We start from the raw sequence: 144,179 nt of genomic DNA, 5'->3' as shown, positions 1-144,179 counted from the left end.
GCAATTCAGCTAGCCGACTTTCCATCATCACATATTTCTTGTTTAACTCATCATACTTCTCAATTCGGTCTAACAACTCTGCTTGAACATGCAAGAATTTGTCCTGATTGAACTCAACATTCTCTTGATAGTCATTGAAGTCGACTTTCAATGCTTCCAATTCAGAGCTGCTTTGCATCCAATCCAAAATCTGGCTTCCTCTTTCTTTCTTGGACTCTTCTATTACAACCTTTCCTTTACTTAGTTGCAGCTCCAACATCACTATTTTCGCATCTCTAGATTCGAGCTGTTCGTTTAGAAACACTCTGCTTTTATCTCCTTCCATCATCATCCTTTCTAATATTGCTTTTATCTCTTTCCCAATTCCATTTGGAGCCTTTCTAATTGCTCCATAAGGTCTTCCTCATTACTGACCTTTTTTCTTTTCAATGACCCTTCTATAATTTATGAAGGCCTGTCTTTAGAACATGGCTTTCTAGGAGCGGCAGTTGATGCAACCATATTATTCGATAATTTCACCCACATTTAACTAGTGTTTTGTCCATGTTTTATATGTAAAATGCCTTGATATTCTTTGTTTTATGTTTTGAAGGCACTTTTGGATGAAAGATGCAAAAAGGAGTAAATTGGAGGTAATTGATAGATTTGACGTTCAGTCGATATTTTGTGCAGAGCGTGAATCCAGAGATCGAAATGAAGTGATTCCAGTGGCATTAAAAAGATAGCATCCATACCTTTCTGGAAATGTAATGCAAGAAAAATAAAAAGAGAAAGATCATGGCAATCACATCCTTCAAAGTCAAATCTCGTAGTCTGCCAATGTTGACCTTTGCCCATTAAAAATTCAATATCTGGAGCTTTATAAACGCTCCAAATTTCAGCCAAAAACGATGTCATATGAGGGAGCTATGAATTTTCAAAGATGGCTACTGAATTCTGCCAGCAAACAGGTTTCCTGAAGAAACAAGTCCAAATTATGTTTTGAAGCATCTAAACCGACATCCAAGTTTTTATATCAGCAATTTAACTCCTCTAAGTCAGATCTTGAAGATTTCATGCAAGGCTATTTCTCCCTTTTAGGAAAAATAGTTATTGAAGTACTCAAATGTAAACTACCAACTTAAGGGAGGACTATTTTGTAAAATAGAGACTAGGGTTTCTTAGCATATAAAAAGAAAGAGAGAAGGAGGTAGTAGCCAGCAGAGAAGAGGGAGAGAAGAAGGAGGCAGCAGCCAGCAGAGAATAAACACAAATTCTCTCCTCTACAAACCCAAAAATTGTTGCGATGTCGCGGTCGCACAAATTAATTACCCTAGCTTAAAACACAACACACAAGATAGTATAGAGCAAGGCGTCGATCCCATGAGGAAGATTTAGTTCAGATTTTTATGCTATACATTATGCAATTTGGGGGGGTTGGATGTTATATAGGCTAAAGAAAAATAAAACAGAAAACTATCAAACATAATTTAATAAAATAAGAAAATTATCAAGAGAACAAACCTTGGTCGCAATCACACATCCACCTATAGAAATCAGAACTGATCCTTGAAATGAAATTCCAATTTATATTCTGAATTTTTATCTTTTCTTAACGTTGGTTAAATAACGGATCCGCCGTATAACTAACCCTAACCAACAAATAATCACAATGTCTGCACTAATGATTTAATCCAATGGCAGCCTTAAGATCTAGATAAATTCATTAATCTTTACAACTAAGTTGTCTGCTTATGTTGCTTTGATCGAATGTTCTCCCTAAGATTAATAACGTAGATCCGCTACAATTATTAAACTCAGTTGCTTCACAAGTTCATATACCACAACTCCGGTTTTGATATCAAACTTGGCAATAAATTGTCTATAATAATAACTTAGAGTCCGCTCTAGCAATTAAAATAAACAATCATAGGAAAAATAAGCATAGGAGAACAAACATATTCATCATATAAACTGAAAAGAAAAGGTAAAATAGATCTCACAGTTCTTGAAATCCAAAGGTTTTCGTGTCCTTGCAACCAAGAAAATGAGTTTAGCCTTGCATGTTTGTTGAACAACTAATCAAAAAGATGGAAGAATGCATGATTTAGGGTTTTTAAGAGGAGGGGGGCGTTTTTCTCCTCTTGGGTGGCTGCCCCCCTTCTCTTCTCTCATTCTTTTTATATGCTAGGAAACCCTAATCTCTATTTTACAAAATAGTCCTCCTTTAAGTAGGCAATTTACATTTAAGTAGTTCAATAACTATTTTCCTAAAATAAAGGAGAAATAGCTTTGCATGAAATCTTCAAGCTTTGACTTAGAGAAGCTACATTGCTGAAATAAAAACTTGGATGTCGGTTTAGATGCTTCGGAATGTAATCTGAGCTTGTTTCTTCACGAAACCTGTTTGTTGGCAGAATTCAGTTGTCATCTTTGAAAAATCATATCTCCCTCATATAACATCGTTTTTGGCTGAAATTTGGATCTTTTATAGGCCTTTGAGTCAGGAATCCAAAACAATTGATTTTGCATCAATTGGACTTTTGTAGCTCTAGATATTCAAGTCGGATTGACCAAAGGTCAACACTGGCAGATTGCGAGATTTGAATTTCAAAGCTACGATTTCCATGCTCTTCCTTATTTTATTGTCTTGCCTTAGATTTCCAGAAAGGTATGGATGTTAGCTTTTTAATTCCACTGGAATCACTTCATTTCGACCTTTAGAGCTCACGTTCTGCACAAAACATCGACTGAACGTCAAATCTGCCAATTACCTTCAATTTACTCCTTTTTGCATTTTTCATCCAAAAGTGCCTTCAAAACATAAAACAAAGAATATCAAGACATTTTATATATAAAACATAGGCAAAACACTAGTTAAATGTGGGTGAAACTATCGAATAATAGGGTTGCATCAAATACCCCCACACTTAGCTCTTGCTCGTCCTCGAGAAAGGATAGGTAAAATCTAATTGAAGTTAAATTAAATCAAATCACTATGACTAATCTCCTAATCTCCCATCAATATCCAAGAATATATGCATTATAAACAAGAATAAAATCAAGAAGGATAAATAGTATAAATTTTCATGAATTTATTTACATGCAAACTTCAAAACTCAATTAATCGTCTGGATTTAAATGAAATCTATGCCATGCCAAAGTGATAGGTCCTCTCGTTGATATACACTCCAACACTCATGTGTTTAAGGCTTATGTGTTTAAATCTCTCAAATTCAATCAATGAATATGTTCTACCATAAGCTTGCTTTTTAATCTCATCTCCATTACTAACATATTACAAACAATGCATGAATCAAAAGGTCTTATTTTCTGGTTGTAATAAGGCTAAGGTTAAGGTGAGGTAAAAGAGAGTAAAAGAAAAGGTTTAAACCAAAGAAAGTAGAGCATTCTAAAAAATAATATTTCAAACAAGATATTCCATCAAAGCACATATATTTTTCATCTTTAATCACCAATGCTTAACTTCTTTTGATTTCAAGCTCTTTCAACATAAAATCTTAAGAACATAAAGGAACACTTCTTTCTTTCTTTCTTTTCTTTTTTTTTTTCTTTTTTTTTTTTTTTTTTTTTGTTTTTCACCTTTGGAAACTTGCCTATATTTTCATCAAGCATCACTTCTTCTTTCTTTTCACATAATTTCCAACCATAATTCCATAAGATATCACAAGTATATGCTCTACTAATCCTTGGCCAGGGAAAAAAGGAAAACATATAAAAAGTTAAGGCTTATACATGGATAAAGCAAAGAAAAGATAAACAAGCTCAAAAGGGGCTCACTAAGGATAATATGCTTTAGGTTGGCTTTTTGGCTCAAATTGTTAAAATTCCTAATGCCTTTATCATCTTCATGTATATATGTAATGCAAATGTAATCTCAACAAGATATGAAGCAAGTTCTAGAGATACATATCATTGAAAGAATGCACACTCAAAGAATATAATGTTGAAGGCTCAAAAGCTTACATTGGTATAACACTATAAATTCAACATGGCATATTCTCAAAGTCAATCCCTAAACCAATTAAACCTTAAAATTTGCATGCATACTCCTTCATTTGATTTATATCTTCATCTATCTCAATTAATTCTCATATATAATACTCATATTCTCAAAAACCAATGGGAGTTAAAAAGATCAAACATAATTTTTTTTTTTTTTTAGAACAACAAAGAAAACTAAAATAAGAAAACCAAAATTCTCTTAATACCCCCACACTTAAAACACAACATTGTCCTCAATGTTGAAATAAAAGCAAAGGAACATAAGAGAATGACAGAAAATAAATTAAAATGCGAAAAAATAAAAGATAACGAAAAAGAAAGCAAATCTGATTTTTTTTTCTTTTTGTGCTGGGTTGCCTCCCAGTAAGCGCTTTTGTTTTATGTCATTGGCTTGACATGTGGCATACTCATTCTTCATAGATTGGTTCAGCTAACTCTACAGAAGTGGTGAGTTCTGTCGTCCAACCTTCATAGAAAGGTTTCAAACGATGCCCATTTACCTTGAGTACTTTGTTGGTTTCTAAACTTGTAATTTCAACTGCACCATAAGGAAAAACATTAGAAACAACAAAGGGTCCAATCCAACGCTTTCCAAGAAAAAGTTTCAAACGCGAATGATAAAGAAGGACTTTGTCCCCAACATTAAATTCTTTTCTTATAATCATTCGGTCATGGAGACTCTTAGTCTTTTCTTTGTAAATCTTTGCATTCTCATAAGCATCATTTTGTATTTCTTCCATCGTAATTCCAATCTTTTTGGGCACCAAAAGGATAGGCGCCACCCATTCATTATTCGTGATGGGGTAAATGACTCCTGCATCATGGAGGACAGTTTGCAAAGCTTGCAAATCCAATGCTGATTCATGCATGTTTTGGGGAACACATATATGCCTTTCCATCTCTTTTATCTTGGTAAAATCATAGTCATTGCTCAAAGCCACGCTTAATCCATCCTCATACTCAAAATCAAAAACTTGCTGCACATACTTATCAACTTGGTCATAGCATGTGATAGAATAAACATTGCTATAAGGATATTTCATTGCATCATGAAAATTAAATTCAATCTTTTCATCTCCTACTTCCATAGACAAAGTATCCTTACCACAATCAATCTTTGTATTGGCAGTTTTCAAGAATGGTCTCCCAAACAATATAGGAGTGTTGTTTGATGAATCACAAGAGTCATGTTCCATATCAAGAATATAAAAATCACATGGAATGATCAAACTATCAATCTTGACTAGGACATCTTCACACCAAGTGGGTAAACAAAACTACGATCCGCAAGTTGTATTACAATGATAGTTTTATTCAAAGGCTCAAGACTAAGAGAATCATAAACATGTTTGGGCATAACACTAATGGATGCACCTAAATCACACAAGGCCCTTTTAAAACTAGCATTACCAATAACACATGGGATAGTAAACGCATCTGGGTCCTTTTGCTTCAAAGGCATATTCTTTTGAACAACAGCAGATACAACTTCACCCATACTTACCATTTCATGACCTTTCAGTTTGAAAGCTCTCTTGGTAGTACACAACTCTTTCAAAAATTTGGCATACTTAGGAATTTGTTTGATAGCATCAAGTAAAGGAATGTTGAGTTCTACTTTCTTGAAGACCTCTAAAATCTATTTTTCTTTGTCCTCTTTCTTTGACCTAGAAGAATTCACAGGAAAGGGTGGAATTGTTTTAAAACTGGAATTCATTAAGTGAGGACTTACCTTTGGAGTGTTGGTCTTTGTTTCAGTTTGTGGAGAAGGAGGATGTTCCTTCTTTGTACTCAATTCAGTTTGTGGAGAAGGAGGATGTTTCTTCTTCTTCCATCTCAATTTGTTTTAACCTTTTCTCTTCAAGTTCTTTCCCACTTCGTAGCATGATCGCACTAACATTCTCTTTTGGATTCAATGCTTGGGAGGGCAATTTTCCATTCATTTGTGCTTCCAATTTCCCCACACTTGAAGCTACTTGCCCCATTTGCTTCTCCAAGTTGTGAATACTTGACCTTGTTTCCTGTTGAAAAGACATGAAATTTTGTTGCAAAGTCACAGTGTTGAAGCCAAAGTTTTCATCATCTCACGAAGATCATCATTGGATGAAGACCCCATAACATTGGAGTTTGTGAATGGAGGGGGCTGTCTTGCTTGATAATTCTGTTGGGATTGAAATCCATTGGGATGGAATTGCCGGCCTTGATTGCCTTGTTGAGGTTGGTTCCCATACCGTAGGTTAGGATGATCTCTCCATCCAGGATTGTACGTGTGGAAAAAAGGATCATACTTACGCTGAGGTTGTCTGTTAAATGCTCCATCAATTGCATTAGCTTGTTCAATGTAATCTTCTTGCATTGTTGGGCACATATCTGAAGTATGTCCTTGTAAGGAGCATATGCTACAAGCTTTCACCTGTTGTACATTGCCACAAGCCAAAGAACGCACAAGAGAAGTAAGATCATTAACTTTATTCTTAAGGTTAGAAATACTTACCTCATTTACTCGTTTGTTTGCGAAGTCTCCACGAGTGCTAAACTGTTTCGAGTTGGCTGCCATGTTTGAGATTAATTGGCGTGCAGCCTCGGGTGTCTTATCTACCAATGCCCCTCCACTTGTAGCATCAATGATACTACGGTCAGTAGGTATCAATCCTTCATAGAAATATTGAATGAGCAGCTGATCAGGTATTTGATGATGAGGGCATTGAATACACAGTTGCTCAAATCTTTCCCAATACTCGGAAAGTGTCTCTCCATGAGATTGTCGAATCCCACATATTTCTTTTCTTATGTTGGCAACTCGAGATGCTAGGAAATACTTCTGAAGGAAGATCTTTTTCATGCCATTCCAAGTTCCAATTGAACCTGGGAGAATGGAGAAAAGCCATGCTTTTGCTGCCCCTTTTAAAGAGAAAGGGAAAGCTTTCAACTTAACCTGTTCTTCGTCAACTCCATTCGGTTTCATGCCAACACAAACCATATGGAACTCCTTGAGATGAGTATGAGGATCTTCTCCTACAAGACCATTAAATGTTTGTTGTCGTGCATTAGCCATGGTGTTGAGGCGAGCTTCCTTTCGTAACCTACGTAAAGTTTTTTCTATTTCGAGATCTAACTACACTTGACTTTGATTAGTAGAACGGGTTACTGGCATAAAGCATCAAGAAAACTCAAAAGAAACCAACCACGCAAGAGATCGAAAACAATGCAAATTGTACGAAAATCTTACGTTAGAAAACTAAAACTGCCTAAAAACCCTAGAAAACAGCGGAATTTAGCCTCGATAGAGCGAGGCTAGTGGTTTACCACTAGTTCTTTAGAACGTTGTTTCCCTTTGAAAAGTATTGCTGCCGCAAGTGAACTTTGTTTAGAACGTTGTTTCCCAAAACCTAATTCCACCAAAAAATCTGTTTTGAACAGCACTGCTGCCGCAAGTGAACAGTACCGCTGCAAGCAAAAACTTTGTTTCTCTCTTTTTTTTTTTTCCAGAAATATAAATAACAATCACAACAACTAAAAATAACAATAAAAGCACAAGAGTCAATTAAAATTACTTCCCCGGCAACGGCGCCAAAATTTGTTGCGATGTCGCGGTCGCACAAATTAATTACCCTAGCTTAAAACACAACACACAAGATAGTATAGAGCAAGGGGTCGATCCCACGAGGAAGATTTAGTTCAGATTTTTATCCTATACGTTATGCAATTTGGGGGGTTTGGATGTCACATCCACCTATAGAAATCAGAACTGATCCTTGAAATGAAATTCCAATTTATATTCTGAATTTTTATCTTTTCTTAACGTTGGTTAAATAACGGATCCGCCGTATAACTAACCCTAACCAACAAATAATCACAGTGTCCGCACTAATGATTTAATCCAGATAAATTCATTAATCTTTACAACTAAGTTGTCTACTTATGTTGCTTTGATCGAATGTTCTCCCTAAGATTAATAACGTAGATCCGCTACAATTATTAAACTCAGTCGCTTCACAAGTTCATATACCACAACTCCGGTTTTGATATCAAACTTAGCAATAAATTGTCTACAATAATAACTTAGAGTCCGCTCTAGCAATTAAAATAAACAATCATAGGAAAAATAAGCATAGGAGAACAAACATATTTGTCGCACGTCGAAAAATCCCGCGCGGCATCGAACTGACGATTTTTCTCTTGTTGTCGTTGTGTTGAATTGATTCGTTGGAGTCGCCACCTAGTAATTTATTGAAGACTACTAGGAAACCGGATGTACTGGTCTTGTCAGAGATTCGCGGGTAAGGGACTGGTTGTGGTCAGGGAAGGTATTAGCACCCCTAACACACCCTACCTGAGGTAAACTGCTTCGTGAATTTGATGTGTTAAAGAAGTTTTAATAATTGTCTTTTCATCGGAAATTGGAAATATCACTTACGTATAAGTTAATAATTCTTAACCATGATCCGATCAAAATATTAAAATCTTCTTTAATATATTTGCAATTTATCATTAAAAAAATATATACAAATAAATAAAACAAAATACAAACACACACATTCACTTTCACTATTTTTATTTCTTTTCTTTTCTTTTCTTTTCTTTTACATCCACAATACAAATACAAATACAAATACAAGTTCAAAATAAATAAATAAAAAATTACATTAAAAAATTACAACATAGTCCCTAAAACTCTAGAAATTGCATTGATGGTTCTGTTGCGAAGGGGAAGGAAGATCTGTCATGGATGGAGCTGCTACGACTGACGGTGAAGATGTTGAGGCGACTAGCGGGTTGTGCCGTGGCGGGCGCTAGGTTTCATCTTCTTTTCCTCTGCTTCGGGTGCCAGCTCGGGCGGCGCTACTGGAGGAAGAAGGACTGGCAGTGGTCGAGTTTGCTGGAGGCGGTGGCTGGCTTCTTTGGAGGCCGCCGCTATTGAGACCGAAGGAGAAGAAGAGGGAAAGCTTCGGGGGAAGAAGCTGGGAGACGATGGCTGTCGTTGAAGGGGCTGTTAGTCCGGCGTGGGGGCTGGAGGTGATGGAACCGCCGAAGAAGAGGCTGCTGAGGGAGGGGGTTCGGCGTTGATGGGTCTGTGGTCGTTGGTCTTTTTCAGGTGAGAGAGGGCAGATTTGTGGCTGTTGTTGGGGAGAAGAGAAACGAAAAATGGCCTGGGGTGAGGCTTGTCCGGCGGCTGAGGAAGAAGAGGAATCGGCTCCGGAGGGATGGAGAAAAAATGGCCGGCCAGTTCAGGTTCTCTGGTCTTGGCCAGGGGGAAGGCTGCCAGAGGAAGATGAGAGAGTGAGGTGGGCGGGTGGTTTGTTTTCAAAGAGAGGATGAGGGTTGGCTGGTTTCAAAGCAAAAAAAATCCAATCCGGGTGGGGGGCGGCGGTTTAGAGTAGAGATAAGTTTAGGTTTAGGGTTTTTTTTTTTGTTTCTCCTTTGATATTTCAAAATTGCCCCCCCTTCCAAAGAATCAGTGTAGCATGGTATTTATAGGAAAACTTTTGCTAGGTTTTTCAACTTGGTCCCTCAACTTCTTTCTTTTTGTAAATTTTGATTTTTCTTATTTTTTTGTATTTTTTTGAAAACGAGCAATATCAACGTCGACTCAATGAGGAAAATCAATGATTTAAAAATGAAGCGTGAAAAGTCGGACGCGTTTGAAAATCTTTTAAAAATTTAAGTTCTTTTTTAGACGACGTTGAAAATGCTAAAATGACGAGAATATATTAAAAAACATATTTTTGGATTTTCATTGTTTTTTCTCTATTTTTGGATTTTTTGAAAATATATCAAAAACATGGGTCAAAAAATGGGTACCAACAGATGCCCCTTCTTTACAATGCTTACGAAGCAAAACTCAAAATTTTGCATAGTAAGCTTTGTAAAGAAAACAAAAGAAAAAAAAGATTTTATTATCTTGGGCAACTTGCCCGCACACTCACACTGGTCTGTTTTCAAGGGCGACTGGCCCACACACACTCAAAGTGGTCTATTTTCAGGGGCGATCGGCCCACACACTCACACTGGTCTACTTTCACGGGTGACCTGCCCTTTTTATTGGGTTTACCTGAGATCCCATCTGGCGATCTAACAAGAACAAAAATCGGTATGTAGCTCGGTTAACCTGAAATCCCATCTAGCGATTCCCTTCAACCAAAGCTAAATTCTGAATGGTTAAGCTAAATTGAGATCCCTTCGCCGATCCCCTTTAACCAAAACCAAAATCTGTGTGTGGTTAAGCTAAACTGAGATCCCTTCGTCGATCCCCTTTAACTATAACCAAGGTCTGTATGGTTAAGCTGAACTGAGATCCCTTCGCTAATCCCCTTCAACCAGAACCAAAATCCTTTCCAGTTAGGTTAAACTGAGATCCCTTCGTCGATCCCCTTTAACCATAACCAAGGTCTGTGTGGTTAGACTGAACTGAGATCCCTTCGCCGATCCCCTTCAACCAGAACCAAAATCCTTTCCAGTTAGGTTAAACTGAGATTCCTTCGTCGATCCCCTTTAATCATAACCAAGGTCTGTGTGGTTAGATTGAACTGAGATCCCTTCGCCGATCCCCTTCAACCACAACCAAAATCCTTTCTAGTTAGGTTTAACTGAGATCGCTTCGTCGATCCCCTTTAACCATAACCAAGGTCTGTGTGGTTAGACTGAATTGAGATCCCTTCGCCGATCCCCTTCAACCAAAACCAAAATCCTTTCCAGTTAGGTTAAACTGAGATCCCTTTGCCGATCCCCTTTAACCATAACCAAGGAATGTGTGTAACTCGATCAACCTGAAATCCCATATGGAGATTCCCTTTAACCAAAACTACATGAGATCCCATCTAGCGACCTCATTCAACTGGAACTAAAATATATGTAACTTGGTTAACCTGAAATCCCATCTGGTAATTTCTTTTAACCAAAGCTACATGAGATCCCATCTGGCGACCTCATTTAACCAAAACAAAAGAATGTGTAAAAAAAATGGTATCATTGTAATGGGTGACCTACTCAGGTGGAAAGAATATTGAAAAAAAAAACGGTCTCATTATGATGGGTGACTTACCCAGATGGAAAGAATATGAAGTGCAGTCTCATTATAATGGGTGACCTACCCATGTGAAAAGAATATGAAAAAGTGGTCTCGTTGTGATGGGTGACCTACCCAAATAGAAAGAATGTGAAGTGCGGTCTCATTGTAATGGGTGACCTACCCAGATAGAAAGAATGTGAAATGCGATCTCATTGTAATGGGTGACCTACCCAGATGGAAAAAATATGATGAAGTGCGGTCTCATTGTCATGGGTGACCTACCTAGATGGAAAAAAATATGAAAAACGGTCTTATTATGATGGGCGACCTACCTAGATGGAAAGAATGTGATATGACAAGTGTGAAAAATAAGACTTACCTAGCGAAGTCCTGAGGGGATGATAGAAGAAGGGCTGGAAAACTTGGTGCTTCCTGATAATCCCCGATCATAGGGTTTGAAAACTTGGTGTTTCCTGACTACAAGGGTTGAAAACTCGAGGCTTCCCGATTGCAAGGTTGATCTATTCATTTCTTTGGGATTTTCCTAATGGTAGGGTTCATCCCATCGTCCTTGTATTCCATGATCAAAACCGATTCTTTATTATCATCACCACAATGCTTCTTTCTTTTTCCACCATCCTGCTGGACCTCATTAAGGATTTTCCTGTAACAATTCAAAAATATGTGCAAATGGTTTTTTTTTTTTTAAGGTTAGATGATATGCATGCATCTTTACCTGATTTGAAATATAGGTCCCCCCCTCTTTGATGCTCCATCGTCATAGGGTGCCCTTGTTTGTATCCCAAAGCTTTCTTTGTTCTTCCGATGCATTGGCTCATTCATGTGCTAGCCATCGACTCAGTTGTAAATGCAGTGCCCATCTCGGGCTGTCTTCGACAATTACTGCTTGCATCGTTCATCAAGCTTGACCCTGCCCCCAAGTGTGGTACTGCTTGATTCATCATGAAGGATTTTCTCTCCTAGCTTCTTCTGAGAATTATCCTCTGATTGATTATGTGCATCATGCCAATACCCATCAAGATTGTTAATTGATTAGTACTTAAAAGTGCATGTTTATCAAGGTTTTATATCATCATTTTGCACTTGAAGTATCAATAACTCCTTAACTAAAGCATGTTTTATAATAACAAGTTTGATATTATAAGATACCTTAATTTATGTTAAATGCTCATTTTAAATGCAGGACTATCACATAAATAAAAGAATTGATTGATGAGTTTAAGCATTGAAAGTTAAAGGACAAAGAGATGGCCAAACTTAGAAAAGAGATGTCGGTGCAGTCCAAACCGGAACATTGCTCGGTAATTGGATCATATCTGGAGCTCTAGATTTCGGATTTAGGTCCACTTTATATGGATGGAAAGGTAAGACAAAGGCCTACAACTTTCATGAGGAGCCCAAGATTTGAAAAGGTCGTTTTGAAGTCCAAATTGAAGGAACAACGAAGAAGTCCGAAGCTGTCCTGCAGCCCAAACACTATTTAGTGTTCAGCCCATATCTTGAGTTCTAGAAGTCCAAATGACCTCATCTTTTTTTTGTTGGAAAGCTGAGACAATTTTCTAGAACATTCTTGAGGATTCTGGGCAAATTATGATGTTAGCAATGACGTCTTGATCAGACAAGAAGATAAGGATTGTTATCTAGTCAAGATGTGGCCACCCACTCATCAATTAGTCAACAAATCAATAGTTCCAAATTTTGGCCTATAAAAGGAGGCACTTACCATGTATTGAGGCATCTTGGTTTCCAGATCAAGATCATGCTTTGCTTTCTCTCTTTGTATTGATTATGTGTTGCTTTCATTAATATCAAGTTTATGCACTTCATTTCCTTTCTTTTACTTAGTTAACTTCTTTCTCATTTATGTTCTTATCTTGTTTATTTATGTTTCTTTCTTTCATTATGTTTAGCTAAGTTAATTATGTCAAGGTGAAAAGGGTACACTAATGGTGTAAGAACAAGTATAATACAAACTTAACATGGACCTTAACGTTGGATACTAACATGTTTTATATTTGTTATCTTGTTCACTTTTAATACTTTGCTTGTTAAATGGTTAATCTAGATTTATGTTGTATAACACTTGGTACAACAAATACTTGGTACTTTCATAGCCCATACTGTATGGTATAACCGACACCTGAGCTATGAAAGGGACTTGATTTGTTGTTAACATAAGTTATAATCATGAATGCCTGCCAACATTTACAAGTATTAGCTTTATTCGAATAAGATAACTAATGTAATCATGTTAACAATTTATAATCCGATTGGAACCTCCTTTATGTGTGGTTTCCAATTGAGTAATAAGAGTTTATATTATACTTGTTTGAAGTACCATTAGTGGATCCTCTAACCTTGACATTTGTTTTTATCATTGTTTAATCCTTACATTAATCTTTCATCTCAAAGTTCTCATTAATTCCTTCATCTTCTGCTTTCATTATTATTATTATTATTATTATTATTATTATTATTTACATTCTGTTTATATTATATAATATATATATTTGATCTTTTCATAAACTCAGTATATAGGCTGGAAACCTGTGACCCGATCTTTAGATCATTCTCAGGTATAACAACGCCACGTACTGAGTATAATAATAATTATTGTTGTTGTTATTATTGTTGTTGTTGTTGTTGTTGTTGTTGTTGTTGTCTTGTTATTTATAATTTATACAATTAACCTCTCTGTGGTTCGACCCCGGTCTTGCCGGGTTATTTATTACTTCGACACTCCTGCACTTGGGAAAAGACATCAAGCTTTTGGTCGTGTCAAGTTTTTGGCGCCGTTGCCGGGGAGGTAAATTCTTGTATAAATTATAATATTTAATTTATTTTCTCTTTTCACTTTTCATTTTATCTATTTTTGTTTCCTTTGTTTTGTTTTGTTTCTTTTCTTCTATTTTCTTTTCTTGCTTTTATTCTCTTCTTACACGTGCATGAGAGTTTGGTCACGTACATTAAGTGGTAGACTTTGTAGGGTATCCTCATCATTTTCAGAAAATATGGCCGAAGAAGATAATCAATCGCTTCATAATGAGAATAATGAGAATAACCGTATGAGAACACTTAGAGACCACATGAATCCCACAAGAACAAGTGCACCCTCATGCATAGTTTTCCCTCCTGATGCATCTCATTTTAATTTTAAGCCAGGCATTATTCAACTCCTACCTTCTTTTCATGGTTTAGACTTAGAAAATCCATACTTGCATTTAAGGGAATTTGAGGAGGTCTGTAATACATATAATGACTCAAATTGTAGCATGAACACCATTCGATTAAAGCTTTTTCCTTTTTCATTAAAAGATAAAGCTAAAACATGGCTACAAAATTTGAGACCGGGATCCATTCGTGCTTGGGATGAAATGCAACAACAATTTTTAAAGAAGTTTTTTCCATCTCACAGAACAAACTCTTTCAAAAGACAAATCATCACTTTCACTCAAAAACCAGGAGAAACATTTTACCAATGTTGGGATAGGTATCGAGATTTACTTAATACTTGCCCACATCATGGTTTTGAAACATGGAGATTGGTTTCACATTTTTATGAAGGTTTAACACCTAGAGATAGGCAAATGGTTGAATTGATGTGCAATGGAACTTTCGAAGATAAAGACCCTAATGAAGCAATGGAGTACCTAGACTTGCTAGCCGAAAATGCTCAAAATTGGGACACCACAGGTACTTATGAGGCATCAAGTAAAACTCAACCTCATACATCTAGTGGGGGTATGCACAACCTTAGGGAAGATCATGACCTCCAAGCCAAGTTTGCATCTTTAGCTAGAAAAGTCGAGGCACTAGAATTAAAAAAGAGTGGTCAATTAAAATCTGTTCAAGACATTGTGTGTCAAATCTGTGAAACAAATGAGCATGCAACCAATGATTGTCCAACTTTGCCTTCTTTCAAGGAATGCCTCCATGAACAAGCCCATGCTTTAAACAGTTTCCAAAGACCCAACCATAACCCATACTCACAAACATATAACCCTGGTTGGAGAAATCACCCAAATTTTAGTTGGAAGAGTGATAGCAACAATGCACAAACTTCACATCCACCGTTTCAAGCACACCATAATTTCCAAAATTCTCATGGATATGCACCTCCTTATGCTCCACCTCCTAGAAGAAATTTTGAGGAATCATTGCATGCATTCATTGAAAAGCAGGAGACAATCAACACTCAACTTGCTCAAAGCATGACTGATTTTAAAGATGCTCTTGCAAAATTAACATCTGCTCTCAGTTTCCAAGAGAAAGGTAAGTTTCCTTCTCAACCACAACAAAATCCAAAGGGGCAATACAATGCAAATGCAAGTAGTTCTGGAAGCCAACACATGGATCAAGTCAAATCAGTCATCACTCTTCGTAGTGGTAAGGTTATTGAAAAACCTATTCTTGAACCTTGTGAGAAAGATGATGAGTCTATCTCTGAGGGTAAGGAAGGGGTTGAACCTGAACATTGCAAAGAAAAGGCTGATTCCCCGCCAGCACTTCCATTTCCTCATGCCATGATCAAACAAAGGAAAGTTAGTCACAACTCTGAAATCTTTGAAATTTTCAAACAGGTAAGGATCAATATACCTTTGTTGGATGCTATTAAACAGATTCCTTCCTATGCTAAATTTTTGAAAGATCTGTGCACTGTGAAGAGAAAAACTGAATGTGAAAAAGAAAGCCTTTTTAGCCGAACAAGTAAGTGCCATTCTTCAAAACAATAATGCTTTGAAATATAAAGACCCTGGTTGTCCTACAATTTCTTGCTTTATTGGAGAACACAAAATTGAAAGAGCCTTACTTGATCTTGGAGCTAGTGTGAATTTACTTCCATATTCAGTCTTTCAAAGTCTCAATCTAGGTGAGTTAAAACCAACCTCTATAACTCTTTTACTTGCTGATAGATCTGTAAAAGTGCCTAGAGGAATAGTTGAAGATGTGTTAGTACAAGTCGATAAATTCATTTACCCTGTAGATTTTGTTGTCTTGGATACACAACCTGTTGAAGCATGTAATTCAATTCCTGTCATTTTAGGACGTCCATTTCTTGCCACTTCTAATGCATTGATTAATTGTAGGAATGGACTGATGAAGCTATCATTTGGAAACATGACATTGGAGATGAATATTTTCAACATTTACAAGCAACCTGAAGATGATAATGATTTACAGGAAGTTGACTTTATTGAAAAATTAGTTCATGATCAATTTCAAACCACTTCCAGTGAAACTGAGATTGATGAATCTGATGATTTGCAAATGGTCTACTTTCAGGAATCAAAGGCATGCAATTGGAGACCACAATTTGAAGAATTGCCACCACGATCAATTGAGCCCATACCTTCAAGTGTTCAACCACCAAAACCTGAATTGAAGCCGTTACCATTTAATCTCAAATACTCATTTTTGGGAGAAAATGAAACTTTTCCGGTAATAATCTCTTCCAAACTTAATGCACATCAAGAAGGTAAGTTATTACAGACTCTGAAAATGCACAAAAATGCATTAGGATGGACCATAGCTGACATAAAAGGAATTAGCCCTTTGATTTGCACACACAGGATTTATTTGGAGGAAAATGCTAAACCCTCTAGAGAAATGCAACGAAGGCTTAATCCTAATATGAAAGAAGTAGTGAAAAATGAAGTCATTAAGCTTCTAGATAATGGAATCATTTATCCTATTTCTGATAGCAAATGGGTAAGTCCTACCCAAGTTGTACCCAAAAAGTCTGGAGTCACTGTGATAACAAATGAGAAAAATGAGTTAATTCCAACTAGGACTGTTACGGGTTGGCGCATGTGCATTGACTATAGGAAACTTAATTCAATGACTAGAAAAGATCATTTCCCTTTACCTTTCATGGACCAAATCCTAGAAAGAGTTGCAGGTCATGAATTTTATTGTTTCCTAGATGGTTATTCAGGTTACAATCAAATTGAAATTGCATTGGAAGATCAAGAGAAGACTACTTTCACATGTCCATTTGGTACTTTTGCATATCGAAGGATGCCTTTTGGATTATGTAATGCACCAGCCACGTTTCAAAGATGCATGCTTAGCATATTCAGTGATATGGTTGAACGTTTTCTTGAAATTTTTATGGATGATTTTTCTGTTTTTGGTGATTCATTTGATGATTGTTTGACTAACTTAGAAAAGGTTTTGAGCAGGTGTGAGAGAAGAATCTTGTACTGAATTGGGAAAAATGTCACTTTATGGTAACAAACGGCATCGTACTTGGTCACATTGTTTTCATCGAAAGGAATTGAGGTTGACAAAATCTAAAATTGAGTTAATTGCCAACTTACCAACACCAAAATCTGTTAAAGATGTTAGATCATTCTTAGGACATGCTGGTTTTTACAGAAGGTTCATCAAAGATTTTAGTGTAATATCTAAGCCCTTGAGTAACCTTCTAACAAAGGATAATATTTTTGAATGGACTGAACATTGTGAGGAAGCCTTTGTTAAACTTAAAAACTTGCTTACTTCTGCTCCTGTCATTCAACCTCCTGATTGGTCATTACCTTTTGAAATAATGTGTGACGCTAGTGATTATGCCGTGGGTGCTGTCTTGGGACAAAGGAAAGATAAGAAAACCTTATGTGATTTACTATGCAAGTAAAACTTTAAATAGTGCTCAAATGAATTACACTACCACTGAAAAAAGAATTACTTGCAGTAGTATTTGCATGTGACAAGTTCAGATCTTATCTTGTTGGCTCACCTGTTATTGTTTTTAGTGATCATGCAGCATTGAAATATCTTCTCTCTAAGAAAGATTCTAAGGCTAGATTGGTGCGGTGGATTTTGTTACTTCAAGAATTTGATATCACAATCAAAGACAAGAAAGGCACCGAAAATGTTGTCGCGGATCATTTGTCAAGATTGACAACCGATTCGAGATCTGACATTACACCAATCGATGACTACTTTCCTGATGAATCTTTATTTTCTGTCTCTACGATGCCTTGGTTTGCTAATATTGTTAATTTTCTTGTTTCAGGACAATTGCCAGCTCATTGGAGTACCCAAGACAAAAGAAAGTTCTTGAACGAAGTAAAGAACTTTTATTGGGATGACCCTTATTTATTCAAATATTGTCCTGATCAAATATTTCGAAGATGCATTCCTGACAATGAGGTAAGTAGTGTCATTAAATTTTGTCATTCTGAGGCATGTAGGGGGTCATTTCTCATCAAGAAAGACAACTGCAAAAATCTTACAAAGTGGATTCTATTGGCCCACCATGTTCAAAGACTCACATGCATTCTGTAAGATTTGTGAAAATTGTCAAAAGTTGGGATCTATTTCGAAACGTCACATGATGCCTTTAAATCCTATTCTTGTCATTGAGATCTTTGATTGTTGGGGTATAGATTTCATGGGTCCATTTCCTCCATCATTTGGTTTCTTGTACATATTGGTCGCAGTAGATTATGTTTCAAAATGGATAGAGGCAATTCCAAGTCGAACCAATGATCACAAAAATAGTGATAAAGTTTTTGAAAGAAAACATTTTAAGTCGATTTGGAATCCCTCGAGCCATGATAAGTGACGGTGGAACACACTTTTGCAAACAAGCCATTTGAGTCTTTAATGAAGAAATATGGAATCACACATAAAGTTGCCACCCCTTATCACCCTCAGACAAGTGGACAAGTAGAGCTTGCTAATAGGGAGATCAAACAGATCTTGGAGAAAACAGTGAACCCTAATAGGAAAGACTGGTCTTTAAGACTTAATGATGCACTTTGGGCTTATCGAACTGCTTATAAAACATCATTAGGTATGTCACCTTATAGACTAGTCTATGGAAAACCTTGTCACTTGCCTGTGGAAATTGAACATAAAGCTTATTGGGCTATTAAAGCTTTCAATTTAAGCCTTGATGATGCTAGTCAACTGCGAAAATTGCAAATAAATGAGCTTGAGGAAATTAGAAATGATGCATATGACAATTCAAGAATTCATAAAGCAAGATTCAAAGAGTTTCATGACAAGAAAATACTGAGAAAAACATTCAATGTTGGTCAAAAAGTCTTGCTTTATAATTCTCGACTCCATTTATTTCCTGGAAAACTAAGATCAAGATGGAGCGGTCCTTTTATTGTGAAACATGTGTATCCATATGGGGCCTGTGATATCGAGAATCCAAAGAATGGCAATGTTTTCAAGGTAAATGGGCATCGGTTGAAAGTTTATTTTGACAATTTTTCAGTTGAAAATGACTCTACTGAATTGAGTGATCCTGTATATAAAGATTGATTCTTTTTCTCACATTGTTTTGTGTTTGTTTTGGTGTATCTTTTGTTTTGCTAGTTTCTCTCACCCCGGTCAAATGGCGGATAACGGTACTCCGTGACTCTTAAGTCGGTTCTTTCAGTTTCCCATGATAACTGATATCTGTGTATATAATTGTGCAATTCTCTGCTCTTTCTTCTTTCTTTGAATCTCCCATCCAATTCTCATTTAAAAAATGGACAGCACTCTTGAAAAGTTGAAAAGGTATTTTCCCGCTCTGCCTCAGAATGCGATTACAAAAATTTACCGTGCTAGGTGTGAAAGGTTACGGTTGTTAATGAATCATGGAATTCCTGAAGATATTCGCTGGCTAATTGAAGCAAAGGTCCGATTATCAGGTGAGTCCTCCAATTCTTTCATTTCACACATGCCTGGAACAGGTAAAAGCACTTTTGCAAAGAAACGTCGTGCAAAACGACTGAAAGTCTGTCACAGATGTGCCAGATGGACTTGTAATGCGACATGTCGTTCTTTAGGAATGGTATCTGTAAACCGTGAAGATAAGATACAATTCATTAAGGATGGCCTGAGTAAGGGGTCTTTAGATAATCTTTTGTTGACCCTTGAGACGCATCCTAGTGGAGATGTGCATCGTGTAATTCATGATTTATGGCCACAATTCCATAAAGAACATGATCGACTTAGTCTTGGGAATCTGACTAAAAAAGACCCTGTTTGCCAGTTTTTAAGAAAACTGGATGGGAAGCCTATCCCCGACCCATAGAGGGCGTTTAAGCCGTTCTTGGACGTAAAACCAAGGGAAGATGTGAGCCACAATCACAACTACCTGTACATACATGCTTTTTCAAAATAAATAATTAATAAAGAGAGAGAGAGAGAGAGAGAGAGAGTTTGTGAGACTACAGCTGGCCTACATATAGGTGGTATGATTGCATTTTCACTTTTTCATCTATAAATTCTTCTCTTCCTTCCCTTCATTTCTACTCATCCCATATATTCATCAAATATAGAAGTGTGTAGAAATGGCAGGTTCCTCAAGTCATCATATAAGAAATATTTGTGTTTTCGGTGGATCCAGTTCTGGGAAAGAAAAAGAGTTTTTAGAATCAGCAAATCATCTTGGTCGGGTACTAGCTGAGAGAAAGATTCATTTAGTGTATGGGGGAGGCAGCCTTGGGTTAATGGGAGGTGTGTCAATGGCTGCATTTTTAGGAGGCAGTCAAGTTTTGGGGGTTGTCCCCAAAGCTTTAGCAACTGGGGACATCATTGGAAAAACAATTGGAGAGGAACTACAGGTCCCCACAATGTCTGACCGACTGAATACCATGTTTAACCATGCTGATGCCTTCATTGCCTTACCAGGTGGTCTGGGCACATTGGAAGAGATCTTTCATATTTCATCTTGGGCCCAACTGCACATTCACCATAAACCTATAGGTTTGTTAAATGTTAATGGTTTTTATGATAAGTTGCTGTCTTTCCTTGATCAAGCTGTGGAACAGGAATTTCTAACATCTTCGGCACGACGAATCATAAATCTCTGCTGCTACTGCTGAACAATTGATTGACCAACTACAATCTTTCATCCCTGTCATTGATCCCTGCATGAGTCGTCTAGATTGGTCAACTAAGGAAAGCCGTAAAAAGCTTAGATTAGATTTGAGCCTTCATCTGTGAAACCTTGTGTCTTTTGGTTTTATTAATAGCATATTATTTTGTTTTGTTACTTCTTATGTTTGTTTAAGTGTGTTTCAGGTTTGTCATTGTTCGCTGTTTCAGGTGATGTCTTCTATACTCTATCTTTCTACCTTCGAACATTGAGGACAATGTCTCGTTTTGGTTGGGGGAGAGGGTAGTAGTTTAAAAAAAAAAAAAAAAAAAATACTAACTTGCTAACTGTTTTTGCTATTATTAAAACCATTTGACAAAATTGTTATTAGGATGGCAGAGTATGGAATCAATTTTATTGACTCTAGAGACGCATCTTAGTAAGTTTCATTACCAAGGTCTATCATAATACTTCTTGAAATATTCAGGTTTTCAAACTCTCACATTTGTTATCACTTGATTCTGCTCCTATACTCATTTAAACAAGTATTATTAAACCTTCATTTTCACACACACACTTTAACATATGATTGTGGGTTGCACATTGGATTATTACATTAATTATGTTCTTTTTGTTGAAGGTAACAACTAAGGGAAAAGGATAGTATATAATTTGCAAAGAAAAAAAAAAAAAAAAAAAAAAGATGGTATTGATGATAATAAAACGTGGATAAGTTTGGTTTCGTAGCCTCCCTAACCTAAGCAATTAAGCCCGAAGGGGTGTTTTAACACCTAATACCCTAAAGTCAACTGACTTGGGAGCTATTGGCCCAAAGCTTGTTACATGGGTTAAGGAGAAAAGCTTAAGGGAATCAAACATTGCACTATCTACGTATCAGTATCTGCAACCCGAGTTGTTAAGCTCGTAGGGGTGTCTCAACACCTAATGCCCTAAGACCAACTGGTCTGGGAGTCATTAGCCTAAAACTCGTTACATGGGTTAAAGATACATTGTGTTTTAAGTTGTATGTGTATATAAATAAAAAGAAAATAAAAAAAAAAAGAGAAAAAAAAAAAAAAAAAAAAGAAGAAGAAAAAAAATCCCAACCCAAGGAAGTTCACCTTAAACATTTGAACATAATATTGTTTTCTTCCAACAAAAGCCCCATCATCTATGTTTTCATTGAGCACACAAAAAGAAGGTTTATTAATATCTTGTTTACGAAGTATGAAGCAGGAATATAAATTTAATGAGAGTTTGTTTATCTGGATAGATTAATGGAAGTTGAATGATGAATGCCTTGCTTTGTGGAACTTGCAAATTGTTTCTCTATTTTAACGCTTTAGATTACTAGGGACTAGTAATAAGCTGGTTGGGGGGTGTGATTAGTACTTAAAAGTGCATGTTTATCAAGGTTTTATATCATCATTTTGCACTTGAAGTATCAATAACTCCTTAACTAAAGCATGTTTTATAATAACAAGTTTGATATTATAAGATACCTTAATTTATGTTAAATGCTCATTTTAAATGCAGGACTATCACATAAATAAAAGAATTGATTGATGAGTTTAAGCATTGAAAGTTAAAGGACAAAGAGATGGCCAAACTTAGAAAAGAGATGTCGGTGCAGTCCAAACCGGAACATTGCTCGGTAATTGGATCATATCTGGAGCTCTAGATTTCGGATTTAGGTCCACTTTATATGGATGGAAAGGTAAGACAAAGGCCTACAACTTTCATGAGGAGCCCAAGATTTGAAAAGGTCGTTTTGAAGTCCAAATTGAAGGAACAACGAAGAAGTCCGAAGCTGTCCTGCAGCCCAAACACTATTTAGTGTTCAGCCCATATCTTGAGTTCTAGAAGTCCAAATGACCTCATCTTTTTTTTGTTGGAAAGCTGAGACAATTTTCTAGAACATTCTTGAGGATTCTGGGCAAATTATGATGTTAGCAATGACGTCTTGATCAGACAAGAAGATAAGGATTGTTATCTAGTCAAGATGTGGCCACCCACTCATCAATTAGTCAACAAATCAATAGTTCCAAATTTTGGCCTATAAAAGGAGGCACTTACCATGTATTGAGGCATCTTGGTTTCCAGATCAAGATCATGCTTTGCTTTCTCTCTTTGTATTGATTATGTGTTGCTTTCATTAATATCAAGTTTATGCACTTCATTTCCTTTCTTTTACTTAGTTAACTTCTTTCTCATTTATGTTCTTATCTTGTTTATTTATGTTTCTTTCTTTCATTATGTTTAGCTAAGTTAATTATGTCAAGGTGAAAAGGGTACACTAATGGTGTAAGAACAAGTATAATACAAACTTAACATGGACCTTAACGTTGGATACTAACATGTTTTATATTTGTTATCTTGTTCACTTTTAATACTTTGCTTGTTAAATGGTTAATCTAGATTTATGTTGTATAACACTTGGTACAACAAATACTTGGTACTTTCATAGCCCATACTGTATGGTATAACCGACACCTGAGCTATGAAAGGGACTTGATTTGTTGTTAACATAAGTTATAATCATGAATGCCTGCCAACATTTACAAGTATTAGCTTTATTCGAATAAGATAACTAATGTAATCATGTTAACAATTTATAATCCGATTGGAACCTCCTTTATGTGTGGTTTCCAATTGAGTAATAAGAGTTTATATTATACTTGTTTGAAGTACCATTAGTGGATCCTCTAACCTTGACATTTGTTTTTATCATTGTTTAATCCTTACATTAATCTTTCATCTCAAAGTTCTCATTAATTCCTTCATCTTCTGCTTTCATTATTATTATTATTATTATTATTATTATTATTATTTACATTCTGTTTATATTATATAATATATATATTTGATCTTTTCATAAACTCAGTATATAGGCTGGAAACCTGTGACCCGATCTTTAGATCATTCTCAGGTATAACAACGCCACGTACTGAGTATAATAATAATTATTGTTGTTGTTATTATTGTTGTTGTTGTTGTTGTTGTTGTTGTTGTTGTCTTGTTATTTATAATTTATACAATTAACCTCTCTGTGGTTCGACCCCGGTCTTGCCGGGTTATTTATTACTTCGACACTCCTGCACTTGGGAAAAGACATCAAGCTTTTGGTCGTGTCATTAATCAGTCATGAACTTGACTCTGGTTGAAATAGTACTCTTCAAGTACATGTTATCATCAGCCTTCTTGGAACTCATTCAGTCATCCAGTCATGCATCTCATAGCTTGTAGTACAAAGGCTCATGGTTGTATGCTCAGTGTTCTTCTCAATAGATTCCCTTCAACTCTTCTAATCAGATTTGTGAAAAGAAATGTCTCAGCCTCATCAATGATGCTGCTTTTATCACTCATACTCATGCGGTGAAGCACTCATATGGCTTCAAAACAAGTTGTCCCACATAGTTAGTCTTCGGGGTGGGTGCCTTTCCGACATTCATTCAATGTAGTTGTGTGATAACATCTGTCGATAACCATGTTTTAAAGGATGACAATATGAGATTGTCCTTCAAGTGCAACATTGTTCCACAGTCAGTCTTGGTGGTGTGCATCTTTTCACCATTCAATTACATTCATCTGTGTATCTTCATCGATTGCTAGCCATGTTTCAAAAGATGATGATATGAAAGTGTCCTTCAAGTACATCCTTGTTTCTCCATTGCCGACAGGGTTCACTAGAGCATGGACTATTTTAGAACGACATTGCCCCCAATATGATCTGAATGTGCTCGTTCATTTATTATTTTTCTTTGAACATCATTGTCTTCAGTTCACTGATTCATCATTCAATCATCTTTCATTGCCTCTAACTGATTTGAATACTGCTTGTTTTTCCTTTTCAGGGTCCACTGTATTGCCCTCAGCTGCTCAACTTCTCAAAGAGTGTCGAGGACTTCAATGTCATTTCTATCAAGGATTTCAGAGACTGAATCGATGTTCTTTTATGTTAGATAATATTCTTTGTTTTGGAATCAATTCTCATATTTCAAAGATCATGTTTGTTCAAAGTCTAATTTGTTGAAATGAAATCATAGATGTCCTTTTTGAAAAGGCCTTTTGAAAATCAAGCTTTTTGATCAAAGACCTAACACACGTTATTCGAAATATACAGTCCTTTGATTGTCATGCATTTTAAAAAACAGAAATTGACTTGTTGTAAGACTAAAATGGCTTTCATGGTTCTTTGTGTCCACTTTAAACTCTGATTTTGGGTGTATCTTTTTTTTTTTTATGGTTTGTGATGAGGATGATATTTTTATGAACTTCAAATGACTAGATGCTCAGGCTTGATCAAAAAAAAGTTGTTTCCTTTCTCAGTATTTATTTTATCAGCATGCATAATAACCAGTAGCTTAATTCATGAAGTCACGACCCTTATGGAAAAGCTCTTAAAGTTTTGAGAGCGTCATTTATCAGTTCAAGTTGCTTGCTTGATTAAAAAGGGCTTTTAAAAGCACGTAATGCAGGCTATGGTTTATGGCTATGAAAGAAAAGAATTTCAAAGGCTCAAAAGGTGTTTGAGGATTTCAAACGACTTAGGATCAACATTAACTATTCATCGATTCCCTTTCTCTTGTCATCATTGTAGAGAAAGTGACATATAACCTTGTTAACCTCAAAGATCAGACTTCTCTTAACATAAGTCATAATGCAAATCCACCTTTCTTTGATGAATAACCAACCTTAATCATCTGATAACATCATAGCTTTGTAATGGATACCAAAAGTCACGTTTATAGCTTAGTCTTTTTTCTAGTATTGACTTTTATTGTACATTTCCTTGATTGAAATTTCTTTTGCTCTTCCTAGACTTGATAGGCGTTTTTCTTCCTTTATCTTTGACTTGTATTTAAGTGAAGGCAATTTCAACTTCCCTTTTTTTTTCATTCTCTTTTTTTCATAGCCTTCCTTAAAACTTTCTTATATGCCCCTAGTCTGTGTTTTCTTCTAACTCTCTCAATCATTGGAATTTTTTTCTAAGCCTTCTCCTTTATCCATTAATCATATCAATATCTTCAAAATATCTCTCATTTGGCCCCCAGTGTAGGGTGTGATCCAAGTCAGGGTTTTTATGAAAAGAATATTCTATCCAACTCAAAATGGGACTACAAGGGATATAATCTTTAAAAAGTGAAGGGATATCAAAGATGGCCTTTTCTCATTTCAAGGAAGGTCGGTTAGAACCAATAAATTTTGACCCCATCCAGTGTACTGATTTGGACTTGTAAGAATCATGATTCACGAGTCCATAACTACCGAATCCACTAAATGTCATTATGTATACTGCTAAAACTTAGTTATATGATGTGTGGTTCAATTTTGTGTGTGAGCTCAAAATTTGTTTGGTCACCTCATGTCATTCCAACAATCATCGAGTCATTTCTGTAATCAAAACACTTTTAATCTTACGGATTGATTACCCTTTATCGCATGTTGGAGTTTGATCAAAATATTTTGTCAGAATAAAATGTTAAACATTTGTTGATTTCAAAACAACAAAGAGACAAAAGCAAGACATGTTTCGGTAAAGGATGAGATGTGATCCCAAAACAAAATGCAGAATTCCATAACAATATGATTGACATTTCATCACCATTCTTGAATCAGCTTTTCTGGCAATATCCGCGTTTTGCCAAGCACTTTCAATCACATGTCATTCTGAAGACTTTCGGGGGACAATATAGCCAATGACACCCTCCTTCACGGAACTTTCTTATCTCTTGCTCACCAACTTTCAGACTCAATTCTTGCCATTCTTACAACTATTCACTTGAAATGGTTGAGGACCCCACCATGACATCACATCTCTTGTCTGGATTATACCACCTAGAAAACGATGGTTACATGGGATTTGTCGATGTCGGGCAAAAGTCTGGAATCTGTAGATGCTGGTAAATAAACTCCCATGGCAAGGAATGTCTATCTTTGGCAAAGACATTTGAGTGGTCGATGATACAACAAGACCTGGCTAGACCACATCATTAAGGTTTCCCACCGTCAGAGTCTTCCTTTGATTCATCTCTCATCATTTTTTTGGAATCCTTGGCAGAACCTTCAATCTTTCACATCTTGACAGCTTGTTTAATTTCTTCAGCAATCCTAACAACATCATGTCAATCTTCCAATGTTGTTGTGGTTTGAGGATTGTTGGAACCCTTTTAATATCTAGGTAATCCTGGCAGCGCCCAAAAACAAAAGCGTGTGGAATCACACATTGTCAAAATTGGAAAAGAACTCGATGAATCTACAACATCTTTTATTTCCTCTTTGATTCCTCACTGACGGTGCAGCAAACAACCAACTTTTGCGTTTTAATGTTGTTATTGGAAGGAAACAATTATGGACAATCTGAAACCACTGCATCCCTTCTTGGATTTTCCATTTGCATATCCACAAACAGATTCCTGCCGATAGATCTCTGCCACGTTGAAGTTTGATGTCTGCTCATGTTTTTCAAACCAAGTCTGGCTCTTCAACCTACTACAGTGGCTTCGTGTTGAAACTGATGAGAGAAATATTTGTAGCATATGCAATTAGTAAATCTCCTCTTGCACTCTCAAGTTGCAGCATCATAAACAGATTTTTGTAGAGAGAGCTCTGCCATGTTGAAGTTTGACGAATACTCATATTTTCATACCAAGCCTACTACAATGTTTTGCTCATGCCACTGGTGGGAAAAAAAGTTTCAAAGCATATGAAATTAATACATCTCCTTTTGCATTTCCCATTTGGCAGATCCACAAATAAATCTTTATAGAGAGAGCTCTGCCACGTAGAAGTTCAGTGTCTAATTATGGTTTTTCAGACCAACATCTTGTGCTGCTGAAATGGAATTGAGCTCATAATTGGGGTAGCTTCAAAGAAGACTAATGCACCATGTACAGGAGACCGGTAGATGTTTGGTTCCATTAGATGATGTGGAGGCGATGAACATTTAATAGTGCAACTGGACAAGAACCAGAGTTGTCATTAGTTGATGACTGAAGGCATTGTTGTTGTTGTTCATGGCGGAAAAGGAGAGATACAACTTCAATTGGACGTGAACAAACAGTGTTCCCACAGAAGACTATGCAGACACTCTCTTTCCATTTGATGTTCAACACTTGTTCGAGCAGATCTGAGTCCAGCTACTTCACCTTTGATGCTCTCAACCTTAATCTGATAATGAGCCTATATCTGACTCCTTTGTTCACTTCCCTCATCTTTCTTCAATCACGTGCAACATAACTTGTACAGGGGACCTACCTTTCAACCCGGTTCATGCATAATAAATGTATGAACATGTAATCTATATGATGAACTCGCCCTTCGAGGGGTGACAATATGGCCGTAACTCTTGTATGATGGAACAAGAATCGTGATTTTTGCCCAAACTCTACAATGAAAATTTTCGGAGTGACGACCAATGTGTCACCCACAAGTCTTGAGTTCAAGATGTTTCAAGAAGGGTTTGCCTTTATGCAAATAACGATAGCACATACAAGCTAAGGACAGGTTCTATTCATTATGTGAACATGGGTAGGTTTTCTATCTGGTCTCAAGAGGGTCTCATATCTGCCCAGTGACGTTCTTCGTAAAGACAGTATGGGGGCGTTGCAAGGAATAGTTAAGGCACATATACCCACCATTACCAAGCAGGCACTCAAATATGAGTTGGGTGTTTCACGCATCTGAACCCTGACCAATAGTCTTAGGGCAGATCGCTAGTTCCCCACCTAACCTAAGAAGCTTGCGTGTGCTTTCAAAAATAAGTATAGGTGATGCATGAAACAATTCTATAAAATGCATGAAAACAAATATTAAAAAAAAGAGATAAAATTGCAAAAAACTTAAACATATCAAATACACAAAGCTTAGTCCAATAATGTTAGAAACAGTACCGTCCCCAGCGGAGTCGCTATTCTGTCGCACGTCGAAAAATCCCACGCGGCATCGGACTGACGATTTTTCTCTTGTTGTCGTTGTGTTGAATTGATTCGTTGGAGTCGCCACCTAGTAATTTATTGAAGGCTACTAGGAAACCGGATGTACTGGTCTTGTCAGAGATTCGCGGGTAAGGGACTGGTTGTGGTTAGGGAAGGTATTAGCACCCCTAACACACCCTACCTGAGGTAAGCTGCTTCGCGAATTTGATGTGTTAAAGAAGTTTTAATAATTGTCTTTTCATCGGAAATTGGAAATATCACTTATGTATAAGTTAATAATTCTTAACCATGATCCGATCAAAATATTAAATTCTTCTTTAATATATTTGCAATTTATCATTAAAAAAATATATACAAATAAATAAAACAAAATACAAACACACACATTCACTTTCACTATTTTTATTTCTTTTCTTTTCTTTTCTTTTACATCCACAATACAAATACAAACACAAGTTCAAAATAAATAAATAAAAAATTACATTAAAAAATTACAACATAGTCCCTAAAACTCCAGAAATTGCATTGAAGGCCTTCTGACGCAGCAGCAACACTGGCGGTGGTTCACGCGCCGCCGCCAAAAAAACACAACAACAGGGGGGGCTGGATCGACTTCTTCTTCTCAACTTCCTACGTTGGTGGTGCCCTGCAAGACAAACGAAAACTCCACAGGCAGTTGAATTTAGTTTTTGTTTTAGATCTGCTTTAAATTTTTCGTTTTCTATCCGTGGTTCCTTTCTTCTTCTCCGGCGATGGTTCTGTTGTGAGCTGCTACAGCTGACGGTGAAGATGTTGAGGCGACTAGCGGGTTGTGCCTCGGCGGGCGCTGGGTTTCATCTTCTTCTCCTTTGCTTCGGGTGCCAGCTCAGGCAGCGCTACTGGAGGAAGAAGGACTAGCAGTGGTCGAGTTCGCTGGAGGCGGTGGCTGGCTTCTTTGGAGGCCGCCGCTGCTGAGACCGAAGGAGAAGAAGAGGGAAAGCTTCGGGGGAAGAAGCTGGGAGACGATGGCTGCCGTTGAAGGGGCTGCTAGTCCGGCGTGGGGGCTGGAGGTGATGGAACCGCCGAAGAAGAGGCTGCTGAGGGAGGGGGTTCGGCGTTGATGGGTTTGTGGCCGTTGGTCTTTTTCAGGTGAGAGAGGGCAGATTTGTGGCTGTTGTTGGGGAGAAGAGAAACGAAAAATGGCCTGGGGTGAGGCTTGTCCGGCGGCTGAGGAAGAAGAGGAATTGGCTCTAGAGGGATGGAGAAAAAATGGCCGGCCGGTTCAGGTTCTCTGGTCTTGGCCAGGGGGAAGGCTGCCAGAGGAAGATGAGAGAGTGAGGTGGGCAGGTGGTTTGTTTTCAAAGAGAGGATGAGGGTTGGCTGGTTTCAAAGCAAAAAAAATCCAATCCGGGTGGGGGGCGGCAGTTTAGAGTAGAGATAAGTTTAGGTTTAGGGTTTTTTTTTTGTTTCTCCTTTAATATTTCAAAATTGCCCCCCCTTCCAAAAAATCAGTGTAGCATGGTATTTATACGAAAACTTTTGCTAGGTTTTTCAACTTGGTCCCTCAACTTCTTTCTTTTTGTAAATTTTGATTTTTCTTATTTTTTTGTATATTTTTGAAAATGAGCAATATCAACGTCGACTCAATGAGGAAAATCAATGATTTAAAAATGACGCGTGAAAAGTCGGACGAGTTTGAAAATCTTTTAAAAATTTAAATTTTTTTTTAGACGACGTTGAAAATGCTAAAATGACGAGAATATATTAAAAAACATATTTTTTGGATTTTCATTGTTTTTTCTCTATTTTGGGATTTTTTGAAAATATATCAAAAACATGGGTCAAAAAATGGGTAGCAACAATATTCATCATATAAACTGAAAAGAAAAGGTAGCTCTTTCTCATTCTTGGGTGGCTGGCCCCCTTCTCCTCTTGGGTGGCTGCCCCCCTTCTCTTCTCTCATTCTTTTTATATACTAGGAAACCCTAATCTCTATTTTACAAAATAGTCCTCCTTTAAGTAGACAATTTACATTTAAGTAGTTCAATAACTATTTTCCTAAAATAAAGGAGAAATAGCTTTGCATGAAATCTTCAAGCTTTGACTTAGAGGAGCTACATTGCTGAAATAAAAACTTGGATGTCGGTTTAGATGCTTCGGAACGTAATCTAGACTTGTTTCTTCACGAAACTTGTTTGCTGGCAGAATTCAGTTGTCATCTTTGAAAAATCATATCTCCCTCATATAACATCTTTTTTGGCTGAAATTTGGAGAATTTATAGTCCTTTGAGTCAGGAATCTAAAACAATTGAGTTTGCATCAATTGGACTTTTGTAGCTCTAGATATTCAAGTGGGAATGACCGAAGGTCAACACTAGCAGATTGCGAGATTTGACTTTGAAAGCTGCGATTTCCATGCTCTTCCTTTTTTTTATTGTCTTGCCTTAGATGTCCAGAAAGGTATGGATGTTATCTTTTTAATGCCACTGGAATCACTTTATTTTGACCTTTAGAGCTCACGTTCTGCACAAAACATCGACTGAACGTCAAATCTGCCAATTACCTTCAATTTACTCCTTTTTGCATCTTTCATCCAAAAGTGCCTTCAAAACATAAAACAAAGAATATCAAGACATTTTATATATAAAACATAGGCAAAACACTAGTTAAATGTGGGTGAAACTATCAAATAATAGGGTTGCATCAAAAATCATTCTCTCTTCATTCTTTAGGAGTAGTTGTTCAATAGTTATGCAAGGCTAAGCTCTTTATTCTTCCTTTTATTTTCAGTTTATGTTATGAATGATTATGATTGTTTTCCTATGCATATTTCCTATGATTGTTGTTGATGATTGCTAGAGCGAACTCTAAGTTATTGTTGTGAACAATTTATTGCTAAGTTTAATATCAAAACCGGAGTTGTGATATACGAACTTGTGAAGCAACTAAGCTTGATAATTGTGACGGAACTACATTATTGAACTTAGGGAGAACATTTGAACAAAGTGTTACAAGCTGCGGACAACTTGTATGTTCATCTTGATGAAATTATCTAGTTCTTAAAGATGCCATTAAATTGAATCATTAGTGCGGACACTTTGATTGTTTGTTGGTTAGGATTAGTTATACGGCAGATCCGTTAATTAATCAACGTTAAGAAAAGATAAAATTTCAAAACATAAACTGCAATTTTCGTTTCAAGGATCGGTTCTAATTTCCGTTGGTGGATGTGTGCTTGCGACCAAGGTTTGTTTTCTTGATAAATTTCTGATTTTATTAAATTTTGTTTGCTAGTTTAATTTCTTCTATATTTTAGATCATCACAAATCAAACCCCCCCCCCCAAATTGCATTACGTATAGCATAAAAATCCGAATTAAATCTTCCTCGTGGGATCGACCCCTTGCTTGCTCTATATGATCTTGTGTGTTGTGTTTTAAGCTAGGGTAATTAATTTGTGCGACCGCGACATCGCAACAGCAGTCGGGGTCAAATTCCTCCACTTTTCATATCCTTCGCTTGAGCTAGGGTCTCTCAACCTTTCAGACTCCTTTTGAATTAGAGTCAAATGGCTCCAATCTTGTTTGATGGTTTCAAGAACTTCTCGCGCAAATTGATCCTTGAAAAACCAGGAAAATTCAACAAGTCCCAAAGTTCTTGGGATGTGTTGTATGCCACCTAATTGTCTTATCACCAAAGCCGGAGCATAGCTGACATAACCTGTGATCCCAATTAAAGGTACCTAGCATTTTTGTCCACAACTTACTATGACATCAACCGATTTAACCCAAGGGGCCTTCCAACTAAAGTTGCTACTAGGTAACTCTTGCAGTTTTTTCATCCAACCTTGATCACCTAGGTTTCCCCATTCTTCTTCCTGCACTATCTTCAAGGGTTTTTGGTTAAACCACCAAAAATTATTAAAGATCGGCTTCTTGGTTTCAACATGGCTTACCATCCAAATGTATAATAACTGAGTACAACATCTAACTGCGCCTTTCCCCGTCTTTCTAAAATGGTTGGGGGTCAGAAAGGTCTCAGCCAATATGGCAGTTGTAGCGTTGACATGAGTATTGTCATATTCCACAAATGCAGCAGCAACTTCTAGACTTATAACCCCTATTAAACTTGGAAATAACACGAGACCATATATCCCAGAGCGATTAACCTGTCTCTTTCTAGCATTGATCCGTATTGCTCTTTTTTCCTTTCTAGTTCAACCTCCAGAAACTTCCACTTTAAACCACTGCCATTCTTCTCTAAAAATATGCTCAGATATGGAATCTTCAGCAACTTTGACAACTCAGGAATCACCTTGTCATTTCTCAAAGGAAAATAAAATCTATGCAGATGTTTGGGAAACTCCGTCAACATTCCATACTCCTCTACGGTGGGACACAAATCCACATTTCCAAAGGAAAAGCATCTGTAATCGGGATCCTAAAAGTTAATCAAGGCTTTGATTGCTGGGTTCAATACTTTTAACAATTTCTAACAATCGCCCATAATTCCCGGAAAATGCCGCCTCATCAATGTTCTGACTATGGACCAATATTCTCTTCATCTCATATACTACGCAATTCAGGTCTTTGACTATTGGAAGCTTCCTTGCATCACATCTAGAGCAATCTCCCTCTGATAGTTATGACAATTCAGAGTTCTGCCTATATTCCACAGTAGTAAATTTGGTAATGATGACCATCTTATCGTTTTTAAAAGACTTGAAAACCAAATGCTTTATGGTTAGGTTTATGTCTTATGCAAAATATGTTTTGTGGAGCATGCAACCTATGGCCGGTTCTAATTCTTTTATGCTTGACAAGGGTAGGTTGGCTATTCCGTCTCTAAAAAAGGGTCTCTTGTTGTCCCAATGATTGCCCTCGTGGAGGCAATATGGGGGCTTGTAGGCAATGAGATGGTACATGTACCAACCGTTACCAGTCTAAGCACTCAGTGAAGAGTTGGGGTTTACACAAACTTAAACCTTGACTAAAAGCTGTAAGATAAGCTTCTAGTCCCCCACCTAACTTAAGGTTTTTCAATACAAACTCTCGTATAAAATGAATGATGCATGACACAATTATATAATGCATGAACAAATATGTACAAGTTTTTAAAGCATATGAGCAAATAACTAAAGGAAATTCATCTTAAAAATAACACACATAAAACCAAAGAAAAAAACTAGACAAACAATGCTTAGTCCACAAGGTCCCCAGTGGAGTCGCCATTCTGTTGCACGTGTGCGGCGAAACGGCGATCGTCCACCACCCCCCTATCATCAAGGTGTGGTATGTCTATCTATTGTGGAAAATATGGTGAGACAAGGAATTCTTTGTCTCTTAGTGGTAAAAAATGGAGTGGGAGTCGCCACCTATTATTTTGGTCACTAGGAACCCTAACTGGTCTCAGAGATTAGGTACGAAGACTGGTTGCGTAAAGGGAAGGTATTAGCACCCCAAATACATCTTACCTAAGGTAAGCTGCATTGTTTTCTTGTCTGATAAAAATCCTAAGGTTTTATCATGTTGGTCTGTCTAGGGTTTAAGAAAAGCCCTCCTCAAATGAGGAGGTTCTTATCTTATGGGATAAAAATCTAATCGGTCTAATGTCTATAAGGAACTACCTTTTTAATATCGGGAATAAATTCGTAATCGCAGACATTAAAACAAAACAAAATTGTTTTTGGATTTTTTTTGAAATATTGGCCAAGTTCACATGACTTTAATAAACTGGTTATTAAAGCCAAGATGCATGCTAAAATAATAATATATATTTTTTTAAGTTTTCTTTGTTGTATAAAAAATAAAATATGAGTTTTTTTTAAAAAAAAAATCTTTTGAGAGACTTGGTCGTATGCATGAAAACAAAGTTTTTTTTTGAAACTGGGTATTTTTAATACCGGATTTGTATTTTTATGATATAAAAATACAAACCAATATTAGCCAATATGACGCAGGAAAATCCGTGTGAAAAACACAACTTGTTTTTTTTTTTTTAAATAAAATAAATTATATGTACATGTAAATAGAAAACACAAAAGAAAAACAAATATAACTAAAATGGATTGGGTTGGGCCTGTATTGGCCCAGCCACAAGGCTGGACTCAGCCGAGCTGCATGGGCTGGGCTGGTGTCTCAGCCCTCAGTCAACAAGGCTGGACTCAGCCTAGCCGCGTGGGCTGGGCTGATGTTCTAGCCCGAGCGAAAAGGGCTGGACTCAGCCCAGATGCGTGGGCTGGGCTGATGTTCCAGCCCGGAGCGAAAAGGGGCTGGACTCAGCCCAGATGCATGGGCTGGGCTGATGTTCCAGCCCGGAGCGAAAAGGGGTGGACTCAGCCCAGATGCGTGGGTTGGGCTGATGTTCCAGCCCGCCCGAGAAAAGAGAAAAAAAACGTAATTGTGCGCATGCACAGTAACCGGCTAATTAATTCCTTCTTGCATGGAGAACGTGCATAGTGCACGTTCTGCAGGCAAGGAGATGAATTATAATCGGCGGCTAAGGGGGAAAGAAGAAGTACCTGAGGCAGTGATCTCGGCCGGTTGAGCTGGCGATGATGCTGGTGGCTATTCTCGGTGGCGCTGCGGTGGCGGTGATGGTGAAACCCAGTAACAGCAGCGGCGCTTCCACTGTGTAGAGATGCCAATCGGTGGCTTCTTCCTCCTACCGGTTTACCCCTTTTGTTCCTTTTCTTCCTTCTCCCCTTCTATCTCTCTCAGTTTCCCAATCGATATCCCCGGTTTTTTGTGTTTCTCGGTTTCGATCGTTTCTCTCTCTAACCGGTTGGTTTCTCTCTCCCGATTTCCCCTTGTTTTTCTGCTGTTTTCTCCTTTTTCCACCCCTTATTCCCTTGCTGCCAGTCTAGAGGAAGAAGAAGAAGAAACAATGCCATCTCAAAACGACACCGTTTTGTCTCTTCTTCTCTCTCTCTTTTTTTTTTAAACGCATGAAACGGCGTCGTTTGGCTTATAACGCGCCGTTTCATTTAAATGAAAACTAGCGCCAAAGCGTCAGATCTCAAGGCGATCCTTCAATTTGCGCGTGTTTTGCGTTTTGATCCTTGGTCTCGGATTTCTTCAATCAAGTCCCTAATTGGCTTTTAAACTTCAATTTTTATGCAATTAAGCCCCTGATTTAACCAAATCAACTCTGTAAAATTATAATTTGACGCCCGAACTTTAATTTCTTCCAATTAAAACCCAAATTGACTTAAAAACACATGTGTTTTTGCAATCAACCCTCTGTAAAATTTAATTAAACCCTCAAGAAAATTTAATTGAGTCTATCAACATTTGATTTTGTATTTTTGTTCTTCAAATAAAATTTTCTTAATCAATAGGGCTCTCACCGGTCAATGATATACTGTCAAATTTCAATATTTGTATTTTTGGAACTCATAAACCAATTTTTGACCATTTTTATGGGCACTCTGGCATCCTTCTTTCACTAATATATTATTATTATTTTTTTGATATATTCATTCATGTATTAATTATTTATTATATATATATTATTTTTTAATTATTATTTTTTATTTTATTTTATTTTATTTGTATTTTCTCTTTTCATGTGTGGGGACCTAAAAATTGGGTTACGACAAGGTGCAAGGAGAAGAAGAGTTCCCAGATGAAGTTCAGAGTAGAGATTGTGTGAAAAGTTGTACAACAGGAAGTCTCTTGTGCTCTTGATGATGATAACAAGCGAAGACCTTTCCTATGCATGCAAGAATGGAAAGAGAGTTGTTGCAGAGGCACCTTATTAAAGGGGTGCAAATGCCTGTGATAAAAGGCGACTGCCTGAGTTGAAAGGTGAAGACACCAAAGAGAGTTGGTGTAGGTGGAGCTATCAAGCACGATGACAAAAGACGCAGAAGCTCCAAACATAGAAAATGAGATGGAAGATTGCGAGGAGTATACCACAACTCTCTTTTCCTATGTGATCAGTGGCAGTGATCTCTCCCATAGTCCACATGGTGGTAAAGAATCTTAGAGCCACATTGAAGAATCTTCGATGAAGGAGGATGAGACTGCTCCACGACGAGCGGAGACACCTCAAAAAAAGGGGTGCGAGCCATAATATGAGCCCAAGTTCAAACTGCCGCATGACGACGAGCAGAGACCTCCGAAAGAAGGTGTACGGGCCACAATATGAACCCAAGTTCAGACCGTCGCATGACGACGAGCGGAGACACCTAAGACAAAAGGTGTGAGGGCCATGATATGAGCCCAAGATCAGACCGCCCTATGATAACGGATAAAGACACCTTAGAGAAGGCATGAGGGCAATGAAAAGAGCTCAGTCAGAACGCCCCAAAGCCAATATAATGACTTGATAAGAGTGGACAAGTGTATGGATAACCAATGAAGTGGCTATGATGAGTATAGAGACAAATGCATGATTGACTTTCATGGTTATTTCCCTTAGGCTAAAGATCAATGAGCTAGATAACATTTGCCTTGGACAATAAGTGGATGACTTGTGAAGCATTAAGACACGACTGCTAGGAATGAGCAGAGGACTTGCGCAAGTTTCGCGAACAAGTTGACTCTTGTTAAGGTGGTGAGCTCGATAATGGCATTGTAATACTTAGAGTATGAAAACAGATATGGATCAACCTTTAATGGGTTACCCCTATGGTTAAAGGTGGAGAGCTACCTAGACTCTTAGGACTAAGAGCGAGAGACTCACAGAGAGTAAGGCGTGGTTCTTAGGGTGGAATAGAGGGAAGACGTAACTCCTGGATGAGTAGACTCTTGGAAGAGTGGTGAGCTCGTGATAACATTGAAATACTCAGATAATGATTGTCGCACACAGAAATAGATACTTCCATTTGAGAGGGTGTTGTAAGTCTTGATGTGAGGCTTGATAAATCATTCTAAAACAAGCATGGATGATAAGCTCAAAGGTGATTGTTGTGTGTGCCAGAGACAAGCGTTAACACTTTTCAGATTTAATGTGACAAACCATCTGGTTGTAGTGATCCCTATGTGTGAGAAAATGTGTGCTTTGGTGACTCTGGTGATTGTTGTGAAGGTGTTGTAAGCCTTGATGTGAGGTTTGATAAATCATTCCGGAACAAGCATGGATGATAAGCTCAAAGGTGATTGTTGTGTGTGCCAAAGACAAGCGTTAACACTCTTCAGATGTGATGTGACAGATCATCTGGTTGTAGTGATCCTTCTGTGTGAGAAAAGGTGTGCTTTGGTGACTCTGGTGATTGAAAGGTGTGGCGAGTACCTGTAAACTTGGCTAAAGATGCTCTCAGAATGGTAAGCTTGGAAGAGCTACAGGATGCAAGCATGTGTTGAAGAAGCAAGAAGACAATTGCCCACATAAATGACAAAGGGGGTGATTGTTGGGATATTGCCACTTATATGGCAGCATCTGCAACCCATCCTCTAGAAGAAGATGGTTGCCATTGTCAAAGAAAGAAGGCTAACTTGTGAGAGTAAAAAAAGGCTGCTGGTGCAGCATTTGCAGCCTATTGACATTGTCAAAGAAGGAGGCTACAATAGTGGGTTGTTGGTGGCAGCTGCTAATGTCAAAAGAAGCTACACCAGCCATTAACAAAGAGTAGCCACCATTGTTGACAAGTGTAGCATGAGTTATCATTGAAGCCTATAAATTGACACCAAGAGTGCAGCACAAAAGAGAGAGTCCAGTAGTAAAGCAAGAACAAAAGAGAGAAGAAGAGAGAAAGAAAGAAAGGATGCCACTAGTAGCCCTGCTGCCTTATGTAGATGCTGCCCTATGTAGCAATAAGAGATGGGAGTTGAGTGGATGTGATCTGATGCAACCATATTATTCGATAGTTTCACCCATATTTAACTAGTGTTTTGCATATGTTTTATATATAAAATGCCTTGATATTCTTTGTTTTATGTTTTAAAGGCACTTTTGGATGAAAAATGCAAAAAGGAGTAAATTGGAGGTAATTGGCATATTTGACCTTCAATCGATGTTTTGTGCAGAGCGTGAGCTATAAAGGTCGAAATGAAGTGATTCTAGTTGTATTAAAAAGCTAACATCCATACCTTTCTGTAAATCTAAGGCAAGAAAATAAAATAAGGAAGAGCATGGGAATCGCAGCTTTCAAAGTCAAATCTCGCAATCTGGCAGTGTTGACCCTCGGTCATTCCGACTTGAATATCTAGAGCTACAGAAGTCTAATTGATGCAAACTCAATTTTTTTTTATTCCTAACTCAAATCCCTATAAACTCTCCAAATGTCAGCCAAAAATGATTTCATATGAGGTATCATCCTTTTGTTTCCTGAAGGAAAACGACGTTCTAAACAGGACTACTGGTAACCACTAGCCCCACTCTATCGAGGCCAAATTCTGCTTTTTCCTAGGGTTTTGAGGTAGTTTTAGTATTCTAGCGTAGGATTTTTGTACAATTTGCATTGTTTTCAATCTCTTGTGTGGTTGGTTTCTTTTGAGTTTTCTTGATGATTTATGCCAGTAACCCACTCTACTAATCAAAGTCAAGTGCAGTTAGATCTCAAAATAGAAAAAACTTTACGCAAGTTACTAAAGGAAGCTCGCCTCAACACTATGGTTGTTGTACGACAACAAACACTCAAGGAGTTTGCTGCTCCTAACGTGGAAAATCAGCCATTGTGCATAAACATCGACAATAATATAAACTTTGAGCTCAAATTTGGTTTTATACATTTGCTACCAACATTTAATGGTGTTGCAGGAGAAGATCCTCATACTCATCTCAAGGAGTTCCATATGGTTTGTGTTGGCATGAAACCGAATGGAATTGACGAAGAACAGGTTAAGTTGAAAGCTTTCCCTTTCTCTTTAAAAGGAGTAGTAAAGGCATGGCTTTTCTCCATTCTCCTAGGTTCAATTGAAACTTGGAATGGCATGAAAAAGATCTTCTTTGAGAAGTATTTCCCAGCATCTCGAGTTGCCAACATAAGGAAAGAAATATGTGGGATTCGACAATGTCATGGAGAGACACTTTCCGAGTATTGTGAAAGATTTAAGCAACTGTGTATTTAATGCCCTCATCATCAAATACCCGATCAGCTGCTCATTCAATATTTCTATGAAGGATTGATGCCTACTAACCGTAGTATCATTGATGTTGCAAGTGGAGGGGCATTAGTAGATAAAACACCCGAGGTTGCACACCAATTGATCTCAAATATGGCAGCCAACTCGAAACAATTTGGCACGCGAGGAGACTTCACAAACAAACGAGTAAATGAGGTAAGTATTTCTAATGATCTTACTTCTCTTGTGCGTTCTTTGGCTTGTGGCAATGTACAGCAGGTGAAAGGTTGTAGTATATGCTCCTTACAAGGACATACCTCAGATATGTGTCCAACAATGCAAGAAGATTACATTGAACAATTTCATGCAGTTGATGGAGGATTTAATGGACAGCCTCAGCGTAAGTATGATCCTTTTTCCTACACGAACAATCCTGGATGAAGAGATCATCCCAACCTACAGTATGGGAACCAGTCTCAACAAGGCAATCAAGGCCGACAATTCCATTTCGATAGATTTCAGCCCCAACAGAATACCAAGCAAGACAACCCCCTCCATTTACAAACTCCAATGTTATGGGGTCGTTATCCAGTGATGATCTTCGTGAGATGATGAAAAATTTGGCTTGTAACACTATGACCTTACAACAAAATATCATGTCTTTTCAACAGGAAACAAGCTCAAGTATTCACAACTTGAAGAAGCAAATGGGGCAAGTAGCTTCAAGTGTGGGGAAATTGGAAGCATAAATGAATGGAAAATTGCCCTCCCAAGCATTAAATCCAATAGAAAATGTTAGTGCGATCATGCTGCGAAGTGGGAAAGAACTTGAAGAGAAAAGGTCAAAACAAATTGAGATGGAGGAAGAAGAAGATATATAAATTGCATTGAGTACAAAAAAGGAACATCCTCCTCCTCAAAAAACTAAAACATCAACCTACTCTCCAAAGGTAACTCCTCAATCAATTACTTCTAGTTTTTAAACAATTCCACCATTTCCTGTGAGTTCTTCTAGGTCAAAGAAAGAGGATAAAGAAAAAGAGATTTTAGAGGTCTTCAAGAAAGTAGAACTCAATATTCCTTTGCTTGATGTTATCAAGCAAATTCCCAAGTATGCCAAATTTTTGAAGGAGTTGTGTACTACCAAGAGAGCTTTCAAACTGAAAGGTCATGAAATGATAAGTATGGGTGAAGTTGTATCTACTGTTGTTCAAAATAATATGCCTTTGAAACAAAAGGACCCAGGTGCGTTTACTATCCCATGTGTTATTGGTAATGCTAGTTTCAAAAGGGCCTTATGCGATTTAGGTGCATCCATTAGTGTTATGCCTAAACATGTTTATGATTCTCTTAGTCTTGAGCCTTTGAATAAAACTAGCATTGTAATACAACTTGCGGATCGTAGTTTTGTTTACCCACTTGGTGTGATAGAAGATGTCCTAGTCAAGATTGATAGTTTGGTCATTCCATGTGATTTTTATATTCTTGATATGGAACATGATTCTTGTGATTCATCAAACAACACTCCTATATTATTTGGGAGACCATTCTTGAAAACTGTCAATACAAAGATTAATTGTGGTAAGGATACTTTATCTATGGAAGTAGGAGATGAAAATATTGAATTTAATTTTCATGATGCAATGACATATCCTTATAGCAATGTTTATTCTATCACATGTTATGACCAAGTTGATAAGTGTGTGCAACAAGTTTGTGATTTTGATAATGAGGATGGATTAAGCGTAGCTTTGAGCTATGGCAATGATTTTACCAAGATAGAAGAGATGAAGAGGCATATATGTGTACCCCGAAACATGCATGACTCAGCATTGGATTTGCAAGTTTTGCAAATTGTCCTCCATGATGGAGCAGTCATTTACCCCATCACGGACAGTGAATGGGTGGCGCCTATCTTTTTTGTGCCTAAAAAGATTGGAATTAAGTTGGAAGAAATTCAAAATGATGCTTATGAGAATGAAAGGATTTACAAAGAAAAGACTAAGATTCTCTATGATCAAATGATTACAAGAAAAGAGTTTAATGTTAGAGAGAAAGTCCTTCTTTATCATTCGCGTTTGAAAATTTTTCTTGGAAAGTTGTGCTCTCGTTGGATTGGACCCTTTATTGTTTCTAATATTTTTCCTTATGGTGCAGTTGAGATTACAAGTTTAGAAACCAACAAAGTACTCAAGGTCAATGGGCATCACTTGAAACCTTTCTATGACGGTTGGACGGTAGAACTCACCGCTTATGCAGAGTTAGCTGAACCAATCTATGAAGAATGAGCATGCAACATGTCGAGCCAATGACATAAAACAAAAGCGCTTACTGGGAGGCAACCTAGCATAAAAAAAAAAACAGATTTGCTTTCTTTTTCCCTTATCTTTTATTTTTCGCATTTTACATTTGTCATTATCCTATAGTCCTTTTCTTTTATTTCAACATTGAGAACAATGTTGTATTTTAAGTGTGGGGGTATTTGGAGAATGTTGGTTTTCTTATTTTGATTTTCTTTTTTTGTTCAAAAAAAAAAACAAATTTCTATGTTTGATCTTTTGAACTCCTATTAGTTTATAAGAATGTGAGTATTACATATGAGAATTAATTGAGATAGATGGAGATATGAATCGAATGAAGGAGTGTGCATGTAAGTTGTAAGGTTTAATTGGTTTAGAGATTGACTTTGAGAATATGCCATGTTGACTTTATAGTGTTATACCAATGCAAGCTTTTGAGCCTTCAACATTATATTTTTTGATTGTGCATTCTTTCAATTTTATGTATCTTTAGAACTTGCTTCATATCTTGTAGAGATTACATTCGCATTACACATATACATGAAGATGATAAAGGCATTAGGAATTTTAACCACTTGAGCCAAAAAGACAACCTAAAGCATATTATCCTTAGTGAGCCCCTTTTGAGCTTGTTTATCTTTTCTTTGCTTTATCCATGTATAAACCTTATCTTTATATATGTTTTCCTTTTCCCCTGGCCAAGGATTAGTAGAGCATATACTTGTGATATTTCATGGAATTATGATTGGAAATTATGTGAAGAGAAAGAAGAAGTGATGCTTGATGAAAAAATGGGCAAAGAAAAAGAAAAAAAAAGTTCCTTTATGTTCTTAAGATTTTATGTTGAAAAAGCTTGAAATCAAAAGAAGTTAAGCATTGGTGATTAAAGATGGAAAATTTATATGCTTTGATGGAATTATCTTGTTTGAAATATTATTTTTCAAAATGCTCTACTTTCTTTGGTTTGAACCTTTTCTTTTACTCTCTTTTACCTCACTTTAACCTTAGCCCTATTACAACTAGAAAATAAGACCTTTTGATTCATGCACTATTTGTAATATATTAGTAATGGAGATGAGATTAAAGAGCAAGATTATGGTAGAACATATTCATTGATTGAATTTGAGAGATTTAAACACATAAGCCTTAAACACATGAGTGTTGGAGTGTAGATAAATGAGGGGACCTATCACTTTGGCATGGCATAGATTTCATTTAAATCTTGACAATTAATTGAGTTTTGAAGTTTGCATGTAAATAAATTTATGAAAATTTATACTCTTTATCCTTCTTAATTGTGTTCTTGTTTATAATGCATATATTCTTGTTATTGATTGGACACTAGGAGATTGGTCATAGTGATTTGATTTAATTTAACTTTAATTTGATTTTACGTATCCTTTCTCGAGGACGAGCAAGAGCTAAGTACCATATTATTCGATAGTTTCACCCACATTTAACTAGTGTTTTGCATATTTTTTATATATAAAATGCCTTGATATTCTTTGTTTTATGTTTTGAAGGCACTTTTGGATGAAAGATGCAAAAAGGAGTAAATTTGAGGTAATTGACATATTTGACCTTCAATCGATGTTTTGTGCAGAGCGTGAGCTATAAAGGTCCAAATGAAGTGATTCTAGTTGCATTAAAAAGCTAACATCCATACCTTTCTGTAAATCTAAGGCAAGAAAACAAAATAAGGAAGAGCATGGAAATCGCAGATTTCAAAGTCAAATCTCGCAATCTGGCAGTGTTGACCCTTGGTCATTCCGACTTGAATAGCTTGAGCTACAGAAGTCCAATGGATGCAAACTCAATTTTGTTGGATTCCTAACTCAAATCCCTATAAACTCTCCAAATGTCAGCCTAAAAAGATGTCATATGAGGGAGATATGATTTTTCAAAGATGACAACTTAATTCTGCCAACAAACAGGTTTCGTGAAGAAACGAGTCCAAATTATGTTCCGAAGCATCTAAACCGATATCCAAGTTTCTATTTCAGAAATTTAGCTCCTCTAAGTCAAAGTTTGAAGATTTCATGCAAGACTATTTCTTCTTTTTTAGGAAAATAGTTATTGAAGTATTTAAATGTAAACAGCCTACTTAAGAGAGGATTATTTTGTAAAATAGAGACTAGGGTTTCATAGGATATAAAAAGAATGAGAGAAGAGAAACGGGGCAGCCAGCCACCCAAGAGGAGAAAAACGCCCCCCTCCTCTAAGAAACCCTAAATCATGCATTCTTCCATCTTTTTGATTAGTTATTCAACAAACATGCAAGGCTAAACTTGTTTTCTTAGTTGCAAGGACACTGAAACCTTCGGATTTTAAGAACTATGAGATTTATTTTACCTTTTCTTTTCAGTTTATATGATGAATATGTTTGTTCTCCTATGCTTATTTTTCCTATGATTGTTTATTTTAATTGCTAGAGCGGACTCTAAGTTTTTATTCTAGACAATCTATTGCTAAGTTTGATTTCAAAACTAGAGTTGTGGTATATGAACTTGTGAAGCAATTGAGTTTAATAATTGTGGCGGATCTACGTTATTAATCTTAGGGAGAACATTCAATCAAATCAAACATAGACTGCGGACAGTTATGTTTTATTGATTAATAAACTTATCTAGTTCATAAAGCTGTCACTGAATTAAATTACTAATGCAGACACTGTGGTTGTTTGATGGTTAGGGTTAGTTATACGACGGATTCGTTAACTAACCAATGTTAAGAAGAGATAAATATTCAAAATATAAAATGATGTTTCGTTTCCATGATCAGTTCTGATTTTTATAGGTGGATGTGTGCTTGCGACCAAGGTTTGTTCTCTTGATATTTTTCTGATTTTATTAAATTTTGTTTGATAGTTTTCTGTTTTCTTTTGCTTTAGCCAAGATAGCATCCAAACCCCCTCTAATTGCATATCATCTAGCATAAAAATCTGACTTGAACCTTCCTCGTGGGATCAACCCCTTGCTTGCTCTATACTATCTTGTGTGTTGTGTTTGAAGCTAGGGTAATTAATTTGTGCGACCGCGACATTGCAACATGATCCTCCTCCGTGTGTTGTATTATTTCTCTATCTCTAATAATATAGACTACTCTCATGGATGTAAGCGATTTGTCAAACCACGTTAAATATTATGTGTTAGTGTGCTTAGTCTCTTTTAGGCAATGATCATGAATACCACCGATCCGCAAGGGGGAGTGGAATCCCTAACATCTCGCACTTCATTGGCACTAGACACATTATCTTCAACATCTGATGATGATAATGCCTCAGCTACACTCACATACCCTCTTGGGAAAAATCCACCACACCGATTCCCATTAGTACTATCACTATTTCTCAAAAGAACAAAACTGAGTTTTCCCATAAACTCTTCATGGGTTGATATTTTGCCAATTGCTCGAAAACCCAGTCGTAAACTTGTGCTATTAAGGGAATGGAACTTGAGTTTCAAAAAAAAGATGGGTTCTTTAGAGGCTCCTAATTAAAAATCTGTAAGTTCTTGGAAATGAAGGGAAATTGAGGGACTTTGATTGGGATTTCAAAGTGGGTTTGTTTTGCAACGTTTCTCGACATAACTGTGGATGGTTTAGAGATAGAATTGTGGGTTTCTTATCAAAAGTAATCAAAGGATCAAAATTTTTGGTAGAAAATATATGGGAGTTGGCACTCTAATTAAAGGAAATGAAAAAAAGAAAAAAAAAGAAATGGAATTGAAGTGATTGAGAGATGAATTGAAATGCGCGGGTACTGCAACTTGAGAAAAGAAATGAGTTCATAGAGAGGGTATGGTAGTGGTGTTAGCATACCGGCCGCCTTAAACCCTGCATAAACTTTCTTTGGGTTTTTGGCGAAATCGTCTTGTTTGTTTCTCTCTTTTCACTACTTGTGTTGCCATGAATCCAGGACTAGAAGGGGCATTTGTATATTCTCAAAAGTTTCCAAGGGCTTGGGGTTATAAATTGCAAGTCCTGGGTGGATTCTTAAGATAAAGTTGGGCCAATTTGAAATAACAAAGAAAAACAATTTTGGCATATAATTTTATTAATCTTTATTGCTTGTAATTTGCAGAGCATAATTAGGAATGTAGAATGTAGGGGAAGAAAAAGCATTCAGCTTATTTACAAATCATTTTAAAAAGAAGGAAAATTGAAAAACTCTTTAATTCATTCAGTGTATCAACTTGAAAAATAAGTCTTTGTAATAAAAAAGATTTATGTTAATTCAAGAATAATTGAGAATTTGGCAAATTGAATCCAGCAAACATGGGGCATGAAATGTTGCATTGCACATCGAAGGTGGTTTTCTGTTTTTTGAGAAGAAAAAAACAAAACACTTTTTTACGTAAAAGTAACAAATTAAGGATGACGCCTTTCCTAATGATTTGATTTAACAGGTTGTCGGGTAGATTGTTTGTTTGTTTTTATATTTTAAAAATATTTTTAAAAAATAAATTAAGTTTATTTTTTTATTTTTTTATTTTAAATTAAGTTTTTTTATATATATTATTTTAATGTATTGATATCAAAAATAATTTTAAAAAAATAAAAAAAAATATTATTTCAACGTATTTTTAAATAAAAAATATTTTAAAACATAACTGTTACAACAATAATATTACCACAATAATAAACATGCTCTTAAAATAAAGAACCGTGAGAATTGTTTAGAATGATTAGAATGCATGCATATAGCTCGGTCGCATGTAAGATCAATTTTCATTCATTTTGAATGTAAAATGCATGTCGTTGGTATTAGAGAATAATATAAATCATATCTTGAAATCTCACTTAATAGTTTAAGCAACCAAGTTAAATAGGTTTTTTGTTATTATATCAGAGCCTTGATGACCAAACGGTCACAAGTTCAAATCACATCATTCTCATTTATTTAATAAAAATTAAACACAAGGTAATGTGGCCTTCTACAAATTCAAGTCCAAAAGGCTTCTGCTTGAAGGGAGTGTTAGAGAATAATATAAATAATATCTTGAAACCTTACATAACAGTTTAAGCTATTGGATTGGATTGATTCTTTGACAGTTAGGAGAAATTAGTTTTAAAACGTAGTTATTGTATTTAAATTTTAATCAAAAATTAAATTAATGAGTTAAGATTTTGTTGAAAATTTTTTTTTTGCATGAATATTAAAATACTTAAAATTAATTATAGATAAATAAAAAATTAATTTCAAAGAATTCTGAATGAAATTGATGAAAACAAAATTCATATTTTTTTTGGATAATCAAAAAAATAAAAAATTCATATTTGATAAGAAATTATTGGTTTTATCTTTTAGAAATATATATTGTTTTTAATTCAAATCTAACACATACACCCAAAACCAGAGTTACAAAAATAGACAGACTAGCAATTCCAAAATAATGGTTGAAATTTTCCAAAGCATTGGCTTTCCGCCATGTAAAAGTTTTAGTATGGAAACAATCCTTCCATCCGCAAACATGGGATTATCCTAAATTTAAGAAGAAAATCCATACATAGTAAAATGTGAAATCTAATTACCCCAAACCAAAACCATGAGCAAAAACTGACGAAGATCTTCAAGCTAAAGCAAGTTAAACTCCTAACCAAAACTCAGGGAGCTGCTGTCGCAGCTGCTGCTGGAGCATCTCTTGTTGCAGCTATTGGAGCACTTGTCGCCGCTGCTGTTGCACCGGCTGGAGCACCTGCTGCTGCTGGAGCACCTTCGCATCGAGTCGCTGCTGCCGCCACCCTAGCTGCTGCTCCTCGAGCATCAGCTTATGCTCAAGCAGTTGCAGCTGCTGCTGCAGCTAAGGTATAGTCAAACTGTACATGGAATCAATGTTACATGTTTTGTTGGGTGTTAAAAAGATTAAGATATTTAATTTCAAAAGACAAGATATTTACGCGATTGTATTTACTAAATTTATTAATTAAAATACATTTTTTATTCAATCAAACGATAATAAAAATAGATATACACATTAAATTGATTGAATAAAATAAAATAAAAAATATAATATGCAAGGCTGCAGATATTAGAAATATTATTTGAAAGTAAAAACTTTTATTTTCAAGAATAAAGTTCTTATGTACAAAAAAATAAAAAAAATTATAAATGAATCTAAAAAAAATTTCTCAAAAATTAAATGCGTAACTAAAAAATAACCATCATTTCAAAGAGGATCTCTAAACAACATAAAAAAAAGAGAAGGGATGTTAATCTAAATATAATTTAAAAAAAAACATATAAAAGGGAAAAAAGAAGAAGAAACAAAGGTCAGGTGTTGTTGGGACTAGTAAGTCAAGCCAATTCAATTGCCGCATTTTGTTACGGCCCACGCCCACTAACCCTTTCTTTTTGTTGCAAGATGTTTGTGAAAAACATAAGATGATGCTCTTTTATAGAACATATATTTTTTTCTCTTACAAAAAAGTTGTGCATGCATGATTTTTTTATGCAATTTTATACATAAAGAAATTTAAATTGTAAATTAAAAAGCTCATACATACATGTAATAAAATAAATTGATAACTATGTGAATTAATAATAACAAAAATATAGTAACGATAACTAAAAATAAAATTAAAAATTCAAATGTGTTAATAACATAACATTTACACAGTCATATTTTTTTAATTTATTTATTAAAATTAATTTATTTATTCAATCAAATGATATTAAAAAAAAACACACGTATTAAATTGATTAAATAAAATAAAATTAAAAAAAATATTATGCAAGGTTGTTGTACATATTATGTTATTATTGATGAATTATAATAACTTTTTCAAAAATTAAATACGAACAACACCATAAAAAAAATATCTAAAAAATATTCACAGATGAGGAATATTAATTAAAACATAAATTTAAAAACTATTTTAAAAAAGATATATAAAAAATATCAGTAAAAAAAAGCAATATCAGAAAATAATAATAAAAAAAAACATTGTTTTCTTGTTATGGCTTAACTCGTTAAATCCATGACCCGGAGTATCAGGTTCAATATTGTTTTCCCTTTAAATTCGTATTCAACCTTTAACCAAAAAGAAATTAAACATGTGATTCAGACCATGAACTCAACCAGACTCTATATTATTTTCTCTTAAATTTATATTCAACCTTTAAAAACAAATTCATACAACACTATCAAAAAAAGGTTAAACAAACAAAAACAAATCACATATTAGTGATATTAATTGAAACATAAATTGAAAATTATCTAAAAAAGGATATATAAAAAAAGATATCAGTAAAGAAAAAAAAACAACATTAGAAAAAAAAATAATTGTCCAGTTATTGTGCCTTAACTCAATCGGGTTCAATAATGTTTTCCTCGGACCTTAAAAAAAATTAATATATGACCCGGATCATGAATTCAATGAGGTTCAATAATTTTTTTTTCTTAAATTTATATTGAAATTTTAAAAAAAATTCAAAAATTAAAAAATGCACAACACCATATAAAGATCAATCTTTATAAAAAAAACCTAAACCGGGTTGAATTTTTTTTTTCTTAAATTTATATTCAACCTTTAAAAAAAAACTCGTGATCTAGATTATACACTTAACCAGTTCAATATTTATTTCCCTTGGAATTTATAACAAATCTAAAAAAAAAACAATATTGTCCATATTAAAACATGTCGGTTTAATCCAGACCATAAACTCCAATGAGTTTAATATTAATTTTTCTGAAATTCATAATCTACCTTGAAAAAAAAAACTTGTAACCCCATTGTGTACTGAACCTTGCACGGTGTTTTTCCCATGCAAAAAAAATAAAAATAAAATCAAGAAAAAAACAGATTTGTTAACATACCTTTTCAATCCAAATGAAATCTCAACTTCACTGAGAATATCCATCCATCTTTGTACCTTCTCGTTTTCCCTGAGATTTTCTTCATTCTTATCAAAGACAATTGTGCAACTCTGTATTTGATCATCTATCTTTGATTGCTCGACATCATAAGAAACTGGAAACACAATGTCCGATCTCATCTCATCCATGAATCCCACAATCTTGACAAGCTCTTTAAAGCACCAAGATAAAGAAGCACAATCTCTTGCAAATATAACAATTGACAGCCCTGATTCTTCAATGGCCTCAAAGAGTCTTGATCTAATTGTCATTACTTTCTCTGGTTCCTTCTCGGCTGGCACAATGAATCTTAGGGCTAGAACTTGTAACCCCATTGTGTACTGAACCTTGCACGGTGTTTTTCCCATGCAAAAAAATAAAAATAAAATCAAGAAAAAAACAGATTTGTTAACATACCTTTTCAATCCAAATGAAATCTCAACATCACTGAGAATATCCATCCATCTTTGTACCTTCTCGTTTTCCCTGAGATTTTCTTCATTCTTATCAAAGACAATTGTGCAACTCTGTATTTGATCATCTATCTTTGATTGCTCGACATCATAAGAAACTGGAAACACAATGTCCGATCTCATCTCATCCATGAATCCGACAATCTTGACAAGCTCTTTAAAGCACCAAGATAAAGAAGCACAATCTCTTGCAAATATAACAATTGACAGCCCTGATTCTTCAATGGCCTCAAAGAGTCTTGATCTAATTGTCATTGCTTTCTCTGGTTCCTTCTCGGCTGGCACAATGAATCTTAGGGCTAGAACTTGTAACCCCATTGTGTACTGAACCTTGCACGGTGTTTTTCCCATGCAAAAAAATAAAAATAAAATCAAGAAAAAAACAGATTTGTTAACATACCTTTTCAATCCAAATGAAATCTCAACTTCACTGAGAATATCCATCCATCTTTGTACCTTCTCGTTTTCCCTGAGATTTTCTTCATTCTTATCAAAGACAATTGTGCAACTCTGTATTTGATCATCTATCTTTGATTGCTCGACATCATAAGAAACTGGAAACACAATGTCCGATCTCATCTCATCCATGAATCCCACAATCTTGACAAGCTCTTTAAAGCACCAAGATAAAGAAGCACAATCTCTTGCAAATATAACAATTGACAGCCCTGATTCTTCAATGGCCTCAAAGAGTCTTGATCTAATTGTCATTACTTTCTCTGGTTCCTTCTCGGCTGGCACAATGAATCTTAGGGCTAGATCTGACTCTATATCGGTGACAACATTACTAGGGAAAACATTGGCCTTCCATTGATGGTACGACAAAGAAAAAGCTAAAGAAGCTTTAAATGAAGAAGTTGCTTCTTTGCTTGTAACAATAAAATGGGCAAAAGATGGTCGTGGTGTAATATATACAGAAGATAACAAACAGACACCACAATTCTTCACCTTTACTTCTGGTTGGAAAGAATGAAATGTCAACTCAATGTTGCTAAAGGATTCATGCTTCCATTCTTTAAGATCTTTAAGATGATCAAAAGATAGATAGAATAGCCAAATATGATTTGACAGAACTTGGATAGAGTTACAACTAATACACATCGGCGAAGGATAATTCTCTCTTCCATTGGCTTTGAAGTGACAAAAAAGAGAAGGACTTTCACCATTTGCACTGAATGCAACACACGCAACAAACCCCATGCTCTAACTAGGAACTTGCACACTAATTGAAGATCCCTTACTTTGATAGTTAAACCAACCTGGAATTTCATTTCCTGGAACAGTGATACCAAATCCAGGTCTTGGATTAGACAAACCTTGTACCATGAAAAACAAAAATGTTAGATAGATAGAGGGAGAGGTAGAGAGATACAAAAAGGTTGGGGTATGATTAAGAGAAGACCTAGAGGTATCTTTCAAGCATCGTCAACCCCATGATGTATGATTGTACAATTCCCCGTAGTTAAGACATATGAACTCTGATCTTTTGGAACTGCTTAGCTGTATCGAATCTGGAATTTCTTTTAGGCTTATACAACCATTCAAATATACCGTTTGAACTCTAGATGAAACCTCAAGCAATGATTCAAGCATCATGCAATCCTCCAAGGCAAGGATTTCAAGTCCAGAAACCTGATTTATGCTCCTAGGCAGGCTAAGAAAGTTATTTCAGCTCAGATCTAAAGACTTCAATAAAGATAAGCAGCCAATATCTTCAGGAAGTGCCCCTTCTCTTAGATTGCAAGCACATAAATCCAGTACTTCTAAAGAACATAGACCCGACAAAGAAGGCAACCTTTGATCTGTAAGACTCTCAGCTATTCTTTTGCATCCATCAAAAGATAATACTTTAAGATTCTTTAAAAGAAAAATGGATGCTGGCGGTTGTCTTATTGAAGTTCCACTTACATCAAACTCCTCCAAACTTTCAACTTTCCCCAAATTCTCTGGTATATTTTCAAGTTTAGAGCAGCCAAACAAATCAAGTTTTTTAAGGGATTTCAAGCAACCTATGCTACTCGGAATGATTTTAAGGTTCTTACAGGTTTTCATGCTCAATACTTCTAAGCCAATCAAATGATGAATTGATGAAGACAGTTCTTTAATACCTGTCCCATCCAAACGAAGCACCATCAAACAGTTCATGTTTCCTACTATATCTGGAAACTTCTCAAGTTTTGAGCATCCATCAAGAATGCAAACTTTAAGTGATTCCATTTCAAGGTTGCTTGGAAGAATCCTAATAGTTTCACAATCCATAAGATTCATATATTCAAGCTTCTTGTGATATCCGAGTGATGGATGGACCTCAGACAAACTTTTACAACCTTCAAGAATCAGACTCTCGAGATTTGGAATTCCAGTAAAATCTGGAGTCTTGGTCAGGTGTAGTGAGTTGCTGAGATTGATGATTTTCAAATTAAATGCACTCTACAATCAGACAGGGAGAAGAAATACATATATAGGAAAACAATAAAAGAAATACAAAGGCCCTTAAATTAGTTAATCTCACCTTACACCCATACCATAATTGCTCAAGACTATTGTTAGCCATGTGAAGTTCAACTACCTCATCCACCGGTAAACCAGCTGGCAATGATTTTGAAGGGTAAGAATGCCATTCCAGAATCCCAACTTATTGGAAAGATCGTTAGGTCCTTCAGAAAGCTGCACGTTGTCGATTTTGAGCAATCTTAGTCTACTTATTTTAGAGAAGGCTTTCATGTTCCATTGTGCCTCTTTTATTCTAGGCATGTCCAAGAAAATGGCTTCTATTTTTTCTTTTCCCTGTCAACAAAAAAGGAATACAAGTAAAAAAAAATACAAAGTAGAGATTATTTTAATTGATTCTAACTCATTCCTGCATAGGAGGGTGCAGAACATTAATCATGCAGTGTGTAGAAATCAAATCAGATAGTGATAATGGGAAAATAAACATTAGCATATTTTAGCTCGAAAATGTATGGTTGTTAGCCGGAAATTAATACACCAACCTTTGAGAAAGAACAGAGAGGAAAAGGAAAGGATAAACTGAAAAAGGAACTAGGATTGTATTGATGCTAAGAATGATCCTAACAATAGTTATCTTATTGCCTATAGAATCACACAGTTACTAAAGAAGCATGGACACAAAAACAAAAGCTAGGAAATAAAATATCCATTAAGTTTGGTTTTAACTGACCAAAAAGCAAATGGAATTCTATCATATATTTTTACGACAACTAAATTATTTTTATAATTATTTTTAACAAAAAATTCAATTATCTTGCATAATTAACTTTAAAAAAATAGCTTTAAAAATTATTAATTTTTAAGTTTTTTTTCCCCATATTAGCATAGTCCTAAAATATTTCGCAGACTAACATAGTTTAAGTGGTTGCGCAAATCCAATCCACGCACCTTGAGATGCACTGATATCACATATGCTTCTCACAACTCAAATTTTCACAACCTATTTCTTCGTCTTTCTTCTCTATTTAATCTTTTATTTGGTCTTTCAATTTTTATACAATCTTAATATTAATTTCAATATAATGATCATTTCATTAATATAAAAACCAAGGGACCAACCCAACAAAGAAAAGAAGAAGATTGTTTTGACATGTGAGACCTGCATGTGTGAAGTTGCCTAAGTGAGACCTATGCAATTGATGAAACCGTGCTAGTTTGAAAAGTTTTTTCACTACAAGATTTCACAGTTTTACCGACGGACATATTCCGTCGGTGTCTGATAGACATTTCGTCGGTAAATTATTTACCGACTATATTACCGACGGAATACACCCGTCGGAATACCTTTTATCGGTGATTCCACATTCCGTCGCTATATCGGTCGGAAATACAAAAAAAACTTCTACCGACGGACCGTGCGCGCCAAAAAAAAAAAGTTTCCCGCTTGGAATATACCGACGGGGTGTTATAAAAATACCGACGGAATAAATCCGTCGGCAAAAGTGTCGGTGATATTTTATACCGACCGAATATTTTCGTCGGTAAATACATCGGGAAATTTATACCGACGGATGTGTTCCGTCGGTGATGGTCGGTGACGGTGGCAGACACTGTCCAATGCCGACGGAGTTATTCTGTCGGTAAATCCCTGTGTAATTGTTTTTTTTTTAATTGTTTTTTAATTATTTTGAAAAAATGATATAAATTAATGGTAATACAAACCAATTATGCAAATAAAATTTATATTAAGCAACAAAAACTCAAAGTGAAATAATATTCATTACAAAATGAATGTGTTTCAAAAAAACATTAAACAAAATTTTAAATGTAAATAATGTTAATTAAAAATTAATATAAAGGTGGAGGAGGAGGAGGAGGAGGAGGATGGGGGTTAGGCGGCCAAAAAGGATTAGGCGCACATGTTCCACCTTGTGTCATGTTCATGACCATTTGCCGAAGCTCTTCATAGGCCGCTCTTTGTTGTTCAGACTCTGCTCTGTGTTGTTCATTCGCCAATCTTTGCTCTTCTTTGAGTTGTGCGTATGCCTCTGATAGGTGGTTGCACCTTTGCTGCAAGGCCACAAACTCCTTAGATTGGGAGCTCGATACAGATTAGGAGCTCCCAGCGGTTGAAGCAGTACCGGTCGACCGCAAGTTGGCCGCGGTAGTGTTGGAGAGCCCGTAAACCTGATTTTTATCGGGTCCACCTGACGATCCAGCCTCCATCCACAAATCCGGATCGAATTCCGGATGGGTCGATGGATCGTCCCTGTATCTCTCCCTCAACCGATTATTATAGGTCTCCTGAAAAAAAAAATCATCATATTCAATTCAATAAACATAATAATAACTTACAAAATAAAATGGTTGAACAAACATACCACAAAATGTTGAGCACGGTTGTCAACGAACTGTTGTGTCCCCTTTTGACGGTCATGACTTCGCACGTGCGTCTCCACAAACAGCTCCATAGGGCTCAGCTCACGTCCAAGAGACGTAGCCTATAATGAAAAAAATGTATTAACAACAAATTAATTGAACGATATATTTCATTTAAGTTAATCTTACCATCCGTTTCGCATGTGCAGAAAACGGAACGGAGCCGCCGGTGTGCGTTGTCACCGAGCCATGAATTGGCCGATTCTAGTTGCCAGCACCGGACTGCGAGCGTCGAGTGAACCGCTCAGACATCACGTGCTGAAGATAGTGCGGCCATATATCTTCCGGGATGTATATTGGTTTGAAATCCCTCCAAACCGCAACATCGTTCCAGCCTTGGAACCCTTTATCCCTCGCTGTTTTTTTTGCTTTTTTTCTGGGTGTCATACCAAAAATCACGCAACCTAATTCACGCACGAAAAAATTACATTTTGAAACATAAATAATTATGTAAAAAAAAGTCGTATTGTTTTTGATGTTACCTAATTGCCGCGTGATTTTCCCATACCCTCCTCACAACAGTGTCATGTTCATCGTCCCAGCAGAATCGATGTTGTATATAAAAAAATAATTTTTTAAAATGTTAATAATTTATTTACAATTATAACTTGAATTTATTAGAAATAAGCTGAAAATTATATATTAACGAAACCATGCATTGATTTGAGGCATCCATTCAGGATGTCTGGATATCTGACTCCATTGAAACAATGGAATCTCCATCGACGCTTTAAACGCCGATGATATTACTCGGGCGGCCTCAATGTTTGTGAACCTGAAAAGAAATGAAATTAATTTGTGATTACTTCATAAATTATGTTTTAAATTTGTTTTTTTTATATAAAAAAAAACTAAAACCTTAACAAACTTACATTGAAAGATCGTCCTTCCACTGTGCCTCGTACTGGCGGGTAAATTGATTCCGCTTCGAAGGCACGCCGCGTCTGCGATGTGAAACATCGCTGGAAGAGGCAGCATCGGTTGACGGCGCAGGTGGTGTAGGTGCCTCTTCTTGAGAGGCACCTAAGGAAACATCATCATCGCTGCTAGACGAACTTGATTCGACTGGACGACCAGCTCTGGTTTTCATTTTGCGCATCTAAAAAATTTTATATTAATAATTGTATAATAAAATTCAAAAGTTAAAAAAAAAAATCGGCAGCACCTCCCCTATACTGGATACTACCAAAATCCACAAACCTGCAAATATTAACAATAGCCACAACCAATCGAACCAATCTATACTAATTATTCCAACATATTCAACTATTAATCCTAAGATAAATTCAACGTTAACAATTACAATTCACAAATTAATCAATAATTATATTCAAAACAATAAAAAATATGACAAAAAATAAATTCAATAAATTCAACAAATTATAACTCAACAAATTATAATTCAACAAATTAATCATTACAATTCAACATTAACAATTATAATTCAACAAATTAATCAATAATTATATTCAAAACAATAAAAAATATGACAAAAAATAAATTCAATAATTTCAACAAATTATACTTCAACAAATTAATCATTATAATTCAACATTAACAATTATAATTCAACAAATTAATCATTATAATTCAACATTAACAATTATAATTCAACAAATTAATCATTATAATTATGACAACAAAACAATAAAAAATATTCAAAAAATTCAAAAAAAAAAAACCTACATCAATAAAAGGAACGAAATATACATACCTTAATAATGTGACAAATTCAAAACTTTATCTACATTACAAAAAAAAACACCAAAACAACACAATAACAAAAATAAAAACAACTAAAAATAAATTAAATTGGAAATCGATAATTATTCCAACAAACGCAATTATTAATTCTAAGGTAAATTCAACATTAACAATACTAATTCAATAAATTAATCAATAATTATATAGGCAATACAACAATAAATTATATTCAATAAATTAAAAAAATATATAGACTAACAATTAAATTAAAAAATATTCAACAAATTCAAAAAATTCAAAAAAATTCAAATATTCAACTTTAACTAATTCAAAGTTAAATTAACTAATAACAATTCTAACAACACAACAACAAAAAATATTCAAAAAATTCAAAAAAAAAGACCTACATTAAGAAAAGGAACGAAATATACATACCTTAATAATGTGTCAAATTCAAAACTTTATCTACATTGCAACAAAAAACACTAAAACAACAAAAATAAAAACAACTAAAAATAAAATAAATTAGAAAAAAAACATATACCTTTTAATATGATGAAGATTTACAACACCAAATCTTGCTAGAGATTAAAGGTGAAAGTGTTTAAGGATTGAGGGGAAAAAAATGAAAAATCTGAGGTGAAAAACGGAGGAGAAGCGAAGCAGCGGGGAGAAGAAGAAAAAATGAGGCGAAGCGGCGGGGGCTGGAACTTATAGGGCAGTTTTACCGACGGACTCACCGACGGAATTAATATCCGTCGGTAAAAGGTAAAACATTCCGTCGGTAACAGGTCAAAAATCCGTCGGTATTTTTTGAATTTCGCCCCGAATTTTTAAAAGCCCTCCAAATTTTTCGTAGTCCGTCAGTGATTCCGTCGGTAATCTGACAAGTTCAGAGGCGCATTAATTCACACACATTGGAAATCGCGCGGTCCGTCGGTATTTCTGTCGGTAATATGTGTGACCGACAAATTACCGACGGACCTATTCCGTCGGTGATTGTGGCATTTTGTTCTAAATATTTTCGAGCTTACTGTGAGATGCCGACGGACTATAATCTGTCGGTAATCCCGTCGATGATGGTGGCATGTTTTTCGAGCTTACTGTGAGATGCCGACGGATTTCATTGCGTTGGTATATCCGTCGGTGAATGTGGCATTTTGTTGTAATTGTTTTCGAACTCTCTGTGATATACCGACGGATTTGATTTCGTCAGTATAGTTGTCGGTGAAGCCGTCGGTAATGTCGTCGGTGTTGGTGGCATTTCGCATAAATATTTTCGAACTCTCTATGAGATACCGACGGATGGTTTTCCGTCGGTATGGACGTCGGTGATTGTGGCATTTTGTTGTAAATATTTTCGAACTCTCTGTGAGATACCGATGGATGGTTGTCCATCGGTATGGACGTCGGTAAGTTTGCATTATGCAGGAAAGGTTGTCTTTGTATTGCATGTTTACCTTCTTGCAATAACTTAACTGATAAACTGTATATCACATAAAACAATAACCACATTGCTTAAACAATAAATATTTTGTTTTACAAAATACATCATCAATAATCTAAATTACATGAGACAAATGTTTTTACATAGGGCTTCATTTTCATAATTAGTCAGAATTTTCTTCTTCTTCCTCATCAATTGAATTGTCATCATCTTTATCGCAATCTTCATCGACATTTGCTTGTCCGCTAGAGCTGAGAACAACATTCAACTCCTCTCTGTCAATATCAACAAGACTATCATCGAGAGCTCGAAAATTTGAATTTTCTTCCAATTCAATCGAAGGAGCAACTCGATATGGTTCAACCAACTCCAAACTTGAAAGACTTCATCTCGCACACTTGTGTCTTCGTTCTCATCCTGAACAACCTCGACACGACCCCGTGGTTTTGTTTTTAAAACGGACAACCAATCAACTCTTGAACGATCCTTTCTAAATGAAGGGGTGTATGTGTAATAAACTTGTTGACATTGCTTTGCGAAAACAAAGACATCGTTTATGTTGTGGAGTCTAGCTTTTGAGTTGATTTCGACCAGACCATGGTGCGGATCAACTCTAATTCCTATGTCCGTCGTGTCATACCAATAGCATTTGAATAAAAACACTTTATTCTGCTCGCTATGATATTGCAGTTCGACGACCTCTTCTAATCTACCATAGTAGTCAACTTCTAACTGGCTACTTGTGGATCCCTTAACACAAACACCGCAGTTGTATGTCTTTCTTCCTTGCCCGTATTCTTCAGTATGGAAAACATATCCATTGACAAAATACCCGTTGTAGCACTTAACTTTTCTTTCAAGGCCGAGGCTTAGTGAAGACAATGACTTGGGCGCACTCCTTCCCATTTGATAAACCTTGTAAATATATGTAATTAAATGTACATCAATACACGGTAAATGAACGAGAATCTCGTAATGACATGCATATGTTAGAATGAGTTTGTGATAGTGCTTACATGTGTTCTAAACCATGTGGCAAATTGTTCATCTTGTAATTGAAAGATCTAGGATTCGGTCAGCTGCGAGTTATTGGAGAGCAAATATTGTCGATGTTGCCTGCAAGTGATAATGAGTGTATGATATTACAATATATAATTAACAGTATATTACTGACAAAGTTTAATTAGTATTACACATATATAGACGTACTGAATAAATGGTCTCAGCTCATCACAGTTAAATAGAACATAGTTGTGTGCTTGTTTGAATTCTATTTCCGACAAATATCTTCCTCTTACGGCATTTTTAGGTGTGGGTCGTCCAGTATTGGAGAATATTGACAAGTTCCCACTGGAAGGCACTTCACCGCCATCGTCATGCCGTGGAACGCGATTGATTCTTGTTCTCAGATGAGGTTCGAAATAATACGAGATAAATGTTGATATCTCTTCAACAATATAGGCCTCAGATATCGAAGCCTCAACATGCGCCTTGTTCTTAACCTTTTTTTTTAGATTAAACAAGTACCTGCATTGAAGTACAATTCAAGTATTTTCAAATAAAAAAAACATAGAAAATACTTTTAGATATGAATTCCATTGCAACTGTAATATCTCACCGTTCGAATGGGTACATCCATCTATACTGGACCGGTCCTCCAGCTTTTGCCTCAAACGGTAGATGTATAGGGAGATGCTCCATTGAGTCAAAAAATGAAGGAGGGAATATCATCTCAAGTTTGCATAGTGTCTCGATGATATTCGTTTGAAGCATCTCAATGTGCTCAACATTCATCTTGCTGGAGCATATATCTCTGAATAAATGACTGATCTCCATTAGTGCATCCCATATTCCCTTTGGCAACAAATCACGAAAAGCTAATGGGATGAGTGTTTGCATAAACACGTGGCAGTCATGGCTCTTCATTCCATACAATCTGCAGTCCTCTATGTTAACAAGCCTTGACATGTTCGATGCATGTCCATCCGGGAAACGCAGACTCTTAAGCCATTTGTAGACTAGCAGTTGTGCATTTTTCTCTAACACGAAGCTTGCCCTTGGTTTTGCAACTCGTGACTCGTCATAAACCAACTCCATATTTTTACGGTTACAGTATAAAGCTATATCCAATCTAGCCTTCATGTTGTCCTTTGTCTTCCCCTTCACATCCATGACGGTGTTGAAAATATTCTCAAACATGTTCTTTTCGATGTGCATGACGTCAAGGTTATGGCGGAGAAGATTAGTCTTCCAATACGGAAGCTCCCAAAAGATACTTCGCTTTACCCAATTATGGGTCAAACCAAAACCAGGAAACTTTTGCTTACCTGATTGAAGGCCAAACACAATGTCACCGTACTCTGATACAACATGATGCAATTCTTCACCAGAAAGACGCGGGGATGCAACATCTTTTTCAACTCTACCAACAAAGAAATCTTTTCTGTTCTTTCTGAACCTGTGATTAAGTGGCAAGAAGCGACGGTGACAGTCAAAAAAAGAAGCTTTACCTCCGTTTGCTAGCGTGAATGCCTTGTTGTTTTCCATGCAGTATGGACATGCGAGTTTCCCATGCGTGCTCCAACCAGAAAGCATTCCATAAGCTGGAAAATCACTGATAGTCCACATCAAAGCCGCCCTCATAAGGAAATTTTGTTTCCTCGATATATCATAAGTCAGAGATCCGGAGGACCACAACTGCGCCAACTCATCTATCAACGGTCGAAGACAAACATCTATATTCCGCCCCGGGCTGCTTGGACCGGGTATGACAGTAGATAGAAACATGAACTCCAGCCTCATACACATTCCCGGTGGCAAGTTATAAACTGTGAGAATGACCGGCCAACAAGAATAGGGAGCAGCAAATGACCCAAATGGGTTGAACCCATTTGTACACAACCCAAGTCGAACATTCCTTGATTCAGTAGAAAAGTCAGGATGAACACTGTTAAAGCGTTTCCACGCTTCGCCGTCAGAAGGATGCACCATCACACCATCAACAACATCGTGTGTTTGGTGCCATGTCATGTGCTCAGCAGTCCTTGGTGACATAAATAACCTCTGCAGTCTAGGTGTGATCGGGAAATATCTAAGTTTTTTATATGCCACTAGAGTCTTCCCCCTGCCAGTTCTGGGTTTGTAACGGGAATGCCCGCATGTCATGCACTCGGTCATCACAGCATTTTCAAGGTAGTATAACATGCAGAAGTTAGGGCACATGTCAATTTTTTGGTATCCTAAACCGAGGGGTTTCATCATGGACTTCGCAGCATAGAAGTTCTCTTTGAGCCTGTTCCCTTCTGGTAAAATGCTTCTTGCCCAATCAATAATTTTGTCATACCCGGCCTCACTCAACCCGTGATCTGACTTGATGGTGAACACCTGTGCCACAGCCGATAATTTACTGTGGTTTGTGCAACCATCCCATAATGGTTCGTCAGAATCTTTCAACAAATCAAAAAACCTAGCTGCCTCTGCATTAGGTTCTTCTTCTACGATTGGACATTGATTGGCATTATCTTGATTCATTCTCATTGCATCCATAACCATGTTTCTGTAAGGTTTAGTGTTGTCATTTGCCGCTTCATGAACGTTGCTAGCACTAGAAGTTGACCCAACCACCGTTTCTCCCATTCTCTTATTACTAACAAATACCTCTTCATGTGCATACCAACACTCGTAATCCTCCACAAACCCTTTGTGTAGAAGATGCATCATTACAACATCTGGATGCAGATACTTTTTATTTTGACACTTCCTGCATGGACACCTAATACCGCCTCCAGTAAAATTTCTGGGAATAGATGTTGCGAAATTAATAAAACCCTGAACCCCGTTACAATAATCCATCCTCCGCAATCCTTGGGGAAAATCTAGATACATCCATGAACGATCATCCATGACTTCTATCGAACCTCTATAAAAAGGACCCATTAAGCAAGCTCTTAATTATTTCAAAACATAACATGTAATTCGGTAATTCTACAAATTAAGTTTTAACAATTTTCAAACAAATACAATCTTACAAAATCTAAAACAAACCATAACAAGTATAAAATTATACATTCATATACTACAAGTTTGTTCGAGAAATAACAATAAAACATGTACATCTACTAAAAAAAATACATATACTAAAAAAACAATAAAATTGACATTTAAATGTTAAAATTTTAAAAGATAGAATTACTTACAAAAAATGATAAAATCCGTCGATAAATCAGAACACGGATGTTGTGACCACAAAACTTCAAGAAATACAACTTGTTGTGCTGAGATGAGGAAGATTTTTGTTTTGGGGCGAGGGGGGCTGGTTATTTTGCAGATGGGGAGGGTTAGGATTAGGAAGAAGAAGGAGAAATGGGGGAGGAGAGTGTCGGCAGAGTGGCCATATATTCACTTTTGCCGACGGACTTACCGACGGTTTTGATTCCGTCGGTGAATCCGTCGGTAATTCTGACAGGCAATCGACACGTCACCGCACGGACCTGCTATTCAAATCCCTCGGTAATTTCGTCGGTATTTTTAACGGTGCACCGGTCACGTCACTGGTACGGATCTGGCATTTCAAATCCGTCGGTGATTCCATCGGTATTTTTGACGGTGAACATGTCCCATCACGCGTACGGGCCCCAGGTTTTAATTTTGTTGGTGATTCCGTCGGAAAAATCACCCGCCAAAACCTCTGCGCCACCTACCCGCCCTTTTTTCATTAATTCTGAATTTTCGATCGGTAATTTGGTCGGTAATTATAGTCCGTCGGTAATTACCGACCTAATTACCGACGAATATTGTCCGTCGGTGATTTCGGCTGAAAAATACCGACAGAAAAAATTCCGTCGGTATTTAGCGAATTTCTGGTGGTGTTTTGCCACCTATTGTATTTTGAGAAATGATTTTTTTCATGGAAAAAAATTCATGTAGCTTATATGTCATACCTTAAAAACTGAATCATAGATGATAAACTATTAAAAATACTAATGATAAGTTGCCACTTGTTGAAAACTTCACTTTAATGTGTAGTTCTTTAACTAGATTTTGGGCCTTCGAGGTTCGATTATTTTTTTCTAACCTTTAACAAATATAATATTATTTGAAAATTCAATACATGCTAGAAAAACACTTTTAAAATATTAAGATAATAATATATTGAATGATATATTTATTTAAAAATATAATTGTGACAACAACACACTAGATCGACCTGTAGTAACTATGGTTAACTTGTGAAACTCACGATCCGAAGCACAAATCCATGAAAAACTCCATGGAACCCATATCAAAATAAAATAGCGCTCGATTTCAATCAACCAAATATTAAAAGCTAAATATAAAAAAAAATTATTCAATTAAAAAAAGGATTTTTTAAAAAATAGAAGCTATATTTAACAAAGAATGAGAAATAAAAAGACTTAAGATAACCCCGATTAATTTTAAAAATATTTAAAAATCTTATAGAAAGCAAATAAAAAAATGAATAGAGCTCAGTCTCTAATTAAATTAAATATTGAATGATGAAACTGGAAAAAAAAAAACATGAGCTAAAAAAAAAAAAACCTAGACAAATCTCCTAAACCTAGGTTGGTGTCCCAAATTCTCAATCCATTAAATCCTAAAGCCAGACTCAACCAAAAAGCTTAATTCAATGTTAAAGTATGAAATCAAAAATAATATATATATATATATATATATATATATATATATATTTAATTTTAAAAACTTGCCAAGGTAAAAAAAAACATAACAATAAAAAATGAAGGATGAAATCACCAAAAAAAATTTAAAAATAATTTCACATAAAATAAATAGTAATCAAAAGAATGAGAATCAAATCTAATAAATTAAAAAATTAAAAAGTATAAAATTAAAAACAAATTTCAATTCTAAAAAATAATTCAAATAAAAAAATATCAATTTAAAGAAAATAAACCAAATATGAAAAAGAAAAAAAAAAACAAATTGAAGGGTTACTATACAAGTTTAGAAGGTTGGATGCAGAATTCAAGGATAAAGACAAAAGAAACGAAAAGAAAATAAAGTCATTTGGTGCCAAACCAGAAAGAATCACTTCACACATGCCACCAAGGGAGGTAGGTCATGTCGTGGTGAATCAGTAAACATCAATGACGGTCTTTTTTGGGTGTCATAAGCCATTGCTCGTGCTGCATGCTAGGGGTGATCATTTTCGGTTCGGTTCGGTTTTTATTAAAAAAAAATAACCAAATCCAAATTTTTTGGGTTTGGCTCGGTTTTTTTTTGTTTTTGGGTTTGGTTTGATTTGGTTTTTTCAGTTCTAGGCTTAAAAAACCGAAACCGGACCGAACCGGTTGGTATTTTCAAAATTTTAATCGGTTTAATTGGTTTTTTCCACGGTTTGGTTTTTTCAGTTATTTTTTTTCTGATTTTCTTGGTTTAATTGGTTTTTTAGTTTTTTTGCTCACCCCTACTGCTTACATAAGGCAAAACAACTTACTCGCTTATGTGTTCTACAAACAAGCCAACCAATTTTCTTCTTTTTTTATCACAAAAAAAAAAAAACAAAAGCATGAATAAGCCCTTGAAGACAAGGTAAGTATTTTAAATTTTAAAGGAAATAAAGTTATTTTATTGCACCCTGAAAAGTGAAAAAATCTTAAAAAAGCCCCTATAGCTAATTTATTTATTTTTGCTTTTAAAAGCAACAAAGTAATTATACTGTAAAAAAAACCCTAACTACCCCTATCAATTCTATAATGACTATTGGCCCTTATAAAAAGACCATATTATCCCTAAGTAGTTTACTTTTTTTAGAATGAAAAATTAGTAAATTCTTTGTTACAATCCATTAGTAAATCAAAGACATTTCTCAAGGATTTTAAATTTTTGTTACTACAACCGATAAAGTTATCCTTTATTATTCTATAATACAATAGGAAAAAATATACTCATGATACTAAAAATGTCTTTGTAATATTGACTTTTCCAAAGATGCCTCAATAAATTCAATTTAGATAATTGAAATTTTATTATTCGATTTATTAAATAATAGAAATTAGCAAAAAGTTCAATAATTTTTTTAATTTGTTTTGGAGAAGCAATTGCACCGCATGTTTTGGAGAAGCAGCATTTTGCTGCTTCTCGCAAGGTAGAAAAGCAGAAAAGTGGAGCATGGCTCCACTGTTGCAACAGTGCGAGTGAATGAATTAATTCACTCGCACTATTACAGTTTTAGTTTTTTTTTTTTTTTGAAAAAACATTGCGATAAGTTTAGTTTTTTTTTCTTGAAAAATCAGTGCAATTAATTGATTTTACTCGCATTGTTCACATGAACATGAACAATATTATTTTTTTAAAAAATTAGTTTAAGGTGAATTAAATTTACTCGTACTGTAATCTCAATTTTATTCTTGATAATATTTTACTTAATTTTATTGCACGCTTAAAAAATTATTTTTTCTGTAGTTCTTGTCGAATGAATTTTGTACATAATAAAATTGTAAATTAATAAAAAGAATTGTGTTTTACTTGAAAAACTAGTATTTATTATTATTTAATAAGACTACATAAATTATAAAGATATCACATGATAACGTAGCATTTGGGGGATTTGATCGCAATTCCAATTATCTTCTTGCCGGGTCCGACCCAATTAAAAAGAAATTCAGTTTTTATTTTTATTTTAATTGTGTTTTATTCAAAAACTTAAAAGGAGATCGCTTAATGATGTAACAAAAAATTTAGTTTTTGTTGTTGCGCGCTTAAGAAACCATGAAAAATATAGTCCTTGTTGGATAGATTTCGTATGTAATGACATTGCACATAGTTTAATGGAATAATAAAAAATATTTGATATCAATATTATTTATTTCATGATATAATAACAGTGGTTAAATCTACAATATTTAAATTAAAAATCATTAATATATATATATATATATATATATATTTTTTTTAATTATTTTATAACCTCAATTTGAAAAATATTTTTTTTACCAAACACATTAAACTACTTTTTGTTCAACCTCAATTTCAACCATAGTTTTAACCAAACATATATTTTTCCAAACCAACCACAACTAAAAGTAATTTTTATAAAACAATTTTTTTAAAAACTACGACCATAACAGCAACCTCAATACCAAACACGCCTAAGCTATGTTAGACTGATAGATGATTTACCTATTCCGTACATCCCAACCTGATAGATTGGTCACCGTAGAGAGACAATCTTTCCAGATCTGGAACTTCTCCAAATTTTCGTTGAAATTTTGTTCATGCTCAACGAAGGCTTTCTGATATGTCTCTGGGGGATCCACATCATAAAAAACTGGCAGAACAGTGTGGCCCATCTCTTTCATGCACTGAACAATCTTGACAAGTTCATCCAAGCACCATTGTGAAGAAGCGTAATCTCTTGAAAATATAATGACAGAAAACCTTGATTCTTCGATGGCCTTCCAGAGAGCAGGTTCGATGCTCTTTCCTCTCTCGAGCTCCCTATCATCCATGTATACATCTTCTGGTATCTTAGTAAACAACTTCCAAAGCCCTTTTCTTTCTTTTAATTCCAATGACTTCGAATTTTTTCCGGTTACTTTAGGTCAAGAACTCGTACGGGTAAGTTTCCTGGATTTTCTTACGGATCTTTTTCTTACAATGTAAGGAAGATGGAGTTTCGGTGGAGAAAAAGACAAAAGACAAATGAAAGGGATATCGAACGCGCATTGGGCAGCAGAGGCACCTTCCTGTCGAGAGCAGGGGTTGGCCCCACACATCACAATTAAAAAGTAGTTTTTAATGAATTTTCAAACTATTAACTATAAAACTCTTATATTAAATATTATAAATTCCCATTATTTTTTTTTTTTTTAAATAAACTTAGCCACCACCGTATTAACTGGAACTAATTAACGAAAAAAATAATAATTAACTAATTAAAAAGAGTTTAGAATCTCAAACTTTAATATTTTTATGACAAACAATCCAACTTTGATTTTTCCCAATCTCAAAAACCAATTCTTCTACCATTACCTTTTATCTCATCTCAAATCTTTTAGACTTGAAAATCTAGTAGTAATTATTTTTTAAAAATAATTTTTTTAAAAAAATATATAAAAATAATTTTAACTATTATTATTTTTTAAATAATTTTTAATATAAATACATCAAAACAATTTAAAAATATATATATAAAATAATTTTTTTTAAAATTAAATTTTCAAACGGGTCTAAAACCACTTTCTTAAACCAGAAATGAAAGGGATATCGAACGCGCACTGAGCAGCAGAGGCACTTTCCTGTCAAGAGCAGGGGTTATATTATTTTTGGACTTCTTTTGTCTCTTTCCCTTTGTCGCCTTCCTCTTCCTTATATAATTCTGTACAAGAGCAACTCCAATAAAACATGTTATTTTTAAAAGTTAAAAATTAAATTGATAAAATGACTTTTTAAATAATATAATTATAATTTTATTTATTTATTGATATGCATTCCAATGCTAAAAATCCATTTAGAAAAAAGCTAATTATATTTTAATATATTTTATATTAAACTAATTTTAATATAATTATATAACTAGTTTAATTATTTTTTATATAATATAATCATGTTATTTATTATATAATTAAAATGGTTAATTTATAAAATTAATGAAGTAATATGAAAGTTTAAAGATATAATTTAAAGTTTAAATTTTAAACTTTTAAAATCAAAATTTATTTATATTAATATTTTCAGTTTTCAGTTTTATATAATAATGTTAAAATTTTTAGGTTTGCATGCTTCTTTTGTCGTTCTTGTTGTGTCTTTAAAGAGAAAAACAAAAGCCAACCATAGATAAAGAGACGTTGGCTTTTGTATGTAGATATGTAAAAATAGTATTTTAGTAGAAGAAAATGTATTTTAGCTATTTAAATAGCTATACCATTAATTAATTAGAGTTGTTAAAATTAAAAATAATAGCTAAAATAATAGTTTTTTGCTTTTCATTCACCTCTTGCATTGTAGTTGCTATAATGCTTTTATGCTCGACAAGTACTTACCAAACAATTGACTTCAAATTATAAATTGGATGACAAAATTTAACAATGAAAGGCATAATAAAATATAATCCATAATAAATATCATATTAATAGCTTTGTTTTAAATATTTATATAATTTTGTTGGTCTAGTACGATTGAAAAGACCCTTTAATGTATAAATTATTGTTGTTTTAAATATTTATATTATTTTTTTCACACTATTTTAGTTAATAAAAGCAAATAAAGACCCTTTATAATTTTCTTGGCTGAATCAGCTTTTTTCTTCTTTTTCATTTTTTCACTTTTTGCTATGACCATATTTATGATGAAATAGGATGTTTAAATAAGTATTTTAATTTAAAAAAAATATATAATAATATTCTAGAAAAAAATACTCTAAAATTGGAGTAAAAAATAAAGATTTTGAACTTCTATTCTAAATGTTTTATTGTGTATTTATAGCCTATAAATCTTGTTTTTCTATAAAAGACTCTGATAGTATTTAATGAAAGATACATATTTCTTATATCTATATTAATATTTGATGGAAATATGGTGAGTTTTTGGAAGACTTTCATACACCTTAAAGGTATAGAAAAATTAAAATCTAGGACATCAAATATAGCTAATGTTCATAGAAATTGAGTTATTTCCATAAGTTAGATCCAAAAAAATATGGTCATTCTCTTGGGCGTGTCCAAGAAAAAAAAACCATTTCATACTAACCCAGTATGCATGGGACTTGACACATTACCGAGCCGAATGTGCCTAGATGTAGCTAGTGTTAGACCTGACAGGTTTTTATTGGGGCATGTTTATATTCCTTAAAATGGGCACTTCTTGCATTGATGGATGTCTGCTGCACATTTGTTTATGGCTTTTTGTTCTTGTGTGAATAGCCCCCTTATTCATAAAAGCCTTATGTATTATTGAATTAATATGCATATCAAAAGATTAAAAAAAAAACAAAAAAAAACAAACAAAGAAGTTGAATATGCTTTGTTGAAGACATTCTCAGATATAAGGGGTCCCTAAATAAGTGTGGTAGAAAATACATGTATATGTGGGATGTCCAAAACAAGGTGATTCGTTGCATTTATGAGTGTCTGATCACTCTCTTTGACCTTGTCACCCTTCATCTAGACTTCGGTTTTATTGAGATTGCACTAGCAGTTATAATTTAAAAATTTTTTATTTAAAAATATATTAAAATAATATTTTAATAATTTAATATATTTCAACCTTGTCAATCTTCATCTCGACTTCGGTCTCATTAAGATTGTAGCAACAGTTATAATTCAAAGGTTTTTTTTTATTTAGAAATATATTAAAATAATATTTTTTTTATTTTTAAAAAATTATTTTTAGGATTAGCACACCAAAATAATTCGAATATATATATATATATATATATAAAATTTTAACAAAAAAAATTAAAATTTAAAAGAAAGTGGTTTCAGCCGTGTTCCTAAAAGATTTTTTTAAGTAACAACAATTTTTTTGTTATCCAAAAAAAAATAAGTCTGAATTATCCAGAAAACTATAACCATCCATAGGCATCCAAAGTGCCATTTTCAATCATTTTCAGCATAAAAACCTCAAACCCATCCTAATAGTTTCTATAGACCCATTTTTAACTTCAAAATCAATTATAATCCCCTTTAAATATTTTTAAATTGAAATTTAAGTTTCAAAACAAAAATCATATATATCATTACCTATCACACTCACCTCTAAAACTCAACCACTTCAATACATGATAACCTAACTAGAAACTTCACAGCGAGTGAGATCAAACATTATTTTTTCTAGTTAAAAAAAGATAGGGGTTGTTACTGGGTTCTTTTAGTATATAAAAAGCTAACTATGAATTAAAAATTTGACATGTATTTAATAAAATAAATCAATAATCATATGCACTGATAATTATTTAAAAGATTTGTTGAAAGTAACTAAATATTAAATCAAGAAAAGTATAAGATAAATGCAATTTAAAATATTTGATCTCATATTGCAGGGAGATAAAGCGGTAACCTTTCCGGACAAATTAGGTGGTCTGAAAGTCAGGTTTCAATCTCTTGAACCCAAAATAATCTTTCTTTTTTTTGTTATATTTCTCACTTGAAAACATCTAATAAACACCCCCACAATTCTCAATAAATTCATATCAAACATCAAAACAACTTTTAACAAGTCAAAAAACTAAAAAATCATCCAATTCAAAAAACCTTTTCAAGTTTCGATCTACTTTTTTCTGATAAGATAAAAGGTGTAAAACCACAATAAAACTACTTTTGGCAGGTGGATCCCATTATCACTAAGTTCAATTTTTTTTTTGTCGAATTGTGACCAACCTATCTCTTTCTCTTTCCTCACCTAATATTAAGTAACTCTTTTTATTTCTCTCTCAAACTCATGAATTGAAACCTAAAAAATTCAAACATCATCTCATTAAATTTAAATTGATCTCAAATCAAGAAAAGAAAAGAGACTACTAATAAAAAAAAAAAACCCAACAAACAACATATTAATTAAGGATGAAATCAATAACAAAAAGTATGAGGATAAAGAAAGGAATCACTATTAATAATTTTGTTAGACTAATATGATTGAAAGGACACTTTAATGTATGAACTGCTAGCTATTGGTTAGTGCAATAAGTGTTTCTAAAATGATCAGTTACATTTGAGGGAAAAGAATCACTGGTAGGCATTAATCCAATTTATTCTTTTACTTTTTAGTCCTTTTAAATTATTAATCCATTTCTTATTTTTATGATTTTTTTTAACATAGAAGAGAATATCTCAAAATTAATAACCAAAATTATAGCATTAGTGAGGAAAGGGCTAACGATATGGATGGACTAATAGAACAAAATTGGTTGGATTAATAAATCTCAAAGATGAGAGACCTTATTAAAACAAAATGAATAACATAAGAACTTTAAGCTCATTAACCCCCGTATTACTAAATAACGAAAGGAAATCCCAGCCATTTTTTGTGTAAAAATGGAACTCTCGTAATTAAGGCCGCTATTTTATTATGTAAAAACTCACAAGGAGGAAGAGAACAAACCATCAGCGGCATCACCCTCTTTGGGATCTTGATTTTCATCGGATTAGCACACAACACATCAAGTTGGCTGGAAAGGACTGCCAAGGTACTGTGATTCTGAATAATTATTTTCCTATGCATCAAATAATTGTGGCTGGAGCTGATTCCATCTCAAACCTTTGACCAGGGAGTGTTTATGTAGTTAGATTCAATTATTTCTTGGATCTGTTAGCGCTAGACCCAACATGTATCGGCCTGATACACTATCAAGCTCAATTCATTGTTGGGTTTGACAAGCGCTAGACCTAGCAAGATTTGGATCTGGCGGTGGCTAGACTTAATCATTTCTTGGGTTTAGCTAGTGCTAAATCCACCATGCCTGGGTCTGGCTAACACTAGACTCAATATGTTTGGGCTTGGCGCATTGCTATTTATAAATGAAGAAAGTTAAATTTTGGTGTAAATATTGATATTGATTATATATATTATTGTTTATGTTTTTATGTTTTTATGTTTTTATAGAATTGTAAATATAAATAATAAAAATTGTTGTCGCATTTAAGATAAAAGTATAGAAGTTTATTAATTAATAAAAAAAATACCTTTGGAAATTCATATTCTATTTCAAAGCATGCCTACCAAAGCGACAATTTGTAGACTTATAAAAAACCTATTACTAAATTAGTATTTTTGTTAGGGTATGGATATTGTGTATTCATATTTACATGTATGTTGGATTGTTTAGTATTTTGAATATAAAAAAGATAAAATATATTTAACTGAAAAGATAAAAAGAAAATTATAGAATTCAAAACATAAATTATATTGTGATATATTTTCTGTCTTTTTTTTATTGAATTTAAAAATAATGAGTGAACTTGGAGCAATCCAACCACAAAAAGAAAATGACATAGGGGGAGGGTATGTACGTAGTGGGAGAAGCAACTAAATATAGGGAAGAAAAAAACATTCAGCTTATTTACAAATCATTTTCAAAAGAAGGAAAATTGAAAAACTCTGTTTCTGGCCTCTCAGGTAAAGGAACCTGAATGAAGAAATTAAACGAGAAAGGTTTTTTAATTTTCCCTAGTGTATCCTGGAAAATTAATTCAAACAAAAGAGAATCCTTGTTAAACCAGAAGCTAAGCTGGTAAAATCTAAACATGTGATAGCATGTGAAGGTATACAAAATTATCAGTGTGAGATTTTGTTCAAAGAACATCACATGTTAGTACCAAAAGATGATTTAGTTCAAACAATAAAATACGCATCAGTAACCATGCAATGCATCTAATGTGTACAAACCTCAAAAACTGGTTGTAGCTGCTTCCTAGGTGCCCTCTTAACTGCTTCACGTTGTTGTTTAGCACCATGTATCCGCATGACATAGGATGGTAAGAACATGTGAGCTCCTTTATCATAACTGCAAAGGGCATTGAGGTTATGCTCGATACGAGTAAGAGAGAGGTAAATATCACAAGCTATGACACAATTATCTAAGAAGAGCTTAGAACACACCAAAAAGCTACTTAAATGCCAGGTCCTAATTTGTTCCTAGAAGCAATAGTGGTGTTAAGAGTTGCTACAACTACATGGGAACCAGAATCCAACCACAAACTCATTAAACTCAGTCCGTATGTAAGGAACATGTATGAAAAAATTTGTATCTTCCAAATTTGTATACAAGGATCTAAAATTAATTTTAGTGGGGACTATACTAATGTGCCTCCTGCAGCTTGCATGATGATTGCGTGAAAGAGCCAAGACCCACTATAAACTTGCTAGTAAACAAAGTGCTCTTTCCCCAAAACCAATTCATGAAATGGTTTTCTTCTGATGCTCAATTTGCTCAAATTAAGATATTCAGAGTATATGTTGAGCAGCCTAAAGGGTTTGAAGTAAAGAGTACAAGACACAAAGTTTACAAACTAAAGAAGGCCTTGTATGGATTGAAGCAGGCACCGAGGGCCTGGTATAGTGAAATTGATGCATACCTCTCTATGTGCAAATTCAAAAGGAGCACAAGTGAAGCTACTTTGTATACAAGGTCAGACATGGAAGGTAATTTGATCATTGTCTCAATCTATGTTAATGACATTGTGTACACTGGAAGCAGTGAGAGGCAATGAATTTAAAAAGGAAATGATGCAGAGGTATGCCATGTCTGATCTTAAACTCCTTCATCATTTTCTTGGCATGGGAATACTGCAAACCGATCAAAGGGTGTTTATTCATCAAGGGAAATATGTCAAATCCCTGCTTAGTAGGTTTGGACTTGATGATTGCAAACCAGTCTCCATTCCCTTGGCTACTGGTGAGAAACTGAAGAAGGTGGATGGGAGTGAGTTGGCTGATGAAGGACTTTATAGAAAAATAATAGGAAGTTTACTATATTTGACAGCTACAAGACCCGATCTAATGTATGCTGCAAGCTTGTTGCTTGACCGCTTTTTATGATCGGCTTGTTTTAACTCGCAAGTGCACGAGTGTGCGATGTAGCAATTAACTCGGTAAGATCGAGGTCATATCCACAAAGAGCTAGATCTGGAAATTAAGCTAGGTAACAACAAAAAAAACTCAAGAGAAATTAAATTAACAATAACTTGGTTGAAAATAATTGATGGATTTGTTTTCAAAGATGAAAAGTGTAAATAGATTTTAAAAGACAAGAAAAAATAAGTCTTGGTCCAAATCAATTTTAATGGTGATGTATTGGTGATTTCTTCAACATATATAAGATAACTCAACCTAATATCAACGATGGTGATATTAGATCGGAAGATATTACAATGAAGTTTAAAAGGATGAAGATTAATTATTGCTTAAGAATGAACAAGTACTCTCAAATTAAGTAATACATTGAATCAAGCAATCTCTATACCAAAACTAAGGTTTGTGCATAAAAATTCAAGATTATAACATTACCTAAATGATTTCTAAAATTTCTTTGCAATAATAAAACGTTCATGAAGAAAATGACAAGATAAACATTAAGATTCATTCATATCTTAAAGAACTCACGTCAATCACCATCATCCTTGATTTGGATCCAAGGAAGAGATTAGCCAACCATGATTATATATAAGAACACTTTAATAAACATGAAATAACTTGAATCAAACTGAAATAATAAGTTTTACAAACTAAAGAACCGAAATCTACAAAGAAGAACACAACAAAATTTCAGTAAAAATTCGGACACAAATCTGACTCTAACTTTAGATAGGAATTCGACCCTCTTAGAAGCCTCTACTGGCGATGGCTATTAGAGACATATTTATAGGAACTTATGTTAGCTTTCCAGATCATTAAAGAACAGAACAACTCATTTGGACATCTGAGTCAAAAGTTATGGGCACAATACCGAAAGGTGTTCTGGAAAATTAAATCAGGCCAGCTTGGAGAACACTTTGGTGCACGTTTTTCTTCCTCCTTTATGAGCTGTTTCTTTCTTCTTTTTGACCCAAAATAATGTCACAATGTCCCCTCCAGCTTTCCATCCATGTGCTTGCCCTCTTGGATCAATTAATTGCCCAAAATAAATCAAATGTTATTTGTTGTGTGGACATGTAAGATCATGGATTGTGCTTGGGCTGATTTGGAGGTTGATTTGGGGCTGATTTGGGGCTGAATTTAAGCATCAAATAAGTATACAAATGTACCTATTATTTGGGCTAAGATTGACATTGAAACCTTGAGTGTTTGATGGTTGAAGTTTGCACACAACATAAGGTAAGTTTGGGCTTGAAATATATCATATGATATTCTTTTCCTGAATTGGAATAGAATTGATTTTTGGGCAAATTTGGAGCACTTATTTGAACCAAGATTTGCTTCATTCTTCAACTAAATTTCTCTTCAATTCTTTGTTCCAATTTCCGATGTTTGAATTTTCTGAAATAATTCATTTAAGCTCCAAAAACCTATCGAAAGGAAAAGAAACTTCATTACTAAAAAGCACATCACTTATTATAAAAAACCCAAATAAAAACAATAAATACATATGTAAAATAAAAGACTTAATGATACTTTTGATGCACAATCACACCCCCCAACTTAGATTTTGCTGGTCCTCAAGCAAAAAAAACATAAAACCTTTGAAATAAAAAGAATAATAATAACATAATTAGGCTCGACTCATCACACTTAAAGGACCTATCATGCAAACATTGGTATCTTTAACTTGGTGTACACAATAGCAAATAAAGTAAAATAAGCATACTCACATTCTCTAAATCAAACATCCATACAAAATTCTAAATTCAATCGTATTTATCATGCAACCAACATAATTGATTCACGCGAAAACTCAACTTGTAATCTTCCCTTCTCACTACTACAAACAAGGTAGCAAACTAGAGAAATATCTATATAAATTTTTTCTTTTTTTTTTTCTTTTCTCTTTTTTTTTTAGATATTATTTTATCCTTTGTCTTTAAGTGGTCACTTCCCTTTTGACGCGAATACAAACATTTGTGATGAATGCACCCGGTTACTCACAAAGTCACAAACTTAAAGTGCTTTTGCATACTCATATTTCAAGTTGCCGTTTGACGTAAAGATAAACATTTGTGATGAATACCCCTAGTTACTGAGCAACTCAAAACATTGGAGTAGATAGAAATTTGTACACATTTATTTATTTATTTTTGTAATAATTATTACTTTATTTACTTAAACCTTGTTTAGGACTAGATCAAAAGGGATAATCACAAGTAAAGCATCACACTCATCTTTCATGCATAATCACACAACTCACACAACTTTTACAAGGAAAGATGTACTTCAATAATCTTAAAAAAAAAGTATGCTATATCTTGCTTTATAAGATATTATCTATCCCAAATTAAAGCATGCAATGTTCAACACAATAATGAATCCAAAAATGTAATGTTGATCCTAAACAAGTCTCATTCACATACGAATGCAAGTTTTTTTTTTTTTCTTAACAAGCATGGTTATCTCAAGCATTCAACATAATCAAATATCTAAAATTAAGTTTTACATTATCCTCGATGTAAAAAACAAAGAGAAGAAAAGTATAAAGATTAGAAAAATTGTTACTCCCCTTTTGTTTTCAAGGATGAATGTTTGATTGACTTGGACATGAGCTGACTTCTTACTTGATTTTTTTTTTAACCTGCATATCACAACTAAAAGAAAACATTGATTTTTTTTTTTAAAATAAAGAACCTCACACCCCCCAACTTAAAATAATGCATTGTCCCTAATGCATGAACAAGAAAAATATAAAAGATGGAAGAAAGAAGAAAAAAAAATAAATGAAAAATAAAAATAAAAACTCATTACTTGTGATACTACAATGGTATTGGATCTTCAATATCCAATGTCTCAACTTCAGCCACAACGTTTTTAAGATAAGGTTTCAATCGATGACCATTTACTTTGAAAACATTTACATTCTTAGGATTTTCTACCTCAAATGCACCATGCTCAGATATGGATTTAATCACAAATGGGCCAATCCATTTTGTCCTCAACTTCCCAGGAAAGAGATGTAATCGTGAATTATACAAGAGAACCTTTTGACCAATATGAAAGGATTTTCTAAAAATGTTTATCATGCAAAGCTTTCATCTTATGTTTTGAAATTTTTGCATTTTCAAATGCATCATTTCTCAACTCCTCTTATTCATCCAATTGAAGCTTTCTATTTTTGCCAACTTCATTTTCATTGTCATTGAATTGCTGGATGGCCCAATACGCGCAGTGCTCAATCTCAACAGGGAGATGACAAGGTTTTCCATAAACTAGCCTATAAGGAGACATTCCTAAAGAGGTCTTGTAAGCAGTGCGATATGCCCACAAATGTTCTTGATCTCCCTATTTGCTAACTCAGCTTGGCCACTAGTCTGTGGGTGATATGGGGTACTGACCTTGTGAATTACACCATATTTTCTCATCAACATCCCAACGGGCTTGTTACAAAAATGCTTTCCCCCATCACTAATCATAGCCCGGGGCATGCCAAAACGAGAGAAAATATTTTCTTTCAAGAATTTGACAACAACTCGATGGTCATTGGTGCGAGATGCAATGGCCTCCACCCATTTAGACATATAATCAACAGCTACAAGGATGAATTGGTAGCCAAATGAACTTGGAAAAGGTCCCATGAAATCAATCCCCTAACAATCAAATATTTCCAAAACAAGAATGGGGTTAAGGGGCATCATGTTACGCCTAGTGAGGTTACCTAGTCGTTCGCATCGGTCACATGCAGGCATGGACATCTTTGAACATAGTGGGCCAATAAAAACCACACTGCAAGATCTTGGCAGTGGTTTTCTTGGAAGAGAAATGCCCACCACAGGCTAATGCATGACAAAAATTAATGACACTTGGAATTTCATGATCAAGGATGCACCGCCTAACAATTTGGTCAGGGCAATATTTAAATAGGTAGGGGTCATCCCAAAAAAAAGTACGCACGTTGCGCAAGAATTTTTGTTTATCAAGTTTAGACCAATGAGAAGGAATCTGACTTGTGGCTAGGTAATTTGCTATGTCAGCATACCATGGAGAGCCAATGTAGGAAACAGTACCTGCACAAAATAAATTTTCATCAGCAAAGAATTCATTTATTGGAAATTCATCAGTTATGGTCTCATAGCTTGAAAGACGGGACAAATGATCAGCCACTACATTCTCTACTCCCTTTTTATCTCGAATTTCAAGGTTAAACTCTTGGAGTAGGAGGATCCATCGAATCAAACGTGGCTTGGCATCCTGTTTTGTGAGCAAGTATTTCAATGCTGCATGATCAGTGAAAACAATAACAAGAGATCCAACCAAATAAGACCTAAACTTGTCTAATGCAAAGACCACAGCTAAGAGTTCTTTTTCGGTTGTAGTGTAATTCAATTGAGCATCATTCAAAGTCTTGCTAGCATAATAAATGACATGAGGCTTCTTATCTTTTCTTTGCCCTAAAACAGCCCCTATCACAAAATCACTAGCATCACACATCAGTTCAAATGGTAAAGACCAATCAGGAGCTTGCATGATTGGTGCAGTGGTCAACAACCCTTTAAGCTTTTCAAAAGCTTCTTGACATTTTGATGTGCAATCAAATTGGACATCTTGTGACAACAAGTTACACAATGGTTTGGCAATGATACTAAAAGAATGAATGAATTTTCGGTAAAAACCAGTGTGTCCTAAAAAGGATCTCATATCTTTCATAGTTCTAGGGGTAGGTAAATTTTTAATGACTTCAACTTTTGACTTATCCACCTCTATCCCTTTTGAAGAGACAATGTGACCTAAAACAATGCCATGTGTCACCATAAAATGACACTTCTCCCAATTAAGTACAAGATTGCTCTCTTCACATCTTTCAATAACTTTTTCTAAATGCATTAGACACAACTCATAAGAATCCCCATAAACTAAAAAATCATCCATGAAAACTTCCAAAAAAATTTCCACCATGTCACTAAAGATACTCATCATACACCTTTGAAAAGTGGCTGGTGCATTACACAAGCCAAAAGACATTCTTCTATAAGCATAGGTACCAAAAGGACAAGTGAAAGTGGTTTTTTCTTAGTCTTCTAAAGAAATCTCAATTTGGTTGTAACCTGAGTATCCATCAAGAAAACAATAGAAAGCTCTCCCGGCTACTCTTTCAAGCACTTGGTCTAAAAATGGAAGCGGGAAATGGTCCTTCCTAGTCACCATGTTCAACTTACGATAATCAATGCACATACGCCATCCAGTTTGGATTCTTGTTGGTACTAGCTCATTATTTTCATTCTTCACTACCGTGACTCCAGATTTTTTAGGGACAACTTGGGTTGGACTAACCCATTTTGAGTTTGCAATGGGGTAAATGATACCCGCATCAAGTAGTTTAAGCACTTCACCTCTCACTACTTCCTTCATGTTTGGGTTCAGTCGTCTTTGCATTTGCCTCACAGATTTAGCCTCTTCTTCAAGATAAATTCTATGTGTACATAAAAGAGGGCTAATTCCTTTCAAGTCAGTGATTGTCCACCCACTTGCTTTCTTGTGTTTTCTCACCACTCTCAAAAGTTCTTGTTCATGCTCTATGCTAAGTTTTGATGAAATCACAATAGGATATGATTCATCTTCCCCTAGAAATGCATACTTAAGATCACTCGGTAAAGGCTTCCTTTCTGGTTTATAAGGTTGGACAAGACATGCCTCAACTTTCACTTGGGGTGAAATCAAAGGCTCAAACGATGGGGTCCATTGATCTATTGAGGATCCAGATAGGCATTGGATCCAGATAAGTCTCGAGTTCTTTTACTTCCTCATCAACACATTCCAAAGAATAAAGTCTTTCATCATGAATTAAAGTTCTTTCCAATGGATCCTTTACCCATTCTCTCTCAAAGTGTTCTTGATAAATTGTTTGGATCAAATCTACCTCTCTAATGTCCTCATGTTCACCAATTTGTTTGGAGACATTGAATATGTTCATCTCCACAGTCATATTCCCAAAATACAATTTCATCACCCCATTCCTACAGTTAATTAAAGCATTGGATGTAGCTAGGAAAGGTCTACCTAAGATGACTGGGATGGGAGCATTAGAACCTTGAATAGGTGCGGTGTCTAACACTACAAAATCAACAAGAAAGTAGAATTTATCTACTTGGACCAACACATCTTCAACAATACCCCTAGGAATCTTGATTGACCTATCAGCTAATTGAAGGGTGATTCGAGTAGGCTTGATTTCTCCTAAACCTAATTGTTCGTAAACAGTGTAGGGTATCAAATTCACACTTGCTCCTAAATCCAACAAAGCTTGGTCTATCTTATGACTTCCAATAATGCATGAAATGGTAGGACAACCAGGATCTTTGTATTTGGGAGGGGTCTTAAACTGGATGATGGCACTTGCATGCTCAGTTAGAAAGGCTCTTTCTTTCACATTCAATCTCCTTTTGACTGTGCATAAGTCCTTAAGGAACTTTGCATAAGATAATTGCATCAAGGAGTGGAATGTTGACTTTCACTTGTTTGAACAATTCATAGATTTTCGAGTTCATAAGATCATGTTTAGGTTTCCCTAACCTCTGTGGAAATGGTGCTTTATGAACAAATTCTAAATCACTCACTTTGACTCCAATTTTTCTTGAATCATCTCCTTTCTCACTCATCTCTTTCTCATTTATCTCGCCTTCTTTGTCACTCAAACTCTCATTTGTCACTTGTGTTTTGATTCCCTCTTCACTCTCCCTAGATTTCTCCTCCGCAATACCTTTAGGAATCCCTAAACCTATAGCTTTGTCAACAATCTTTCCACTTCTAAGGGTAGTGATGGCTTGGACTTGTTCATGGTTTGAAGGTTCACTAAGTGAGGATTCACTCATGTGTACCTGACCTCTAGGATTTGGCATTGGTTGAGCTGGGATCTTTCCCTTCTCTTGAGTGCTTAGTGATTGAGTCAACTTGGTTAGTTGACTTCGAATGTCATCTAAGGTCCTATTGGTCTGGTCTTGAAATTTGTAAGCTGGGTTGTTGATTCCTCCTTGTGTTTGCATGAATTGTTGAAGAGTATCCTCTAGGGATCTCTTATGAGGTGGTTGGTACGTGTTATGTGTGGGAGCATGAAATGGTTGGGGTGGAGGTTGAAATGTTTGAGGTACTGAAGAGCCCTCATTTCTCCATCCAAAATTTGGGTGGTTCCTCCATCCAGGATTATAAGTCTCAGAGTAGGGATTGCCTACTTGGTTTGAAAATGGCTTTCTAACATTACTTGAATCAGAAGTTTGGCCATATAACACTTCTTTGAAGGCTAGAATGGTAGGGCACTCAGTTGTCCTATGCCCTTTGCTCTCACAAACAACACAACTTTCCTCTTGTTGTTCACTCATGACATGCACTTTTTTAATCTCAAAAGACTCTACTTTCCTAGCCAATGAGGCTAATCTAGCATTAAGATCATCAGTCTCTTTTAATTGGAACTTCCCACTTGAATGAGAAATGGTGTTTCTAGACTCAACATGAAGTGGGAGAGAAGTCTCTCATTGCTTTGTCATAAAACTCACCATTACACATGGTTGACACTAGCTTTTTAAAATTTGCGGTAAGAGAGTCGTAGAAGAAACTCACTAACCTCCACATCTCAAAACCATGGTGGGGGCATGCATTTAACAAGTCTTTGAACCTTTCCTAAGCTTGGTGAAATGACTCATTTGGACTACAAGAAAAATTCATCATTTGACGTTGTAAGGCTATCGTCCTATGAGTGGGGAAGTATTTTTTCAAAAATTCAGCTTGCATTTCTCTCCATGTACCTATAGACCGAGGACGTAAGGAGTTTAGCCAAAGCTTGGCTTTATCCTTTAGAGAGAATGGGAACAATTTAAGCCGAATAGTTTCCTCAGTGCATGTTCTATCAATAAAAGTATTACATACCTCTTCAAAGTCCTTAATGTGTATGTATGGATTTTCAGAATCCATACCGTGAAATGTGGGAAGAAGTTGAATCATGCCCGGTTTCAAATTGAAAGCTTGTTAGTTAAGAGGCAAGATAATACACGAAGGTGTACTTTGTCTAGCCGGGTGAAGATACTCTCTAAGAGTTCGAAAATTAGGTTGATCATTAAATTGTGGAGGTCCATTACCTTGAACACTCCCTTCACCCTCTACATCTTCAACATTAGCCATGATAAAATAATAATAATAATAATAATAATAATAATAATATAACAATTATATGAATACGAAAGGAAAGGAGAAAAAAAACAAAAACAAAAAAAAATATTGCAAATAAAAGTAAAATGAAACGTACAAGATAAAGTAATAGCTCAAAAATAAAAATACAACAAATTAAGAAATTCACTCTCCAACTAATAAACAATATTAACAACAAGAAACATTAAAAGATAAGTATAACAAGCATGAATAAAGAGGCGGTAATACCGGCCAAGCACTTCAAACAATAAATATAAAAGAAATAATAACAATAAATAACAACAAAATAAAATAAACAAGAGGTGGTAATATTGGCCAAGCACTTTAGACAATAAATATAAGAGAAATAACAACAACAAAATAAAATAAACAAGAGGCGGTAAAACCAGCCATTCAATTTTTTATTTATATGAATTTTTTTTTTATTTTCCAATAATCAAATATAAATTTGTGACCTTTGCTTGCTAGCTCCCCGGCAACGACGCCAAAATTGCTTGACCGCTTTTTATGATCGGCTTGTTTTAACTCGCAAGTGCACGAGTGTGCGATGTAGCAATTAACTCAGTAAGATCGAGGTCATATCCACAGAGAGCTAGATCTGGAAATTAAGCTAGGTAACAACAAAAAAAACTCAAGAGAAATTAAATTAACAATAACTTGGTTGAAAATAATTGATGGATTTGTTTTCAAAGATGAAAAGTGTAAATAGATTTTAAAAGACAAGAAAAAATAAGTCTTGGTCCAAATCAATTTTAATGGTGATGTATTGGTGATTTCTTCAACATATATAAGATAACTCAACCTAATATCAACGATGGTGATATTAGATCGGAAGATATTACAATGAAGTTTAAAAGGATGAAGATTAATTATTGCTTAAGAATGAACAAGTACTCTCAAATTAAGTAATACATTGAATCAAGCAATCTCTATACCAAAACTAAGGTTTGTGCATAAAAATTCAAGATTATAACATTACCTAAATGATTTCTAAAATTTCTTTGCAATAATAAAACGTTCATGAAGAAAATGACAAGATAAACATTAAGATTCATTCATATCTTAAAGAACTCACGTCAATCACCATCATCCTTGATTTGGATCCAAGGAAGAGATTAGCCAACCATGATTATATATAAGAACACTTTAATAAACATGAAATAACTTGAATCAAACTGAAATAATAAGTTTTACAAACTAAAGAACCGAAATCTACAAAGAAGAACACAACAGAATTTCAGTAAAAATTCGGACACAAATCTGACTCTAACTTTAGACAGAAATTAGACCCTCTTAGAACCTCTACTGGAGATGGCTATTGGAGACATATTTATAGGCAATTCTGTTAGCTTTCTAGATCATTAACGAACAGCTCATTTGGACATCAGAGTCAAAAGTTATGGGCAAAACACCGAAAGGTGTTCTGGAAAATTAAATCAGGCCAGCTTGGAGAACACTTTGGTGCACGTTTTTCTTCCTCCTTTATGAGCTGTTTCTTTCTTCTTCTTGACCCAAAATAATGTCACAATGTCCCCTCCAGCTTTCCATCCATGTGCTTGCCCTCTTGGATCAATTAATTGCCCAAAATAAATCAAATGTTATTTGTTGTGTGGACATGTAAGATCATGGGTTGTGCTTGGGCTGATTTGGAGGCTGATTTGGGGCTGAATTTAAGCATCAAATAAGTATACAAATGTACCTATTATTTGGGCTAAGATTGACATTGAAACCTTGAGTGTTTGATGGTTGAAGTTTGCACACAATATAAGGTAAGTTTGGGCTTGAAATAGATCATATGATATTCTTTTCTTGAATTGGAATAGAATTGATTTTTGGGCAAATTTGGAGCACTTATTTGAACCAAGATTTGCTTCATTCTTCAACTAAATTTCTCTTCAATTCTTTGTTCCAATTTCCGACGTTTGAATTTTCTGAAATAATTCATTTAAGCTCCAAAAACCTATCGAAAGGAAAAGAAACTTCATTACTAAAAAGCACATCACTTATTATAAAAAACCCAAATAAAAACAATAAATACATATGTAAAATAAAAGACTTAATGATACTTTTGATGCACAATCACTTGTTATCACAGTTCATGACTAGACCTACCAAGATTCACATGGGAGCTGCAAAAAGAGTCCTAAGATATGTGCAAGGAACTCTCAGCTATGGGATATAATATGTAAGGGATCAATCAATAACTCTCATTGGATTTTGTGATGCAGATTGGGCAGGAAGTGAAGATGATAGCAGGAGCGCTTTAGGCTATGCATTCAGCTTTTGAAGTGGAGCATTCTCCTAGTCTTCTATGAAACAGAACACAGTAGCATTATCAACTGCAGAAGTTGAGTATGTCTCAGCATCTGAAGCAACTGTTCAGGCCATTTGGTTATGGTTTGTTCTTGATGATTTTGGTGAAATGCAAGCTGAGACAACACCCTTGTTCTGTGATAACATGTCAACAATTTCAATGGCTAAAAATCCAGTTTTCCATCAAAGAACAAGACACATAAACAGGAAGTATAAATTTATAAGGGAGGCTCTGCAAGAAGGATTAATTAATGTGAAGTTCTGCAGAAGTGAAGAACAACTTGCAGACATCTTCACGAAAGCACTACCTAAAGATAGATTCAAGAAACTAAGGTTGAAGCTTGGAGTTAAAGCAGTAAACAACTTAGGAGAGGCTGTTGAAAGCTAAGCTGATTACTTGTGATTGAAGCCTTAGAAGAAGACTACGTAGATGTAGCAAGAAGGATGAAGAAATGGAAGAAATTCCGTTTAAACAGTTAAGAAGGCAGTTAAAACTATTATGGCAGTTGTAGCCATTTTTACTGTTACAAATCATTCTCACTTGTGTAAGAATCATGACCCTCCATTAGTGGATGGATGAGATGATCTTGGTTCCTAAAATAATGGAATCAATTACATACAATGTATATAAAAGCAGAGTTTGCTGCATTGATTGAATATGGAAAATATACAAGAATTTCTTCACAAACTTCTCTACACACTTAAATATAATCTTCTTCTCAAAACCTTCAGAAAACAAACATTATGCATCTGCTGCCTTATGTAGCAATGAGAGATGAGAATTGAGTGGATGTGATCCTCCTCCGTGTGTTATATTCTTTCTCTATCTCTAATAATATAAACTACTCTCATGGATGTAGGTGATTTGCCAAACCACATTAAATATTATGTGTTAGTGTGCTTAGTCTCCTTTGGGCAATGATCATGAACACCACCGATCCGCAAGGGGGAGCGGAATCCCCAACAATTGGTATCAGAGCATATGGCTTAAAGTGGTGTTTGATCTTTGCTCAAAAATAAAAGTTGTCAAAATTGTGTTTTGACCATACCACTATGTAGAGGAGGAAAAGACGAGCACACAACTAAAAACGGCACAAAAATCAGACGTCAAAAATGGCCGCACGCGCCGACGAGGAGGCTGCCCACCTGCACAGACGCGCCCCACGTGTGCCATTAGTCTACTTCACCCGGATGGGCTGACCCTACCCGAATACCAAACAACCCGACCCACGTGACTGACCTGGATGGGGATGACATCAGAATGATGTAATTGTGATGTCATCATGCATAGTTGGCATGCCAAGTCAGCACTGTAAAACCTCCAGGTGAAAATTCATAAATTAACTAGTTTTAGGTAAAACGAAAAAAATCATAACTCTTGATTGGGTTATTAAAAAATTCTGAAAATTTTCATGGAGCCTTCTAATATCATGCCTTAACTTGGGTTAAAATTTCATAATTTTTAGAGAAATTCAGAAATTTGACGAAAAATCACAATTCAACTAGTTTTACGTTATTGGATGTAATTTTCAATCCGACCATCGAATTGAGCTAAAATTTTATGAAGAATATTAAAATATACTGAATAAAATCTGGTTAAAATTTTAAGATGAATGGAGCTCGGTAGTGCTAGCAAAAAAAAGGACCGTTGAATAGAGGCAAAAATACTCATTAAGGGTAGAATAGTTATTTGCCATTGAAAAGAAAACATATAAGCCCTCCTTCTCTTTTATTAACTGCCGAATGGGTAGAAACAAAAAGATGAAAATAAAAACAGAGCATAACGTGAGAGAAAGAGAGAAAAGTAAGGAAAAACAATAAGGAAATTGAGAGAATAACTTTATTGTAAAACCCCGGATAATATTATTGATATTAATAAAAGTCAAGATTATGAAAAATGAGAAAAAGTAATAAATTAAATTATAAGAATGATGATATATTTGAGAATTTGAATTAAAATGTTTTGTTTAAGTGTTAATATATATAAATAAATAAATTCAAGAATTTTACCCAAAATCTTAAAAGTTACTGTTGAGGGATATAGAAGGCAAAAAAAAAAAAAGTTAAAGAAATAATGGGGGCTAAAGTGTGTGTGGGGAAGAAAAAAAAAGTTAGGGACATGGATGGTATTTTTAAAAAAGTTAATTATATATATATATGTGTGTGCTTTTCAAAGAGAAAGAAGCATTCGACTAGAAGAGAAAAAACACAATTCAAGCAAGGAAAAGTTTTCAATACAAAAGTGTTAAAGCTTTGGCTATTGCTTGGTAAGGTGCCCTCACACTTTTAAATAAGATTCTTGAAGAATAAATACTTTAAATTGATTGAATTTTATGAAATGAGGAATTAGGGTTCATGATAAATTTTGGGGAAAATTACAATTGATTGTGAAATTGTGTTAAGATTGTTGTAGTGAGTAGAGAAAGTAGGAAATTATAATAATTGAAGCAAACTTTTAGGTGTTCTTGAAGAAGGGATTTTTTGGAAAAATTATAATAAGAAGAATAAAATTTAAGAATGTGAATAAGATGATGAGATTGTATAGGAAAGAGATGATATTAATGTTAAAGAGAGAATGGATCATGAAATTTTTTTATGTTTTCCTTTAATTTAAATTTTGGTAAAATAAATTAAATAAATACATTTAAAGAATATATATATATATTGTTTTGAATGATGAAATGTTGTGTGATACAATGCGAGAATTGAAAGAATAAGAAGGAAATTTTTCATGTTTCTCTCTAAATTTTATTTTGGCAAATGAAAGGATAATTGGAAGGATTTTATTTATTGAGTATTTCGATATGGAAAGTAGAATAATGATGTGATATACATGTCAATTCAGGAAAGGTTGTCAAGCCGATACCACAGCAGGGAGCTACGGCTCGAGCTCAGTCGTCAGGTAATTACACGATACTTGAATTTAACATTGGACAATATGTATTTTTTTTATCTGATTAATTGTGGTTGATATATTAGAAATTATTATGTTGTTTACTTGAGAAAATAAGATATGCGATATGATGAATTAATTCCTGAATAAATGGGATTAGTGCCTAGTGAATAGGCGTGGTAAGAAATTGAGTCCCTGGTTAATGGGATTAGTGCCCTAGTGAATGGGCGTTGTAAGAAATTGAGTCCCTAGTTAGATTAGTACCCTGGTGAATGGGTAAGCTGTTGAACTAATTCCTAGTTTAATGGAATTAGTGCCCTGGCAAATGGGCGAGATGAAGAATTAATTCCCTGGTTAATGGGATTTGTACCCTGATGAATGGGTAAAATGTTAAACTAGTTTTTGGACTGATGACAATAGTGCTTGTTGAATGGACTGGTACAAAATTAGTCATCTAATAGTGAATGTAATGCCGTGTTAATTGGGTGATAAGAATAATTATATTTTGTTGATGTTAAAAAATATCATAGATTATTCTGAAATTTAATTGATATATAATACTAGATGAGCATGTTAATTTAATGATCTTTTGACTAAATTTACAAAAAGAAATGAAGAAAGAAACAAAGTAGAAAGAATTTTATGAATGTTTTTTTCATTTGTCTATTTGGATTATTGTATTAAATCTATTTTCAGGTACATCCCCCTACCAGACTAAACAATAGATTAAGACAAGGCTTAATAGCACTTAGATTTGGGACAACCAGAGAACTTATAGAGGCAGCACAAGCTCTTAAGGCATGTATAGTTCAAGGGCAGCAAAGTCTGACAGAGGTGGGTAAAAGGAAGGTTATCGATTTTTCCTCAAGTAGACCTCCTCTTTCTAAAAAGGGTAAGGGACAGTTCAGCCAGTTTAGGAGGAAGCAAGGAGCAGTATCTAGGCCTATTCAGAGTACTGGTGCTGGAACTACTAGTAGACAGCCATCTTTTCAGGGAGGTTCTACTAGAGGGACATCAGGATTAAATGCCTTATCTTATCCCCAATGTGTTCGGTGTGAGCAGAGACATCCAGGAGATTGTTCAGTGTCACCAGGACGATGTTATATTTGCAGGGCTGAGGGGCATAGATGGCGTGATTGCTCTTATTTAGGCAGAGGATGTTACTATTATGGAGGACAGGGACACATCCGTAGAGATTGTCCACGGAGAGCTGAGTTCATACAAGGGCAGAGACAACAGATCCGAAGCCAACAACAGTCTATCACTATGGATAGACCGGGTAGACCAGCATAGTCAGGGGCTAGTGGAAATAGAGGTCGGCCTAGGATGCAGGGTGACAAGACCTAGGGTAGAGTATTTCATATGACACAGGAGGAGGTTAGAGTCGCCCCAAATATAGTAGCAGGTACTTTACAATTAAACTCATTAACTGTACATGTATTGATTGATCCTAGGGCTACACATTCATTTGTGGCTAATAAAATTGTGGGGAAAATAAGAAAAAGACCTAGCAGGGTAGAAAGAGGATTTATGATAAGTATTCCTCTAGGTGAAGTTGTAGTCATTGATGTAGTCTACAAGAGAATTGGGATTAGTATAGATGGGCTCGACTTGGGAGTAGATTTAATTCCCTTGGAATTACTGGATTTTGAAGTAATACTAGGTATGGATTGGTTAAGTGTGTATAAGGCTCAAATGGACTGCTTTGTAAAAATGGTGACTCGCCAGGGACCGAATGGAAGGAGAGTGATTTTTAGAGGGGAAAAGAATGTTATACCGAATTGCATAATCTCATTTATGACTGCAAGGAAGATGGTTCAAAAGGGATGTGAAGCTTACCTTACTTACGTGTTAGATTTGAAAGAAAAAACTAGAGAGTTGATAAACATCCCTATAGTGAGAGAATTTATAGACGTGTTCCCAGATGAATTACCGGGGTTACCACTAGATAGGGAAGTGGAAGTTTCCATTGATGTACTACCCGGGACCACACCTGTTGCTCAACCACCATATAGAATGGTGTCTGTGGAATTAGCCGAGTTGAAAATTTAGCTACAAGAATTACTGGATAAAGAATTTATCCGTCCAAGTAATTCCCCCTAGGGAGTTCCAGTATTATTTGTGAAAAATAAAGATGGGATCCTTAGACTCTGTATTGATTACAAACAATTAAATAGAGTAACAGTAAAAAATAAATATCCACTCCTGCGGATAGATGATTTGTTTGATCAACTTAAGGGAACCAAGATGTTTTCGAAGATAGATCTCAGATCTGGGTATTATCAATGAAGAATAAAAGAACAAGATGTGGTAAAGACTGCATTTAGGACTCGGTACGGACATTATAAGTTTCTAGTAATGCCATTTGGGTTAACAAATGCACCGGCAGTGTTTATGGACTTAATGAATCAGGTTTTTCGACCTTCTATGGATAAGTTTGTGGTAGTATTCATAGATGACATTTTGGTCTATTCCAATTCATATTTGGAACATGAACACCATTTGAGACAAGTGCTAGCAACCTTAAGGGAGCATCAATTGTATGTCAAAGTAAGTAAGTGTGAGTTTTGGTTGAAAGAAGTAGTTTTTCTAGGACATGTTATATCGGCTCAAGGAATACTAGTAGATCCTAGAAAGGTTGAAGTAGTGTTGAAATGGGAGAGGCCTACGAATGTGACTGAGATTCATAGTTTTCTTAGATTGGCAGGATATTACAGGAGATTCATTGAAGGGTTCACTACTATAGCCATCCCGATGACTCGACTGACGCGGAAGGAGATAAAATGGGAATGGACCGATGAGTGTGAACAAAGTTTCCAGGAGCTGAAAAGGAGAATAACAACCACACCTGTGTTAACCCTTCCATTTGGGACTGAAGGATTTGTAGTTTATAGTGATGCTTCAGGGAAAGAATTGGGTTGTGTTTTGATGCAGCACAGTAAAGTGATTGCCTATGCTTCAAGACAATTGAACACTCTTGAGATTAATTATCCGGTGCATGATTTAGAATTGGCAGCTGTTGTATTTGCTTTCAGAGTGTGGAGGCATTTTTTGTATGGATCCCGAGTTCAAATATTTATCGATCATAAGAGTTTGAGGTATCTAATGACACAAAAGGAATTGAATATGCGGCAAAGATGTTGGGTAGAGTTAATTAAGGATTATGATTGTGCGATAGAATATCATCCAGGGAAAGTAAATGTTGTTGCAGATGCCCTTAGCCGTAAAAATAAGATCATAGATGTTGTTTTATATGATAATGATGAAAGAGAATTGCTTAAATTGAGGAAGATAAATGCTAAGGTAGAAGTTGGACCTAGAGGTTCTTTAATTGCCCAATTGCGAGTAAGGTCGATACTCCAAGATAAAGTATTAGAAGCACAACAAAATGATGACAGAGTTGGCAAAATAAGGGACAATGTGAAGTCAGGAGTTGGGACTTCCTTCCAAATCCTGAAGGATGGAATGATAGCATTTGGAAAACAAATGTATTTACTTGATGATGAAACACTAAAAAGAGATGTGTTGCAAAAAGCACATGAGTCTAGATTTGCAACTCATCCTGGGAGTACTAAAATGTATCAAGATTTAAAAGAATGTTACTGGTGACCGAATATGAAGAAAGATGTAGCTGAATATGTGGCTAAGTGTGGTGTATGTCAGCAAGTAAAGGTGGAGCACCAGAAGCCTGCAAGGCCTTTATAACGATTATTGATACCTCAATGGAAGTGGGAAGACATTTCTATGGACTTTGTATCAGGTCTGCCTAAAGGGAAAACAGGCAATAATGTTATTTGGGTCATAGTTGATAGATTGACCAAGTCTACTCTCTTCTTGCCTATGAGAAAGACATATTTGATTGACAAACTAGCACAATTATATGTAAATAAAGTAATAAGATTGCATGGAGTGCCAGTGTCTATAGTATCAAATCGGGATCCTAGATTCACATCTCGATTGTGGCCAAGCATACAACGGGCTTTAGGGACAAGTTTGAATTTAAGTACATCATTTCACCCTCAAACTGATGGGTAAACAGAAAGAACAATTTAAACCTTGGAAGATTTGTTAAGGGCTTGCATATTAGAATTTAGGGGCAATTAGGAGGATCATCTACCATTGGTGGAGTTTACGTATAATAATAGCTATCAGACAAATGTGGGGATGGCACCATATGAAGCCTTGTATGGAAGAAAATGTCAAACGCCATTATATTGGGAAGAGGTAGGGGATATGAAGTTAAATGGACCTGAGATGGTTCAAATCACCATAGAAAAAGTGAAAATCATAAAAGACAGAATGAAAGCGGCTCAAGATAGACAAAAGAGCTATGCAGATGTTCGAAGAAGACCTCTTGAGTTTAATGTGGGTGATCGAGTATACTTGAAGGTCGCTCCCTAGAAACACATGTTAAGATTTGGAATGAAAGGGAAATTGGCCCCAAGGTATATTGGTCCCTATGAATTCCTCGAAAGGATTGGATCGGTGGCTTACAAATTGGCCTTGCCCTCATATCTGAATAAGATCCATGATGTATTCCATGTTTTGATGTTAAAAAAGGCTGAAGTAGATCCATCTCCAGTCCTTCCACAAGTTCCTTTAGAGATTGCAGAAGACCTAACTCTAGAAGTGAAATCAGTGAAGGTGCTGGATTATAGTGAAAAAGAACTGAGGAATAAAAAAATTCCTATGATTAAGGTGTTATGGAGAAGTTCGTAAATCGAAGAAGTAATGTGGGAAAGAGAGTCCGAAATGAGAAGGAAGTATCCTGAGTTATTCATAAATAATGGTAAGAATCTAATTTCGATGACGAAATTTATATAAGGTGGGGAGGATGTAAAACCCTGGATAATATTATTGATATTAATAAAAGTCAGGATTATGAAAAATGAGGAAAAATAATAAATTAAATTATAAGAATGATTATATATTTTGAGAATTTGAATTAAAATTTTTTATTCAAGTGTTAATATATATAAATAATGTGGGCTAAAGTGTGTGCGGGGAAGGAAAAAAAATATATAGAGAATTAACTCCTTTTTAAAAATACCAGCCATGTCCCTAATGTTTTCTTTCACGCACACACTTGCACTTATATATATGTATGTGTGTGTGTGTGTGTGAGTGAGTGCAAGTGTGTGTGCTGTAAGGAGAGAAAACAAAAAAAAAACAAAAGTTGCTTTTCAAAGAGAAAGAAGAAGCATTTGGCTAGGAGAGGAAAAAAACAATTCAAGCAAGGAAAAATTTTCAATACAAAAGTGTTAAAGCTTTGGCTATTGCTTGGTAAGGTGCCCTCACACTTTTAAATAAGATTCTTGAAGAATAAATACTTTAAATTGATTGAATTTTATGAAATGAGGAATTAGGGTTCATGATAAATTCTAGGGAAAATTACAATTGATTGTGAAATTGTGTTAAGATTGTTGAACTGAGTAGAGAAAGTAGGAAATTATGGTAATTGAAGCAAATTTGTAGGTGTTCTTGAAGAAGGGATTTTTTGAAAAAATAATAAGAAGAAGAATAAAATTTAAGAATGTGAATAAAATGATGAGATTGTATAGGAAAGAGATGATATTAATGTTAAAGAGAGAATGGATCATGAAATTTTTTCATGTTTTCCTTTAATTTAAATTTTAGTAAAATAAATTAAATAAATACATTTAAAAGAATATATATATATATATATATAGTTTTGAATGATGAAATGTTGTGTGTCGCAATGCGGGAATTGAAAGAATAGGAAGGAAATTTACAAAAGGAAGAAGGAAATTTTTCATGTTTCTCTCTAAATTTTATTTTGGCAAATGAAAGGATAATCAGAAGGATTTTATTTATTGAGTGTTTCGATATGGAAAGTAGAATAATGATGTGATATACATGTCAATTCAGGAGAGGCTGCCAGGCGGACACCACAGCAGGGAGCTACGGCTCGAGCTCAGTCATCAAGTAATTACACGATACCCGAATTTAACATTGGACAATATGTATTTTTTTATCTGATTAATTGTGGTTGACATATTAGAAATTATTATATTGTTTACTTGAGAAAATAAGATATGCGATATGATGAATTAATTCTTGTATGAATGGGATTAGTGCCCTGGTGAATAGGCGAGGTAAGAAATTGAGTCCCTGGTTAATGGTTTAGTGCCTTGTGAATGGGCGAGATGAAGAATTGAGTCCCTGGTTAATGGGATTTGTAACCTGATGAATGGGTGAAATGTTAAACTAGTTTTTGGATTGATAACAATAGTGCTTGTTGAATGGACTGGTACAAAATTAGTCATCTATTAGTGAATGTAATGCCGTGTTAATTGGGTGATAAGAATAATTATATTTTGTTGATGTTAAAAAAAATCATAGATTATTCTGAAATTTAATTGATATATAATACTAGATGAGCATGTTAATTTAATGATCTTTTGAGTAAATTTACAAAAAGAAATGAAGAAAGAAAGAAAGTAGAAAGAATTTTATGAATGTTTTTTTCATTTGTCTATTTGAATTATTGTATTAAATCTATTTTCAGGTACATCCCCCTACCAGACTGAACAGTAGATTAGTTCCTTATATTTTGTTGGATATCATGTTGTAATGAATGAATTTATCATTTTGTTATGTAATATAATGCGTCTACAATTTATCGAAAGCTCTTTTGTGTAGAACAATCTAAATTATGAATTTCTTCTTTAATGATAAACTTATTTCGATTACAATTTTGTTAATGGTCCTTATTTATAAATCTTTGAATTATGTAATGTACTTCAGTTACCATTTTTAGAATAATTCTTTAGGTTGCATCCATGTAAATGTGGGATATTGAATTGTTTAGACATGTGTGAATTTAATTATTGAGAAGTTGCGATGTAATGAGAGGAGGATGTCCTGGATGATAGGACAAGTAAGAGATTTGTTAATTGGGGATTGTTGAAGAAGAGTCGATAACTTGGTACCTAAAAATATAGAGGAAACACTAAATCAAGTGAAGGAATGAGGATTTGAGAAGCGGAATTCAACTAACCTTGGAAGAGAAGAGAAATTGGAAGAAAAGCAATACGTAAGCATGAGAAGTTTGGATTTAATGTTTGATTTAAATGTTTTCCTAAGCTTATTTGATTAAGTTAGGAAGTAATTTCATGTAACTTTACCTTAGTTTCCCTTAAATCCTAGATTTTTGAAATTAGGGTTCTTATGTGAATTTGGGGGAATTAGGAGGGAAGGAAAAAATGATGAAATTGAAGTGGAATAGAATGAAAACAAGTTTAAATTACAAGTAAATGAAGAAACCATTTGGGGGAGGAAAAGGAAAAAAATGAAGGGAAAACAAATGGGAGAATGAGTTTGATGTTAATGTTTAGAAAAAAAACCATGTTTAATCATGATAAATGAAAATGTAAGAAAGACTAAATGAAGAGATAGCATTGAAGTTGAGAAAATAATAATAATAATAATAATTATTATTATTATTATATAAGTAAATTCAAATTAAAAGAGAAATAAAACTAGTTAAAAGAAAATATGAAGACAAGATGTCTACATTGTGTTTGAATATAGTATTTAGATAAAATAAATAATATGATGTGAGGGTATAAAGAATAGAAGAATTATTTGATGGAGGAATTATGAACATAGAGTAAGCAAAGAAGTAACTTGAGTTAAATATGAGGTTGTATGTAAAATAATGATATTATATTTGAGAATGAATTTTTATTAGAACAAATAACAAATAAAAATATTACGTGCTTTGTGTTTCGGCACGTAAGAAAAATATTTATGGACTAATGATATAATGACACTTGATTGATTGAGGAGCTGTGTCTGGAGCTGGTTATCAGACATGAGGAGTTGGGTCATCCCGAGCAGAAGGTAGGTGATTCTTCACCTAATTTTGTAATTTTTTTAGTTTCCCTAATTATCTATGTTGCTTATTTAATTGATATTAAACAAATGGAGCAAATGAATAATTTGAGTTATGATTATGTGAAATTACCGGTTTTATTGGTTAACAAAGAGGTTAACCAGATATGGGGTAATTCGTATGGAATTACCGGATTGTTTGGCTAATAAAAGAGATTAGCCGGATGCTGGGTAATTCGAATGGAATTACCGGATTGATTGGCTAACAAAAGAGATTAGCCGGATGCTGGGTAATTCGAATGGAATTACCGGATTGATTGGCTAATAAAAGAGATTAGCCGGATGCTGGGTAATTCGAATGGAATTACCGGATTGATTTTGCTAACCGAAATGGGTTAGCTAGATTTTTGGGTAATAAAGAGAATTACCGGGTTTATTGGTTAACAAAGAGGTTAACCAGATAAGGAGTAATTCATATGGAATTACCTGATTGATTGGCTAACAAAAGAGGTTAGCCAGATGATAGGTAATCCGAATAGAATTATTGGGTCTATTGGTAACCGAGGAAGGAAAACCGAATTTCTAAGTAATTATATGGAAGTGTTAGATTTATTTGGTAATTAAGATGAGTTAGCTGAATTTTTAAGTTTTGAAAAGATTATTGTAAATTATGGGATTAAAGTTAGATTGAAGTACAAGTACTAAATTTTCAAAATGTTAAGAGTAATTAATTAATATTAGATTTAATTATAGTGAGTAAGTTAATTAAATATGGTTATTGTTGAAACAGGTACACCATGAGGTGATGTGGATCGTTAGATGTAGGAATTCTCATGTTTATGAATTACCATTTTGGAATGTAATATTCATGTCTTTACTTTCAGTGTAAATCCTTTTGTGTTGCAAAAATCAAGTAGAAGGTGTAATAGGTAGTGGATGTATTATATATATGTATAGTTGTTAGTATGACTAAATCATTTTTAAAATGATAAGATAAGATTTATTATAAACATAATATGACTCTTAATCTTAATGTTGTCTTTATGTAGTTTAAAGGCATATATGTAGTTAGTTAGCATTTATTATGTTTGTCATGAATTTGTTTATCTTTTGAGTTGTTTTGGAAGTACATTTATGTTGATTTACGAACTGATATTATAAGACTTGAATATATTGATAAGTATAAGTATTGCGTTATTGTTTGATGACTGGAATGTGATCCAGGATGATTGGATCAAGATGGAAGTCGTAATGACATATAATAGAAGTGTTGTCGATAACTTGGTACCAACAAAAATAGAGGAAACTCTGCCGAAATTTTCAAAAAAAAAATTCCCATAAATTTAGACATATTACCCAATACTTGACATTGGTAAAAAAATGTTTGGAGATTTCATGACATTATGATTTGAGGGTGTTACAAGCACCCAGTCATCTAACATGTCATCACCGTGGGCCCCACCTACACGTCATCATCATGGGACCCACCTACCACGTCATCAACAGTGAGTCGAGCCGGGTTGGAGCCGAGCTGCGAGCCGAGGGATAGGATCTAGTGTAGCTGATCCTACATGCAACCGGATTTGAGATTGAATCTGGGTCGTCCATTAGGCCAGAATTGTTTTGATCAAATCTTAGCTGTCTGAAATGCAATTTAGATGATTTCGGACTTGTTTCTAGCTAATTTGATCGTTCTGGATGCAACGATACAGTCCGATCATTGAGATTGAGACCGAAAGTGGTGATGGTGAATTATTAAGAGAGATTGTCCGATTAGGAGGCATCTAGGTCATCATGGTGGTCGATGGAGATGAAGAAGAAGAAGTCGCACATGTTTACCCAATTACATGTGCTGAATTGATTAGTGGGAATGTTAATTGCCTTAAGAGAAGGCAACATTGGAACACTCTGGACACCCGATCAAGTGGATGATTTGAGGTGGAGAGTGGAAATTGACGAAAACCAATCTTGACGAATCTAAGCATTGGTAGTCTCGCCAAATGTTGAGAAATCAGGTATAAAACCAAGATACCCCAGATCCCTTGTAAAGGAAAGCTGCAACAAAGCTGGAAAATGGTTTTTTATACGGAAAGACAATACGATGGATTGTCTAAGAGATTGGGTTTTAAACAGGACCAGTGTGACCCCTCCAATCTTACCTGGGAACTTGCTTAGTGGAAGGATTATCCATACGGTACTATTTTCGTATATATAGCAGTTTGTAATGAAATGGTTAAAGACTAGCAAGACGATGACACAAAGGAACAGTTGGGTTCCGTATGTTCAAGGATTTGATGGAGTGGTGATTTCTCCAAAGAAGTTAGATTTGGTGACTGTGATTTCTCGAAGGGAGAATTGATGAAGACCCTGATAATAGAAGAGAAATATAGCAAGAGGATAAAGTTTGGCATCCTATTTTGGCTTGGATAAGTGTTGTGACAAGATGAGCTGCTGTTAAACATAAGCAAGGAATAAGGAGAAATCTGGAGAACAGAAATTGCCCGAGGGCATATGGAGTTTGTGTAGGAGTACCCATGATCCAATGAGGTACTGTAATGAGACGATAGGTACAAGGAGAAGAAGAGTTCCCAGATGAATCTCAGAGCAGAGACTGTGTGAAAAGTTGTACAACAGGAAGTCTCTTGTGCTCTTGATGAAGATAACAAGCGAAGACCTTTCCTATGCATGCAAGGATGGAAAAAGAGTTGTTGCAGAGGCACCTTATTGAAGGGGTGCAAAAGCCTGTGATAAAAGGCGACCGCCTGTGATGAAAGGCGAAGACACCAAAGAGAGTTGGTGTAGGTGGAGCAGTCAAGCGTGATGACAAAAGACGCAGAAGATCCAAACATAGAAAATGAGATGGAAGATTGCGAGGAGTATACCACAACTCTCTTTTTCTATGTGATCAGTAGCAGTATCTCTCCCATAGTCCATATGGTGGTAGAGAATCTTAGAGCCACATTGAAGCATCTTCGATGAAGGAGGATGAGACCACTCCACGATGAGTGGAGACACCTCAGAAAAAGGTGTGCGGGACATAATATGAGCCTAAGTTTAGACTGTAGAATGACGATGAGCAGAGACACCTCAGAAAGAAGGTGTGCAAGCCACAATATGAGCCCAAGTTCAAACCGCCGCATGACGATGAGTAGAGACACCTCATACAGACGGTGTGCGGGCCACAATATAAGCCTAAGTTCAGACCACCACATGACAACGAGCGGAGACACCTCAGACAGAATGTGTGAGGGCCATGATATGAGCCCAAGATCAGACCGCCCCATTACAATGGACGAAGACACCTTAGAGAAGGCGTGAGGGCCATGAAAGGAGCCTAGTCAAAACGCCTCAAAGCCAATATAATGACTTGATATGAGTGGACAAGTGTATGGATAACCAATGAAGTGGCTATGATGAGTATGGAGACAAATGCATGATTGACTTTCATGGTTATTGCCCTTAGGCTAAAGATCAATGAGCTAGATAACATTTACTTTGGACAATAAATGGATGACTTGTGGAGCATTAAGACGCGACTGCTAGGAATGAGCAGAGGATATGTGCAGGTTCCGGGAACAAGTTGACTCTTGTCAAGGTGGTGAGCTCGACAATGGCATTGTAATACTTAGAGTATGAAGACAGATATGGATCAACCTTTAATGGGCTGCCCCCATGGTTAAAGGTGGAGAGCTACCTGGACTCTTAGGACTAAGAGCGAGAGACTCACAGAGAAGTAAGGCGTGGTTCCTAGGGTGGAACAGAGGGCAGATGCAACTCCGGGATGAGTAGACTCTTGGAAGAGTGGTGAGCTCGTGATAACATTGAAATACTCAGATAATGACTGTCGTACTCGGAAATAGATATTTCCATTTGAGAGGGTGTTGTAAGCCTTGATGTGAGGCTTGATAAATCATTTTGGAACAAGCATGGATGATAAGCTTAAAGGTGATTGTTGTGTGTGCCAGAGACAAGCGTTAACACTCTTTAGATGTGATGTGACAGACCATCTAGTTGTAGTGATCCTTTTGTGTGAGAAAAGGTGTGCTTTGGTGACTCTGGTGATTGAAAGGTTTGGCGAGTACCTGTAAACTTGGCCAAAGATGCTCTCAGAATGGTAAGCTTGGAAGAGCTGCAGGATGCAAGCATGTGTTGAAGAAGCAAGAAGACAATTACCCACATAAATGGCAAAGGGGGTGATTGTTGGGATATTGCCACTTATGTGGCAGCATCTGCAACCCATCCTCTAAAAGAAGATGGCTTCCATTGTCAAAGAAAGAAGACTACCTTGTGAGAGTCAAAGAGGGCTGCTGGTGCAGCATTTGCAGCCTATTGACATTGTCAAAGAAGGAGGCTATAATAGTGGGTTGTTGGTGGCAGCTGCTAATGTCAAAAGAAGTTGCACCAACCATTAACAAAGAGTAGCCACCATTGTTGACAAGTGTAGCATAAGCTGTCATTGAAGCCTATAAATAGACACCAAGAGTGCAACACAAAAGAGAGAGTCCAGTAGTAAAGCAAGAACAAAAGAGAGAAGAAAGAAAGAAAAAAGGCCTGCCACCAGCAGCCCTGCTGCCTTATGCAGTTGTTGTCCTATGTAGCAATGAGAGATGGGAGTTGAGTGGATGTGATCGTACTCTGTGTGTTGTATTCTTTCTCTATCTCTAATAATATAGACTACTCCCGTGGATGTAGGTGATTTGCCAAACTACGTTAAATATTGTGTGTTAGTATGCTTAGCCTCCTTTGGGCAATGATCATGAACACCGATCCACAAGGGGGAGCGGAATCCCTAATATCTCGCACTTCATCAGCACCAAACACATTGTCTTCAACATCTGTTAATGATAATGCCTCAGCTACACTCACATACCCTCTTGAGAAAAATCCACCACACCGATTCCCATTAGTACTATCACTATTTCTCAAAAAAAACAAAACTGGGTTTTCCCATAAAATCTTCATGGGTTGATATTTTGCCAGTTGCTCAAAAACCCAGTTGTAGACTTGTGCTATTAAGGGAATAAAACTTGAGTTTCTAAAAAAAGATGGGTTCTTTAGAGGCTCCTAATTAAAAATCTGTAAGTTCTTGGAAATGAAGGGAAATTGAGGGACTTTGATTGGGATTTCAAAGTGGCTTGTTTTGCGACGTTTCTCGACATAACTGTACGTGGATGGTTTAGAGATAGAATTGTGGGTTTCTTATCAAAAGTAATCAAAGGATCAAAATTTTTGGTAGAAAATAAATGGGAGTTGGCACTCTAATTAAAGGAAATGAAAAAAAAAATGGAATTGAGAGATGAATTTAAATGCGCGGGTACTGCAACTTGAGAAAAGAAACGAGTTCATAGAGAGGGTATGGTAGTGGTATTAGCATACCGGCCGCCTTAAACCCTGAATAAACCTTCTTTGGGTTTTTGGCTAAATCGTCTTGTTTGTTTCTCTCTTTTCAGTTTTCACTCCTTGTGTTGCCATAATCTAGGACTAGAAGGCGCATTTAATAATAAAAATTGTTGGTGCATCTAAGAGAAACGTATAGAAGTTTATTAATTACTAAAGAAATACCTTCCGAAATTCATATTCTATTTAAAAGCATGCCTACCAAAGCGACAATTTATCAGGCTTATAAAACAAATTGTTACTAAATTAATTTTAATTTATTAGAGAAATACCTTCCGAAATGCATCATTATAAGTATGTTGTGTTTGTTTAGTAAAAAAAAAAATAAAATATATTTAACTAAAAAATAAAAGAAAATATATAAAAATCCATAACATAAATTATATGTCCATACATTTTTTCTGTTTTCATTGTTTTTATCTTTTTTATTTTAAAATAATAATTAAACACCATTTTTTATTGAATTTAAAAAATAGTGAGTGAACTTGGAGCAATCCAACCACAAATGTAGGGGAAGAAAAAACATTCAGCTTATTTACAAATCATTTTCAAAAGAAGGAAAATTGAAAAACTCTTTAATTCATTCATTGTATCAACTTGAAAAATAAGTCTTTGTAAAAACAAATTAATAAAAAATTATCTTTGAGTTGCAAGATTTATGTTAATTCAAGAATAATAACTGAGAATTTGGGCAAATTAAATCCAGCAAACTTGGGGCATGAAATGTTACATTGCACATCGAAGGTGGTTTTCTGTTTTTTGAGAAGAAAAAAACAAACACTTTTTACGTCAAAGTAACAAATTAAGGATGCCGCCTTTCCTAATGATTTGATTTAACAGGTTGTCGGGTAGATTGTTTATTTGTTTTTATATTTTAAAAAATATTTTTTAAAAAATAAATTAAGTTTATTTTTTATTTTTTTATTTTAAATTAAGTTTTTTATATATATTATTTTAATGTACTGATATCAAAAATAATTTTTTTTAAATAAAAAATATTATTTCAACGTATTTTTAAATAAAAAAAATATTTTAAAAAATAATTGTTACAACAATAATATCACCACAATAATAATCAGGCTCTTAAAATAAAAAACCGTGAGAATTGTTTAGAATGATTAGAATGCATGCATACAGCTCAGTTGCACGTGAGATCAATTTTCATTTATTTTGAATGTAAAATGCATGTCGTTGGTATTAGAGAATAATACAAATTATATCTTGAAACCTCACTTAATAGTTTAAGTAACCAAGTTAAATAGGTTTTTTGTCATTATATTAGAGTCTTGATGACCAAACGGTCACAAGTTCAAATCTCATCATCCTCATTTATTTAATAAAAATTAAACACAAGGTAATGTGACCTTATGCAAATTCAAGTCCAAAATGCTTTCATTTGAGAGGGGTGTTAGAGAATAATATAAATAATATCTTGAAACCTTACCTAATAGTTTAAGCTATTGGATTGAATTGATTCTTTAACAGTTAGGAGAAATTAGTTTTAAAACATAGTTATTGTATTTAAATTTTAATCAAAAATTAAATTAATGAGTTAAGATTTTGTTGAAAAATATTTTTTTGCATGAATATTAATTATAACATGAAATATTAAAATACTTAAAATTAATTATAGATAAATAAAAAATTAATTTCAAAGAATTCTGAATGAAATTGATGAAAAAAATATCATATTTTTTTTTGGATAATAAAAAATAATTATATTGATAAGAAATTATTGGTTTTATCTTTTAGAAATATATATTGTTTTTAATTTAAATCTAACACATACATCCAAAACCAGAGTTACAAAAATAGACAGACTAGCGATTCCAAAAATAATGGTTGAAACAATTCTTCCATCCGCAAACATGGAATTATCCTAAATTTAAGAAGAAAATCCATACATAGTAAAATGCTTTAGCCCGACAAGGTTTTTATTTGTTGAAGATGACCTGTCCTTATCTTGCATTCATAGGCAGCACGGTTTGTGGCGGATCTCTCTTTCTCTCTATTTAGTCCTCTTACAATCTTTTATTTTAATTTCCTCCTCTAATCTCTATTGATGCACTTAGGGGTGACCACTAATCAAGAAAAAACCTTAATTACCCAAACTATATGAATCAATTCTTGTAGTAAATTTTTTAAAAAGGATAATCTGGTAAAAAGAAAAAAACTGGTTACTTGAATTACTCAAATTATAGTTTTGTTTGTCTATATACTTATTTATAATAATTGTTTCAAATAATGGGCTTCTAGTTTTCTTTACACCTATAATTGTATGGTAGAACATCTTCTAGGGCCTAATTTTACGTAGTTATTTAAATTCTTAAAGGAATTTTGGATAAAAAAAATTACTCAGAGTAGTGGAATGGATTTAAAACTCGGCCAATTGAGATTACTTAAACTACTTGAAATATAATTCATATAAAATACAATTAAGAGAATTAAAACACTATTTTGAGTTGAAGATTTTGAATAAAAAAAGAATAATTAAATTCAAATTAACCCTTCTTTCGAGTTATTCAAATTTGCAATCATCCCCCATCAAATCATCATGTTGTTGGGTTGATGGTGGTAATGTTATGTGTGTATTAAAATTAGCACAATCGTTGATGATAATTGGGGGATGAAATTAAAAAAATAAAGATCAAATCGTTACATAAATAGGAAATAGGGGGATGAAATTGAAAAAAAAATAGTAAGAAGACAAATCAAGAAGCAATTGATAATGAAGGGACCAAATGCACAATTAACCAGCCAAGAAAAATGTATGTTAATTTTGCTTGGGGTTAACCAGCCAAGATGTGTTTTTCCACTTTATCCAATTCTTGTGTTTATTAACTATAAACAAATGATAAAATTAATCGTTTATATTTTTAAATTATTTTGATATATTAATAAAAAAAAATTAACTTATCAAACACGAGATTATCCCAAACCAAAACCATGAGCAAAAACAACGAAGATCTTCGAGCTGAAGCAAGTTAAATTCCTAACCAAAGCCCAGAGAGCTGCTGCTGCAGCTGCTGCAGTAGCAGCTGCTTAACCTGCTGCCGCCGCTGCACCCGCTGTCGCAACTCCTCATCGAGCTGCTGCTGCCGCCGCTGCACCCGCTGCCGCAGCTCCTCATCGAGCTGCTGCTACCGCTGCTGCACCTGCTGCATCAGCTTATGCTCGAGCAGCTGCAGCTGCTTCTTAGGTATAGTCAAACTGTACATGGAATCGATGTTACATGTTTTGTTGGGTGTTATAAAAAAAATTTAATAAAAAATTGACAGATAAATTTTTTCAACATGTTTTTGTATTTAAAAAATTATAAGTGAAAATAAAAAAAATATGCATAAATGTAATCAAATAAATCAAGAATTATGAGTATTAATAAGTGAAAAAAAAAAACAATCATAAACTATAACTAAAAATAAAAGTGGAAAAATAAAAAAACAAGTGTAGATTAAGATATTTAATTTCGAAAGAAGAGATATTTATGCGATTGTATTTACTAAATTTATTAATTAAAACAAGTTTTTTATTCAATCAAACGATAATAAAAATAGATGTACACATTAAATTGATTGAATAAAAAAAATAATCATAGATGAGGAATATTAATTAAAACATAAATTTAAAAAAATATTTTAAAAAAAGATATATAAAAAATATCAGTAAAAAAAAAGCAATATTAGAAAAAAAAAAATAAACATTGTTTTGTTGTTGTGGCTTAACGCGTTAAATCCGTGACCCCGAGTATGAACTCAACCGGGTTCAATATTGTTTTCCCTCTAAATTCGTATTCAACCTTTAACCAAAAAGAAATTAAACATGTGACCTAGACCATGAACTCAACCAGACTCTATATAATTTTCTCTTAAATTTATATCCAACCTTTAAAAACAAATACATACAACACTATCAAAAAAACAATTTATATTAAAAGAAGGTTAAATAAACAAAACAAATCACATATTAGTGATATTAATTGAAACATTTATTGAAAAATTATCTAATAAATGATATATAAAAAAAGATATCAGTAAAAAAAACAACATTAGAAAAAAACAAATTGTCCAGTTATTGTGTCTTAACTTGTTAAACTCGTAACTAAGTTCATGAACTCAATCGGGTTCAATATTTTTTTTCTTAAACCTTAAAAAAAATTAATATATGACCCGGATCATGAATTCAACGAGGTTCAATAATTTTTTTAAAAAAATTATATTCAACTTAAAAAAAAATCAAAAATTTAAAACACACAACACCATAAAAAGATCAATCTTTATAAAAAAAAACCTCAACCGGGTTGAATTTGTTTTTCTTAAATTTATACTCAACCTTTAAAAAAAAACTCGTGACCTAGATTATACACTCAACACAGTGTCCGATCTCATCTCATCCATGAATCCGACAATCTTGACAAGCTCTTCAAAGCACCAAGGTAAAGAAGCACAATCTCTTGAAAATATAACAATTGACAGCCCTAATTCTTCAATAGCCTCAAAGAGTCTTGATCTAATTGCCATTACTTTCTCTGTTTCCTTCCCGATTGGGAAAATGAATCTCCAGGCTCGATCTGCGACTCTGATACCAGGGAAAACACTGACCTTCCATTGATGGTACGACAAAGAAAAATCTAAAGAAGCTTTAAATGAAGAAGCTGCTTCTTTGCTTGTAACAATAAAATGGGCAGAAGATTGAGATGATGTAGAATATAACAACTAGATACCACAATTCTTCACCTTTACTCCAGGCTGGCAAGAATGAAATGACAACTCAATGTTGCTAAAGGTTTCATGCTTCCATTCTTTAAGCTCTTTAAGATGATCAAAAGATAGATAGAATAGCCAAATATGATCTGAAAGAACTTGGATAGAGTTACAACTAATACACATCGGCGAAGGATAATTCTCTCTTCCATTGACTTTAAAATGACAAAAAAGAGAAGGACTTTCACCATTTGCACTGAATGCAACACACGCAACAAACCCCATGCTACAACTAGGCACTTGCACACTAATTGAAGATCCCATACTTTGATGGTTAAACCAGCCTGGAATTTCATTTCCTGGAACAACGATACCAAATCTGTTGGTGGGAGTAACCACTGGTGGTGGCTTTGAAACACTCAGAGGGGATAAAACACAAAGTTTTATTACAAAAACAGAAGCTTACAATTAATTAAAAGCTTAACAATACACACCCTCTCTCTCTCTTTCTCTTTCTAGTGTTTCTCTCAATTCTCTCCACACAAATAAACATAAACTGAGCACTCTATTTATACACAAATTCAGAACAAGAAAATTCAACCTTCAAGTGTGAAGGCGGCTGGCAGCTGTGGCAGCTAGTGGCTGGTCGGAGACTGGTGGCTGGTGGCTGGTTGCCTTCCTTGACCTTTTGGATGTTGAGTTTAATATTCAACAAATCTCCCCCTTAAACTCAATTGAGGGATGTCATGCCAAGCATGAATACTTCTCCCTTCAATGCCTTCTCTCTGCTTGTAGCCTTTATCCACTAATTTGGCTTTCGTCTTGTAGACCCATTTGACACCTATTGCTTTCTTCTTTTCTGGTGGGTCCTTATCTGCATGGAAACAAAACAAAGTTGTATCTTCCATGACTTGAGTGGCATCGTACAGCTCTTCAAGGTTTCGCATCTTTCTTGGTCCTTCTGATGAGGATGTTGATGGTGGTGTTGATGATGATGCTCCTGGTGTGTTCCTCCTGTTGAATACAGGGAATCTGTGTACCGGAATTTGTGGTTCAGCTGCTGGTACAATCGGTTCTTCTGCAAGTACTGTTGGTACTTCTTCACCTTCAAGGATCAAATCCGTGTTGATCCATCTAACTGCTTCTTGATCATCATTCCATTCCCAAGATTTATCTTCTTCAAAGATAACATCTCTACTCATAATCACCTTCTTCGTGATGAGATTATACAGCTTGTATCCCATCCTTCTTTCACCATATCCAATAAAGATACATTTCTCGCTTTTATCATCGAGCTTTGTCCTTCTTGCATCTGGGATCTTTGCATATTCCACACAACCAAAGACTCGTAGATGAGTAACACTTGGTTTGTGACCACTCCATGCTTCTTCTGGAATGACACCTTGCAAACTTCTGGTTGAGCAGCGATTCAACAGATACACTGCACATGATACAGCTTCAGCCCAGTATTGCTTGGGCAACTTCTTTGCTTTGAGCAGACTTCTTGCCATGTCAAGAATCGTGCGATTCTTCCTCTCGGCTACACCATTCAACTGTGGTGTATAAGCTGGTGTTGTCTGATGTCTAATGCCTTGTTGTGTACAAAAGGCTTCAAAGTCATTTGTTGTATATTCTCCTCCTTGATCAGATCTCACGGTTCTGATCATGTAGCCAGTTTGCTTCTCCACAATTGCTTTAAAATCTTTAAAACAATTGAATACTTCTGACTTCCTCTTCAGAAAGTATATCCACGTTTTCCTACTAAAATCATCAATAAAAGTGAGGAAGTACCTATTTTGTCCAGTCGACATAGGTGTTATTGGGCCACACACATCTGTATGCACTAACTCCAGTGGCCTCTTTGCTTTCCAGTTGACTTCTTTGGCAAAACTGGATCTGTGATGTTTGCTGAGGACACAAATCTCACAGACTTCATCTGGATGATCAATGTGAGGCAAACCTTTGACCATCTTCTTGCTTGCTAGCATCTTCAAACTCGTGAAATTCAGATGTCCAAGTCTCAGGTGCCAAAGCCATTCTTCACTGTTGGTGATGGCGCTCAAACACCTTGCTGCATCATATTGGATGTTCAAAGGAAACATCCTATTCTTGGACATAGGCAATCAATCTCCAATTGTTGTCTCTAATTGTCAGATGACAATTCTTCGAGTAAAAAGTATATCCTCTCTCCAAAAGTTGACCTAAGCTGATCAGGTTCTGGTTTATGGCTAGGACATAATACACATCGACGATGTAGCTGGAATCGACGTTCTTCAACTTAATTGGGATGTTGCCTTTACCTTTGAATGGAACCTTTATCGTATCTCCAAAAGTAACTAGACCTTGCTTGGTCTCATCTAGATCACCAAATAACTCTCGGTAGCCGCACATATGATTGCTGGCTCCAGTATCTAGATACCATATATCCTCCTGCTTCTCACCAAGTCCTTGTTGGACAAGCAATGCAGCTGCTCCTTTGTCATCCTTCTCTGCAAAGTTGGCATGCTCACGTATCTCTAACGGAGCTTTCCTTCGGCATTCAGTGCTATAGTGCCCAAATTGATTGCAACTATAACATTAGATATTCCTCTTGTCACGGTTATTGTAACCGCCTCCTCTTCCTCTAGGAGTGAATGCCTGTTGTCCTCGACCTCCTCTGGTGGTGTTTCTACCACCTCTTCCTCTGAAGCTTGTATTCCAAGATCCTCTTCCTTGGAATCTCTAAAATCCTCCTCTGGATTGTTGACTTCGTGCTTAAGTGGGATATCCACTTGTTGAAGTCTCCCCTTGCTCATATCTGTCCTTGAGAGACAACTTTGCTTGTAAGGCATGCTCAATTGCCTTATCTCCATTTCGCTTTACAATCTTCTGCTCATGAGCTTGCAAAGAACTCATAAGCTCATCTACTGTCAACTTGTCCACATCTTTGGACTCTTCAATTGCGACAACAACAAAATCAAATTTTAGATCTAGGGATCTTAAAATTTTCTTAGTAATTCGAGAATCGACGATGGCTTCTCCATTTCTCCTCATCTGGTTGATTATCACCATAATCCTTGTGTGATAATCAGAAATAGACTCCGAGGACTTCATTTGCAATAACTCAAATTCACCTCGCAAAGATTGAAAACGAATCTTCTTGATTCTGTCAGCACCTTTGTATTTCTGTTGGAGAGCCTCCCATATATCTTTTGATGTTTCAGCGGAAGCTATGATCTCGAATGTATCTTCATCAAGACCTTGGTAGATGATGGTCTTTGCTTTGTTGTCCTTCTTTCTGTTGACTTTCAGGGCTTGCTTTTGTGCCTCTTGTAAAGCATCTTCTCCTTCTTTGGACTCTAGTTCATCATAACCATGTTGTACAATATCCAAACACTCTTGTGAACCAAGGAATGCCTTCAATCTGATGCACCAACTATCATAGTTGTCTTTGGTCAGCTTCGGGATGAGTGTATGTGTACCTTCTGTAGTCATTTTGCTCTTTGAATGACTATATCACCTTTCTGGGAGCCGAATTTGGCCAAACGGACACTGTAGATTGATCCGGAATGGTCCAAATAGTAGGGAACCGGTCTGACTTTGTAGAAATTGGGTCAGAAAACGGGTGAACCGGTCAAAACACCAATTCTGTACGGACGGCGGTTTGCTGGGTTGAACCGGGAATATTCTGGGAATATTCTTTCGGCGCACTGGCGGCTCGGCTCGGCGCGGTGTATGGTGGCTTGACGTCTCGGCTCAGCTTGATTTGCGGCTCGGCTGGATCGACTTGGACTCGGCGTAAACGGCTCGGCGCAGCTCGAATATGGCGCGCGTGTGGCTCAGTCGTCGTCTACCTCTGGGCGCGTGGGCGTCTGTGCAGAATCTTCAGGAGGCGCGTGTGGCTCACCACGGGATCCGATCAGGCTGATTCTTGCGATAGTGAGTTCGTCTTGATGAGCTCTACACTGTGGAATGATCAAAACTTGTTTTTGACAACTTTGAAAATTCGGATATACCCCAAAACTCTTCTGTTTTTTGACGAACGAGGCTCTGATACCAATTGTTGGTGGGAGTAACCACTGTTGGTGGCTTTGAAACACTCAGAGGGGATAAAACACAAAGTTTTATTACAAAATCCGAAGCTTACAATTAACACAAAACTCACAATACACACCCTCTCTTTCTCTCTAATGCTTCTCTCTATTTTCTCTCCACATAAATAAACATAAACTGAGCACTCTATTTATACACGAATTCAGAACAAGAAAATTCAACCTTCAAGTGTGAAGGCGGCTGGTGGCTGGCGGCTGGCGGCTGTGGCGGCTGGCGGCTGTGGCGGCTGGCGGCTGTGGCGGCTGGCGGCTGCTGCTGATGGCTGGTCGGCGGCTGGTGGCTGGTGGCTAGTTGCCTTCCTTGACCTTCTGGATGTTGAGTTTAATATTCAACAAAATCCAGGTCTTGGATTAGACAAACCCTGTACCATGAAAAACAAAAATGTTAGATAGATGGAGGGAGAGGGAGAGAGATACAAAAAGGTTGGGGTATGATTAAGAGAAGACCTTGAGGTATCTTTCAAGCATCGTTAACCCCATGCTGTCTTGGCCATTATGATTGTACAATTCCCAGCAGTTAAGACATATGAACTCTGATCTTTTGGAACTGCTTAGCTTGATCAGATCTGGAATTTCTTTTAGGCTTATACAACCATTCAAAAATACCATTTGAATTCTAGATGGAACATCAGGCAATGATTCACAATCCTCCAAGGCAAGCATTTCAAGTCCAGAAAGCTGATTTATGCTCCTAGGCAGGCTAACAAAGTTATTCCGGCTCAGATCTAAAGACTTCAATGACGGTAAGCAGCCAATATCTTCAGGAAGTGCCCCTTCTCTTAGATTACAAGCACACAAATCCAGTACTTCTAAAGAACACAGACCTGTCAAAGCATGCAACCTTTGATCCGTGAGACTCTCAGTTATTCTTTTGCATCCATCAAAAGATAATACTTTAAGATTCTTTAAAAGAAAAATGGATGATGGCGGTTGTCTTATTGAAGTTCCACTTACATCAAACTCCTCCAAACTTTCAACTTTCCCTAAATTCTCTAGTATATTTTCAGGTTCAGAGCAGCCAAACAAATCAAGGTTTTTAAGGGATTTCAAGCAACCTATGCTACTCGAAATGCTTTTAAGGTTCTTATAGGTTTTCATGCTCAATACTTCTAAGCCAATCAAATGATGAATTGATGAAGATCTTCAATACCTGTCCCATCCAAACAAAGCACCATCAAACAGTTCATGTTTCCTACTATATCTGGAAACTTCTCAAGTTTTGAGCATCCATCAAGAATGCAAACTTTAAGTGATTCCATTTCAAGGTTGCTTGGAAGAATCCTAATACTTCTACAATCTATAAGATTCACATATTGAAGCTTCTTGTGATATCCGAGTGATGGATGGATCTTAGACAAACTTGTACAACCTTCAAGAATCAGACTCTCGAGATTTGGAATTCCAGTAAAATCTGGAGTCTTGGTCAGGTGTAGTGAGTTGCTGAGATTGATGATTTTCAAATTAACTGCACTCTGCAATCAGACAGGGAGAGGAAATACATATATAGGAAAACAATAAAAAGAAATACAAAGGCCCTTAAATTAGTTAATCTCACCTTACACCCATACAATAATTGCTCAAGACTAGTGTTAGCCATGTGAAGTTCAACTAGCTCATCCATCTGTAAACCAGCTTGCAATGATTTTTGAAGGGTAAGAATGCCATTCCACAAAAATCCCAACTTATTGGAAAGATCGTCAGGTCCTTCAAAAAGCTGCGCGTTGTTGATTTTGAGCAATCTTAGTCTGCTTATTTTAGAGAAGGCTTTCATGTTCCATTGTGCCTCTTTTATTTCAGGCATGTCCAAGAAAATGGCTTCTATTTTTTCTTTTCCCTGTAAACAAAAAAGGAATACAAGTAAAAAAAATACAAAGTAGAGATGGAGCGTAAATTAAAATAAACTTTATGAAATCTTATGGATAATGTTCTCTATCAGCTACTTACTGTGTTGTCCATTAGTGCAAGGCAGACATCCTTGTATGTCCACAATCTACTCCCAGGGTATTCACAATGAACAATTTCCTTACCCATTATCTGTAATAAATTATGCATCCAGACTTGATCCCCATAAACACTTATGAGAGATCTCTCAATAAGAACTGGTATTCCAATACCTGCATTGAATCCACAGCTGTCAAGTATCCTTGTTATTCGATCTTTTTTAAACCTCTTCAGGAAACAGGCAATGTCTAAAAATATTTTCTGATCTGATTCATGGAGACCATCAAAACTAATACGAAGCACATGACTGATTTTGCCGTCAGGAATCTCATTCATTCTATTAATTGCATTTCTCCATTCAGGGATACTTCTTCCATACAAAAACGAATCTATAACTTCAAGAGCCAGTGGTAGGCCATTAGCATAACCCACAACTTGATTGGATAGTTCTACGAAATCTTTAGCAGGCTAGTCTTTTTTGAAGGCTTTCTGGCTAAATAACATAAGAGCATCATCATCATTCAATTTCTTAGCCTCATAAATTTTAGTATCATCATTTCCAGTTAACACATTTGTATCTCTGCTTGTTATAATAATTCTGCTCCCTAGACCAAACCATCCAGGCTCTTTAGCCAAGAATTCTAAGTGTTCTTTGTCATCTACATCATCAAGGATAAGAAAGAATCTTTTTAAGTCGTAACTCCACTTTATCATCTCAATCCTCTAGAAGAATCCCATTCAGAAGCAGGTTGCATTAAGATTTCAAAAAGAAGTTGTTCCTACAAACGACGTCGTCCATCTTTCTCAGCAAAAACTTCTCTGACATTTGCTAAGAAGCAGCTGCCTTCAAATTGCCAACAAATCCTATCATATACTACCCTTGCAACAATCGTCTTACCAATGCCACCCATTCCACATATCCCTATGAAGATTGCTTTGCCTACTTGTTCACCTATATAGCCATTTAATACCTCTAGACGAGAATCTATTCCAACTAATTTTTTGCTAGTTGTTGGCAGAGTGACGCTTAGTTTGTACGATATGTATTCAGCAATTTTTGTAATTGATTCCAACTCATTCCTGCATAGGAGGGTGCAAAACATTTATCATGCAGTGTGTAGAAATCAAATCAGATAGTGATAATGGAAAAATAAATATTAGCATATTTTAGCTCGAAAATGTATGGTTGTTAGCCGGAAATTAATACACCAACCTTTGAGAAAGAACAGAGAGGAAAAGGAAAGAATAAACTGAAAAAGGAACTAGGATTGTATTGATGCTAAGAATGATCATAACCAAGGTTGTTAAAATCGCGATTTTAACACAAAACGGAAAGTCGTTCACAAACTCGGATCGTAAAAACGGATCGTAAAATCGTAAAAAAATCGTAAAGAATTTTAAAATACATTAAAAAAAATTCATGTTTCAAATAAAAATTTATACATAGTTCAAGCACCTTAAAAAACATGTTTCAAATAAAATTTCATACATAGGGTCGTTTAAGATACTTAAAAAGTATTTTTTTTTTATTAGTTTATATCTATATATATCTGACGAGTAGAACTTTGAACTTAAAGTTCTTGCTACCTTTTTTAATTTCAGAATTTGTTATTCCCGGAGGAGGGGAATGCAATCATGCATGCGAATTTCAGGGTGGAGGTTTTAGTTCAAATTGTGTTTGTAAGCCAGAGACATGGAGCTTGTTTTATGAGTTGGTGAAGGTTGGCAAATCAAAATAATAATAAAATATTAATTTAAATTTTAAAAAAAAAAATGAAAAGAACAGGTGAATTGCAATGCCAAAAGATGTCGTAGAAAGGGATTGGAGAACATTTTGTTGTTATTTTTTTAGGTTTTAAATGATAACAAGCAGCACTATTTTGATGCAATCATGCATCCTGTCACAACTTGTCGTATCAGCCACACTTTTGCCATTTGTCCAGGAGAGTTTTGCCTCTCCCTAGGTGAAAAGAGAGCTTTAAAAAGAAAAAGAGGAGAAGAAACACTTGGAGGATGCCCATTGCAGGAAGCAGACAGCATAAGGGACACAGGGCCCCATGCTTTCTAAGAGAAAAGGTGCCCACCCCAAGACCAGACCACGGGTGTTCCTTCTTTCTTTCAAAATCACAAAATCGATCCTGAAATCGTGATTTTGCGCGATTTCATTTGATTTTTGCGATTTTACCTGATTTCAACCTGATTTTATCCATTTTTTATTTTTTCAACGATTCAACCCATAATGCATGTTTTGACTCGTAAAATTGTACGATTTTACGAGTTAAAACGCGATTTTAACAACCATGATCATAACAATAGCTATCTTATTGCCTATAGAATCACACAGTTACTAAAGAAGCAAATGGACTTCTAGCATATTTTTTCACAACAACTAAGTTATTTTTATAATTATTTTTAACAAAAATTTCAATTATCTTGCATCATTAACTTTTAAAAAATAGCTTTAAATTTATTAATTTTTAAGTTTTTTCCCATATTAGCATAGTCCTTAAAAATTTCTCAAACTAACATAGTTTAAGTGGTTGCGCAAATCCAATCCACACACCTTGACATGCACTGATATCACATATGCTTCTCACAACTTAAATTTTCACAACGCATTTCTTCGTCTTTCTTCTCTATTTAATCTTTTATTTGGTCTTTCAATTTTTATACAATCTTAAAATTAATTTCAATGTAATGATCATTTCATTAATATAAAAACCAAGGGACCAACCCAACAAAGAAAAGAAGAAGATTGTTTTGACATGTGAGACCTGCATGTGTGAAGTTGCCTAAGTGAGACCTATGCAATTGATGAAACCGTGCTAGTTTGAAAAGTTTTTTCCCACCTATAGTATTTTGAGAAATGATTTTTTTCATGGGAAAAATTCATGTAGCTTATAATCTGTCATACCTTAAAAACTAATGATAAGTTGCCAGTTGTTGAAAACTTTACTTTGATATGTAGATCTTTAACTAGATTTTTGGCCTCAAGTGGATTATTTTTTTCTAACCTTTAAAAAAATATTAGTATTTGAAAGTAAAAAATTCAATACATTCTAGAAAAACACTTTTAAAAATATTAAGATAATAATATATTGGATGATATATTTATTTAAAATATATTAATTGTGACGACAACACAGTAGATCTAACTGGAGTAACTATGGTTAACTTGTGAAATTCGCGATCCGAAGCTCAAATCCGTGAAAAGTCCATGGAACCCATATCAAAATAAAATAGAGCCTAATTTCAATCAACCAAATATTAAAAGCTAAACATCAAAAAAAAGAAATTCAATTAAAAAAAAAGGATTTTAAAAAAAATAGCGAGAAATAAAAAGACTTAAGATAACATGATTATTTTTTTAAAATTATTTAAAAATCTTATAGAAAGAAATATAAAAAAATTAATAGAGCCTAGTCTCTGATTAAATTAAATATTGAAAGATGAAACTAGAAAAAAAAAAACATGAGCTTAAAAAAAAAAAACAAACCTAGACAAATCTCCTAAACATGTCCCTAATTCTCAATCCGTTAAATACTAAATTCAGACTTAACCAAAAAAGCTTAATTCAATGTTAAAGTATGAAATAAAAAATAATATATATATATATATATCAATTTTTAAAAGTTGCCAAGGTAAAAAAACATAACAATAAAAAATGAAGGATGAAATCACCAAAAAATTAAAAATAATCTCACATAAAATAAATAGTAATCAAAAGAATGAGAATCAAATCTAATAAATTAAAAAATTAAAAAGTATAAAATTAAAAACAAATTTCAATTCTAAAAAATAATTCAAATAAAAAAATATCGATTTAAAGAAAAAAACCAAATATGAAAAAAAAAAAAAAAAAACCAAATTGAAGGGTTACTATACAAGTTTAGAAGGTCGGATGCAGAATTCAAGTATAAAGACAAAAGAAAAGAAAAGAAAATAAAGCCATTTGGTGCCAAACCAAAAAGAATTACTTCACACATACCACCAAAGGGAGGTAGGTCATGTCGTGGTGAATCAATAAATATCAATGAAGGTCTTTTTGGGGTGTCATAAGCCATTGCTCGTGCTGCTTATTAGGGGTGATAATTTTCGGTTCGGTTCGTTTTTATCAAAAAAAAGTAACCAAATCAAAATTTTTCCGGTTTGGCTTAGTTTTTTCGGTTTGGGTTCGATTCGGTTTGATTTTTTTGGTTCTAGGCTTAAAAAACCGAAACTAGACCAAACCGATCAGCTTTTTAAAAATTTTAATCGGTTTTTTTTCACAGTTCAGTTTTTTCGGGTTTTTTTTTATTTTCTTGGTTTAATCGATTTTTCAGTTTTTTTGCTCACCCCTACTGCTTACATAAGGCAAAACAACTTACTTGCTTGTGCATTCTACAAACAAGCCAACCACTTTTCTTCTTTTTTTATCACAAAAAAAAAAAATAAAAAAACAAAAGCATGAATAAGCCCTTGAAGACAAGGTAAGTATTTTTATTTTAAAAGGAAATAAAGTTATTTTATTGCACCCTGAAAAGTGAAAAATCTTAAAAAAACCCCTATAGCTAATTTATTTATTTTTGCTTTTAAAAGCAACTAAGTAATTATACTGTAAAAAGAAAACCTAACTACCCCTATCAATTCTATAATGACTAATGGCCCTTATAAAAAGACCATATTATTCCTAAGTAGTAAATTCATGGTTACAATCCATTAGTAAATCAAAGACATTTCTCAAGGATTTTAATTTTTTGTTACTACAATCGATAAAGTTATCTTTATTATTCTATAATACAATAGGAAAAAAATATTCTAATGATACTAAAAATGTCTTTGTAATATTGACTTTTTCTAAAGATGCCTCAATAAATTCAATTTAGATAATTGAAATTTTATTATTCGATTTATTAAATAATAGAAATTAGCAAAAGTTCAAGAATTTTTTTAATTTGTTTTCAATTTTTATTTTATAAAAATTGTGACGATTGAGATTTGAGACGTATTCCTCTTTTATTTTAAAAGTCAAAACTAAAGAAAAAATTAGGTTGATCATAGACAAAAGGGTCATTAAAATGCTATTTAATGAATCAAAAAGATATACTAATAATTATTTACTCGAATTAGTTTTGAAACTCTTGTTGTATTGTGATTATTTCGATAATTAATCATTGAAAAAAAAAGAAGCTATGATCATCATTGAAACAATACAGGGAGGATTTGAGAATAAGCTATGTTAGATTGATAGATGATTTACCTATTCCGTACGTCCCAGCCTGATAGATTGGTCACCGTAGAGAGACAATCTTTCCAGATCTGAACCTTCTCCAAATTTTCCAGAATGCAATTTGAGAAAGGAAATGAGTTCCCAGAGAGGGTACGGTTGTGGTATTAGTATACCGGCCGCCTTAAACCCTGCATAAACCTTCTTTGGGGTTTCTCTCTTTTCACTACTTGTGTTGCCATGAATCTAGGACATGAAGGGGCATTTGTATAATCTCAAAAGTTTCCAAGGGCTTGGAGTTATAAATTCTTCAGATAAAGTTGGGCCAATTTGAAATAACAAAGAAAAATAATTTTGGCATATAAATTTTATTAATCTTTATTGTTTGTAATGTGCAGAGCATAATTAGGAATGGAGAATTAAATTTTATTATTTTTGTCTCAAACCAGTTACAAACGAAGCAAGTCCAATTTTTGGAGTAAGTGATTATATATATTAATAATTATGTGTTTATATAGTTGTAAATATAAAGCTATTAATAATAAAAATTGTTGGTGCATCTAAGAGAAAATTATAGAAGTTTATTAATTACTAAAAAAAATACCTTCCGAAATTCATATTCTATTGAAAAGCATGCCTACCAAAGCGACAATTTGTCAGGCTTATAAAAACAATTGTTACTAAATTAATTTTTTTATTAGAGTAAAGATATTTTTGTATTCATAATTATATTTACATGTATGTTGTGTTTGTTTAGTGAAAAAATAAAAATATATTTAACTAAAAAATAGAAGGAAATATATAAAATCTAAAACATAAATTATATATCCATATATTTTCTCTGTTTTTTTTATTTTGAAATAATAATAATCAAACCACAAATATAGAGAAGAAAAAAACATTCAGCTTATTTACAAATCATTTTCAAAAGAAGGAAAATTGAAAAACTCTTTAATTCATTCATTGTATCAAAAAACAAATATTTAAGAATAACTGAGAATTTGGCAAATTAAATCCAAGATGTTCACCAAAGATATAACCTAAAATTACTACCAGCAAACTTTAATTTCCAATATTTCAGGGTTTTGACAGCAGCTAGCTAACTTGGGGGATGAAATAAAATAAAGAACCGTGAGAATTGTTTAGAATGATTAGAATGCATGAATACAGCTCGGTCGCATGTAAGATCAATTTTCATGTATTTTGAATGTTAAATGTATAATGTTGGTATTAGAAAATAATATAAATCATATCTTGAAATCTCACTTAATAGTTTAAGCCATCGAGTTAAATTTGTTTTTTGTTATTATATTAAAGTCTTGATGACCAAACGGTTACGAGTTCAAATCTTATCATCCTCATTTACTTAATAAAAATTAAATACAAGGTAATGTGGCTTTATGTAAATTTAAACCTAAAATGCTTCTACTTGAAAGGAGTGTTTGAGAATAATATAAATAATATCTTGAGACCCCACCTAACAGCTTTAAACTATTGAATTGAATTGATTCTTTAATAGTTAGGAGAAATTAGTTTTAAAAACGTAGTTATTATATTTAAATTTTAATCAAAAATTAAATTAATGAGTTAAGATTTTGTTGAAAAATATTTTTGTGCATGAATATTAATTATAACATGAAATATTAAAATACTTCAAATTAATTATATATAAATAAAAAATTAATTTCAAAGAATTTTGAATGAAATTGATGAAAAAAAATTTGATATTAATGAGAAATTATTGGTTTTATCTTTTAGAAATATATATTGTTTTTAATTTAAATCTAACATATACACCCAAAACCAGAGTTAAAAAAATAGACAGACTAGCGATTCCAAAATAATGGTTGAAATTTTCCAAATCACGGGCTTTCCGCCATGTAAAAGTTTTAATATGGAAACAATCCTTCCATCCACAAACATGGGATTATCGTAAATTTAAGAAGAAAATCCATACATAGTAAAATGTGAATCTAATTACCCCAAACCAAAACCATGAGCAAAAACTGGCGAAGATCTTCAAGCTAAAGCAAGTTAAATTCCTAACCAAAACCCAGGGGGCTGTTGTTGCTGCTGAAGCACCTGCCGCAGTTGCTGTCGCGGTCGCCGGAGCACCTGCCGCTCCAGCTGCCGCAACCTCCGCAGAATCTGCTCCTCCTGCTGCCACAACACCTGCCCCTGCAGCTGTTGGAACACCTGCCCCCGCGGGTGCTGGCTCACTTTATTGAGCACCTGCTGCAGCTGCTCACCGAGGTGCTGCTCCTGCCGCCACTGCAGATAGAGCACCTGCTGCTGGAGCACCTGCCGCTGCTCCTCCGACACCTGCTCATGCAGCTCGAGCACCTGCTCCTCCAGCTCGAGCATCTGCTCCTCCAGCTCGAGCACCTGCTCCTCCAGCTCCCTCGAGCACTTGCTGCTGCTCAGGTATAGTAAAAATGTACATTGAATCGATGTTACATGTTTTGTTGGGTGTTAAATAGAAATTTTAATAAAAATTTTATAGATATAGTTTTTCAACATGTTTTTGTATTTAAATAATTCTAAGTCAAAATTAAAAAAAATGCATAAATATAATCAAATAAATAAAAAATTATGTGCATTAATAAGTAAAAAAAAAAAACTATAAACTATAACTAAAAATAAAAGTAGAAAAAATCAAGAAACAAGTGTAGATTAGGATATTTAATTTTGAAAGACAAGATATTTACGCGATTGTATTTACTAAATTTATTAATCAACTATAAAATATAACTAAAAATAAAAGTGGAAAAATCGAGAAACAAGTGTAGATTAGGATATTTAATTTTGAAAGACAAGATATTTTATGCGATTGTATTTACTAAATTTATTAATTAAAACAAGTTTTTTATTCAATCAAACGATAATAAAAATAAACATACACATTAAATTGATTGAATACAATAAAATAAAATAAATAATATGCAAGGCTTCACATATTAGAAATATTATTTGAAAATAAAAATTTTTATTTTCAAGAATAAAGTTCATCTATATAAAAAAAAATTATAAATGAATTATAAAATTTTTCTCAAAAATTAAATGTATAACTGAAAAATAACAATCATTTCAAAAAAAGATCTCTATACAACATATAAAAAAAGAAGGGATGTTAATCTAAATATAAATTTAAAAATAATCATATAAAAGGAAAAAAAAGAAGAAGTAAACGTCAGGCGGTGTTGGGACTAATAAGTCAAGCCAGTCCAATTGCTGAATTTTGTTACGGCCCACGCCCACTAACCTCTTTTTTTTTTGTTGCAAGATGTTTGTGAAAAAAAATAAGATGACGCTCTTTTACATGCCAGATATTTTTTTTTCTTACAAAACCGTTGTGCATGCATGTTTTTTCGATGCAATTTTATACATAAAAAAAATTTAAACTGTAAATTAAAAAGCTCATACATATATATAATCAAAAATTGATAACTATGTAAATTAATAATAATAATAATATATTAACGATAGCTAAAAATAAAATTAAAATTTCAAATGTGTTTAATAAACGGAACATTTATACATGTATAGTTTTTAAATTTATTTATTAAAATTAATTTTTTTGATTCAATCAAATAATATTAAAAAAACACAAGTATTAAATTGATTAAATAAAAAAAATAGAAAAAAATATTATGCAAGGTTGTTGTACAGATTATGTTATCTAAAAAAAAATATTTTTTTATTTTTTAAAATAAAGTTTTTTTATACAAAAAGATAAAAAAAATTATTGATGAATCATAATAAGTTTTTTAAAAAATTAAAAACAAACAACACCATAAAAAACAATATCTATCCAAAAATAAATAAACAAACAAAAAAATAATCACAGATGAGGAATATTAATTGAAACATAAATTTAAATCATATTTTAAAAAAGATATATAAAACAAATATCCGTAAAAAAAGCAATATGAGAAAAGAAAAAAAAAACATTGTTTTGTTGTTGTGGCTTAACTCGTTAAATCTGTGACCCGAAACATAAACTCAACCGGGTTCAATATTGTTTTCCCTTTAAATTCGTATTCATTTTTTAACAAAAAAGAAATTAAACATGTGACCCAAACCATAAACTCAACCGGACTCTATATTATTCTCTCTTAAATTTATATTCAACATTTAAAAACAAATACATAGAACACCATCAAAAAACAATTTATATTAAAAAAAAAGGTTAAATAAACAAAACAAATCACAGATGAGTGATATTAATTGAAATATAAATTGAAAATTATCTAAAAAATGATATATATATATATATATATATATAAAATATCAGGAAAACAAAGCAACATTAGAAAAAAAAATAATTGTCCGGTTATTGTGACTTAACTCGTTAAACCCGCACCTCAGTTCATGAACTCAACTAGGTTCAATACTTTTTTCCTTAAACTTTTAAAAAAAAATTAATATGTGACCCGGACCATGAATTCAACAAAGTTCAATAATTTTTTTTCTCTTAAATTTATATTCAATTTTAAAAAAATATTCAAAAATTAAAAATGCACAACACTATAAAAAAATCAATCTTTAAATAAAAACCTCAATCGGTTCAATATTTTTCTCCCTTTGAATTTATAACAAACCTAAAAAAAATAAAGGAAATAATATCATCCACAGTAAAACATATTGGTTTAATCCAGACCATAAACTCAACTGAGTTTAATATTAATTTTTCTTAAATTCATAATCTACCTTGGAAAAAAAAACTTATGTACTGAACGTTGCACGATGTTTTTCCCATGCAAAAATAACAAACCTAAAAAAAATAATATTAAGTTTTGAAAGTCAATATTTCAGCATTCCCAGTTTCATTTACTAGAAGTGGTTGATAAGTCGAGCTACACACACACAAAAGAAGAAGTAATTATTACCTTTCGGATCCAGATGAAATCTCAACTTCACTGAGAATATCCAGCCATCTTTGTACCTTCTCCTCGTTTTCCCTAAGATTTTTTCCAATCTTATCAAAGACAATTGTGTAACTCTCTGTTTGATCATCTATCTTTGATTCTTCAACATCACAAGAAACTGGAAACACAATGTTCGTTCTCATCTCATCCACGAATCCGACAATCTTGACAAGTTCTTCAAAGCACCAAGGTAAAGAAGCACAATCTCTTGCAAATATAATAATTGACAGTCCTGATTCTTCAATGGCCTCAAAAAGTCTTGATCTAACTGCCATTACTTTCTCTGGTTCCTTCCCGATTGGGACAATGAATCTCTGGGCTCGATCTTCAACTTTGATGCCAGGGAAAACAATGGCCTTCCATTGATGGTACGACGAAGACAAAACTAAAAAAGTTTTAAATGAAGAAGCTGCTTCTTTACTTGCAACAATAAAATGGGCAGAAGATGGTCGTGGTCTAATATATACAGAAGATAATAAACAGACACCACAATTCTTCAACTTTACTCCTGGCTGGAAAGAATGAAATGTCAACTCAATGTTGCTAAAGGATTCATGCTTCCATTCTTTAAGCTCTTTAAGATGATCAAAAGATAGATAGAATAGCCAAATATGATTTGACAGAACTTTGATATAGTTACAACTAATACACATCGGCGTAGGATAATTCTCTCTTCCATTGACTTTAAAATGACAAAAAAGAGAAGGACTTTCAGCATTTGCACTGAATGCAACACACGCAACAAACCCCATGCTACAACTAGGCAATTGCACACTAATTGAAGATCTCTTACTTTGATAGTTAAACCAGCCTGGAATTTCATTTCCTGGAACAACGATACCAAATCCAGGTCTTGGATTAGACAAACCCTGTACCATGAAGAACCAAAATGTTAGATAGATAGAGGGAGAGGGAGAGGGAGAGAGATACAAAAAGGTTGGGGTATGATTAAGAGAACACCTTGAGGTATCTTTGAAGCATCATCAACCCCATGCTATCTTGGCCATTATGATTGTACAATTCCCAGCAGTTAAGACATATGAACTCTGATCTTCTGGAACTGTTTAGCTGTATCGGATCTGGAATTTCTTTTAGGCTTATACAACCATTCAAATATACCGTTAGAACTCTAGATGAAACCTCAGGCAATGATTCAAGCATCGTGCAATCCTCCAAGGCAAGCATTTCAAGTCCAGAAAGCTGATTTATGCTCCTAGGCAGGCTAACAAAGTTATTCCGGCTCAGATCTAAAGACTTCAATGAAGATAAGCAGCCAATATCTTCAGGAAGTGCCCCTTCTCTTAGATTGCAAGCACATAAATCCAGTACTTCTAAAGAACACAGACCCGACAAAGAAGGCAACCTTTGATCCGTGAGACTCTCAGCTATTCTTTTGCATCCATCAAAAGATAATACTTTAAGATTCTTTAAAAGAAAAATGGATGCTGGCAGTTGTTTTATTGAAGTTCTACTTGCATCAAACTCCTCCAAACTTTCAACTTTTCCCAAATTCTCTGGTATATTTTCAAGTTCAGAGCAGCCAAACAAATCAAGTTTTTTAAGGGATTTCAAGCAACCTATGCTACTCGGAATGCTTTTAAGGTTCTTACAGGTTTTCATGCTCAATACTTCTAAGCCAATCAAATGATGAATTGATGAAGACAGTTCTTCAATACCTGTCCCATCCAAATGAAGCACCATCAAACAGTTCATGTTTCCTACTATATCTGGAAACTTCTCAAGTTTTGAGCATCCATCAAGAATGCAAACTTTAAGTGATTCCATTTCAAGGTTGCTTGGAAGAATCCTAATACTTTCGCAATCCATAAGATTCACATATTGAAGCTTCTTGTGATATCCGAGTGATGGATGGACCTCAAACAAACTTGTACAACCTTCAAGAATCAGACTCTCGAGATTTGGAATTCCAGTAAAATCTGGAGTCTTGGTCAAGTGTAGTGATTTGCTGAGATTGATGATTTTCAAATTAACTGCACTCTGCAATCAAACAAGGAGAAGAAATATGGATACTTCTATCATACATATATAGGAAAACGATAAAAAGAAATACAAAGGCCCTTAAATTAGTTAATCTCACCTTACACCCATACCATAATTGCTCAAGACTACTGTTAGCCATGTGAAGTTCAACTAGCTCATCCACCTGTAAACTAGCTGGCAATGATTTTGAAGGGTAAGAATGCCATTCCAGAAATCCTAACTTATTGGAAAGATCTTCAGGTCCTTTAGAAAGCTGCACGTTGTTGATTTTGAGCAATCTTAGTTTGCTTATTTTAGAGAAGGCTTTCATGTTCCATTGTGCCTCTTTTATTCCAGGCAAGTCCAAGAAAATGGCTTCTATTTTTTCTTTTCCCTGTCAACAAAAACGGAATACAAGTAAAAAAAAATACAAAGTAGAGATGGAGCATAAATTAAAATAAACTTTATGAAATCTTATGGATAGTGTTCTCTATCAGCTACTCACTGTGTTGTCCATCAGTGCAAGGCAGACATCCTCGTATGTCCACAATCTACTGCGCTTTCCAGGCTCTTTAGGGTCTTCACAACGAACAATTTCCTTACCCATTATCTGTAATAAATTATGCATCCAGACTTGATCCCCATAGACACTTATGAGAGATCTCTCAATAAGAACTGGTATTCCAATACCTGCATTGAATCCACAGCTGTCAAGTATCCTTGTTATTCGATCTTTTTTAAACCCCTTCAGGAAACATGCAATGTCTAAAAATATTTTCTGATCTGATTCATGGAGACCATCAAAACTAATACGAAGCACATGCATGATTTTGACTTCAGGAATCTCATTCATTCTATTAATTGCTCCTCTCCATTCAGGGATACTTCTTCCATGCAAAAACGAACCTATAACTTCAAGAGCCAGTGGAAGGCCGTTAGCATAACCCACAACTTTATTGGATAGTTCTACGAAATCTTTATCAGGCTGGTCATTTTTGAAAGCTTTCTGGCTAAATAACATAAGAGCATCATCATCATTCAATTTCTTAGCCTCATAAATTTTAGTATCATCATTTCTAGTTAACACATTTGTATCTCTGCTTGTTATGATAATTCTGCTCCCTAGACCAAACCATCCAGGCTCCTCAGCCAAGAATTCTAATTGTTCTTTGTCATCTACATCATCAAGGATAAGAAGAATCTTTTTAAGTCGTAACCTCCGCTTTATCATCTCAATCCCTCTAGAAGAATCCCCTACAAAAGCACGTTGCATTAAGATTTCAGAAAGAAGTTGTTCCTGCAAACGACGTCGTCCATCTTTCTCAGCAAAAACTTCTCTGACATTTGCTAAGAAGCAGCTGCCTTCAAATTGCCAACGAATCCTATCATATACCACCCTTGCAACAGTCGTCTTACCTATGCCACCCATTCCACAGATCCCTATAAAGATTGATTTGCCTACATCTTCACATATATAGTCATTTAATACCTCTAGACGAGAATCTATTCCAACTAACTTTTTGCTAGTTGTTGGCAGAGTGATGCTTAGTTTGTCCGATATGTATTCAGAAATTATTGTAATTGATTCCAACTCATTCCTGCATAGGAGGGTGCAAAACATTAATCATGCAGTGTGTAGAAATCAAAGCAGATAGTGATTATGGGAAAATAAACATTAGCATATTTTAGCTCGAAAATGTATGGTTGTTAGCCGGAAATTAATACACCAACCTTTGAGAAAGAACAGAGAGGAAAAGGAAAGAATAAACTGATAAAGGAACTAGGATTGTATAGATGCTAAGAATGATCCTAACAATAGCTATCTTATTGCCTATATAATCACACAGTTACTAAAGAAGCATGGACACAAGAACAAAAGCTAGGAAATAAAATATCCATTAAGTTTGGTTTTAACAAACCAAAAAACAAATGGAATTCTATCATATTTTTTGACGACAACTAAGTTATTTTTATAATTATTTTTAACAAAAATTTCAATTATCTTGCATAATTAACTTTTAAAAAATAGCTTTAAATTTATTAATTTTTAAGTTTTTTCCCATATTAGCATAGTCCTAAAAAATTTCTCAGACTAACATAGTTTAAGTGGTTGCGCAAATCCAATCCACGCACCTTGACATGCACTGATATCACATATGCCTCTCACAACTCAAATTTTCACAACCCATTTCTTCCTCTTTCTTCTTTATTTAATCTTTTATTTGGTCTTTCAATTTTTATACAATCTTAAATTTCATTTCAATATAATGATCATTTCATTAATATAAAAACCAAGGGACCAACCCAACAAAAAAAGAAAGGAAGATTTTTTTGACATGTGAGACCTGCATGTGTGAAGTTGCGTATGTGAGACCTATGCAATTGATGAAACCGTGCTAGTTTGAAAAGTTTTTTCCCACCTATAGTATTTTGAGAAATGATTTTTTTCATGGGAAAAAATTCATGTAGCTTATATGTCATACCATAAATATTAATGATATGTTGCCACTTGTTGAAAACTTCACTTTAATGTGTAGTTCATTAACTAGATTTTTGGCCTCAAGGGTTGGATTATTTTTTCTAACCCTTAAAAAATATAATAGTATTTGAAAGTAAAAAATTCAATACATGCTAGAAAAACAATTTTAAAATATTAAGATAATAATATATTGGATGATATATTTATTTAAAAATCTAATTGTGACGACAACACACTAGATCTAACTAGAGTAACTATGGTTAACTTGTAAAACTCGCAATTGAAGCACAAATCCGTGAAAACTCCATGGAACCCATATCAAAATAAAATAGAGCCCAATTTCAATAAACCAAATATTAAAAGCTAAACATAAAAAAATATATTCAATTAAAAAAAAAGGATTTTTAAAAAAATAGCAAGAAATAAAAAGACTTAAGATAACCCCGATTATTTTTAAAATATTTTAAAAATCTTATAGAAAGAAAATAAAAAAATTAATAGAGCCTAGTCTCTAATTAAATTAAATATTGAAAAAAAAAACATGAGTTAAAAAAAAAAAATCTAGACAAATCTCCTAAACGTGTCCCCAATTCTCAATCCGTTAAAAACTTGCCATGGTAAAAAAACATAAGAATAAAAAATGAAGGATGAAATCGCCAAAAAAAATTTGAAAAATAATCTCACATAAAAGAATTAGTAATCAAAAGAATAAGAATCAAATCTAATAGTTTAAAAAAAATTAAAAAGTATAAAGTTCAAAACAAATTTCAATTCTAAAAAATAATTCCAATAAAAAAAATATCAATTGAAAGAAAATAGACCAAATATGAAAAAAAAAAAAAAAAAAAAACCAAATTGAAGGGTGACTATACAAGTTTAGAAGGTCGGGTGTGGAATTCGAGGATAAAGACAAAAGAAAAGAAAAGAAAGTTATTTGGTGCCAAACCAGAAATAATTACTCCACACATGCCACCAAGGGAGGTAGGTCATGTCGTGGTGAATCAATAAACATCAATGATGGCCTTTTTTGGGTGTCATAAGCCATTGCTCGTACTGCTTACTAGAGGTGATAATTTTCGGTTCGGTTCGGTTCGATTTTTATCAAAAAAAAGTAACCAAATCAAAATTTCTCTGGTTTGGTACGGTTTTTTTCAGTTTTTTTCGGTTTGCGTTCGATTCGGTTTGGTTTTTTCGATTTCAGGCTTAAAAAATCAAAACCGAACCGATCAATTTTTTTAAAAATTTTAATCGGTTTTTTTTTACGGTTCGGTTTTTTTTAGTTATTTTTGTTTTCTAATTTTCTTGGTTTAATCACGTTTTTAGTTTTTTTGTTCACCCCTACTGCTTACATAAGGCAAAACAACTTGCTTGCGTGTTCTACAAACAAGCCAACCACTTTTCTTTTTTTATATATAACAAAAAAACAAAAGCATGAATAAGCCCTTGAAGACAAGGTAAGTATTTTTAATTTTAAAGAAAATAAAGTTATTTTATTGCACCAAAAGTGAAAAATCTTTAAAAAGCCCATATAACTAATTTATTTATTTTTGCTTTTAAAAGCAACTAAGTAATTATACCGTAAAAAATAAAAAAAACCTAACTACCCCTATCAATTCTATAATAACTATTGGCCCTTATAAAAACACCCTGTTATCCCTAAGTAGTTTATTTTTTTTTAGAATGAAAAATTAGTAAATTCATTGTTACAATCCATTAGTAAATCAGAGACATTTCTCAAGGATTTTAATTTTTTGTTAATACAATCGATAAAGTTATCCTTTATTATTCTATAATACAATCAGGAAAAAATATTCTAATGATACTAAAAATGTCTTTGTAATATTGACTTTTCTAAAGATGCCTCAATAAATTCAATTTAGATAATTGAAATTTTATTATTCGATCTATTAAATAATAGAAATTAGTAAAAAGTTCAAGAATTTTTTTAATTTGTTTTCAATTTTTATTTTATAAAAAATTGTCACGATTGAGATTTGCGACGTGCTCTTTTATTTTTAAAAGTCAAAATTAAAGAAAAATTAGGTTGATCATAGACAAAAGGGTCGTTAAAATGCTATTTAATGAATAAAAAATATATACTAATAATTATTTACTCAAGAATTAGTTTTGAAATTCTTGTTGTATTGTGATTTATTTCGATATTTAATCACATGTTTAAATTGAAAAACCATGAAAAAAAGAAGAAGCTATGATCATCATTGAAACAATCCAGGGAGGATTTGAGAATAAGAATAAGTAGATAGATGATTTACCTATTCCGTACGTCCCAGCCTGATAGATTGGTCACAGTAGAGAGACAATCTTTCCAGATCTGGACCTTCTCCAAGTTTTCCTTGAAATTTTGATCATGCTCAACGAAAGCTTCCTCATTAATTTTACATTAATTTTATATTTTAAAAAACAAAAAGACACCTATCAAATTTTAATTCCAAATTAAAAAGAAAAAAATAAAAATAAAAATTTTTAACAAAAGATAAAAACAAAATTATAAATAAAATTCTCTTTTATTTATAAATAGTTGGAATTTTTTAATTCATAATGGAAAATATTTTTATTTTATTTTGAAAAGCGAAAACCAATATATCAAAAACTTTAGTCAATGTTTTATTTCTTATGATGAATATGTTGTCATTTCTTCACAATTTTTATTTTTTTATGCTAACTTTTTATTTGTTCATGCTAGATTTGTTTTTCAAGTTTTTTTTTTTTTACATTTTCATTTTTCTATCTAATATTTTTTTTATTTTCAAAATATAAAGAAAAACCTAAGAAAAGAAAGAAATTTTATGTAAAATTAGAATGCTTGATCACATAAGATCAATACTTCATAAAAGTTAAATTAAAAAAAATCATGCATATGAAAAAAAATATACATTTACTACCAAGTGTTTCGTCAACAAATCCACAATTTTTTCATTCATTGAATATTATTTACCATCTTTTGATTAACAAAACTCAAAGAACACTAAAGCATTTGCTAATTGATTTGCTAGAAAAAAATATAATAAATTGAAAAATAAGTTTTCTAGTGTGAACAAAACATTCAAAAAAGAAGTAGATAGATGATGTACCTATCTCGCACGTCCCAGCCAGATAGATTAGCCACCGTAGAGAGACAATCTTTCCAGTTCCGGACCTTCTCCAAGTTTTCCTTGAAATTTTGTTCATGCTCACCGAAGGCTTTCTCATATTGCCCTTTCTGCTCGGCTACCTCCGAGGGATCCACATCATAAAAAACTGGCAGAACAGTGTGGCCCATCTCTTTCATGCACTGAACAATCTTGACAAGTTCATCCAAGCACCATGGTGAAGAAGCGTAATCTCTTGAAAATATAATGACAGAAAACCTTGATTCTTCGATGGCCTTCCAGAGAGCAGGTTCGATGGTCTTTCCTCTCTCGAGCTCCCTATCATCCATGTACACATCGATGCCTCTCTGTGCCAGATTAGAATATAGATGACTAGTAAAGTTGTTCCGCGTGTCTTTGCCTTTAAAACTAAGGAACACATCATACATATATAGTGGAGGAGAAGAAGATGAAGATGAGGTTATCCCTTGCTCGCTGCTGGAAGCCATGAAAATTCCTATAGCGATAAATTAGTACCGATCCTTCTAGCCTCAACTAGCTAACGTGGTTCAGCAATTGCTTTCCACGCTATTTTTTGTAAGGCCTGCTCCTGTGATCAAACACGAAACAGAAGGTAAGATCAAGAAATTAGGCAATTAAATCTACCAAATAGCAATTTCAAGCTGGAACATGTATAATTCTACTTAGAAATCAGATAACACCAAATTTCTACGAGTATTTCACGAATCTAGACGAAACAAACCGTGTGTTAAGTGTTGGCTAAAGAGGCACAAGATCCAGCCAAGCCCAATGACTTCGAATTTTTTACGGTTCCTTGAGGTCAAGAACTCGTACCGGTAAGTTTACACTGTAAAGAAGATGGGACTTTCGGTGGAGAAAAGCAAAAAGAGAAAAGAAAGGGATATCGAACGCGTATTGGGCAGCAGAGGCACCTTCCTGTCAAGAGCAGGGGTTGGGACACACACATCACAGTTGAAAAGTATTTTTTAATGAATTTTCAAACTAATAAATACAAAACTCTTACATTAAATATTATAAATTCCCATTGATTTTTTTTAAAAATAAACTTAGCCACCACCCGATGAACTGGAACTAATTAACGAAAAACAAAAAAAAAATCATATTAAATTGAGTTTAGAATCTCCAACTTTAATATTTTTATCACAAACAACCCAACTTTAATTCCTCTCCGATCCCAAACACCACTTCTTCTTCAATTCCCAAACCTTTTAACAACGGTGCTTGATAATATAATACCAGTTATTTTTTTAAATATATTAAAATAATTTTTTTTAAAATTTTTTTAAAAATAAATTTGATATAAATATGTTAAAACAATTTAAAAATATATAAATTTTTTTTTTTAAAAATCAAATTTTCAAACATCTGAAACCGCTTTCCCAATCCAACTTTTTAGGATATTGATTCGAATCTCTTTAAGCACTCTGCTACACAAATCATTAGGATTATTCTTGAGGTGCCAACAGAAAAGCCTTATTGAAATAATCAAATTCTTTAAAACTTATGTCGTCGTAAGCTTTGATTTTAACGGATATTTCCAACTTTTCTGGTGCACCTTTCAATTTTCTATAGATTTATAAGTTTCCAATTTAAAACAGGAATAAGATACACAAGATCATGCAATTTAGTATTGCCGCCGCCATAGCTTTCAATAACGCTTCCCTTCCTACTACTGATTTCTTCTTTTACTTTCAAGATTGGAGTTTTTCTGCATTTCTATCAATACAAAAACCTCAATTCTTGATCGCCTTCACCTTGTCAGAAACCTTAACCGATGAACTAGCCCCTCTGTCATCGTTGCAACAATTCCGCTCCTTCACACCAACCCAAATAGCCACATCCACCACCCATACCGGCAGCCCCAACAACCACTCTACAGTCGATCACCTCTTTCCCTCTCGTCAACAACTAATAATTATAGGTTTGTTGTTAGTAGTTTTTTTTTTATTGCTCCCCCAAAAATTACATATTGATTTTTTTTATTTTTTATATTTTGTTTTGGTTCTTTTTGTTTCGATTTTTTATTTTCATCATTGAGCTTTTAATAAAAGTTTTATTTCTTTTGAATTTTGTTCTTCAATTCCAATTTATAATATATTATACTTTTGAATTTGGTTCTTATTTTTTTTATTTCTAGTTTTTTAGTTGACCCTTTTATGACAATTTTTTTTTTCAATTTGATCCTTCAATCCAAGTTTATTTTATTTTATTATTTTTTAATTTGATCCTCAATTTATATTTTTGTTTCCTTTTGCCCTTTTGTATAAATGTTATTTCTTTTCAATTTAGTCCTTCAATTTTTGAATTTTCACATATTCCTTTTTTATATTTGGTCTATATTATTTGGATTTTTCCCCTTAACTCTTTTAAAAAAGTTTTATTAACTTTTAATCTCACAATTCAATCCAAATTTACGGTGTGTTATTTTTTTCAATTTTATCCTTATTATTTTTTTTATTTTTATTTTTGTTCAAGTTATTTTTCTTTTCAGTTAACCCTTCAATTGAAAAAAAATTAGTTACACTCTAATTTATTTTTTTATCGAAAGCCCTTTTCTTTTCTTTTTATTCCAATGCTTCGAATTGTTTCCGGTTTCTTTAGGTCAAGAACTCTACTGGTAAGTTTCCAATGATTTTCTTACGGATCTTTTTCTTACACTGTAAAGAAGATGGAGTTTTGGTGGAGAAAAAAGCGAAAAAAGCAATGAAAGGGATATCGAACGCGCATTGGGCAGCAGAGGCACCTTCCTGTCAAGAGCAGGGATTGGCCCCACACATCACAATTGAGAAGTATTTTTTAATGCATTTTCAAACTATTAACTATAAGACTCTTATATTAAATATTATAAATTCCCTTATTATTATTTAAAAAATAAATAAACTTAGCCACCACCCTATTAACTGGAACTAATTAACGAAAAACAAAAAAAAAAGTTCATATTAAATTGAGTTTAGAATCTCAACTTTTCAAAAATAAAATAAAAATAAAAAAATAAAAATAAAAATGAGATGAACCAATTATAAGCATCTAATCTAATTTCAATTCACATAAAAGAGCATAAGAGATCATCTAAGTGGGACAGCATAAAAAAGCAAAAGAAAAATTTAGTCAAAAGTGCATGAAAGATGATGAAAGTTAATTTTTTGGCTACAAGACATAAAATTGTATTTATCTTTCAGTTTTTCTTGATTTAGTCTCCACTTTACATCAATATTATATTCTAATATTTATTTTTGTATATAATTCTTGATATCACATGCATCAATTCTTCTATCAACAATAAAAAAATATTTCTTCAACCTAAGCAAAAGTTAACAGTGCTCGCAATTTTTTTTTTTTCATTTATTGCGAGCACTGTTAACTTTTTACACTGTAAAGAAGATGGAGTTTCGGAGGAGAAAAAGCAAAAAGAGAAATGAAAGGGATAGCGAACGCGCACTGGGCAGCAGTCAGCAGAGGCACCTTCCTGTCAAGAGCAGGGGTTGGGCCACACACATCACAATTGAGTTGATTCATGTTTTGTAATGAATTCTCAAGTCAAGCATTCTATTTTTTAAGAAATTATAATTTATAATAAAATTTTGTATAAGGCAAGTATTCTAGTTGATCCCTTCTAGCCTCAACTAGCTAGCTAGGTTCAGCAATTGATCCCTTCTAACTTCAAAATCTATTATAACCAATTTAATTGGTCTTAAATTGAAATCAATTTTCTAAAACAAAAATATATCTAAGCTTCGATCTATCTATAGTAAAACATCATGGTCTTTTATTTCTTTAATAATAATAATAATAATAATGTTGTCAAAAAAATAAACTTGCTAGTAAACAAAGTGCTCTTTCCCAAAGACCAATTCATGAAATGGTTTTCATCTGATGCTCAATCACTGGTTTAAATCTTTTGTTTTTGTAGATAGAAAGTGTGTCCAGGAATCTCAGTCCTAATGGGCAATTTACAACCAAAAGCGCAAGGGAGCTTATCAGATTTAAAGGCTATTGAATGGCAGAAGCTGCCATAGAGGCCTCTTCATATTCCAAAGCATGTGTAGTTTTTCCAATGAGGATTGTGATCACCTATTCATGAAAAACTTAACCAAAGTCCATGAAAAACATATCCTAACTAACTTGCCAAACAATAAGGTTAAAAAATCTCAGTTTGACAGCAGAGATCCGTCTGTGCCATTTCTCCCAAGTAATCATCTGTTGTCTCCTTGCGCTTCTGGCACATTTGAAATTTGAAATAAATACCTATATATGAATCATCACCTAAAGAAACTAAACTACTTCAATCAAGTTCTCTATGTACTATCCTAATCCTAAATTAACTACGTGTCTGACTTCACATGAAAACAACAATTCGATACTCTTATCTTTTCTTGCGCTAAAATAATCCACCACAGCATCCTTGTAGAAAACCTAACACTTTTTCTTTCACTATATTTTATCTCTAACTACCAATCATTCTTTTCCATGAAGTATACCTCTCCCTTTAACATCAAAACCATTATAAGAATTCCATAGCAATCCCTAAATTCTCCTGCCTGTGGCAATAATGTTAATTTTCCCGTATTAGACATGGTTGTGATTAGCAAATGCTCTTCAATGTTTAAAGACAGTGTTCTCTGTTTTGTTGAGAATCCTAGACAAAACCTTCCATCTCATATCTCACATTCACCATGTTTTCAATAAACACCTGCAAGACAATTAGTTTCCCTTCCAATGCAGGTTACAGAAATGGAGAGGCAGAGCCTTGAAACATGCTGAAATGTTAATTTCAATTAACTGAAATTGGGATTGGAATTCCAGGCTTTATAATCAGAGATTCATCCCTTCATCTATTATACCATTTTAAGCATTTAACTTGACATGAAAATTGAAAACAGCTCCAGGCATCAAGCAGAAGTAACCAAAACACTATGTTAATATTTCTGAACATGGAATATATCCAACTAAAAAATATAAAATTAAAACAAGACAATCGTGGAAAAACTGTAAATATAAAACAAGTTAACATACCCTCTCCATCTAAGTGGTGGCACCAACATTGGCATATAAGGAATCACCATGTGCCTAGCCTGTTTGGAGAGACAACATTTTTATGACTTCTTGTGCAAGAAAAAAGAATGAAAGACAAGACAAACATCTGCACCTTAAGAGGCACCATGGAAATTGCCTACAAATCTTATCTGTTTCAGCTCTAAAATCTAGAAACTAACCTATCTGCTTTGAAAGTATATTGCATCCCGACACAAGTTCATGTCATAAAGGATGATAAAATATGAAAACTAGTTATCACTAGAAGAACAAAATATGACAGGGTTACTCACAGTTTTCTCTAGGCCTTTGAGGACTAGTGGGTCACATTGAATAACACCATATTTTTTCGCGCCCTTCCTATTTAAGAAAAAGCCATTGTGCATCAGTTAGAAGCAATTACATGGAAGAAAAGATAAATTGAGTTCATCGAGTCAATTAAAGAATGACTCCATACTTATTTTCATATGAAACAGTTCTGAATGCATGTACAAATGCAGGTCGAGGTTCAGATGGACTATCAGCTAACTGATCACAGGGAGGCTGTATATAAGCTGTTTGTAACAGCAATTCAATTAGACGGCTTCCAACCTGCAAAGTGCAAGGACAGAAATCAAATTCGTACACGATACAATTGTTCAAGAAAATTAGCCTTTATCCATGATTACAAGCACACAAACCTTAGCCCTAGCATCTGCATTCCATGGTTTTGAATCATCCTTCGCCTTCACAATCTTCCTCACAGCTGGCAGCTTTTGTTTTTTAATCAAATCAGTAACCTTTTTTCTTAGGTTTTCTTGTTCCTTCATGACAGCAGGGGATTCACCTTCTACACCATTCTTGCTATCATTAGCCTTTTCCTTTTTCTTCCTTGTTTTCTCCAAGATATTGTGTATTCTAATCTGTTTCATCACAGAAACTGTTACAGATTCAGTCCTCGGTTCAAAGAAAGAGAACAAGACTGAAGAGTTAGGAGGTCCAAAAAATGGATTAAGAATAGTAGACCTAAATATCTCTTCATTGTATAGTTCTTTTTTTCTATAAAAAAAGGAAAATAAAAGAGGAAGCACCTCTCATAGTCAGAAGAGACAGTAGAGCAAAGTGTCACGCGTGCCTTTAAAGTCTAAACTAACAGAAAAACTTAAACAACTTACAAAACAAAGGCACAAACAAGAACACACATAATTGAAATGATAAAGATAATTGCTGTCTCCAACAGGGAAATGCAAAAGTATAAATCCATAGTGAAACAATGTCGAAACATGAGATGAGCTCAGACAAAGGAAAGTTGAATGTCACTCTTATGAGTCCACCATGCCCATGCTTTGAAGAAATTGTAGCTCAAACAAGAAACGCGTAATAGAATATTCAGCCTAATAAGGCCCATGATATGAAAAGTTTAACACATAATGAAAAAATTGTAAAAACTTAGCATCTAAAGGATCTTACACTACACATTGTTTTTCGTACCTACATTTAGTGTCCTCCCTGGAACCATGAACAGAAGAAGAACTTGGACTGAAAGTAAAAACTATAGATATATAAAAAAGAAATCCAGAAAAACCCCATTCAACATTCGACAAAACTTTACGGGACGTAACTTCAAAATCTAATTTTCCAGGCACTACTAGCTCCATATTTTTATCTCATAATTGTACATAGTAACTTTCATCTTTCTTCCTAGTTCATCACCTCAGATGAAGGTTGTCTAAAAGTAAATTTAAGAAACTTTATGTTTTCCCTTATCTTTCAATATTTTTATTGAACCGCAAGTAAAAATAAGCAAATAAAACATTAAAACTTACTTACCTCCTGCTCAATTGCATCACCAATCATACAAGCAGCAGTCACAACTCTTGCACATCCATGTTCCCCACCTGTCATTACCATTGCTGCGAGTTGATGCATTGCAATAACAGACATCTTGTCAGCTGGCAACAGATCAAAATACGGAGCATAACCCTGCCTACTCTTCCCCGTTCTAATCAACTCCTGCTCTTTCGCAATTGCATCTGTAAAAGGCTCAAACCAACAAAGGAACAAACTCTTCATATATGGCAAATTAGGAGCCAACTTATGCTCACACATATCCTTCAAAAGCTCCTTATATTCTTTCGTTGCCATTTCCCATGCTTCCGCCTCAATCTTCACTTGCCTTCTCCTTAAGACCCTAAGCTTCCTTGACCCTATTCCAGGGTTAGCATGTAGCCTCCTCCTCCTAAAGTGCTCCTCTTTCTCCTCTTCTTTCCTCATTTCTGGCAGCAAGTCTTGCACTTCATCGGCACCAGACACATTATCTTCAACATCTGTTGATGACACTGCCTCAGCTACACTCACATACCTGTTGAATAAACTCAATCCAGAAGCTCCCAGAAGGTCAAGGAAGGCAACCAGCCACCAGCCACCAACCTCCAATAGCCGACCAGCCGCAGCCGCCAGCCACCAGCTGCCACAGCCGCCAGCCGCCTTCACACCTAGAATAGTTGAAAAGTCTTGTTTTAATTTCGTGTATAAATAGAGTGCCCAGCCTCTGTTAATGTGTGTGGAGAGAATTGAGAGAAACACTAGTAAGAGAATAGAAGAGAGAGAGGGCGTGTATTAAGCTTTTGATTTGTGTAATTGTAAGCTTCGGTTTTGTGTAATAAAACTGTGTGTTTTATCCCCTCTGAGTGTCTCAAAGCCACCACCAGTGGTTTCTCCCACCAACAATTGGTATCAGAGCTCCGTTCGTCGGAAAACAGAAGAGTTTTGGGGTATATCCGAATTTTCAAAGTTGTCCAAAACAAGTTTTGATCATTCCAAAGTGTAGAGATCATCAAGACGAACTCACTGTCACAAGAATCAGCCCGATCGGAGACCTCGGTGAGCCACACGCGCCTCCTGAAGATACTGAACTGTTCTCCCACGCGCATTGACGCGCCCCGAGGTTGAAGACGACTGAGCCACACGTGCGCCATATTGAGCCACGCCGAGCAGTATACGCCGAGCCACACGCCGAGTCCTAGCCGAGCCGACCCCCCGATCCGAGCCGAGCCGCTTCCAGCCGAGCCGAGCGAGAGAATATTCCCCCGAATATTCCCCGAATATTCCACAGAATATTCCCGGTTCAACCCAGCGAACCGCCCGCCGTACAGAAGTGATTTTTTGGACCGGTTCACCCATTTTCTGACCCGATTTCTTCAAAGTCAGACCGGTTCCCTACTATTTGGACCATTCCGGATCGATCTACAGTGTCCGTTTGGCCAAATTCGGCTTCCAGAAGGCGATATAGTCATTAAAAGAGCAAAATGACTACAAAAGGTACACATACACTCATTCCAAAGCTGACCAAAGACAACTATGATAGTTGGTGCATCAGATTGAAGGCATTTCTTGGGTCATAAGAGTGTTTGGATATTGTACAAACTGGTTATGATGAACCAGAGTCCAACGAAAGAGAAGATGTTTTACAAGAGGCACAGAAGCAAGCCTTGAAAGTCAACAGAAAGAAGGACAACAAAGCCAAGACCATCATCTAGCAAGGTCTTGATGAAGATACATTCGAGATCATAGCTTCCGCTGAAACATCACATGATATATGGGAGGCTCTCCAACAGAAATACAAAGGTGCTGACAGAATCAAGAAGATTCGTCTTCAATCTTTGCGAGGTGAATTTGAGTTATTGCAAATGAAGTCCTCGGAGTCTATTTCTGATTATCACACAAGGATTATGGTGATAGTCAACCAGATGAGGAGAAATGGAGAAGCCATCATCGATGCTCGAATCACTGAAAAAATTTTGAGATCCCTAGATCCAAAATTCGATTTTGTTGTTGTCGCAATTGAAGAGTCCAAAGATGTGGACAAGTTGACGGTTGATGAGCTTATGAGTTCTTTGCAAGCTCATGAGCAGAAGATTGTAAAGCGAAATGGAGAAAAGGCAATTGAGCATGCCTTACAAGCAAAGCTGTCTCTCAAAGACAGATATGAGCAAGGGGACACTTCAACAAGTGGTGGATATACCACTCAAGGAGGAAGTCAACAATCCAGAGGAGGATTCCAGCAATTCCAAGGAAGAGGTTCTTGGAATACAAGTTTTAGAGGAAGAGGTGGCAGAAACACCACCAGAGGAGGTCGAGGCCAACATGCATTCACTCCCAGAGGAAGAGGAGGCGGTTACAATAACCGTGACAAGAGGAACATCCAATGTTATAGTTGCAATCAATTTGGGCACTATAGCACTGAATGCAGAAGCAAAGCTCCGTTAGAGATACGTGAGCATGCTAACTTTGCAGCAAAAGATGACACAGAAGCATCTGCATTACTTGTCCAACAAGGACATGGCGAGAAACAAGAGGAGATATGGTATCTAGATACTGGAGCCAGCAATCATATGTGTGGCTACCGAGAGTTATTTAGTAATCTAGATGAGACCAAGCAAGGTCTAGTTACTTTTGGAGATACCACAAAGGTTCCATTCAAAGGTAAAGGCAGCATCCCAATTAAGTTGAAGAATGGCGATTCCAGCTACATCGCCAATGTGTATTATGTCCCAGCCATAAAGCAGAACCTGATCAGCTTAGGTCAACTTTTGGAGAGAGGCTATACTTTTTACTCGGAGAATTGTCATCTGGCAATTAGAGACAACAATTGGAGATTAATGGCCTACGTGAAAATGTCCAAGAACAGGATGTTTCCTTTGAACATCCAGTATGATGCAGCAAGGTGTTTGAGTGCCATCACCAACAGTGAAGAATGGCTTTGGCACCTGAGGCTTGGACATCTGAATTTCACGAGTTTGAAGATGCTAGCAAGCAAGAAGATGGTCAAAGGTTTGCCTCACATTGATCATCCAGATGAAGTCTGTGAGAGTTGTGTCCTCAGCAAACATCACAGATCCAGTTTTGTCAAAGAAGTCAACTGGAGAGCAAAGAGGCCACTGGAGTTAGTACACACAGATGTGTGTGGCCCAATCACGCCTATGTCGACTGGACAAAATAGGTACTTCCTCACTTTTACTGATGATTTTAGTAGAAAAACGTGGATATACTTTCTGAAGAGGAAGTCAGAAGTATTCAATTGTTTTAAAGATTTTAAAGCAATTGTGGAGAAGCAAACTGGTTATACGATCAGAACAGTAAGATCTGATCAAGGAGGAGAATATACAGCCAATGACTTTGAAGCCTATTGTACACAACAAGGCATCAGACATCAAACAACGCCAGCTTATACACCACAGCTGAATGGTGTAGCAGAAAGGAAGAATCGCACGATTCTTGACATGGCTAGAAGTTTGCTCAAAGCAAAGAAGCTGCCCAAGCAATACTGGGCTGAAGCTGTATCATGTGCAGTGTATCTACTGAATCGCTGCCCAACCAGAAGTTTGCAAGGAGTCACTCCAGAAGAAGCATGGAGTGGTCACAAACCAAGTGTTACTCATCTACGAGTCTTTGGTTGTGTGGCATATGCAAAGATCCCAGATGCAAGAAGGAGAAAGCTCGATGATAAGAGCGAGAAATGCATCTTTGTGGGATATGGTGAAAGAAGGATGGGATACAAACTGTATAATCCCATCACAAAGAAGGTGATTACGAGTAGAGATGTTATCTTTGAAGAAGATAAATCTTGGGAATGAAATGGTGATCAAGAAGCAGTCAGATGGATCAACACTGATTTGATCCTTGAAGGTGAAGAAGTACCAACAGTACTTGTCGAAGAACCGATTGTGCCAGCAGCTGAACCACAAAGTCCAGTGTTTATACCAGCAGCTGAACCACAAAGTCCGGTACACAGATTCCCTGTATTTAACAGAAGGAACACACCAGGAGCATCATCATCAACACCACCATCAGCATCCTCGTCAGAAGGACCAAGAAAGATGCGGAATCTTGAAGAGTTGTATGATACCACTCAGGTTATGGAAGATACAACTCTATTTTGTTTCCATGCAGATAAGGATCCACCAAAAAAGAAGAAAGCAATAGGTGTCAAAAAGGTCTACAAGACGAAAGCCAAATTAGTGGATAAAGGGTACAAGCAGAAAGAAGGCATTGAAGGAAGAAGTGTTCATGCTTGGCATGACATCCCTCGATTGAGTTTAAAGGGGAGATTTGTTGAATAAACTCAATCCAGAAGCTCCCAGAAGGTCAAGGAAGGCAACCAGCCACCAGCCACCAGCCTCCAATCGCCGACCAGCCGCAGCCGCCAGCCACCAGCTGCCACAGCCGCCAGCCGCCAGCCGCCTTCACACCTAGAATAGTTGAAAAGTCTTGTTTTAATTTCGTGTATAAATAGAGTGCCCAGCCTCTGTTAATGTGTGTGGAGAGAATTGAGAGAAACACTAGTAAGAGAATAGAAGAGAGAGAGGGCGTGTATTAAGCTTTTGATTTGTGTAATTGTAAGCTTCGGTTTTGTGTAATAAAACAGTGTGTTTTATCCCCTCTGAGTGTCTCAAAGCCACCACCAGTGGTTTCTCCCACCAACAATACCCTCTTGGACAAAATCCAGCACAGCGATTCCCATTAGTACTATCATTATTTCTCAAAAAAATAAAACTGGGTTTTCCCATAAAATCTTCATGGGTTGATATTTCGCCAATTGCTCGAAAACTCAGTCGTGGACTTGTGTTATTAAGCGCATGGAACTTGAGTTTCTCAAAAAAGATGGGTTCTTTAGAGGCTCCTAAAAAGCTGCAAGTTCTTGGAAATGAAGGGAAATTGAGGGGCTTTGATTGGGATTTCAAAGTGGCTTGTTTTGCGACGTTTCTCCACATAACTGTGGATGGTTTAGAGATAGATTTTGGGTTTCTTATCAAAAGTAATCAAAGGATCAAAAATTTTGGTACAAAATATATGGGAGTTGGCCCTCTATTTACAGGAAATGAAAAAAAAAAAAAAATGGAATTGAAGTGATTGAGAGATGAATTGAAATGCGCGGGTACTGCAACTTGAGAAAAGAAATGAGTTCATAGAGAGGGTATGGTAGTGGTATTAGCATACCGGCCGCCTTAAACCCTGCATAAACCTTCTTTGGGTTTTTGGCGAAATCGTCTTGTTTGTTTCTCTCTTTTCACTACTTGTGTTGCCATGACTCCAGGACTAGAAGGGGCATGAAATGTTGCATTGCACATCGAAGGTGGTTTTCTGCTTTTTGAGAAGAAAAAAACAAACACATTTTACGTAAAAGTAACGAATTAAGGATGCCGCCTTTCCTAATGATTTGATTTAACAGGTTGTCGGGTAGATTGTATGTTTGTTTTTATATTTTAAAAATATATATTTTAAATAAATTAAGTTTTTTTATATATTATTTTAATGTACTATATCAAAAATAATTTTTAAAAAATAAAAAATATTATTTTAATGTATTTTTAAATAAAAAATAATTTAAAAAATAATTTTTACAACAATAATATTACCACAATAATAAACAAGCTCTTAAAATAAAGAATCGTGAGAATTGTTTATTAAGGTTCAAAAAATATTAAGGTTCAAAAATCTCAGTTTGTGCCATTTCTCCCATGTAATCAGCTGTTGTCTCCTTGCGCTTCTGGCACATTTGAAATTTGAAATAAATACCTATATATGAATCTTCACCTAAAGAAACTAAACTACTTCAATCAAGTTCTCTATGTACTATCCTAATCCTAAATGAACTAAATGTCTGACGTCACATGAAAACAACAATTCGATACTCTTATCTTTTCTTGCGCTAAGATAATCCACCACAGCATCCTTGTAGAAAACCTAACACCTTTTCTTTCTCTATATTTTATCTCTAACTGCCAACCATTCTTTTCCATGAAGTATACCTCTCCCTTTAACATCAAAAACATTATAATAAAGAATTCCATAGCAATCCCTAAATTCTCCTGCCTGTGGCAATAATGTTAATTTTCCGGTATTAGACATGACTGTGGTTAGCAAATGCTCTTCAATATTTAAAGACAGTGTTCTCCGTTTTGTTGAGAATCCTAGACAAAACCTTCCATCGCATATCTCACAATCACCATGTTTTCAATAAACACCTGCAAGACAATTAGTTTCCCTTCCAATGAAGGTTACAGAAATGGAGAGGCAGAGCCTACAGAAATGGAGAGGCAGAGCCTTGAAACATGCTGAAATGTTAATTTCAATTAGCTGAAATTGGGATTGGAATTCCAGTCTTTATAATCAGAGATTCATCCCTTCATCTATTTACCATTTTAAGCATTTAACTTGACATGAAAATTGAAAACAGCTCCAGGCATCAAGCAGAAATAACCAAAACACTATGTTAAAAATTCTGAACTTGGAATATATCCAACTAGAAAATATAAAATTAAAACAAGACAATCGTGGAAAAACTGTAAATATAAAACAAGTTAGCATACCCTCTCCATCTAAGTGGTGGCACCAACATTGGCATATAAGGAATCACCATGTGCCTAGCCTGTTTGGAGAAACAACATTTTTATGACTTGTGCAAGAAAAAAGAATGAAAGACAAACATCTGCAACTTAAGAGGCACCATGGAAATTGCCTACAAATCTTATCTGTTTCAGCTCTAAAATCTAGAAACTAACCTATCTGCTTTGAAAGTATATGGCACCCGACACATGTTCATGTCATAAAGGATGATAAAATATGAAAACTAGATATCACTAGAAGAATAAAATATGACAGGGTTACTCACAGTTTTCTCTAGGCCTATGAGGACTAATGGGTCACAATGAATAACACCATATTTTTTTGCGCCCTTCCTGTTTAAGAAAAGGCCATTGTGCATCAATTAGAAGCAATTACAAGGAAGAAAAGATAAATTGAGCTCATCGAGTCAATTAAAGAATGACTCCATACTTATTTTCATATGACACAGTTCGGAACGTATGTACAAATGCAGGTCGAGGTTCAGATGGACTATCAGCTAACTGATCACAGGGAGGCTGTATATAAGCTGTTTGTAACAGCAATTCAATTAGACGGCTTCCAACCTGCAAAGTGCAAGGACAGAAATCAAATTCGGACACGATACATTTGTTCAAGAAAATTAGCCTTTATCAATGATTACAAGCACACAGACCTTAGCCCTAGCATCTGCATTCCATGGTTTTGAAGCATCCTTCCCCTTCACAATCTTCCTCACAGCTGGCAGCTTTTGTTTTTTAATCAAATCAGTAACCTTTTTTCTTAGGTCTTCTTGTTCCTTCATGACAGCAGGGGATTCACCTTCTACACCATTCTTGTTATCATTAGCCTTTTCCTTTTTCTTCCTTGTTTTCTCCAAGATATTGTGTATTCTAATCTGTTTCATCACAGAAACTGTTACAGATTCAGTCCTCAGTTCAAAGAAAGAGAACAAGACTGAAGAGTTAGGAGGTCCAAAAAATGGATTAAGAATGGTACACCTAAATATCTCTTCATTGTATAGTTCTTTTTTTTTTTAAAAGAAAAAAAGGAAAAGAAAAGAGGAAGCAACTCCCATAGTCAGAAGAGACAGTAGAGCAAAGTGTTACGCGTGCCTTTAAAGTCTAAACTAAGTAAAAACTTAAACAAAGGCACAAACAAGAACACGCATAATTGAAATGATAAAGATAATTGCTATCCCCAACAGGGAAATGCAAAAGTATAAATCCATAGTGAAACAATGTCCAAACATGAGATGAGCTCTGACAAAGGAAAGTTGAAATGTCACTCTTATGAGTCCACCACCATGTCCATGCTTTGAAGAAATTGTAGCTCAAAAGAGAGAGGCGTAATAGAATATTCACCTTAATAAGGCCCGTGATATGAAAAGTTTGATACATAATGACAAAATTGTAAAAACTTAGTATCTAAAGGATCTTACACTAAATTGTTTTTCCTACCTGCATATTTAGTGTCCTCCCTGGAACTATGAACAGCAGAAGCACTTGGACTGAAAGTAAAAACTAATAATATATAAAAAAGAAATCCAGAAAAACCCCATTCAACATTCGACAAAGCTCCTTATATTCTTTCGTTGCCAGTTCCCATGCTTCCGCCTCAATCTTCACTTGCCTTCTCCTTAAGACCCTATGCTTCCTTGAC

The 144,179-nt window shown here is 34.7% G+C and overlaps 6 protein-coding genes and 1 pseudogene across 6 annotated transcripts in view; all 7 read right to left on the bottom strand.

Moving 5' to 3' along the window:
* Positions 1 to 49,216: 49,216 nt before the first annotated feature.
* LOC140954792 (uncharacterized) lies at positions 49,217 to 66,944 on the bottom strand. The gene is made up of 8 exons (XM_073405554.1): positions 66,635 to 66,944; positions 52,927 to 53,003; positions 52,523 to 52,844; positions 51,674 to 51,730; positions 50,815 to 51,436; positions 50,359 to 50,706; positions 49,903 to 50,250; positions 49,217 to 49,226 (listed from the first exon to the last, which is right to left on the bottom strand). The coding sequence occupies exons 1-8, from the start codon at positions 66,942 to 66,944 to the stop codon at positions 49,217 to 49,219; spliced, it is 2,094 nt and encodes a 697-aa protein (XP_073261655.1).
* A 5,857-nt stretch (positions 66,945 to 72,801) lies between these two features.
* Positions 72,802 to 136,488, bottom strand: LOC118053524 (DNA-directed RNA polymerase 2, chloroplastic/mitochondrial-like). The gene is made up of 6 exons (XM_035064806.2): positions 135,963 to 136,488; positions 134,834 to 135,055; positions 134,611 to 134,744; positions 134,447 to 134,513; positions 134,136 to 134,194; positions 72,802 to 72,934 (listed from the first exon to the last, which is right to left on the bottom strand). Exons 1-6 carry the CDS (start codon positions 136,404 to 136,406, stop codon positions 72,802 to 72,804), a joined length of 1,059 nt encoding a protein of 352 aa, XP_034920697.2. The 5' UTR covers positions 136,407 to 136,488.
* On the bottom strand, positions 77,304 to 81,383 carry LOC140954880 (uncharacterized). Its single transcript, XM_073405862.1, has 6 exons — positions 80,663 to 81,383; positions 80,068 to 80,454; positions 79,338 to 79,754; positions 78,420 to 78,614; positions 77,841 to 78,218; positions 77,304 to 77,602 (listed from the first exon to the last, which is right to left on the bottom strand). Exons 1-6 carry the CDS (start codon positions 81,381 to 81,383, stop codon positions 77,304 to 77,306), a joined length of 2,397 nt encoding a protein of 798 aa, XP_073261963.1.
* LOC118053513 (TMV resistance protein N-like) lies at positions 105,022 to 112,112 on the bottom strand (annotated as a pseudogene).
* LOC118053520 (TMV resistance protein N-like) lies at positions 118,499 to 129,993 on the bottom strand. Its single transcript, XM_035064802.2, has 7 exons — positions 129,844 to 129,993; positions 129,084 to 129,690; positions 124,018 to 125,110; positions 123,631 to 123,906; positions 122,493 to 123,530; positions 121,494 to 122,401; positions 118,499 to 119,020 (listed from the first exon to the last, which is right to left on the bottom strand). The coding sequence occupies exons 2-7, from the start codon at positions 129,587 to 129,589 to the stop codon at positions 118,639 to 118,641; spliced, it is 4,203 nt and encodes a 1,400-aa protein (XP_034920693.1). The 5' UTR covers positions 129,590 to 129,690; positions 129,844 to 129,993; the 3' UTR covers positions 118,499 to 118,638.
* Positions 136,489 to 142,105: 5,617 nt separating the features above from the next.
* Positions 142,106 to 143,409, bottom strand: LOC118053514 (DNA-directed RNA polymerase 2, chloroplastic/mitochondrial-like). The gene is made up of 4 exons (XM_035064795.2): positions 143,194 to 143,409; positions 142,971 to 143,104; positions 142,807 to 142,873; positions 142,106 to 142,159 (listed from the first exon to the last, which is right to left on the bottom strand). Exons 1-4 carry the CDS (start codon positions 143,320 to 143,322, stop codon positions 142,106 to 142,108), a joined length of 384 nt encoding a protein of 127 aa, XP_034920686.2. The 5' UTR covers positions 143,323 to 143,409.
* Positions 143,410 to 144,040: 631 nt separating this feature from the next.
* Positions 144,041 to 144,179, bottom strand: part of LOC140954791 (DNA-directed RNA polymerase 2B, chloroplastic/mitochondrial-like) — a 366-nt gene continuing 227 nt past the window's right edge. The window contains exon 1 of the mRNA XM_073405553.1: positions 144,041 to 144,179. This exon is cut by the window's right edge and continues 227 nt beyond it. Coding sequence (XP_073261654.1) covers positions 144,041 to 144,179 — 139 coding nt within the window.

Source organism: Populus alba, chromosome 17, assembly GCF_005239225.2.
Source record: "Populus alba chromosome 17, ASM523922v2, whole genome shotgun sequence".
Taxonomy (NCBI): domain Eukaryota; kingdom Viridiplantae; phylum Streptophyta; class Magnoliopsida; order Malpighiales; family Salicaceae; genus Populus; species Populus alba.
This window is presented reverse-complemented; position numbering and strand designations above follow the sequence as displayed.

Bases quoted from the DNA above. Each gene is read 5' to 3' on its own strand.
- LOC118053520 (XM_035064802.2), bottom strand. From the start codon at position 129,589: ATGGCTTCCAGCAGCGAGCAAGGGATAACCTCATCTTCATCTTCTTCT. The intron at 123,531-123,630 runs GTGAGATTAACT...GTTTGATTGCAG, and splicing joins AATTATGGTATGGGTGTAAG to AGTGCAGTTAATTTGAAAAT. The intron at 119,021-121,493 runs GTAATAATTACT...ATACCTGAGCAG, and splicing joins ATTTCATCTGGATCCGAAAG to CAGCAAGTGCTCGAGGGAGC.
- LOC118053514 (XM_035064795.2), bottom strand. From the start codon at position 143,322: ATGAAGGAACAAGAAGACCTAAGAAAAAAGGTTACTGATTTGATTAAA. The intron at 142,874-142,970 runs GTATGGAGTCAT...TTTCTTAAACAG, and splicing joins ACTGTGTCATATGAAAATAA to GAAGGGCGCAAAAAAATATG. The intron at 142,160-142,806 runs GTGAGTAACCCT...ATTGTCTTGCAG, and splicing joins TCATAGGCCTAGAGAAAACT to GTGTTTATTGAAAACATGGT.
- LOC140954880 (XM_073405862.1), bottom strand. From the start codon at position 81,383: ATGAGTGAACAACAAGAGGAAAGTTGTGTTGTTTGTGAGAGCAAAGGG. The intron at 80,455-80,662 runs GTGAGAAAGGAG...ACTTATGCACAG, and splicing joins GATAAATGAGAAAGAGATGA to TCAAAAGGAGATTGAATGTG. The intron at 79,755-80,067 runs GTAGACCTTTCC...GATCCTCAATAG, and splicing joins TCCCATCCCAGTCATCTTAG to ATCAATGGACCCCATCGTTT.
- LOC140954792 (XM_073405554.1), bottom strand. From the start codon at position 66,944: ATGGATGATAGGGAGCTCGAGAGAGGAAAGAGCATCGAACCTGCTCTC. The intron at 51,731-52,522 runs GTATTAAAGAAC...TCATGGTACAAG, and splicing joins GCTTCGTTTGGATGGGACAG to GTTTGTCTAATCCAAGACCT. The intron at 50,251-50,358 runs GTATGTTAACAA...TCTAGCCCTAAG, and splicing joins ATTTCATTTGGATTGAAAAG to ATTCATTGTGCCAGCCGAGA.
- LOC118053524 (XM_035064806.2), bottom strand. From the start codon at position 136,406: ATGAGGAAAGAAGAGGAGAAAGAGGAGCACTTTAGGAGGAGGAGGCTA. The intron at 134,745-134,833 runs GTTTGTGTGCTT...TGCACTTTGCAG, and splicing joins ATGCAGATGCTAGGGCTAAG to GTTGGAAGCCGTCTAATTGA. The intron at 72,935-134,135 runs GTATGTTAACTT...TGCCCTTTGCAG, and splicing joins CCACCACTTAGATGGAGAGG to TTATGATAAAGGAGCTCACA.